Genomic DNA, 144179 nt, shown 5'->3' on the forward strand with positions numbered 1-144179 from the left:
GTAAATTGCGATTGTAAACAATTATATATCTGGCAAATAATGCTATTCTGATTACATCTCTTTACTACACGAACTTTCTTGTGCGTAATTGCTATCTATAAATTACCCCAATTTTGACCAAAATATTATTTATGCCGAAGTTACGATTTGAAGCCGTTCATATCCTTTTTGAAAGGAACTACAGATCTGCTACAAGTTTATTAAATAATAAATAAATAAACAGTTTTGTGATGTTGCTTAGTGTCTTCGTCATTGCTTCCTGACACGTATCACTTCGTTTCTTTGAATCCAGAATGGCGGAATGCGACACAAATCTTGAAAAAGCCAGTCCTAATTACGATGCATATGGAATCCCAGCGTTACTCAGCAATGGATTCGGATGTTATGATCCTGACTCTTTCAGGATATGTGTCACATTCCGCCATTCCGGATTCAAAGCAGCGAAGTGTTACTTGGCAGTATTGACTTCTGCCCTTCTAAGAAATCGGGTTGGTTACGAGTTTGTTCTTCCTCAATGTGTTATTCATTGATTCTTTGATGGTAAGTCATTCATTAGGAATATGTGCTTATTATAATAATAAAAGAATATTTGGCATCTTAATGTTGTGTATTTTTTAATTTTTTAGACGATTTTGGTATAATTAAAAGCGGTTTAAGGTTTCTTCAGATGCATAGGAAACTTAAAATATGTCTTAGAGAATGTTTTAATACTGGAGATGTCTTCTATACGAAATTGTTTCGTTGTACAGTAACAGTCTCCCGTTTAATTTTACATTTGATAAAGTTGATCACTTGAAAGTTGAAGCCTAGTCAAATGGAATATCGTCTTTAAAGAATACCGCAAATATGAGTAGACAAAATACTCTTTTATTAAAGATTTTGCGTATAATGCAACGACATTCTTTAACATATTTAACATTTTTAATTTGTTACATGGAAAATATACAAATTCGTTAATCTGTTATTTTTTATTATATTAACATTATTTAACTTCCTAAAGCATGCACTAAAAACTGTTTATATTTTTCTACATCAATTTTTTCTATTACAATTACATTGGGATCTTTACTATTTTTATTGAGATAATCTACAATTGTGGCGCCTCTAGAAATGGTACCATGAAGTTCAATTGTTGCATGGCGTTGTGTAGAGGATAGCACAATGTCTGGCTGAAGAAAAACTGCAGCTGACATAGGATCGCAGGAGATCCATTTGTTTGTTTCCCCAATTCTCCAAGAAGCTTCGGCTCTGTTAAGTAACTCTATCTGAGGAGAAGATAATCTTCCTAATACATTTTGTCTCCAGTCCTGGAAAAAGCGTACGAAAAATATTTTTATTCTTACCGTTAGAAAAGAAGAAAATTACTATATAAACTATGCTAAATACAGTAAAGGGCCTCACGCAAAAGGCAAAACGTATATTTAGCAATGGATGGGATTGAGTTTATAATAAGGATTAAAACCATCTAATTATTTTTGCATAGATTTATAAACATTACACGTGCTCCTGTTTGTAAACAACAATCACACGCATTTTACGATGCAGTACTACACCTCACGTCGGATTACTACAAGATGCAGATGACTGACCGACCACCAGCACCACATACAGTCACATGATGACAATGGAACAGCAGCGTCACCCGGAAAGCTTATATAACGAAGAGGATTCAACGGACAGTCACCAGTCTGCGATTGGTCACCCCCTCCTCTAGCTTGCCTGGAGCTCTAGGAGAAACCCAACCCAAAAGCCTCTAGTTTACTGCGGAACTCTAGACTTCCCTTCCTCCCGCCTTAGTTTGCTCGGTGCTCTGAGACTTTTAATCCCCTCGTTGCTTGCTTCAGAGCATTGAGCTTTCTTACATCACTCAGCTTGCCCGGAGTTCTGTAGATATCCTGTCCTAAGGCTTAAGGTCTTGTGCTACCTTTCTTTCTTATCTCGCATTAGAAAAAGTTATATTGTGATATTTCTGTAAATACTGTTGTATTTTATTACAATTTTTTATAATAAAAACTGGTAATCGAAGTCGATTCCGGACTCTAATTTACTCTACATAACTCTACCTACCCCCAGAAAGGGAAGAACTTTACAATATTGATGCAATCAGTAACTCTTGCATGTTCTAAGGGTTGCATATTAGCGTTAAAGCGAAACGTAAATTATAAATGAATGGCATATGGATAACCAGTGAAAGTCACCGTTACCCGTAGTAAAGATGTTAACATATTAACTCCATTTGCGAACTCGGGGAAGATAATCGCTTTAGCTACCTATTGAAAAAAATATAAAGCAAAAATACGTTTTGGTTCAAGAGTTATTATGTAGAGTAACGGACGGACAAATGTACTACAATCTTTCAAGGCTCGCTAGCATAAACCTAATAACAAATATTGTGAAATTACTATACGAGGGGTTGCTGATAAGTCATGAGTTTAATAAGAACAAATAGGTTATTGTCTTTAAAAGGCGAAAGTCGTTTTATATATTCCCCTCGAAGTTGAATGTATTTGTGACATCACTTTTGTAGCTTCTAATAGGCCCTCCAGGAAAACGTTTCTGGTTGATACTAGAAACACTGGTTTGAAGCTACTATCACGCCTTCACGAGTATGAAATTATGCTCCCTTTAAGTGCTTTAAGATTTGAGAATAATGCGCTCATGTGTTGCTAAATCTGGTGAATAAGTTGGATGTTGTATCATTTCAAATTTCAGTTAGGTTTCGCATTGTGATGGCGGTTTTCTGTTCCGGAAAACAAATCAATATGGTTTATTAGCGTAGTATATGTATAATTTTCAATCATTTTTAAAATTAACATATTAGATATATAAACTAATAACGAAAACTAAAATTAGCACCAAAACCTAATTTTCCCTATTATTGTCCGACTTAAATGATTTCCGTGGGTTTCTTGGTGTTCTCCTCTTTCCTCCCACTTTCTCATTCCATTAATTCTTTCATAATCATTCATTTCCATTGATCATTCGTCTCGTTTACTGTACAGGATATAACCATGGGACATAAAACTAGAAACTTCATTTCATTTAATGAATTATTGTTTAAGACGTTCTGAAATTAGTGATTTTTTAAAGCACATTAGAATATGATACAACTTTAAATTGACTTTTATTTACAAAGTTCATTCTGAATAATAAAATAACATGTGTGTCGGTTCATTAGTTTTTAGCATAAACAGTAGTCACCTGGAGCCACTAAATTTTATATGCAGATAAATCTTTACCAGATCTAGTCATGTACGAAGCCGTTTTATTGATTTTTGGCTCGTGGGGATTGGCGGAGGGTCAACATTTACGATTATTTCTGATTGTTTCTGAGAACGCCTTACTTGTATGCAACCAGCGTGACTTCTGTTATGTGGGTTACATAACAACGGAGGATAAATGCCCGAAGAATGAAATTGTTTGGGCATCCCTTTAAAGATATTCTTTTTCCTTCTGCTTTATTTTTTTTAAATCCAGGTTCTGAATAAAGACCTGAGTAAAAACGGTGCTTACAGTTGGTCCCTAATAAATAATTTTTAGTTTGTTCTAACTGTACTTCATAAAGTTCCTCTCCCTGTATAATCATTTTTGCACATAATAGGCGGAGTGAAAATGACCACCACAGTATGTAATAATGTGAGATAACTGTATTAGGGTTAGCAACCCTGTTTACAGCTTTAAGGTGTGCATAACGAATAGAAGACAAAAAAAAAAAAACATTCTACGTAACTGGCATGCTTCTTGTAAGTATCTATGTAGAGGTTCTAGTAACTCTGCAATACCCAATGGAGTACGGCGGATGATTTTGAAAAACACTGTATGTTATTTCACGAGGAAGTAAAAAAAAAAAAAAAAAAAAACTAAACTGTCTTCCTGAATATTCGCTATTCGCCAATACCCACATGGAGTTCTCAATATATCAAATGATCACATTTTTTGATCTACTTTTCTTGAAGTAGAACAGTTTTTCGCCCATTGATCTAATAAAGATGATTTTTTTTTTTTTTTTTTTACGTGGTTTCTTCCAATGATTGCGTGAATGCAATAATTCAAAACACAAGAAGTGAGAAAGCAATGAAAGCACAATACCTATACCAGGGCTGGATTTAGGAGGGGTGCAAAGGTGCATGTGCACCCCCCTTCGTTGGAAATATACACTACCTAAAGTAAGAAGCTAGCAGTGAGTTTTGCAAAATCAATAGTTTAAGTCAATTTTCTGAAGGTTGAAGGAAAAGAATTCATCGACAGCAGACATTTAGCATTTCCAAAGGAATTCCTCATTCACATCACAGATGCCTAAAGGCTTTTAAAAAACTCAAATTTAATTCAAATGTACTGGTAGTTATTGGTGCACCCCCCCTCAGAGAATCCTGATCCGGCCCTGCCTATACCAAACCCTTCTCCAAGAAAGCGAAGTAAAATCATTATGCTATTTCTACACGCATTCTTGATCTATCCGATATTCATTCCGACGAATTCATTCGTACATCTTCTCATGACTTGTATTTTGATCTTTATGAACTCCCTATGTACTCTTGATCTAGTACCCAGCAACTGGTTGATATCTCAGAATTGGCTGTTACTATGATACTATATACACAGGGCAATATTATCTGGTAGCTAATTATCTATCTTGACGTGTCAAAAGCTCCTACTAGTGAAAAATATGAAGCCTACTTAAATGTTGTTCTTAGCAATCATAATTTTGTGATTATTCTACAGTATTTAACACAGTTTCCCCACATGTTACTTTGTTCCACAAGGAGACAAACTTCTATAACATGGTGAAAATTTGAATATCAAGTATAATATATAACATCTTTACCGTAAGATAGTAAGATTATGTTTTCATTAATAAAATAGGGCTCACTTTAACAGTTTACTAAACTTCTAACTTAAACTAATGTTATTTCGAACAACATGATATAAATTTTCTTTGAAAGGTCTTGAACACAAGTGCTTAGATACAAATGAATATAGAAGAATAAGGGACATCATGTATTTTTTAATGAAGCGAAAGAATTATACGATATATAAATATAAATAATTCGATATTTACAAGTGGAATGGCGTTCCTAAGGTAAGCTGTTTCCCATGGAAGCAATGTTATGAGTCGAGTGCTTTTGCTGAGAACAATATGAGCAGCTTCTGCATCTTGGTGAAAATTAAATTCCGCTCCAGGAACTACATTTCCAACCCCTAAAATTAAAAAGTAGAAATTTTATTATTAGAAGCGAAGTTACGTCTATGAACAGTCCCGTATGTAGCTTAATTTTGTATTGAAATTTCGAACTCTGTATTGAATATTGAGCTCAGCCGTAAAACAAAACTGAAAATGTGCATTATATACCGAATTACAGTATATTCCCGGAAATGGTTTGATTTGAGATAAACGACGCTTATAATTTGTAATGTCTCATTCAACGCTATTCAGTACCCTAAGAATTTAGTTGCTTCAAACTACAACTGTGTATACTGTGGTTTAAAAATATAAAGTCGATTGAAAATACGCTGGTGGAAACGTATTAAGAACACTGACAAGGAACGGACATAAACGTGTCATCCGGACATCCGAATCAAACCTAGTCCATTCGATAAACAACAAGGATATGTTCATGCACAAAAAATTAGGTGCCATGGACAACATAGTAAGTCCCTGGGGCCCATTAACCCTGTTAGTATAAAGAAAATCGTAGACTCGCAGTGAAAGAGCTATTGCATCAACACTATTCATTGGAAAGTCATGGTTTGTAGTTCGTTCTCTTCAACATGAAAAAGCTTTCCAGAGGTGCTATGTATTGGGGGCCCATAACGTACTTGAACAGGGAAAATTTCCTCCAGAAACTCCTCTTATCAACTCTAGACCACTCTAGAGTGGCTCCGGGTAAAAGCACACAATCCAAATGTATCTCGAAAAATATTATAGGGGCTAAGAAATGACTGTACCAAGTTTTGTATTGATAGACGGAATAGATATTACGGGAAAGATTGTATAGCAATACACGCTTTCCCCTCATACCTATTCTTTCTATCAATACAAAACTTGGTACATTTCTTATCCCCTATATTATTTTTCGAGATACATTTGGATTGTGTACTTTTACTCGGAGCCACTCTAGAGGGGTCCAAAGTTAATAAGAGGAATTTATGGAGGAAATTTTCCTGATATTCTCCTAATTTTCCCTGTTCAAGTACGTTATGGACCCAATACATAGCACCTCTGGAAAGCTTGTTTCATGCTGAAGAGAATAAACTATAAACCATGACTTTCCAATGAACAGTGTTGATGCAATAGCTCTTTCACTGCGAGTCTACGATTTTCTTTATACTAACAGGGTTAATGGGCCTCAGGAACTTACTAAGTTGTCCGTGGCACCTAATTTTTTGTGCATGAACATATGTTCTTTATGTTTATCGGATGGACTAGGTTCGATTCGGATGTCCGGATGACATGTTCATGTCCGTTCCTTGTGAGTAGAATTCACGAATCTGGCCCACAGTTGGCACAGAAGAAGAAAAATATAGTTGGTGATAACAATCCGAACATAATGAATATGAATGATTCAAACATGCTATGCAGGATAATCAAAAAATACAGTACTAATTTGAATAGCACATGAAGTCGCAAAGAACGGCTGCACGAACATTTTCTATGGTTGTATCTGGTAGAGTAGATGCAGAATGTCTGTGTGCTGTGTTGTATCCAACGATTGCTGCAGATCTTTGGCGTAGTTGAGCGATGTTCGTGACAAAATCCTGCTGGGAGTGGGCTGACAGACGCCGTCCTATTGTTTCACACTATACTTGTAAGAGATTAGGCCTGGAGGCTTAGGAGACCAGGATAGAAGGTGTATAACGAATAAAGCATGCTTAATTGTCCTGAAGGTATGGTGATGCTCATTATCGTGCTGAAAAATAGGTTCCTGCAAAGCGTCCAGTTAAGGTCAAAGAACAGGATTGATGACCTCACATATGTACGACATACTATTCACTAGTCATACTTCCGTGAATGAAGATCATCTGAATAGTGAACGAGGTGTACAACTTAATGGTGCTATACTAGGTGTAGATATTACATGGCAAGTGAAAACACACGCTGAATTTTCAAACTCATCCGCAAGTCACGCATACGAACACATATGGTCACACATACCAACGTTACATAGTTCAATATTATCACCCTCCATACGCTTCGGCATCTAGTGTTTTTCGACTGCATAATATTACCAAAGACGTTCTTGGCATTGAACAAGAATCAGGAGTAACCGTGCCTACCCCCAGCAATCGAGAATTGACAATCTATGAACTAGTTGATGACTGTGCCTCTGATTGCGCTGGTAGTCATCTTCCCGTCCGTAAGGGCGGTCCAAAGATCATTTTCTTCAGTTCTCTTAGGTGAATCGTAGGAGCACTGGAACGGGTGCAGTGGAAACTCTCTGAGTCTCATAGACGCATAGACCATCTATATACAGCTGATTCGCTCAAATGGCAATTCTACGGGAGACAACCCAGCCTTTCAAGGCTCCACTATATGGCCCCATTTGATGCCACTTAATTACACAAAGATGTTCGCTGGTGCATTGCAGACGTTTATTGTGACCATCAACACACGTGTAAACGGATTCGCGCACAACTACACTCATGCAGTCAGATAACCTCCAGACTACTAGCAGCATGTCCTTTATAGACACTACGATTACACTGCCCTCTAAAGTGGCCAGTGTTCAAGGAACTAGAAACTGTGTAATATCATCATGTTCTTCACAGACACAAATTCTATGGTTTAATTTCGTTCGAATAGGACAGTAATATGGGATGTTCTTAGATGCATTGCCACTGATGTATAAAAGGTTTAAAGCAAGAGTGAAAACACGTGTTGAAAGCAAAGCGCAGATGACCTTTGGGTTTCTTTTTTCTTAATCTGACTTCTTTAATATTATAGATTTTTGCTCAGCTCAGGCTGAACCTTGTGTGCCTTTTTAAAAATCAAGTGGAAATTACATACGTTGATCAGTTAATGATAGCAGTTGATGAACAATATTTTTTTAAGTTAAATGAGCATTGTCCTTTTTTCCTGTGGAACATGTTGGAATGACCAACAATTAGATTAATTGCTTCATAAAATTAATAATTGCTATACTTAATGACCGGAAAGTTTAATTTTGTCCTGGACACAACACTAAATATTTATTTTATTTGTTTAGAATATTCATTTTAAGATGAAAAGTTAGTTACAATGATCTGTCGTTTATCTCTAGAGTTATTGGAAGAAAATCGGTGGAATTCCTAGAATTCAATGCATAGACCTATATAGAATTAAAGAAGAAAAGAAAGGTAGGATTTGAATTAATTGAAGATTGAAGGAAGTACAATATACGCATTAAACTATTAGAAATCGTTTAATGCTTTCTAACTATAAAATTAATTTGGTGTATTATGTGTTTAAAACTTACCTTCAACATTTCCACCCATGACATGGAAATCCTTTAACTTGCTTGTAAATTGAGGATCCAGCTTCATAGCCAGGGCAACATTTGTTAATGGACCCAAACATAATAGTGATATCTCTCCTTACAAATAAAAAAAAAAAAAATGAATCTCATAATCCAGATATAAACTTTTATGACTACGGTATAGTTCTTACTTATACAGCTATAAGCGTAATCAACTACAATGTTACTCTTATTGCTTCTACTAAAATTCTACTTTTAAAATTTTAATCATTAACGAATAATTAGTTTTTTATTTAAATAAATATAATATATCGTTATACATACTACAGATATTATATCTTTAATTACTAGTGTTCTTGTAAAAAGCTTTCGTAATTTAATTAACAGTCCTTAATATATTGCAGTTACTAGAGTTCTTGGTCGATATTGCTTACTATTATAACTACTGTTGCAATATTTAACACAACCTGAGGCGATAAATGATTTATTTGCACTTTCTAGAATTTTAGCATAGATACAGAATTTCTTCTACGGTGTTGAAATTTTCAATATTGGAAGGAAAATCAATAATGAGGCTTAAGTTTAAGATGATGTATGATATCAATGAAATTCAAGTCAAGTATAAACTATATCTATTACTACAAATGACTTCTTAAAGCAGCACCGAAGACTGGAATATGACATCAACGTTCGTATATAGTTTAAGATTTATTGAGACAAATGATTTCAAACAATATACATGTTGTTTATATCATTTGAATACTAATAAAATAATGTCTGTCTCTGTGTGTAGTTGTCTGTCTGTCTGCATCAGTCATTAGATTTTTGCATAAAAAGGAATCCCCTACAATCACATTTTTTTTACCCACATATATTCACTTCAGATCTAAGAGCGTACGAAGTCTTTTTTTGTTTTTGTTTTTTTGGCTCGAGGGAATTTATGGGGGAGGGAGTTAAAATGTATGCACGTTTCTCTCGATTTCTAAGAACCGTTTACCTATATGTAATCCGTATTGCATTGTAGATTTGCAGGCTTACATAACATAGGATAAATGCCCGGCAATTGACCTCCTATGTTTTTATCCCGGTTCTGAATTAAGACCGGGCAACAATGAGTACTTACAATTAGTAATTAAATAGTTGAATAGTTATAAGCTTGCTACGACAATGTGGATATCTTCGTAGTGTCGTACATTCATATAAACATTCTAGTAAGTTTATGGAAATTCTTATTTGCTAACTAGCATTTGATACCAATATTTGTGAACCATGTCATACATTAAATCATAACTCATATCATACTGTAGAGTTATTACTGAAATATTTATTTATGATATCTGATCAATATACATTTTACAAAGACTTTGTCCGGATAAAATTCCAGCTATCATCAAGCCACTCTTTTTCTTTCTTTTTTTCTTTTTTTTTAAAGAGTTTCTTTAGCATGAATTACCAACTGAATCATCAAAACCGGTTTCAAGACATACACTCTAAAAAATCTCAGTCCAACTAGTAAACTATATGTATCCTTCCTGGAATTTTGTGACAATGAAATATTTATTGACAGTTCCTGAGGGGACAAATAATAAATAATAATAAAAAAAAATCCGAGATTGTCTCGACTTAAACAGGGACGTCCAGAAGTCCTAATCATTCTCTCCTTTCAATAACAGTCAATATTGTTTTCAAGAGTAATTAATGCAACCATACACAATCAGACGACCTTCGCTACCACAGGACAATCAGCACATAATATAATTGGTCCCTCTATTTTATTCTCAATTATTTTCACGTCCTATTGAAATTATCATATCAATTGTCTAGCCCACTAAACAGAAAGCTCGAGGTGGTTAGATCAGATTAATTGTTTACGAAGCAGTTTAATTTCTGTTTACGAAGTGTTAAATTAGTCAGATTTACTTAACCTTACTGTTGCTTTGTTTTCTTTGTCGGTAACTCACTTCTATATTTGGATTAACGATGAACAATTTTTATTTCGCTTAACTTAAAAACTTAAGTTATTTTAATTCCTCAATATCATTAGTGTCTAACAAAAAATGCCCAAAGATAAGACACATAGCAATCGGTAGATCTGATTAAGATGAACATGATGATACGAGTGAGTATAAAAGCACATGCGTAGATTTTGAGAAAATCAAGAAAAATGAATTTGTTTGTAAACCTAAAAATTGTTGCTGTACGAGAATCTAGCCACCAAGGGCGCCGATTTCTCTGTAAATTCGGGTGGGGGCATTCAGATGCAGAAAGCATATATGAGGATTTTAAAACAAATTGCATTCAAATGATGCCAAATATTGTAAATTTATAAATACAGTAAGGGGGCTCACACGAGCTTTGGAGGGGCCGGGCCCCCGGGATCGGCGCCCTTGCTAGCCTTTTGCTAAGGTGAAACTGATTATCATCAAATTCTTCCCTTTACCTAGCAAGATGACAGTACATGGTATGGTTATTGACATACAGGTCCAAATTATGGTTTTACTCACCTATTAACAGAAATGTTTCAGAGCGATATATCCCACCTAGTCTGTCCATTAATAATCCCATTTGTCCACAATAAACCCAAAACTGCCATTAAATCCTGATTTTTCACGTTTCGTGAAAAATATAGATATTTCTTCACCTTCGTATGTTTTTGGTATTCCTGAGGACGGACGTCGAACTCCCACCTCATAAATCTCAAAAATATTTACAAATACATGCCTTCGCAAATTGGGAGTTCCATTTTATTCGCGCTTTTGGTTCAAAAATTCTGACTCTCCAAAGTTCGGATTGCGCGATTTTACGGACACTTTGTCGCTCCGAATAAAATTAGGATCCTTAGGAAGTGTATAAGAGACCACAAGGAAAGAATATTCTTTCCAAACAAGAAAATAATTTATCAACATCAGTCCAATTTTGTCGAAGTTATGTGTAATGATACAGAAAATTAATTATGAACACTGTCAACCGTTGAGGACTTTTCAGGTCTAGCTCGTAAAACTTATCATTATATAAATGAGTCGAATGGAGAACCTCCTCTTTTTTTTAAGTTGATTAAAAATAGAAACATTTTTGTACATAATGGGAAACAATAACGAAATGAAACCATAAGTTTATTGTGTATTAATACATAAGGATTTGATCCAAAATATGGAAATTTTTACATTTTCTTACTAATGTTTCGGTTTGAGAATTAAGCAATAGAATGTGTAAATCAATGTGTAATTCTTTAATAACTTAAATGTGAATTAAATGTACTGTACGTAATGTCACACGATGTGCTTATGTTATTAATTTTAATGATAAAAGTATTCATGCTATATTTAATTTTGATGGAAATGATGAATTTGTTTTATGAACATCATCTGTTCATATTTTATGTGATACGTAATCATTACTTCAGTCAATTATTTTCATTTTGTAAGGTTTTTATATTTGGAAAACAATGATTTTTTCCGTATTCTTTTCGAAGGGATAAGAATTAATTGTCATTATTACTTCCTTCGTTAGTGTGAAGTAATATTAATTCTAAAGAATGTACAGTTGAATAAATCGATTTCAAAACTACTTCATTATGGGAGATATGTAATTAAAATTTTTATTTAAGACGTTTCTTGACAGCCTAATAGGTCCTGTGACTTCACAATAGCAAATACCAAGAAACAATTTTTACTTGGCACATTATTTGTCGCGAAGTAACAAAATATGAAGGATTTGGGCGTTAAAGAAATTTTTCGAGTTTTGCTTGTTGTTTGTACAGCATTTGGTGTTTTATCGCCATCATCAAATTGTATGCTCAAAACTGTCATGAGAATCGTCTCCATTTCTTTACAACTTCCTTTAATTTATTTAATTTATTGTCGGTTTTTACTGTGTTGTGATCATGCGTTTCCCTGTGAAAGTAGTCTTGAATCAACAGTTATAACTTTTTGTTTAATGTCTGTAATTGCATCAGCATTCAGTAGTTATTTATACAACACCAGGCATCACAAATGTATAAGAAACCTCATGGCTATTGATCACAGTATGAGAAATTTTTTACCTCATTCTGTTTGCTTTCAAATTTTCCTAATAGTTGGGTTCAACTTCTTGTTTGTGATCATTCTCTATATCTTCTCAAAAGGAAAGAATGACTTCATTTACGTCATTAGTGTACAGTTCTGTACATTGCAAAGCATTATTCTAGAAGTGGCATTTGTGATATCGGTAATTTCAGTGACACAATTATTTACTTCAATCAAATGTTGTTTACGTTCATTCAGAACGCAATATAAAAGCCCTCAACCACAAACTTGCAGGTACAAAAATTTCTCTACATCCCAAATTTCTCCTATTTTTGTTGAAAACAGTGATGTTTATATTGAGATTCAAAACTTATATAAGAAGTATACTAGATTGTGTAATATTGTGGATGACATAAACAAAGCTTATGGTTTGCCGTTGTTAATACACGTAACAGAAATTCTCATTTTCATATTGACTTCTCTGTATGGTATATCATTTCTTTTGAAAACTGAGTCTAATCAAGTAGTTGCAAATCTAATTTGCTTCGGTTCCTTATTTGCTAGCTATCTCTTCAGAATTGTTATGATCACAAATGGATGTTCTATGGCAGAAACTGGCGTAAGAAATACATTTTGTTCTTATTATAAACAAAATTCAATGATCATAAACTTCTTAACATTAAGGTTAATATGATTAGGGTCACCGCATTTTGACTTCCTCAAACGGAAAATTGATTGATTGATTAATTCAAGTTTTACCTACATTTTCAGCACCGAGATTGCATGAAAATGAGGCCAATTGCTTAAAGTAGAACCCGAATCAATATTTGAATTTATCCAAGCCAAGCACCCCAACAGGAAAATAATTTCAATTCTGTCATCAACTAATTCTACTCTCATTACCTTCTCTTTCAGGAACTTACCCAAAATTATCCCCATAAATTTCAATCTAATGAACCCAATTCCACATCTTTTACCAAATATCGTTTACGGAAAAGTATGAGCGAGTTGTTTTTTGTGTGTATTAGCAGGTGTAGTGCAATTAGTACATTCGTTTAGATTGTTAACAGATACTGCAACGCAAATATAGAATTTTCCAACAATATGTTTCAAACTGACTGTGATAAAATGTCTTTATAATATTTAGATATGTAGCTTGCTAGATAGTTTGAGAAAGTTGTCAAGCACTGGACAGACAAATCCATTGCTACTCAACTGCTACGAAAAATACTGCTAAGAAAAATAAAATTAATTAAGCATTAATTATTTAATAAAATCAATATGTTAATTTCACTGCTGACTCATAGCCGAGCAATATAACATATATTTTGTAAAAGTAATTAGATCAACTGTTCATATTATTAATTACTGTAAACTTGTCTTTATGGTTATTAAGTTTATTACAATAAACTGGTTAATAAATTAGTTCTTTGGTAAATACGTACATTTATGTGTCACTTTTCTCTCTATCAGCTATTCCAGAACTTTTGCCAGCTATTCCAAAACAAACAAATAAGTGAATACGAGCTGTTTTCACAAAACACAGTTTTTTTTTTCCGAAAACAGATGACAGAAAAATATGTAAGTCATAAGAGAGTGATCAAAATTTAATTACCAATTTCAATTCATTAATGTCATCGGATAAACAGAAGAATGGGTTTTCCTTAACTCTAGACAGTATACGTCGGGCCTATAACATCTCAGCATAGTTTTAAAAAATAATGTTAAAAATAAAAATTATAAAAATAACAAATGTGAAGAAAATAGGTTCTATTCAAAAAGATTGGCAACTATAGAAATAAGTAGAGATTTCCCAGATCACACTTATAAGATGTTGCTTCTTTGTCCTTACGTATGATTAGTCAACTTGTGCTGATGTAATTTTAAACAAAACTCAATAAAAATTGGAAATATTCATTATGGATAAATTTCTTCGTTTTCCTGCGTAGATGCACAATGATCCAGTGGCAGAATGCTCACCTATGGTACTAAATATCTTTTGGTTAATACCAGGTCATGTGACTTTGTGGTGGACAACATCGTGTTGGTGAGTTTTCTCGGGGTTATTCCATTCTCTCATACATTTCTCATTCTACCAATTCTTCCGTGATCATTCATTTTAATTAATTATCCGTCTCGTAAAGGACATAAACGTTAGACGTAAATCTAGAAATTTCATTTCGTTTTATTTTTCAGACATGTGTTCTTTGCGGAATTTCTCATTCAATTAATTTCATTTTGTTTACAATTGCAGATTCGTAATGTTCTCGATGTAATACATGAACTACTGAACACCGATTTGCAGAAACAAGTGAAGGAAGAGGTATGTATGCTTGTGACAAAAATAGCAGAACATTTTGTGTAATGAACTGAGAAAAAAGTGTACGTGGCGTATGTAAAATTGTGTTATATTTTAAATCTTGTAGATTTTGGACTTAACGTACAGCAAACGTATAACTGAAAATGCATGTTTTATAATAGTTTCTGTATAAGTGTTCCATATGTACGTACTTTCCGTATGAAACAATATATCGGTCAGGATCTCACATACAAATGGACGTATATAACATATAGCTGATGAAGGTAGCATGCATACATGTGTGTAATATAAAGAAGACTACTAAATATTAGACATCCTGCAACAGCATGATGTAACACCTAAGGGCAGTGCCTATGAAGCATACGGATAACGAATGCTCCGTACTGATTTCTGTAGTAAGCAAGAGGATTCCATATATTTGTACAATATACCGTGTCCGGAGAACGGATTTTTCTCAGTGTCTATAGACGTTGTTTGTAAATTCATTACGCGGTGTTTATTTGTCGATAGGATCTATAAAAGAACAAGGGCGTAACTACAGGGTGGCTGAACTGGCAAAAGTCAGGAACCCATAAAATGAAGGCCCCCACTTGTGATCCGGTATATTTATATGTTTACTTTTTTAAAAAAATATAACAAAAATAACAAAATGTGCCTTGAAAAAATGACAAAATGTTTTTAAAAAGTAAATACAGGGTATTTATATATTCCACATAATTTTCAAGGAGAAATCTACAATTAAATTTGGTTCAACTTTTTATATTCGATCCGTGTTTTATTTAGTTTATTTCAACTTACAATTCGAGTTGAACTTTGATTATTATGAACGCAGTCAGTTATAGACTTTGATTATTATGAAGCGTAAGTTAAAATGAAATAAATATAAGACAAATGAAATATCAAAAATTGAACTATTTCAATTAAACATGGTGTTCATATCTATAATTATTATGATGGACATTGTTCTTAAATCTTATGTTATTATCTTTACAACACGAAAATTTCAGTCTTATGTATAAGTAATGCCATAATGAAATAGCAGTAAGTGTCTTTGGGCATAATATCAAGCGGCGATCTTTCGTCCAAAATATAACTCGGAATAAAGTTAATCCAACAAGATGAGCTGGAAAATATGACGCAGCTTTTGCCTTAAAACAGATATCAACGCATTCAAAGGCTATTTGTAAGGTGATTCTGTTGAGTTCCAAATCTGACGGGAAAATTATGCTGAAGCATTGAAAAAGTATATTGAGAATTATAACTTTGTGTATTTAATGGTTTTCCAGTTCAAAATATTGCAAACAATCAAGGTTTGGTTCAACACACTTCAATAATAATAAAAAAAAACTTGGATTTATCAAGTTTTTTTTTTAAATTATTGAAGTGTGTTGAACAAAACCTTAATTGTTTGCAATATTGCAATATTTTGAACTGGAAAACCATTAAAGGATTTATCAAAAGGAATACACAAGTACCTTAAAGAACTGAAAAAAAATATCGAAAAGTTTGAAGAACTGAAGGAAGAGACAAACCTAATGGCAAATAGTGATGAGCAAATGCAAGACCAAGACCAAGACCGGGGTGGTCTTGGTCTTGGTCTTGGTCTTGCACATCCAGTCTTGGTCTTGGTCTTGCACTGGAATCCTCGGTCTTGGTCTTGGTCTTGGTCTTGCACACCCAGTCTTGGTCTTGGTCTTGCATGCAAGAGTCTTGCAAGTCTTCCATTTAAGAAATCTCAAGCTTTTCATAGGTAAGTTTTAGTGTGGATATAAGGGATAATAAACTCTACAATGCGCCAATAGCAACGGAAATACAATGTATGTTTCTAAATGTAATATAGGTTAACTTGGTGTAAGTATGATGATCGGTGTAAGTATGATGATCGGTGTAAGTATGATGATAGTGTACAACATAGGTGATGTCCTTTATTTTTTAATTGGTGCCCACGCTTCATTACTTATAAGATATGCCTAAATCACAAGGTTTCGTAATCTGTTTATATTTTTTAACAGATCCAACACTCCACTGGTTCCCAAACTGGGGAGGCTACCCCTGAGACGCATGAAAGAAAATCAAGACGGCGCATATTATTGAAATACTATAAATTGCGAAATTATTTTTACACTCTAAAGGCATCAGATTTTTCTTTTTAACCACGATTAGCTAATCCTTGTATTAAACAAACTTCCAAGTAAATATTGAGATTTTGTTTTACTGATTCCAATATGTACTCTATGGGGCATAAACATTGACATTACGCAAAATCGATTTTAAAAATTGCAGGCATTCGAAATGTGGGCATGGAGAAAAAAAGAGAGAATTAGCTGTGTTGAACGTAAAACGAATGAGAAGGTTTTAGAAGTACATATTAGCAGTAGGGGACAAAAAGTAGAATTTTAGATATTGTTAAGAGAAGAAAGAGGAAGTGGTTAGGATATTGGCTGAGGAGGAACTGTATTATGAGGGATGTGCTGGAGGGTATTGCGGAAGGAAAGAGAGGGAGGGAGCGAAGGAGACTGTAGTTCAGCGTTTCCCAACCTTTTTCAACTTGCGGCACACTACTTGTGTAACTTGAATTCTCGCGGCACACTCATAGATATTATTATTGTTATTATTATTATTATTATTATTATTATTATTATTATTATTATTATTATTATTATTATTATTATTATTATTATTGTAAATATAAAATACAGTGGTATTTTTTTCTGTGATTGCTGATCTTCTCACAGGGAAGAAAGCTCATTCGCTGGTTCCCCCCCCCCCGTGGTAAATCATTATCCTATTTTTCATTTTAATTTAAAAATAGAGAACAATTGCACTGAAATATAGGACTCAGGTTTTTAAAAATACACTTTCTTTTTCGAAAAATGTATCCAACCTTTCACTAAGAAGGAAGATCACTAAATAACGAAAGAACAAACTAATCTCTTGTACTTGAATAACACAAATGTAGGTAATTTGTATCCGTGTTTGCTTTACCGAAAGGAATGAATGATATTTTGATATTTCAAGTTACAAAATATTCTCCAACAATAAAGAAGCAATAATGGTCATAAAAATGATAACAAATACTTTTTTTTCAACGTTAAAAAGTACAGAAAAGTAACACAGTATGAAACTTATAATTTATTAACATCGTTGATCTGTTACAATTTTTAAATATTTTATGAAGGTTAGAATTGTTCAATAATATTAGTAATGTAACATTATTTCAATAATATCTATTGAAGGTTGAAAATTGTTTAATAATATATTTTGCGATATTTTATATCCGCGCAGACCTCTAGAAATGAGTGTTGAGAGGTTTGTGTCAATTTCACAGCACTTTGTAATCTCAAATGTCACATTTGTTTTGTTTTCTAATTCTGACCTCCCAAAATGAGAGTTTCTCCCTAAATGAGAAAATTTTGGCACTTAAGGTTAAGATATTTTCCTTTTTTCCCTGCATGCATTTGTTCAGCGTATTCAATGTTTGGAATATGTCGATAAGAAAAGTAACTTTATTGCACCAGGAATCATCACTAAGGAAATCGACATTTTCACTTTCTTCTGACATAAAGAATAGAAGTTGTTCTTTAAGTGCATAAAATCTTGACAACACACGACTACGAGACAACCACCTCGATTTCGTCGCGGCACACCAGCTGCCCATTCGCGGCACGCCAGTGTGCCGCGGCACACCAGTTGGGAAACGCTGCTGTAGTTGAAGGAAGGTATTAAAATAGAAAATTGCTACGGCGAGACGAAGAGACTAGGTGAGGAGCACCGAACATCCAACTTTCTCAGTTGCAGCAAGTAACCTGTCAATAATGGCAGAATAGCTATGATGATGATGACATGTTTAGCAACACTGACCGAAACAAAGATAGAGAAAATTAAAATAATAATTATTATAATCAAACCTCTTAATATTTTAGAATAATTTGAGTGAAAACTGAAAATGACTCAACTGTCCATGTCTTGTATAAACTCAATTTATATGAATACTTTCGACCTGTATTAGAAACACAAAATAACGGCATCAAACTCCAAGTTATTTGAAGTCTCACTGGTGAATATGAATTACTAGCATCAATTATCCATTTCGTGGGTTAAACTTTAAAAAAAAAAAAAAAAAAGTAATATATTTCGTTAGTCAGTTACCTTTTACTATTAGTAAAGCGCTCTCTGATATCGATCATTTTTGATTATTTTTATATTTCTCCCCCCTCCTTCTCCCCAAGTTGCGGGGCTGAATTTGGATTTAAACGGCATCAGAAGTATCACTGTTCGTCTCAGACACGCCGAAAACTATGGATTCGGCGCTAATATCGTTCATTTTCAATAAACTTATATATCTCCTCCTCCCCCATGTTGCGAGGCACGGCATCGGAAGTGTCATTGTTCATCCCAATGACCTCGATAACCATGAGTTTGAAATTAATAATGGTCATTTTCGATAATTTTTATATATCTCCTTCTTCCCCCAAGTTGCTGTGCTGAATTGGCATTTAAACGGGATAGGAGGTATCGCTGTTCACCTTAGCGACGCCGAAAACTATGGATTCAACAATAATATTTGATCATTTTTATCATTATTATGTATCTCCCTCTCCCCCAAGTTACGAGACTGAATTTGGTCGTAAACGGTATCGGAAGGTCAGTATTCAACTATTGAAAACTATTGATTCGACACTAATATTAGTGATTTTCGATCATTTTTATATTTTTTTCCCTTCCCTCCGCTAAGCTACGGGGCTCAATTTGAATTTAAACAACATCGGAATTGTCATTGTTTAGCTCAGCGATCCCAAAACTATAGAATTCATTTTAATATCGGTCATTTTGAATCATTTTTAAATATCTCTCCCCTCCCCGACCCTAAGCTGCATTGTCAAAGTGACATGACAGAAACAATCTCAGGTCCGATCCTCATCTATGTTGAAAATGAGATCGAGTTCAGTCGGGTGGTTCAAGAGTTATTAAATTTTATTTATTTTTGAACATTTTCCATTCCCTTCCCTTCCCCTACGTTCTATCGTCAAAGTGATTTGATAAAAACTACAACCTCATCTATGTTGAAAATTTTATTGAGATCGATCGGCTGTACCAAGAGTGATGAAGTCACAATGATAGTTATTTATATTTTTTAGTTTTTTACATATATCTCCCTCCTTCCCGTCCCCTACGTTGCACCATCAAAGTAAAATTATAAAAATCGCTCTAGGCTTCAACTTCATCTATGTTGAACATTTGATCAAGATCGGTCGGGCCTTTCATATATATATCCCCCTCACATCCTCCTTCCCTACATTCTACAATCAAAATGAAACAAACTGTAAAAAACTTTCCAGGACAAAACCTCATGCATGTTAAAAATTTGATTGAGATCAGTTCAAGAGTTATTAAGTCACAAAACTTAGTCACTTTTATTTTTATTCATATTGATTTTTATACATCTCCCCCTCCTCCCTTACGTTGCTCCGTCAAAGTGAACTGACGGATAACATTCCAGGCTTGAACCTCAACTATGTTAAAAAAATGATCGAGATAAGATGTTTGGTTCAAGGGTTATTAAGTTTTATTTATTATTTTATAACTCCCCCTTCTCCCGTCCCCTAAGTTAGGCCCAAACTTTATCTATGTTGAAAATATGATCGAGATCGGTCGAGTGGTTCAAGAGATTAGTAGTCACAAAAATAGTCACTTTCAATTTTATAATATAGATTTATTGTAGTATATTATAGCCCCTATCACTCAATCCTCGATGGGCCGTATACCTGAGGAGGCTAAAAGTTATATTAATTAACAATTATTCAACGTACAAGCATCCGTCCATGAAATCAAACTTGCGGTCACATGCACTAAGTTTTTGTCAATGTCATGAAAATGTTATTTCGATATTAATTTTATGAGGACACGTTAAAAATTTCCAACGAATGCTTGAGTCTCGGACCCAAGGCCATACCTATGTAGTCGACCCTATGGTGTACGGTATTACCGATGTTCAATACTCATTTGTTTTTAGTTTTGAAAGAAGAACACCACTAATATGCTTTGAAATGAAATGAAGTATCTACTTTAACGTCCCACGATTATGCACCAAAGCTAAGGGAGACGGTGTTGATGAAAAATGATTGAAACGGTGAAATGAAAAAAGTAGGAGGAAACGGGAAAAGGCCGAGAAAATCCACGCACACAGTGTTTGTCTACCGAGAAAGCTCACATGGCGCAAGATGACACCTGTGTAGTTTGAAAACGACCAATATCTACAGAAAACGCGAACAACCAATTTCAAAAACGACATACTGTAGCTATATGCTACAGCGGCAGATCGACTCACACGGATTGCATAAACTACTGCGAACATATTCACTCCAGCGGTATTTTTACTGAAGCCAAGAACTTCAAGTGAAAGATGTAATGACTTTTCCCCTTTTTTATATTCTATAAAATAATTCAAGTAGAACCGGTACTTGTGCAAGACTCTTGCGCAAGAGTCTTGGTCTTGGTCTTGTTCTTGCACCCCTTGGTCTTGGTCTTGGTCTTGGTCTTGCATGCAAGACTCTTGCAAAAACTGCAAGACCAAGACTCTTGCGCTCATCACTAATGGCAAATATCTGGTCCATTTAGCCCTAATGTCTTCATATTTGACGTAGGAAAGTACAACATCGCTACGACGAAATTTCTCAAGACCAACAATTAAAGCACCCTGAAGACTCCTTAGGCGTAAATGTATCTTTTCAGGTGCTTGATGTGACATCAAGTCAAATGCAATGTCGTTTTAATACTTTGAGTGAACTTTTATCAAAGTTTAACGTTACCTGGAACTAGTGGCTGGAATCTAAACTACTGCCACATCTAACTGACACTGATCTTCTATATAAAGCAGTTAAGTTTGTAGAAACATACAGCAAAGGTATTTCTTCAGTATTTTCCTGAGAGATTTTAACTATGCGTCCAGCACTTAAGAATGAAATGTCCATAATAAGAGTGAATTAGTTTCCCTTCTTATAGTAAAAATTCACTTCATTTCATCTAGTTTTCCGGAAGTGTGTATAGCTTTAATGTCATTTCTAAGCACTCCTGTCACTGGAAATGCGGAGCGTTCATTTTCCAAACTTAAAATAATAATTAAAAAAATAATTAGCTGAGGAGCAATATGAATCAAGAAAGATTGAAAGTATGAGCACTTCTTTTGCATTGAGCAATTACTGGCTAAGAAGCTGGACTTCAAGGAAGTAATAGACAATTATGCCGAAATCAAATCAAGAAGTTAGGAATTTTAAGATATAAGAATGTTAGAGAATACAGTATTAAATTCATAAAAAACATTAACCTAGAAATAAATTGTATTTCTTTTGAATATAAATTATATTTGGAATTGTGTATTTATAATATGAAGGGTATTAAAAAACAGTTATTATAAAATTTGTAAAGGTGCCAATTTTCAGTTATAGAAACCAGAAGTGGGGGTCATTGTTAAAGTTTGCCAGGGATCTGCAAGCTTCTATTTACGCTCCTGGAAACAATATTTTCCCGACATTTGGAAACACATGTACATTTTAGCACCTATATGATTCATCTTTAAAAATAGATTATGATTAATGTAGTATATTATACAATAACTTACACAATCAAACTATGTGCATGCTATACACGTCTCATTTTACTTAATGTTGTATATGAGCTACTGTTTGTGCTTATAAGCAAATAAATAGATTAATTCTATCTTCCAATATAGAGTAAAAGTGCTGCCTATGAAACAAGAATTGTATCGTCTCAAAGATGAAAAGTAATTTTTAAAAGCGAGACGACACAATTAATTTTACAAGCCTCGAATATTAATTCACCGAAGTCTTAGGTCTCAAACATTGTTTGAATGTTAAGGCATCTTAGTAGGGTAAAAAATTATAAATTGATAAAGTGATTATCCGAAAATAATGAAGAACATTCATCAACGTTTGAAGGTACCGGTACATAATATACTCCAAAAATAAACAAGGTTTAAATGTTAGTATATCATACCATTCGTGGACCGCTCGTGACGATGAAGGTGAAGGATTACGATAGATTCTGGATGAAAGTAAGAAAACAAGGATTTTAGGAATGATCCGAAAAATGGATCAAAAGACTGCGATCTTGGCCAATAATTAGTTTTTGGACCAGGGGCCATTAAATTTTTGAACGGCCCTTAAGTCAAGTTTTCTTATTTTCTACGGAATAAGCACATCATACTGAGTTAAGCGATAGTTTGAGTTTGGCTACACTGTTTGTAGCTCTCCAGATATAAGGTGTATAAGAATTTTTTTGATTGAAATATATTGGATCTTTTGATCTTTTTTTTTTTTTTTTTTTTTTTTTAAAGTCGGCGTAAACTTTATACATAAATTAACAAAAAGAGAGGAGAAATGTTTTTCGAGAATCAAGACAAGACGAGACTTTTATAAAATTTACGAGACGAGACAAAAAAACTTTATTTCTGGTCTCTGAGCAATAGTATATAATGTTATCTTGTTTGATGTAGTATACAAACGTAATGTTAATGACAATTGTTAATTCAGATTTTAAATAAGAATTTATATAATGATTGTGATTTTGACATTTATGATAACGAATTTGATATTTAATTTGAAAATGAAATGAAATTTTTGTGTTTTACGTCCCACGGTTATGCCGGTTATGAATGAAATGGTGGAATGAAGAAAGTGGGAGGAAACGGGAGAATCCCGAGAAAACCCACGAGCACGGCGTTTGTCCACCACAAAGTCCACACGGCGCGAGCTGGGATCGAACCAAGGACCCCAAGCACCGGAAGTGAACGCTCTACCACTGAGCCACCGCGCCCCCCGACATTTAATTTGGGTCGCAGATTAAAATTGACAGGAGAAACAACAAATGTTGAATAAAGTCTATTGCTTAGAGCAAATAATACTATAATGAAATGGAATTGATACTATTCTACTAGAATACAAATAATAAAAGAATTGTCAACAGAAATAATCTAAACCTACATTTTGAATAAAGGGTAATTGTAAGAATAGGGAGCAATAAGCTAAAGACTGCTAAAAATATACTCAAGATATTTGAGGATATAGAATATAGTTCTTATTGAGCTGTCTGCAATACACATGATAATGTGACAGGCTTGTGTGTTCAGACATACTAGGTACTAAATAATTTTTCTGGACTTCTGCATTCTTGCACTTTAAACATATCAGTGAAAATATTTTCATGGTAAGGAACACTGTTTGCATCGCCGTCACCGTTTTTCGGAGGTAAATTTGCACTGTAGCTATCTAATAAATATTTGATTGAAATTGCTAAATTGAAACATTGTATATTGTGTCGCTCACAAACACTTGAGCGTCGATGGAGTATTATTAGCACCAGAGAGTCAACAGTAATAACTCAATACATAACCTATTACTATAAACATACGAATTATTTATTATTAATTAGGAGCTCTGCAATAGTTAGGATACATTGGTTTATGCTACTATCCATGTAATCGCTTCAGATTTGTGCGATAGTGTATTTGTAGTAGGAGGTTCTATTCAAGTTGTTTATACAAAGCTGGAGATAACAACCACCTACCCTTATGTAATGAATTCACAAAAACTTAGTTCATTTTGCTGTGTAAAACTAGTCTTTAGGTCTGACTCAATAGTAGCTCAAGTTGAGTAAAACAGAAAAAAAAAAAAACACATTCGTAAATGAAATAAATTAATACACTTATTTATCAAATTAATACGTTTCGTGCGGTTCGGTTCATCCTATGTGCTGAAGGCTGTCATTCGTAGATATTGTAAATGGTTTTGCACATTGTTCACTGTGGCCCCAAGTTGAAAATATATGGGGCTAGACTTGAACGAGCCCAAAATATTAACCTATGAATAAACCTACAGCATAGAGCGATTTAAGCATATTTTCAACAAAACTGCAGCCTTCCGCGGGTATAGAGGCTGTTGTACGTAGACCTGGCTTCGGTTCCTGTTGGGAGAGCTTAAAAAATGTTATTTCATATTTATTTACTTTCATTAATTATCCATCTCCTTTAACCTAAAGGACATAACCATGGAACGTTAAACGTTTAAAACAAAAGCAATAGAGATAAGTATTGGACACCTTTCTAATTTTCCATATATTCTAATTACATTTTCTTGGATTTTATAAAGCATTTCTACTGCACTTTTTTTTTTTTTTAAAGAAATATTTACACAATATTGGCGTTTAAAATTATTCAAATTGTATTCTGTACCAGGAAACAAAACAATTGATTACAAAACAAATTATGCTTTGTTTGACTAGCTATTTAACGTAAGAAGTACTTTGCAGTACATTGCATGAAACATATACCTGAATCAAGGATATTATATCCTTCATTACGCTCAGTATGTGAAATAGTGTACTACGAAATTCGTTGCATGTGATCGTTACTCCTGCTTTTACTGACTCGAGTTTCTATCAGTAGCTTGAAAATAATTATTTATTTCGAGATGTAACCAAATTAACGAAATTACAAAGTATTGAGTTCACTATTCGCTTTGTATTTTGTTTGTGATATTTTTAATGTACAGTTCAGTTTTTCCTTATGATACCTATGTAGTGTAGTAATCAATATTTATTCACTTCTTAATTAATTTATATTAACAAACATTTTTGATCATAGTCAATTCCATTAACAATAGTTAAGGGTAGTTCGTAATCTTAAGAGTATTACAGAAGTATTGCCTTATTTGTACTATTTATTTCATGAGCTTTTTCAGTGCTATTTTAAAACAAGTATTTAATTCTCTGTAATTAATCCATTGGGTAAACATATTCCGCCTTATGGAGAGTCGTTTTGACAAATGATTAGTGTCATACTAAAGGGCTGACTACTACAGGAAACATATGTTAGTCGAACTCTTTAGTATGTCACTAATCACACGTCAAAACGACTCTCCATAAGGCCCATTATGTGGAATTGGCTAAACACTAGCTTGTCACCGTGGACTTGAGTAGATTCACCTTCCCATCAAAGCACCGCAAGCGGTAGCACGTTTTCTCTATCTATACATTTATATACTAACCACTTGCAAAATAGCAGCAAGATTGGATGGAACATAATTGTTCCCTTTGTCGATAGACAGCAAGCGAAATATTATTTATCATATTTTGTGATTATTATTGTTATTGCAATGCAATGTCAATAAAGTTTTGAATTCGTATTTAAATATTTGGGTGAATTGAAAGAAAGAAAAACATTAAGTTAGTGTTAAACACATGACATTCAAAAGTATCCTAGGTTCAAATAGAGAGAATATTTGAACTGTGGTAGTACGAGGCGGGTCCAGAAAGTAAGTTTCACTACTGCGGTAAACACAAATAGGACACTGTCGTTGATTGAAGCATTTAATGGCACAGAAACAGCAACGGTGACATTACTTTTCAATATTTTCAACACCGGAATCCAGATACTTGTCATATTGTGGTATCAACTTTTGTATTCTGGTGTTGTAACAATCAGACGCTTGGGAGTATGAATTGTCTAAAAAAACAGACACGAATGTATTTAGGTGTAAGAAAACATGAAAAGAAAATTGCTCAAAGAAAGATCCAGGCTACAGGATGGGTGACAACCGATTTTCTGTAGTTGCTCCACTGAGACGTGTTTGAACGAACAAAAGGCTTTTTCAGGAAAATTACTTCATCATAACTTGAATTGTTTCTTTTATAAGGTTTACTTTAGTATCTATCCATTTTAAAATTGAAAATCACTATGTTTGTGACTCTAAATCTCCTGAACCGCCCAACCGATCTCTATCAAATTTGTAACATGGACGAGGTTCGAGGCTGAGCTGGTTTTAGGCTATTCACTTTGATGATAGAACTGAGGGGCGGGTGAGGGGGTATAAACAAATAAATAAAACTTAATAACTCCTGCACCAATCGACCGATCTTGATCAAATTTTCCACATACATGAGGTTCAGGCCTGGGATCATTTTTATGATATACATTTGACGGAGCAACGTAGCGGAGGAAAAGGAGGGGAAGACATATATATAAAAATCAATTTATAGAAGACTGAAACTGACTATTTTTAAAATTAATAACTCTTGAAGTATCCGACCGATCTCAATCAAATTTTCAAGATACATGAGGTTCGGATCTGGAAACATTTTTGTAATTTCACTTTAACGGTACATCCTAGGGGTGGGGGAGTTGAGGGGTACGTATACATAAATACTAATAAAACCTAATAACTTTTGAACCACCTAACCAATCTCGACGGGCCTTGGGTGTTTTTTATCACTTCAACAAGCAAACCTAGGGGAGGGGGAGGGGATATATATGTTAAAAAAATTAAAATTAAAATGACTGCTTTTGTGACTTCATCACTCTTGAACCATCCCGCCGATCTCAATCAAATTTTCAACATACATGAGTTTAGGAGCACGAGCAGGGATTACTTTAGGCTATTCACTTTTACGATGCAACGTAGGAGAGGGGTAGGGGGAGAGAAATTTAAAAATAATCAAAAATGACCGATATTAGTGTTGAATCCATAGTTTTCGGGGTCGATAAGAGCAACAGTGACACTTCTGATTCTGTTACAATCCAAGTTCAGCCCTGATAGTTGGGGAGGGGGAGGACACAACGGAGGGGAGGGGGATAAACATTTAAAAATGATCGAAAATCACTAATATTAGTGTCGAATCCATAGTTTTAGGAGTAGCTGAGAATAACAGTGACAATTCTGATGCCGTGTGCCGCAGCACGGAGAAGGGAGTGAATCGAAAATGACAAATATATGTCTAATCAATACCTAGGTAGTTTTCCTGGTCATTCAGATGAACAGTGATATTTTCGATCCGGTTTAAATCCAAAATCAGCCCCTTCACTTGAGGGCGGGGAAAAGAGAGATATAAAAATGATCGAAAATGGCCACTATCAGTGTCGAATTTATAGTTTGCTGAGTTGCTTAGATGAACACTGATACTTCCGATCCCGTTTAAATTCAAATTCAAACCCTCAACTTGGGGGAGGAGGAGGAAGAGAAATTTAAAAATGATCGAAAATGACCGATATTAGTGCTGAATCCACATTTTTGGGGGTCGCTAAGATGAACAGTGACACTTCTGATGCTGTTTAAATCCATTTGCAGCCCCGACAATTGGAGAATGAGGAGGGATGTCATACATTAAAATGATCGAAAATGAACAATATCAGTGTGCATTTAAATTATTTATTTTAACCCAGTGAAGCGGGTAATATATGCTAGTTAATAATAAATACTGCTTCTCTTAATGCTGTAACATTAATAAAAACATTAAATGCTCTTCTTTTCAGCTACAATATTTTGTTTCATTAGTTGCTCACAGAAAGATTGAATTCACAGCCTGTGGCATACTTCCACTAAATTTGCATCTTCTCCGCTCTGTAAGTACCAGTATTATCTACAGTGAATGCCAGTAATGTATTTGTGTATTGTTTCATAGTTGTAAGTGTATAAAATTCAATTATACATTGATCCACGTGCAGTGACGTATTTAGGGAGGCTTCCGGGCTTAAGCCCCCCTGAAATATTACTTACTATAGTAAAGTATATGAAATATCTTGCAGAATTTTCACATTTTCAGGCAAAGACCCCCCCCCCGAAAGTTAGCAAAGCTCCCCGAAACAAAATCGTGAATACGCCACTGCCCACGTGCAATTATTTTTATTAATTAACTAACTGTAAATATTATTACTATTCGTACTATTATTATTATTATTATTATTATTATTATTATTATTATTATTATTAATAATAATAATAATAATAATAATAATAATAATAATAATAGGCCCTATATTTCTTTTCCTTTTGTTATGTAAAGTGAAAAAGGGCAAACGAGTTACAGTGACCATATATTAATTTATTGAAACTGATTTTGTGTGTTTCTTTATCATCAAAGTTTCATGAAACAGCCCTAGAGTTTAAATCTTTGTGGACAAAATTTAAAATACCCACTTTTTTTTTTAGTAGAAAGACGATTTTTAGCGTTTTTAAAAAAATCATAGAAAATAATGCGTTTAAGTTGCTTTTATTTTAAATACATTTCCACAAACCTTGCTCTTTCAAAACATAAATAACTTGTTATACTTTAATAATTACTCTGTATTCTAACATTATCAAATCTTTTTTGTTATAACCTGACCAGTGAACGAGTGCGGGCGGCCGGTTTTGGAACTAAAATGCAAGCAGCAGTGTTTCTAACCGGATTGCTTGTAATTAATCCATCACAGTTCTTTTTGTCCTGTTCGTAATAAACCACTTCACGCATATGCTCAAGTGAAGACAAACAGTTTCAAAAGTTATTGACGTTATAACACTAGGCTCCCAAATTTCAAAATTATATTGTGTTGGAAAGCAGTTAGTAGATTTATTTCTTTGTTACATGATCACTGGCGCAAATTCCAGGGGGATGAGAGGGACATGTCCCCTCCAATCTTGGAACTGGGGGACTGTCCCCCCAATAATGCGATTTGAAATGTGCTTTTTGGAAAAAAAAAAGTGATAATTTGTGTCCGATTACCACAAAGGAAAGTGAGATGAAATGGATGTCCCTCCAGAATAAGCCTTAAATCTGCCCGCCTCTCAATGTTGAGGATAACTCTGCTCTCTGATCCTCTACAGCAGCGTTTCCCAACCGGTGTGCCGCGGCACACTGGTGTGCCGCGAATGAGCCGCTGGTGTGCCGCGAGGAAATGAAAACAAAATTATTAATTATATAGGAACCTAATTGCAAGACAGGAAATATGTGTATTTAAATTTCACATCACTATGAACCTCTACAATGAAAAAATACTGTAATTGTAATATATTATTTTACATACATTATTACTACATAGATTGTATTTCGAAAACATAATTTTATTAATATTTAAAATTGTGACGTATATTAACCACGTTAATAAATTATAAGTTTCACACTGTTACTTATCTGTTCATTTTTAATGTTGAAAAAAGTATTAATTATCACTGTTATGACCATTGTTGTTTCTTTATTGTTACAGATTATTTCGTAACTTTAAATTTTAAAATCTCATTATATCCTTTCGACAAAGCAAACACTCATACAAATTACCGCAATTCTGTTTTTAAAGTACAAGAGATTTGTTTGTTCGTTCGTAATTTAGTGATCTTCCTTGTGAAAGGTTGGATACATTCTACGAAAAAGAAAGTGTATTTTTTAAAAAGACTGAGTTCTATATTTCATTGGAATTGTTTTCTATATTTTAATTTGAATGAAAAGTAAGTATAATGATTTACGATGGAGGAAAACCAGTGATCGAGCTTTATTCTTTGTGAGAAAGAGGTAAGTAATCAAAGAAAACAAATGCGACGGTATTTTCTATTTACAAATAATAATAATAATAATAATAATAATAATAATAATAATAATAATAATAATAATAATAATAATAATAATAATAATAATAATAATAATAATAATACCTATGAGTGTGCCGTGAGAATTCAAGTTAGACCCTTAGTGTGCCGCAAGTTGAAAAAGGTTGGGAAACGCTGCTCTACAGGATTGTTTCTCAACTTCACAAATATTTTGAGCATCGCTTAACAAAAAAAAAAAAAAAAAATCTTAAGTCCTCCCCCCCAATGTTGAAGACAGATTTGCAACGCTGCACATGGTAGCTAGAATGAGAGAAATTCAGAGGGAGCCCAAGGAAAATTTCTTTCCTCATAAATAAAAGTTGTGAATTTATTATGTACTGAAGTAATTATACTTACGCTTACACTACCCATGCGCTGATGTTTTATGAATACTTTTATTCTATATGACGGCCCTGTGTGGTATAATAACACGTTTTGGGAAATAAAAAAAAAAAAAATACGACTTATATTCGAAGTTATTGTACTGGTATTGTCGATAAATAATACAAAAATAATTTATGCAAAATATCTTAGAAATGGAATATAATTTTCACTGAAATAGGAAATTATAGAACCGAAATCCTTGTGAAGAAGTTCCAAAACGTGATCAGTATCTAAATTGATAGATACCATTCTCAACCGCATAAACGTTCAAGTAAGTTTTTTTCTTCTTTGTTCTTCAGCACCAGAAACAGACAGACTAATCATGTAATCAGATACTTCATCTCTAATATTGAAAGTCGATATATATATACAAATATAATAGTTGGATCCAAACAAATTTACCCTGGATAAAATTGAACTTACGGCGCTTGTTCGTAGTTTAGAATGGATAAAATGGCATATGGACATGTATAGCTCACTTGACCAAATCCTGGACTTATTTCTCTATACACACTCATCCCTGTCTTCAATTTTCAGAATTTCGGAAGCATCGTACAAAATCTAGAGCAGGTGATTCAGTCTGAGAGTCCTGATTTTAAACAAAAAATGTTGAATTTATTGTGTTCTGTATATTCATAGTGTATCAAGTATTTTAATACATTATCAGATTAGAAAGTGTGTTTGGTTAAAAGTGCAGTATCCTATTACTACTCTTTCTTTCATAATGTAATTTCGTATATTACCTACTGCAGACTTAACGTTTGGACTTACGGATAATCTGCAACATCCAACTGCTATTACCGTCTCTTAGTCCGTTAAAACCGTAGAAAGAGGTATACATAATTATTTTTCCTCATTCATTTCCTTAAATCTTGCGGAACAACTTATACAGACGACAGTAGCAGAGGGCTATCATCAAACAATGGACTACATTCTGAAGAAACCACATTCGACAGAGACCAAACACTAACCTGCATAAAACATATTCTTTTTGTCACCACGTATTCTCATATTTATATGGGGTCGACATTTCATCCTTTTTGATTTTCAAAACGGTATAATGTGCTGGTAGAGTATAATGAAACACAGATAATAACTAACCTACACATCATTATGTGTTTATTGTATTACATTTTATCAGAGATATACAGGGTGTTTCAAAACAACACCGACAACGTTTGGGAGGTGATTTCTGACACCAAAATAAGACAAAAAGTATAAACCAACCTGGGTGCACAAATGCTTCCTTTCGGAATTATAGGCTGCTGAAAACATGAAAAAATTTACTTTAAAGGTCCATAACTTCAAAACTGTGGAACTTACCGTAGTCGGGTGAAGACTTCACTTAAGAACTACTATGTGGGCTATCCAAAAATACATGTTTTAGAATCTTAAGGTACTCACGAAGCAATTTTTTTTAGAGGGAGTTTTGCTACGGGCATATAATTTGAAGTACTCTCCAACTACCTCCATTAAAAATTGTTGCGGAAGTACCGCAGGATTGTGAAACTTCGATATTTGGAAAGGGCATATACTAGTTCCTAAGTGAAGTCTTGACTCGACTACGGTAGGTTCCATAGTTCTGGATCTATGAACCTTTAAAGTTCATTTTCTCATGCTTTCGGCAGCCTATAACTCCGAAAGGAAGCATTTGTGCACCCAACATGGTCTATATACTTTTTGTCTTATCTTGACGTCAGGAATCACCTCCCAAACTTTGTCGGCATTGTTTTGAAACACTCTGTATTAAAGTAAAATAAATACAACCTACATCCTTAATCAAAAGTTCAGACCTTGCATTGCATTTTACGAATTGATAACATTTTACGGAACGTGGTTAAAGTGTAACCCAACAGTGGGATAGCAAGTGAAAATATTACAAATGTGAATTGTATTCTTTGTATAACATAGCTTTATTTACTCATTTTCTTGGTTTGAATTTCAGATTGCAAGCACCACCGCAACGTACTTGGTAATTCTGATTCAGTTTCACCGAATTGCCAACGATTCGAAGTTGGACCCAATGGCATTTGAAAATCATACCCTCATGTAGATATTTCATGTCACTTATAATCTAAATGACTGTACTAACACTTGTTTTGAGTATTAAGAACAGGAATTAAAGGTTCATGTAGAATATTAAAAAGCTTTTTGTCAGCAATTCCTTTCATCCTTTAAAGGTGTACTATCTGTCAAGAAAGTGAATGAACACTTCTTTGTGAGTTGGACATGGGGCATTGCATCCCTGTTTGTGGTCGGACGGTACTAAGAATATAAGAACTAAATCAATCAAATCTGTAGTTCAGTAGGGAGAAAGTCTGAAACACAAACCTATAGACACTTTTGTAGTGAGTTAGTGCCATTGTCGATTGCATTTGCATGACGTTTGTCTTTTATTTATTTATTTATTTATTTTTTAATGTGTTTGAGCAAGGTGAGTGCCATGAAAGCAGTTAGTGCCAGGCCTTTGGAATAGCGTGAAAAGACAATTTATAACAAATAATGCGTGGCTTCAAGTTTTGTATGGTGGTTAATATAAATAAACATATATTCACTTATCATAAGTATTTGTTATTGTGCATTATTTATTCATCAGAGAGAAACATTGATTAGCTCCGACGGGATCGAAGTGAACTAGCATGAATATACAAACTGTGAATGTGTGTGCTAGAAATTGTTGCCTTGCTTTTTGTTTAGTCATGTTCAAGTGTGCAGTCACATTTGTTAACTCTTTTGTAAACTTTGTGAATATGTAAGATGGGCATGTGAGACAAGTGAGAACTCGCTCATCAGTGTCGACCTTACTGTTCGGGGATTACTAGAATTGTGCACCATAAGAATTCTACCGTCTGCTTTCTTTAATATGTATACTCATGTCCAAAATTATTGACGTATGTCTTTAAATGTGTTGTTGTAGGAATATAATTTGATAACGAATTCGCCCGGTATTTCTTATAACGTTAGTATGTTTATAATCGGCAAATACATGTATGTGGCAAAAAGTCTTCCCTACTAAGATAGTGAAATCGGCCCTTGATCCAATTGGGTCGCTATTGACCCAAAAGATTATCCTTGACCTAAAACTACCTAAAAAAAAAATTGACCCCCTCCCCTTACCGAATTATCGTATCATACATGCTTAAAATTGAATATTTTTAAATTTTGGTGGGAGTGGTCGAAAAAGTTTGAAAGTTTCTCAGATTGTAGATACTATCTAGATGTAAATGTGCAATTTTTTTCAAAACCATCGATGCGTATTTTTGTGTGTGTGTGTGTGTGTGTTGAAAATTTCAAAAAATTGTTGAATTTTTTTGGGGGTGGACACGTCGCTGATGTTTGGTTAAAAAAATTGTTATACCCTTATGTACAACATATATTTTTTTCGGGGCCTGAAAGTGATAGCAACATTGTCAAAAAGAAATAAAACTAAAAACAAATGTATATGTTTTTCGCACAGTTTTCTCACTGAGGGCCCCTTCAAACAATCCTTTGCCAGAGTTCACAATTTTCCTTTCTCTTGCATCCCTTCCGATTCTGTCGTTCTTCGGGTGCTTCGATTGTGTCCGTTTCGGAGTAGAAAAACCAAATATATCTCCGTAACAGAGCTTCCACTTCAACCGACTCTTCCACAACAAAGTTACACAGCTCGCGGTAGAGAGCGCTACCGATAGAGAGCGCCACTGTGTGTTGCCAGTGAAGCAAGCACTAAGAGATATGAGGAGCCGACAGAGCGCAGTGGAATATTTTGTTCGTTCAGGAAGTGCAGGGCATTGCATGCTAACGTAGAAACGGCTTCATCCAGAATCTGCACCAAAGTGACCGCAACTATAGTACTCGCGCCGAGTCGTGAAGCTTGACCTAGATCTACCGATTTCACCGCCCAATAGAATGTGAGGGTGTGTTCCGGCCGCCAACCCCCACCCATCAAATTTTGTCAGTGTCTTCTCTCGCGCTACACGGAAAACATCTCCTCAGAGTGCAGTGTTGCCGGATTGGTGTCAAGTTCCGTTTTGTTAATTCTTTTTTGTTGCGTTATGTTTTCGTTGTTACTATTTGTGCTATTGTTACCATTTTAGAATAGTTGTTACAGTAGTTATTGTGGTGCAGTGTTATTATTGGTAATTTTTAAATGTTTTTTTATATGCTCGTTTACTATGTCTTCAAAGCTTGGCAACATTGTTGGTGAATTTGAGCTGTTTGACGTTTCCCCAAGTGTGCACTCGGGAAGCGGCTCCACGAATTGAACCGAAGTTTTCCGATGTGTTGGAGCTCAAGCAAAATATTTCTATGATTGGTTTAGAGCCCAAGCTTCACGACTCGGCGCGAGTACTATAGATTCACTGTCTCATCGACATACCGTTGGCTAGTCAAAGGTCTGCAGGTTGGCACAGAATCACATGGCACGCTATACCGTAGCATTCGATGTCAAACTAGTGTGGCTATGCAAAATTCGTCTGTCCCCCAACCTGTTGCACGGAACTCTCAGACATAGATGAAGCCACCCAAAGCTACAGATGGAAACGGAATTCATCCAAGATGACATTGAGCCATTGGACTCTTTAAATACGACTTCCAAGTGTCAAAATTCTTCTAACATCAAAGGAAAAAACTTAATGGAATTACTTACGTATTTGACGGTGAAGCATTGTTCGAAACCTCAAAGGCATTTCATCTCACGCCAACATTTGGTTACTGTTAAACAAAGCTGTAATGATAATATTTTTTTGTTTTTCTATTATCCACATAAGTGGCAAATATAGACTCAAATTTATTCTCCTTCTTGGTACTTTTTACTGTTCAGCAGTATACATACATGCATACAGCAACATATTAAACTAGCCTTACATATTATGTATTATATAGCAGTCTCTCTCTCTCTCTCTGTATAGTGGCGGATCCAGAATATGATCAAGGGAGTGGCTAAACCATACTTTGTTGCAGCTTTATCCAGTGTAAAGGAGGATTGAAGCCCATTTTATCCAGTGTATTACTGAGCGTCAAGGGGGCTATATATATATATATATATATATATATATATATATATATATATATATATATATATATATATATATATATATATATATATATATATATATATATATATATATTGTATAAACTTACCAGGATTCTCGGACACTAATTTGAGCAGAGCAGTAACTGCATGTTCTTTTTGAATTATGTTATAGTCAGGAGGATCAGGAAAGTCAATGTCTCCGAAGCCATCCTGTCCATGAAAATTCTCCGGTTCTGGAGTATGAGTCAAGGATTCTTCAGCACCACGATAAACTGGAATCTAGAAAGAAGATTGTTATTATTAATTTGAGATAAAGACAATCTCCGAAAATATTATAGGTTTCCAATACTAGAATGTTCTACCTCCATTAGAATGCTACGGGTTGCCCCCAGTCCTTATTGAGTGAGTACTTTGAGAAACTTGTATGATAAAAGCTCCCAGAGCCTATTACTGACCCGTGACATCTATCTACCGAGGTCTTGGAAGTGGAAGTAACACCATCTGTGGACCAAATCGGACCTTTGTGCATCTAGTGCTTTGCATTCGTGGTTCGCAGTCGGGAGGTCTGCGGAATCGGGAAATATGCAAAAGGTTCAGAATTTTTTCAATATACCTAACTAAAGAATGCCATTCCTTGAGAAACCGGAGAATTGTTGCTACAGAAATAAAACCGTATCGTTGGATCCTATCGTCACATACAGCGAAAAAATTAATCAAAAAATGCTCCTTCACAGATTCATAAAAGCTTAAACTTGTAAGCCCTACCACTGGTCCAGTGGCTAGCGCGCACATTAAATGCATGAAGTCCCGAGATAGATTTCCGGTGACTAAGCCTTGAAATTTGTATACATTACAGCGATTACCTTAATCTGTAGGTCTTTTTTGGTGTTAAAATGGCGCTAAGCTCCAATCCAATCTAAAATCAAACTTTTAAGGACCCCTTCCCGGTTAAAGTGGTTGATCTGAGGCTCTTTTAGATGTTGAATCGCCGTGGATTCTGGTAGCACTCCTTAGTATGAAGTCTGTGTTAATGCCTTTTGATTTGAGTCAACAAGTAGAACGTGAATAAAATTAATTTAAAGGTCAGGAAAAAATCACGTAAAACAAGGGAAAACTTAATGAGTATCGTATTATTTGTTTTTGTTCTTATAAACTGGCTAAATTTGTACTTCTTATGTGCGTGGTCTCGGGTTCAGTTCCCGGTGCGAGTGCTTAACTTGGGTACAAACACAAGTAGTGTTTTGGATCTTACTTTAAATGGTAGTTCCCATCTCTCATATATCATTGTTGTTGAAGGAGACGTTAAACCACAACCAATGTATTTGTTAAACATTTTAAGTATTAGCAGTATACAGCACACACTACAACCCAAAAAGGGAGTCTCAAGGGATCTTTTGTCCTAGATAGTTTTTTTTTAGACACTAGATTTGAACCAGCAACTAGGATATGTAAATTATCAAAATTATTTAAGCTTAACGTCTTGCATAGAATTTTCATACTCTCAAAGAAAGACAGAAAAAGTTACCTAGAAAATTTCTTGAACCACACATACCATACACACTTATCTAGCACTACCACTAAACTCAAATATTTTACTATACAACCAAAGCATAGTTGCAGCTAAAATAGCTTTTTTAATTGTAGTATATTTCTCAAGGAATAACGAAGAATTTTTGGCCTCATGAAGTCAATGTTACGCTATACATAGCTAACCTTCTTCATGGCTACATGTTATTCTTTTTGGTGTGGAAGATCCGGTTCGATTTTTGGCGGGAGTAGATGTAATTCGGAACCCTTGTTAAAAGTTGTAGGTTTATGTCTCGTATAGACTCAGTGCTGAAATGAGACGTTCAATTCCACTCAAATAATCGATTGAAATCTGTGTCCGCTTCTTAAAATTTTTTAAAATAACAGAAGACAAGATAATGTTAAAATGGAAGACAACATAAAAATTTGGACTTTATAACTTGCTAATACTGTTTACAGTGCTGGGCCGTGGAAAATCAGCGCCGAGGCGAGAATATACGATGGCGCCCCGCATGAGTGAGGTCGACAGACCAGCCGCGAAGCGCCATCATGGTTGGCGAGAAGCGCAATAAAATTTTCAAAAATAAATCCTGGTTTCCCTTTATTTTGAGACCTTTTTATTATTTTTTCCTTCCATTTTATATACCTAGGTATGTACACATGCATTTTCCTAACACAAGTAACAATAAATATTAGATTTTAAAATACTGCTGTTGATCTAAAATATTCCAAGTCATTTTTTCCTATATTTTTCTTTCCCTCTTCCGTTTTCTTTTTCCTCCCGAATTTTGCGACCCCTAACTTCGGCGCCCGGAGCCGTCGCTGTGATCGCCCTTTCCTCCCACGGCACGGCACTGCTTGTTGAAAGAACTATGAAACAAAGTAATTACTATGTTTGTAAAATAATTTATTACTGCTCATTTGATTACCCGTACCATTTGCCATGTAATTAATAACGTCTGTAAACGTGTTATAAATATTAGCTACTAAGGAAAGTCATTAATATCAATTAAGATCAATGGGGCGCGATGGCTCAGTGGCAGAGCGTTCACCTCCGGTGCTTGGGGTCCCTGGTTCGATACCAGCTCGCGCCGTGTGGACTTTGTGGTGGACAAACACCGTGCTCGTGGGTTTTCTCGGGGTTCTTCCGTTTCCTCCAACTTTCTTTATTTCACTCATTTCTCATTATCACCATCTCCTTTAGCCTAACTGGCATAACCATGGGCGTAAAACTTAAAGATTTCATTTCATTTCATTTTCAATTAAGACCAGCGCTCTCGACGATTGTTTCGAATATGTCATTTTACTTAATGCACTTTCTCAAGAGTTATCTAGCACCACACATGAAGAATGTTTTGGGCATACAGTAGCAAAGCCAACAAGTTCTTTTCGACGGAGCCAGGTTTTACGTATTAAAAGTAAATCAAAAGAATTATTTCAGAAAATGAAAGGATTAGGTACTCACCATTCATACATTCATATTTTCGTTATTCTATTTGCAGTTATGTGAAATTAGAATCACAGGTTGTAGGAAAGTACCATTAAACTTGTCAGAGGGTAACAAAAATTGTTTTTGGAGGAACATTTGTTTGGCTTTGTATTTATATTCACATAAACGGTGTAAATAAATAGCGATGCTAAAATAATGTTAAATTCAGACCCTGTTAGTATAGTAATAAATACAAGTATAGCAACAAACTATGCAACTAAGGTGATCCAGTTAAGCAAATAAGAGTAACAATGTGGATCATAAATTATTTTTAATTAATTTAATGTGTTTACGTGATTTTATATATATATATAGGTAAAAGTGGATCCGAAAAGGTAGGGGGTAGGTAGGTAGCAGCATGACGTCATGCCGTTTCCCTTGCTTATCTTTGCCCATTGTAATTTTTTAGGAACTGGGGGGACGCCGTATATATTTTTTCGAGGTGGGGGCGGCATACCCCCGCGTTCCCCCTTACTTTTACCTCTCTCTCTCTCTCTCTCTCTCTATATATATATATATATATATATATATATATATATATTAGGGCGGAGCGAAAAATCACTTTTTTGTAAATCGAAAACGCAATAGTCCGGAAAAGTTGTCAATTGATATTAATAAAATACTGTAAAAATTTCGTCTCTGAAATCAAATATCTTTGGGTTGCGATCGCCAAAAAAGACTTTGTCTTTATAGGGTATGCAAACCCGCCGTACACACCACTCTTTTGTGTTTTTACGGTAAATGAACAAAAGTATTACCTATATTTCTTAACTTAAGCAGTCTATAAAATTGAAGAAATAATTTCTAGATGATTTAGGCAGATTTGAAATCATAAAATAGCCCATCTTAGCAAAACAAAGTATTACATATCATATAGGCTACTGTACTTGTATTTTCATATAAGGTTCTAGCATTGAATATGCCGATAAATGTATTCATTGTTCATTATAACTTTTCCTTTAACTATTTTTCCTTTAAAAATTCTCGTGCTGCTTTATAGAGCTTACCTTCCTCCCTGCGTAAGAATTCAATTTGGACTAGTCCAATTGATAGCAGCAGTATAAAAAAGAAACAACTTTAGAATTCGGTAACTTTATTCGAGTGTGGAAGACAATCTGTTCAAGGTAATTTTGCGGTGTTAACATTGCGTTTCAGTATTTACTTCGTTGTACGTAGTTGGTAAGTGTATAACCAGTTTGTTTGTGTACTGTAAATTAAACTTTATATAGTGTGTGTGAAATCTGTATTTTATATCAATATTGAAACTCTGAACATGCGGAAGATAAGAACAAAATTAAGAACGACTCACTCCGTGTTTGGACATTCAGCTAAGCTTTCAGGTGTACAGTTGCGCACAAAATCAGATGTAATGAAGTATTATTTTTAATTGGTAGATCTTGAAAAATGTAAGAAAGGGTATGATCGATGTGTAAAGAAATTGGCGAGAGACGTTGCTCAATGTGTGAAATCTGTTTAGGGCAAAACTTCCATCCTTACTATGTCGTTAGAACGTGTAGTTCAGCTTCTACTTGCCTTGCACGGAAAATATACAAGAAGTTTTTTAAATCTGAGAAGAAAACGAAAGCTTCTGCTAGTTGCCAGAAAAAAATGAATACATTTAAACAGATTACACGAAGTTCTTTGATATATGTTCCTGTAAATGTCATGAACTTTCCATGTGCTCATGTGAATCGAGAAAGAAAGTAACTAGGAAGGAGTGGCAAGATCAGAGAGCAACACCAGTAGGCAGAATAGAGGGAATTGTCTATGAGGAGACTTTAAAACTAATCATTCATTAAAAGGAAATCACGATAGACCACCCGCCTACAATCTTCTTACATATCACAAACGAGTACTTCTAATGAACTCCAAACATCACCTTCTGATAGCGATGAGTCTAGTGTTTATGATTACTTTGCGAAACAACAGGAAATTAGAGAAAAAGAAGCAAGCAGCAACGACATGTCCTTAGACCTCTCGTTATGCTGGCAGACCGATTTGGAACATCTCATCGTGCAACTGCTTTGATAGCAACAGCTACATTGCAATCTTTTGCGATAATTGATGCTGGCCAGATGATAGACCGCTCAAATATACGGCGAGAAAGGGAAAAGATACGACAAAAGGAAGTGCTAATGGCCAAAGGAAAGGTTCTTAGAGGCTTGTACTTTGATGGTCTTAAAGATCAAACTCTATGCAGGAAAGAAACTGGAGGTCGCTGCTTTTCAGTAAAAAGATACTCTACTTGTAAATATGGAGCTAAACACGTGTGGCTAATGAGAACTTCAAGATACATACCACAAAAGGAGTGGCAATTGGTTCAATAAATAGTTCAAAATAATTGTTATTTCGCACACCAGAAGAATATATTGCTCTCTATGACTGACAATGAAAGATTTCACATCAGAAAAGAGGCATGGAGAAAGATAGTCAACTCAAGGGGAAAGGCTAGGAACGAGAAGAGTAGAGATAATGACAGTAGTAACAGTAGGAAGATGAAACAGGAAAGACCAGTTACAGTAAACAATGAGTCACATGTAAAGAAAAAAAAAACTACCAAAGCTCAATTTCAAATGCAAACGATTACATATACCTTATTAATGGGGAATCAGTTGAAGTGACGCATCCTCAACCACTGTCTTGTTTTCAAACAAAGAACTTGAAATATACAGTAATAACCATGAACATCCAGGCATAAAAAGAGCTTTGAAATATTCCTGTCACACCCAGAGTTCAGAACTTGTAACAGAAGCTTACGCAGAAGTTTGTGGCAGAGATGGTTTTATCAGACTTAAAATAAAATCCCAATCTGTACACCAAAAAGTAGAAACAAAGGCAAACTATGCTCTGGAAAGAACCAAAGATCTAATTTTGAACATACGTGTATGGATGGTAGGGTGGGCATGGAAGGGATCCGACCTGCATCCACGTACTCGTCGTGGGTCCTGGGTCGTTTCACTGAAACAAGCAGAGAGGTGCAGAAAAAGTATATATTTTGTATTAAGTAGATTGTTATTTTGATCAAATAGGCTATTGTGTGATTCCAAATGCGCCTAAATCATGCAGAAAATATTTCTTAAATTTTATATGTTACTTAAGTTAGGAAATGTAGGTAATACTTTTGTTTATTTACCGTAGAAACATAAAAGAGTGGTGTGTACGGCGGGCTTGCATACTCTCTAAAGACACAAAATCTTTTTTGCGGATTCGCCACCCGAAGATGTTCCATTTCAGCAATGAAATTTTAACAGTATTTTATCATCATTAATTGGCAATTTTTCCGAACTATTGCGTTTTCGATATATAAAAAAGTGATTTTTCGCTCCGCCCTAATATATATATATATATATATATATATATATATATATATATATATATATATATATATATATATATATATATATATATATATATATATATATATTCTGTTATAAATTATCTTTGTTTGCTGTATAAATTAATGACGTTTAATAAACACACTACAGACGAACTCCATTTGGGACTGCTGGGAAATGTTTGACAATGGAAGTTCCCATTTGCCCCCTTGTGGCTATACTCTTGGATACAAAACTTGAAAAAAGATCGAAACAAAACTCAAAGATCTCTCTGAAACTGAATTTGCCACTTTCTCATATCCATTTTATTGATCACATTTTATACTAATAATAGACATGATCCCTACACTAGCAATGCACTTGATTTGACGTCTACTTACATCCAGGCACTGCACAGTTTTCAATGTTTTCAATACATTTCTGCAGACATTATCGATAATGGTGTTACCATTAACGCAAGTAATAGCAAGAATTTGTGTTTTTCCTTTACGATGAGCAGCCGTGCAAAGCATTAACGCAATAGCATCGTCAATCCCTGCATCGGTATCAATAATCAATTTCTTTGGAGCGGATTCAAACATTCCTATCAATTCACTATAAACACACAAACACTCACACACGGCCAGTGCTCACGCCTACCGCAATTGACTAAGGATCGACTTGTTCCTCTGCGACAAGCTACAAAAACGATAGAGAGACGAACAGCATGTTTTTTCATCAACCAAATCACGTATCACCAACAACACCCAACAGAGATAACCTCTTGAGAACTAGTTGTTCCAAGGTTAAAGGACGACAAAGATAAGATTATTTATACACGAGACAAGAAGTACTACAAGTGATGTAATGTTAATTCTTTCTTTGTAGATATTATCTCAATCGAATTCAAGGATATTAGTATGTACCCATTGAAAAAGAAAATAACAACAGGTATTCTTGAGTCTCTTCAAACCTCTTAACAAATCACTCTCGCGGGTATGGTTAGCACATACGCCTCCGATGTTAGAAACCCGGCTTTCATTCCTGACGCGAGGAGCTCTGTCGTTCAATGGTAAAGTGCTTACCTTTGTGTATGGGGTTCGCTGTTCGATCCCCGGCCAAGTAAGTTTGTGGTGGATAACATTATGCCCGTGAGTTTTCTGAGGGCTACTCACGTTTCCTCCGATATTTTCATTCTACCAATTCTTCCATAATCATTCACTTACATTAACCATTTGCCCTCCTTAGTTTAACAGGCATAATCATGAGATGTTAAACTGAAAGATAAAGATTTTTGATTTCTGTCAGAAGTTCATGTGATTAAAGTCCTATTGAGAATCTACACCATTTTTATTTTTTAGTCCATTGATTTATATGGGGATTTCTTTTTCTTTTTTCCCCCATAAATTAACTAGAATTTTAAATATGTAATATTACTGATTTCGCATACTTGCACGAGAATTACTTAAGTAATTATATCTGCTAAAGAATTATAAGATTGAGGGTGTATATGCTTCAAATTCGCATTGAGAGAAAGACACACAGTCGAAATCTATATGAACGCCATCTTGCAGGACAGGTGGAACAGGTGCAAATTTGTAGTGACTGTCTAGATGTATCATGAGTGTATCTGTTGGAATGTGGTAAAAGAGACGGCTATCACCTACAGTATCATTTCAGTGATTGCAGATACCATTCTGACTGGGAATGTGAATATGCGGGAGTTTTCCACGCAGCTTTATGGTTTTTGGTGGTTACTGCCATAATGACAAATTTATACTAAACAGAGTGACCAAAAAGGCTAAAATCAAATTAACTTATTACCGGGTGAATATTTTGGAGCCACTATACCGCCATTATGTTCCATCTCTTTGTGGCAGCGACAGATCTCGCGTTGTCATTCACCAGAAAAGGCTTCCAGTCATACGGCGAAATCAACGGTAACGTAGAGTGGATGCGAAGTAAATTGCAATTCATGGAATCTCTTTTACAGACATTACTGTGAAATTCCTTGATGCATCCTTCATTGTTTTTGTGAGTTCACGTGCTTCAAACAAGCGCTGAACCGTTGACAACCACACACTCGACTATAGGGGCGTCATTTCGGACTTCGCTTGAGGAGGGCAAGACCACCACCGACTTTCACGTTTTGAACTAGTATATTAGTTAGACAATCGACTAAAGTATATGTATTCTTCAAACTCTTGGGGGCAATTGCCCCTTCCTGCCCCCTTAAATGACTCCCTTCATTTCAACACTATTTAAAAAGTTTGTCAAGAGGAATGGAATAGATTGATCAAACTATGCTTCAACAGTCTTTTCCAGAGTTATTATGAAAACCAGACACACCTTCTGTACTTTACTAAGACTATGAGCTCATTCGTGGCTAAGCGGTTAGTGTTCGCTCATTTGGCATGGGAGTCCCGGGTTCGATTCCCGGCGGGAGCTCGTGTGGTTCGGATTCCATGTTAATCAGTAGGTCTACGTCTCATATAGCCTCGCTGCTGAACGGGACGTTAAGCTCAAAATCAACTCAACTCTACTAAGACTATAGGGAGCCATACTGGCTCGGCGGTAGAGAGCTTCCCTCTGATGCACGGTCCCTGGTTCGATTCCCGACCAAATAAGTTTGTGATGGACATCATCGTGTCCCTGGTTTTTCTCAGGGTACTCCCTTTTCCGCCCACTTTCTTATTCCATCAATTTTTCCATCATCATTCACTTACCTTTATCATTGTCTCCCTTAACCTAAAGGCCATAATCCTGTAACGTTGAACTGAAAGATTTCATTTTTTTATTATTATTATTATTTCAATCCTCAAACTTGAAGTACTGGTTGCAATAAAGTAAAAGATCAAAGATAGAACCCATTCCTCGGACGCTGAATCCATGTCGAAAAGCCATTGCTCGTTATCTCTTTTTGTTTTTGTTCTATGGCGATGAAGGTTGAAACCAAAAATAGTTTATTGCAACTACTTCTTGTTTGAATACAGAGTTAAGGTAGGAGACAAAATTTATCCCTAGGATACGGAATCCATTACAAACAGCTGCTTCTTGATATATTTTACCGTTTTTGCCCAACGAGAATCAGTATTGAAACTAGAAATAATAGTAAATTTCAACCATTTCCGGTTTTGATAGGGTGTTGTGGGTAGTTATGTTATTTTGAGACACTGAATCGTCTGCAGAAAACCGATTTTCACTATATGTTATGAATTTCGTTCGATAGTGATAAACGTTCAAATCGGAAATGGCTAATTTTAATCTTTCCGGTTTGAATATAGGATAACGGAGCAGAGGGAACCTATTCCTCTTGGGGCGATGAATCGATTGCTAAAACCGCACCTTGATAGTATTTATCGTTTTTGCTCTACAGAAATCAGTATTCAAACCGGAAGTAAACTGAAAATATGAACCACTTTCGCCTTTCGTAGAGTGTTATGGATAGTCATGATCACGGGCGTCGTTAGCGGGGGATCGTGGGACGCGTCTCCCAGATTGTAGCCAAATATATTTAAAGGGAAGGGACAATACTACTTTGTATATAACTTTTGTCGGAAAAAGAATTTTGATTTTGATTCATCCGACCCCCCACCCCATATTTAAAAAGCTAACGACGCCAGTGGTCATGATACATTGTCTTGAGACGCTAAAACGTTTGCAAAAAAATCCGCTTCTTGCTATGTTACAATTCTCGTTCTATAGTCTAGCAACAAGCGTTAAAAACCGGAAATGGCTAATTTGAATGAATTTCAGTTTGGATGAAGGGTTATAGGGATAGACGGTATTTATTCTTGGGACATTGAATCGATTGAAAAAAAAAAAAACTGATAACATTTGCTGTTTATGGTCTACATAGATCAACATTGAAACAGGTAGTAATAGTGAATTTGAACAATTTTTGTTTTTGGAAGTGTTGTGGATAGTGACGAAATGTTGTCTTGTGACATCGAATCGTTTGCCATCTATTACCATCTTTGTTGTGTGGCGATAAACGTTGAAATAGGAAATTAATAATTTGAACCACTTTCGGTTTGAATAGAAAAATAACGAAGGCGATGGAACCTATTCTTGAGACTTTGAATCGATTGCAGAAAACCGCATCTCGGTATCTCTTACCATTTTCCCTCTAATATCTGTCGATGCACGGACGGAAGGACTATCGAAACCGTTCTATAAGAGTACCGACACTTATGTATATAGCATTATTTGCATTATTAAAATTAAAATTTTTAAAATGGTAATTTCAGACCTATACAATAACAATTGATTTGAATTGTGAAAGTTGATGTAAAATTTAACGGATAAAATTATGTGCTTGGGAAAATTTATCGTTTATTAAAATTCATAATTTGTAAAAATATTAAAACAGTATAAAATTCCGAAACAATTTTCAGTGGTGATGATAATTAACGAAATGGTGGAATAATGAAAGTTGGAGGAAATAGGAAAATCTCAAGAAGACCCACAGACGTGATTTTTGTTCATCATACTGCCCAGTTGGCGCAAGCTGAGATCGAACCACGGATAGCACTCGGCAGAGAGAAGCTCTTTACCACTGACACTACGCGGTCCCTATATAAATAGATAGTTTTGGAGAAGGAAGTGTGGTGCTGACTACACTACAGGAGTGCCTTTACCTCTATACACACTCGCCAGGACTTTATGATCTGTCCGGAATGAGGTCTGACCTTTACTTATAAAGGTAGCCAAGACAGCTCTGTTGCTTTTTGTGGAGGTCTGTGTTCCATTGGCCCTCACACCGTGAGTTGAGTGCGAATGAAAACAAGGCGGTCAGTTGTTGGTGTGGGTATATCCAACATACTACCTGGTTGTGGCAGTTCAGTTACACCGTGAACTTGCGTAAGGACAGAGTGAACATGGGACCTGCACAGAGCGTCATAAGGGTCCGTGTGTTGAACAAGTTCAAACTGGAGCCAAACGCCGCTGCAGCGAGCCGGAAGATATGCCAGGCCTTTGGTAAGGGCGTCGTGACTACGCGGACGGTACAGTGGTGGTTTAACAAATTTAAGGATGGTGACGAAACACCAACCCCTGTGCAAAATAAAAATCTTCAATCAGAAATTGAGGCGAACAGTGGCCAGACTTGTGAGAAACTGGGACTACAATTCACTGTGAGTGGAGAAACCATTCAGCAGCACCTCAATCAACTTGGGAAACACTACAAGTTGGGTCGATGGATCCCACATGATTTGACACCGGACCAGAAGGCAACTGGAGCAGACACCTGGGTTTCTTTGTTGTCTCGACTGAGGAAGGAGCCATTTCTGAACAGGGTGTTGGCATGTGATGAGAAGTGGGTCCTGTACGAAGCTCCACGGCGTCGTCATCATTGATTTGCATCCCATGAACCGGTTCCAAAACAGCCGAAACCAGTACTGCACCAAGAGAAGGTCCTCCTGTGTGTTAGGTGGACTGCTCGCGGCAGCGTGCACCAGGAACTGCTACCCGCTGCTTAGAGCATCAATGCAACTGTGTATTGTTAGCAGTTGAGCCATGTTCAAGAAAAACTCAAAACTCTGGAGCCGGCACTTCCGAATCACAAAGGAGCTCTCCTATTGTTACAGGACAACGTTAAGTCCCGGGTAGTATGGCTAGGATAACCCGGGACACCATTCTACGCCTTGGATGGGAAACACTATTGCATCCGCCATACTCCCTGGACATTGCACTGTCTGATTATCTCCTGTTCAACTCCCTAGTAGAGGTGCAAAATGCACTTGATACCTTCTTCGCTTCACGGCCCACTTAGTTCTATCGCGATGGAATCTATGGCCTTCCAGAACGTTGGCAGAAGATCGTCGATACTGATAGGGACTATTTTTGATCTTCCAAGTACGTTTTAGGTGACATATCGATGTTCGAAGGCAGTGGGTGGAAAAGCAACAGAACTTTCTTGGTTACTTTTACATTTTACTTAATACTGGTAAGAGTATGTCACTTTGATATCAATGCATAATAATCTTCAATGATAGTCATTTCATTATTAAGGTGGATCACCATTCGGAAGTCAGTACATATTTTAGCTCATTCCCTTAACCACTGCGCAATGAAACGTTACATACATTATAAATATTGTACTAGACGATAAAGTTATGTTTCAGCTACAACACAAGACACTGATTCATTTGGTTGTGTCTTCTAATATCGAAAAAGGTAACAAATAGAAGAAGATATTTGATTCGTTTTACAATGAGCACACAAGATGACACTTGCTATTAGATCTTACTAGGAGTACTCAATTTTTTTTAAATGTTTATTTGAATGTAAAAAGAACTTTAAAAGTAACGATCTTATAACGCAATAGATATATTGTTTGACCTTTTTTGTGTTATGTTTCACATTTTATTTAAATATTAATTTATATTTAAGGAAATAGAGTTTGAGAAGAAACTTACGCAGAATGCCATAATGCGTTGTTGCCAAATTTGTAAGTTTAATTCCTGGATTCTAGCGTTGCAGTTCGAGAAGCGGAACTTCGCTGTGAATTGCAGTAATGGTCGAAAACTAATTTCTCCAGTAAGTATCCACGCAGAATTTCATGATTATTCCTTTATTATCTGGCATCAGTAAACACACGACACTACCTGGCAACGCCTAACTATTCAAGCAGTGTTTGGCATAGCACCGAGAACACCTAGTGATCCACCTTAAATTTCGTGAAAGAAGATCTCGAAATGAGCCTTATAATGCATTCAATGTAGTTTTAGCTTACATTAGATTATCAATATTAAAATAAAATAAAAGATAAGAAATACTGAAAACTAATGTACGTTACGGATATAGTATACGTAAGACCGTCTGAGTTCCAGAAAAAGCTGGACGGTCATACTTTTAGGGATTATTCATTGAGTATCTACGAACTTAGAAAGGGGGTAACAAACCCACTTTCATTTACTTATCCACTGATACGAAAATAAAAAAGAACGTACCTATTTGCCCTTGTACTTTATATGCTATGGCGCATTACATTATATGCAACAAGGATTTTGGTCTGCATCATGATATAAATTTAAAAATATTTAACATTTTTCGAATCGAAATCAACAAAATTTATTCTAGAAAGTAAAAATAGAATGTTAAGCACATATAATGAAGACAACGCAATGATTTAATTTGGTAACGTATAAATATATAATATGAAGTATCCTCGCGCACGGAAGACAGGGGGTTCTCATGTATACTATTACCTACGTTACTTTTAATTGTGGCTATCTAGCCATATATTTCATTTTAAAATATATGTTTTAAAAAGTCCGTATTTTTAAAGCAGGGATGCAAATAACCACTTGCCTGGGGCGAGTGGTTCATCGGTAAGGGTGAGTTTTTAATATCACTATTATATATTTCAAAGGTAAGAAAATAATTTTAATTGTAGGATGTGAGCTAGTAGCTTTTATCTTGAGCTGGTAGAATTTTGTCGCTTATTTGCATCCCTGTTTTAAAGCCAACCTACTATATAAACACAAGAATTCGGCTGTCACCTACATAGGCTACATTCTTTGCAACACAAAGTAATATATTTTTTTCAGAGGTGTAAGCCAGAAACCAAATTACTGGTTTTTCCAGAAAAAAATCGTGAATCATTAGAATATATAGTACATACAAGCAGGGCCGTGCTGGGATACTAATGAGGGCGGTGGACAAGTCTACTAAAAGGGCGCCTATACAAACGGGAATATATATATATATATATATATATATATATATATATATATATATATATATATATATATATATATATATATATAGAGAGAGAGAGAGAGAGAGAGAGAGAGAGAGAGAGAGTTTGAAAGAAAGTATGGGTGCCATTTTATATCAAAATCACCACCAAATTTGTTTTAGTATTAACGAAAATAGCTAACCTCGAATCGAAATCCTCTTTACTACAGAAAAACTTTTTAGTTCCTGTAATAACATTTCTGTCAAGTAAAAAGAAGCTAAATGTATCAACAACTTAATATAGCGCGCCTATGGACGAAAGAGGCTCATTGCCGCATTTACAAAAGCTCTCCATTGATTTATGTCCTTAGAAAACTGAACTCAGTTTCTATTTTATATTTCAATCTCTGCGAGAACCATTTTAATACTGTCCTCCCATCTGCGCCTTGGTCTTCCTAAAGGTCATTTTCCTATTTGGATTTCCAGTTACAACTTCGAAAGCGTTTCTAATTTCTTCCATTCTGGCTACATAAAATGACCATTTGAGCCTCCTAGACTTGATGACCCTAACAATGTTTGGTAAACGGTATAAAATTATGCAGTTCCTCCTTATGAAGTTTCCACCTTTCCCCATTTCCGTTCATTTTGGAGTTCGAATATTGGTTTAAGAATCTTTTTTCAAATACTTTCAGTCTGCGGCGATTTTCCCTCAGTCAGTTACCATGTTTCGCAACCATACAACACAACAGGCATGATTATCGTTTTATATTTTGAGCTACAAATTCCTCAACAGAATTAGCGACAACAAAAGATTTTTAACTGAATAATAGCACGAAATCCCTGTTTTCAGTTGACATATTTTTGTTTTTAGTGATTATAGTTTTAGTCTGTTAATAATGATCCTAGATATTTGAAAGTATCCACTTTGTCGAAAGAAAATATTATTTGGTATTTTAACGCATCAATAAAATGCAGTATTACGATCCCGACAAACTTCCATTTATTCAGTTTTCTCTGCATTTACTTTTAAGCCTATATCCCTGCAAGCGTTAATTAAGATTTCTGCATTCCTTTCTATTATTCTATCATTACTTATTAAATTTACATCATCAGCATACACCATAACCTCTCAAATACAATTCAGCTCTAGGACCTGATTGCTGTCTCTGTTCTCCAGAACAAAGTTAAATAATAATGACGACAACGCATCTCCTTGTTTCAGGTCATTCTCAACGTGAAAGCTCGTGAACAAGAATTTCTCTACTCGAACCTTACTTTGGGATTCATTTAAACATATCTTAATTAATCTACCTTTTTCGGTATTGCAAATTCTGTAAGCATTTTGTACAATGTTTCCCTCCTACCAGAGTCTAAAGTCAATGATTGATGTGCCAGGATGTTGTATTCTCTCATTTTTCAAGTATTAGTCGAATGGTAAATATCTGGTCGATATTTGATCGATTTTACCTAAATCCGTTCTGATAATCTCCAATAATTTCATCTGCGTATGGAGTCAATCTTGCTAACACAATGTTTAAGAGGATTTATTGGATGTTGACAGAAGAGAAATGTCTCGATAACTATTAAATCTGTTTTGTTGCTTTTCTTCTGAACAGGAACAATGATTCTCTTCAGTCTTGTGGTAATTCCTCCTTGTTCCAGATAATGAGTTTGTGTATCTTGCTCTACAATTTTCCCCCTCCAGCTAAAATTAAGTCAACCAGAATTTCGTCTACACCCGGAGATGTGTGTTTATTTTTTCAAACAGCGATTTCAATTTCTGTATGGGTAGGTTCTGGAATATACGGTTATGCTGCATGCATTTCACTTTCTCCCCACGCATTATTTTTTGGCTAGGTGTGAAGCAAATCGTCAAAGAAATCTTTCCATCTATTTAAGATGCTATCTGTATCAGTGAGAACTGTTCCTTTAGGTTTCTTTAATATATAAGCACAAAGTTGATAGCCTTTCTTAAGTTCGTTGATGCATTTATACATGTCCCGAATGTTTTTGTTTTCACTATTATCTTCAAGTTAATTAATTTTAACTTTAAAAAGTCGCATTTCTTTGTTTTAAAAGTTTTAGAAGTTTTAGAAGTCACTGCCGGATGACAATGAAATTTTATGTAGTTATTTCGTTCGGATTTTGTAGCCAAAGCAGTTTCTTCTGTTTTCTCTTCTCTGCTACTTTAGTACATTCCTGGTTGAACCATGAATGCGTGCTACGTATTTATGAGTGCTCCAATATTTCTTTTGCTGAAATGTTAATGTTATCTCTAATTTCAACCAAGTATCGTGAACACTGGTGCACTCCGAACCGTCTAAAACAGAGAATCTATTCGACATTTGAATCTGGCTCCCTCTCACCTGACTCTCCTCTAATTTCTTTAAATTAAACCGCTCCGTCTTCAGATATTGAATATTTCCTTTATTCAACGATAGTCTCTCTCTTATTATCGCTGCTACCATGTGGTAATAAGTATCACAATCACCTCCTTTGAACGACCGAATATCAGTTGTGCAAGACTGTTTTCTTCTGCCTACTAAAACGTGATCAGTTTGAATATGTGTTTTTCCATCTGATGAAGTCCAAGTATATTTATGAATGTCGCGATGTTGGAATTTTGTAATTTTCACGATAAGGTTTCTGGATATTGCACGGTTCACGAGTCTAACGCCATTGTCACAACCTTCCTTATGCACACATTTATTCCCTATAATCGGTTTGAAAATACCCTCTCGTCCTACTTTCGCATTGAAACCGCCTAACAGAATTTTCATATGGTATTGCAGGAGATGATCAAATACCCGTTCTATTCTTTCGTAAAAACTGTATTTTTAAAATCGCCATCCTAATTTTCTGTTGGGGCATGTGCATTTAAAATAATATTACACCACCGACTCTTAAGAGAAGCAAAAGAAAATATATCATTAACAAATTCAACCAATGTAATTGCTGATATTACGTATTCGTTTGTGAACGGAAAGCCCTGTTTCTAGTTGGTAATTTTTAATTTGTTCCCCGTAAAAGAACGTAAAATTTCCCGACTTGACTCCTACATTTTCTTCTCATCTAACTTTCTGATATCCCACTAGATCCAACCTCTATTTCTAAACTCATTTTTTACAAATTTTAACGCGCCTGACATATAGAGACTTCTTCGATTTTACTTTGCGGAATTCGTGCCAAGTTATCAGTTCTGATCCTAGGGTTCTGCGAACTTATCTGAACAATCCTTTTTTTACAGAATGAGGTTGTTAGCATCACACCAGATTCTCAAGCTGGGTTATCACCCCTAGTCTGTCCGCAACTGCTTATTCAGTATATTCGCAGCTAACCTCTATATCCCAGAGGCCTTCTCCTCGATCCAAACCTGAGGACGTTCCGTGCCGTGATGACAGGAAGACCACATTTTACGGAAATTAATACAGCTATATTTCAGAAATACAACAGGTACTGATTATCCGAACACTACTTTAAAACACACAGGAACAATCAATATGCTCGCATATATGGATGCATATTAAGACTGTGAAAGCTTCGATGCCGTAAAAATCGAAAATTAGAGACTAGTGTCAGTATAGTATCACATAAATGCATCGTACGTTTGACTATTCGAACTATTCTTGATGTATCACATCGTTCCGTTTTATAGCTATATAACTTTATAATATTTTTGTAAGTGATTATACTCTTTACCTGTTCTCTGCCAATAGCAACTGTATGAATTCATAATACAAAACTGAAATACAGAAGAATAAAATAAAAAATAATAATGTGATATTTCGCAGGGCATCCTATGTAAAGGGCACCTTGTATTCTTCACAGGTTCTGTACTACCAGTCAGTATTTGAATTTATTAAACAAAGCTGGTATACAGGATAACTAAAACCACTTATCTATAATGTGATGTTTCATAGGGCGCCTTATGGAAAGGGCGCACTGTACCTTTCACGGGTTCTTCGCCAACAGTAACTGTGTGTATTTATTGTATAGAACTGTGCTATACAGAAGAGTAAATAAAATCGTTCATCTTTGATGTGGTCTCGGAAGGGCGCCTAACGTAAAGGGCGCACTGCACCTTTCACGGGTTTTTTACCAATAAAACTGTAAGAATTTATTACTAAAAACTTGTACCATTATTTATAGTGTGATATTTCGGAGGGCGCACCGGGACACGTCCCGGTGTCCCGGTGGGCCAGCACGGGCCTGCATACAAGTAAAACAAATAGCTCTATTAACATAGATTTTGCGTTAATTACGAAGGTGTCACAATCTGTAGTAGGTCATTTAATATTAATCGGACAGACAAATATTTCCATGAAAAACAAAACTCCTAATACAAGTTTACTTCATGTGTTCTGCTGAGTCGTTCATACGGACAGCTATTCAATACAGTATGTAAATGAATAAATCATGTAGTTAATTTCCACTCAATCTAGCACAGAAGTACACAACATGGTGTTTACCAGAATATCAAGTTCTGTTTGATGCACATTTTATCTTGTTTCTATTCTTCCTTCAACATCTTTTACGATATGAACTGGTTATACCAAGGATGTTATAAAATAGAGGATCTGCCTATACAACAAAATTGTGAAGTCATACGCCACAGTTTCGCTACCCCCACTCTCCCGCTTCGCTCAATAGGATGAAGGTAAATATGGGCAAATCCTCTATTTTACAACATCCTTGGTTTATAACTTTCAAAGGCATTCTATTTGGTAGGTATAATAAAATCATATGAAAGACATGGTGATTTTGAATGGAAGTAAATCCATTCCAATTTAATGTTTTCAATCAATCTCGATATATATATATATATATACACTCTTATATGCTTTATTCTTTACAATGAAAGATTTGATAAAGTTCCACTTAGTGTATCTATCAAAATCTGTTTATATTTCTCAACGTCAATAGTTTCTACAAACTTTATGTTAGGGTTTCTCTTTAAGTTATCGAGATAATCTACGACCGTAGCACCTCTAGTAATATTTCCATGAACTTCAACCATAGCATAATAAGAACGAGTAGACAGCACCATATCTGGTTGAAGAATAATGGCTGCAGACATTTGATCACATGTAAGCCAATTCTCCGACACGCCATGCTCCCAAAATGCTTTTTCTGCTTCATTCAGAATTTTCATCTGAGGACTATCGATTTTTCCAAGTACGTTTAATCTCCAATCCTATTGAAAAGAACAAACATTCAATGTAAATTTAAAGTACCTTTGTCGATGATTTTTAACATCAATATTTTAGGCATATTAGTTATAGAGGTATACAAGATATAAGAGCTGTTTCATGTGATGAAATTGATTCCTGAATATAATTAATATTAATTTAGTATATTGATACATTGAAAAAATAACAGATTTTATATCACACCAATTCCCCTTTAGCTACATATGCAATTAATTCACCCAATCTAATTTGGGATACAGTTTAGATTAAATTGATGTATCTATATGAAACAAAACAATTCATTATTAAAGACATTTAGTTACTCAATACATGACGTTTTATTTGGTCTAGGAATTAATTCGTGCGGGTGGACAAGAGATGGCGCAACGAACGGAGCGTCCCAAAGTTCCGTGTATCCACACATGTGTTGCAAACCCCTGTCATCGCGTATCGTTCGTAGTATAGGGCAGTGGATTAAAGCGTCAACAACACCAGTTTGTAGTTAAGTGAACATGGCGCAATTTGTGCCTGATAAAGTGTTTTTGCGGGGTGTCCTGCTGCATTACTTTAACATGCAGAAAAGTGCGGCTGAAAGTCATCGTATTTTGGTGGAAGTGTATGGTGACCATGCTCTAACTGAGCGAACGTGTCAGAAGTGGTTTGCACGGTTTAGAAGTGGTGATTTCGGCTTGGCAGACCAAGAGCGAGCTGGACAGCCAAAAAAATTTCAAGACGAAGAATTGACAGCATTGCTCGAGCAGGATTCGTGTCAAACGCAGGAACAACTTGCAGCAGCATTAGGCGTTGATCAAACAACAGTCTTCAAACGCTTGAAAGCCATGGGAATGATTCAAAAGATGTCACATTGGGTTCCACATGAATTGAAAGACAGAGACGTTGAAAGACGAAAAACCATTTGCGAATTGCTGCTTCAACGACAGAGCAGAAAGGGGTTTCTGCATCGAATTATTACGGGTGATGAGAAGTGGATCCATTACGAGAACCCTAAACGAAAAAAGGCCTGGGTGAAACCAGGTGAACCAGGTCCATCACAACCAAAACGAGATATTCACTGTGCAAAGGTTATGCTGTGCATATGGTGGGATATGAAAGGTGTGGTGTACTATGAGCTGCTGCAACCGAGTGAAACTATGAATGGAGAACGTTATCGACGACAATTAATGCGTTTGAAGCAAGCTCTGGCCAAGAACACGACCAGAATGGGAGAACAGACATGATAAACTTATTGTTCAACATGATAACGCTCGCCCACATGTCGCAAAACCGGTCAAAACCTATTTAAAAAATGTCGGATGGGAAGTTTTACCCCACCCGCCGTATTTACCAGACGTTGCTCCTTCGGACTACTACTTGTTCGATTGCATGAACAACGATTTGATTGGACAGCGGTTTACTTCTTCAGAAGATATCGAAACATGGGTCTCTGACTGGATCGCTTCCAAGGATGAGGACTTCTTTCGCCACGGAATCCGTACATTGCCTGACAGATGGGCGAAAGTGGTGGCTAGCGATGGACAATATTTTTCTTAAGGTATTTATGTATTTTGTGTTTGTACTACAGCTTCAATGTGTGCGTACGAACCGCACGAATTAATTCCTAGACCAAATACTATGGTCTCTTTATACGTTAGTTGTTATTCATTGTTATGCAAGTTATTTTGAAGCTTTGTTTATTTTTATTTTTATTATTTATTTATTTATTTATTTTTAGTTTAATGTTCTGCGGCTAAGAAAGCCACTTGGCGAGAGCTAGGATTATATTAAAGTTATTGCAATATTTTTATTGTGAGTCAGATTACAAGACATTAGTTACTTTACAAACTCTGCATTTTCATACTTTCTTCTTCTCGATCATTAAACACAAAATAGAATCCAGGAATAATTAAACTATATCTGGCATGCCTGTGAAAAGTCTTAAGTCATGTCCGTTGACTCTAGAAATTTAACCAAATATTTCCTAATAAATTCTTTGTTTATTTGTGTGTTTTGAAGTAAAATACGTAAGCTTACATACATAAGCTTATTACCATTGAAATGAAATTTCTTAAGTATGATGTTTCCAACGGCAACAATGTAATTATCTGGGAACTTTTGCTGAGAACAATATCCGCAGCCTCGGCATCCTGATGAAAGTTGAATTCAGCCCCAGGAACAGAGTTTCCTAGTCCTAAAATGTAATAAAGGTTCAATAACATTTAGAAATACTCATCTACCTAGGTATATCCAACATTTCCCTACTAATGAGCGTCTACAAAAGTCTATGCCAGGAGACTTTTTGTTTTAAACAGAGTAAACCAACAGATGTCTTCACCTAATATATTTTTCTCGTATTGGATTGAATTGAGTGGAGTTATCGAACTTAAAAATTAATAAAGTAATTTAAGTTAAATAAAATGAACACCTGTTAGCTCTCCAAAATAAAGGCTGTATATTCTAAGAAATGTTAAGCTTAAAATTACTGACATATTTTTAGCGCCTTCCCTTTTCATTTGATTTATATTATTATATAAATATTTTGAATTTTGTCTTTTATTTCTTGTAATCTTAATGAAGTTCAACTTAAGTTCACCTTAATGAAGATTTTTTTCCATCATTAGAACAATATTGAATATTTTAATGTGCATTTGTACAACATGCCAATTCTATTCAAAATGTATGCGACATTTTCATTTCATTCTTTATATGATATTTTCTTTTTCATTGAATTAATATAACTATTCTGACTTCGCCAATTTCTTCTTGTATTTCATAATGTTACTTGTTTTATAAAAAGCACATTTGATTAATACGTAAATTTATTATTTACGAGTATAAATATGAAAATTGCCTTTAAAGTAAGAGCCTTTAAACATAAAGAAACTACAGGTAGTGTATGAGCAATGTGTAAATTATTCAAACATTTCTGTAGGTAACAACAAAATAACGTTATTACTATTGGCTCAATGATCAGAAATTGCTGGTATTTAGATGTCCTCCAAATATTTTGGACAAGACACTGAAGTTATTAGTAAGGCTGAAACGACAAGAATGGAGTTTTCTGTTTTTAAGAAACAAAATAGATAGAATTGAGATACTTGTTTCATGACTATTTACAGGCATGTGTTTGTATGATTTCTATAACACTCAAAAGGTGATAAAACTGCTTGTAATCACCTTATTTCACTGTTTTCTTCTTCATGTTTAATTTAATGCCTTTGCTTTTTGAAGCAACTTTTATTTATACATAAATATAATATTATTGATCATTTAATATTTATAACATTTAAATTTACATTTAAACTAAATTGGATCTTAACTCCAATTTTCATTCTCTTCATTTATTTCAAAGGTAAAAGACCAAGATAAATAGAATAGAAACAAATTTTAGCATTAGTATTATATAAGCTTGTAATAATATGCCTACTAAAAAGTTTAAAAATATTGCTTTCTTATTTTCGTTTTCTTATGTTTTTCTTTTTTAAATTAAATATCGATTATCCTACTTATAGAAATTAACTCACCTTGTACGTTTCCTCCCATGATGTGGATCTCTTTCAGTTTCGATGTAAAAGTAGGATCGAGTTTCATAGCCAAAGCAATGTTTGTTAGCGGACCCAGGCACAGCAATGTCACTTCACCTAAAAACGATAAGAAATTAACCTTACATAAAGGTCATACAATATATAAATTCTTAATACTAACACTAGAATGGGATGCGGATAATATTAGTATTTTCTACTAGCTACTGAGAACAAAGAAACTACACCTGAAATTTATTATAACAAGGTTGTTCAGATCATAGAAAACCAAACTGTAATTACATATTTTCTTCTTCCTCGCGAGTCAACAATCTCCCGATTGGTTTGACGCAGCTTTCCATTCTAATTCACTTAAACCATACTTAACACTTCCTTGAGTCTTTTCTTACCTCTATCAGATTTTATTTAGCCTTTTTTATTTCAATCGAAGCCTGCCTCTGGGTATTTTCCCTTCTACCTTTTCCTCCAAACACAATAGCATGATTTCTCCGTGTTTTGTAGTGTGTCCAATCATCATATCTGTTGCTTTTGAACTAATCTTTTGCATCCTCCTTTCTTCTATCATTTAGACCTATTTTTATTTTGTACCTTATCTATCTATTTAATTTTCAACACTCTACAATAGCACCACATTTTCGAAGGCTTCCATTCCAATAGACATTATAGAATTTACGTATCAAAAAACAAATTCATTTTTATCCATATCATGTATTTTTAGGCCATCTGGCCCAAGGGTTGAATATGTTGTTTGTTTCTGAATTATTTTTATAATTTGTTAATAAATGATTGGATTTTGAAGTAATAACTTTTTTCTCTACTAATTTCGTATTTATAATATTCAGCTTTACAAAATCCCTCACTACCACATAAAGTATAATAAATCTTTCGTGTACTTGCAAAATTCAGGTTTCCTTCTCTAACAGTCCAATTCATTTAATCTATTGTCAAATATAAACCTTGCAAGTTTTTGTGAATTGTTTCCATACACATCTTGAACGTTCTATATTTTTTCTTTGGACTTATCTGACCTTTCCTAATAAGATTATCAAAATACTAAATTATCATACTTTCGATCAATTTGAGCCTCGGTTAACTTACTCTCATAAAAAAATCATACTCATAATCATCTCGTCCAAGTCCTTTGATCATTCACTTCATTAACAGATAAGGAATTGCAATGCTCCTGAATTTTCAACAATTATCTCTCTATTTTGAACTCTTTATTACGAATTATTCTTTTTTGGTTATATATCACATCGTAAACTATCTTTTCTAAATGTCGAGTATTTATGACCATTTCATCATCGTTCATCAAATACATTTTCCTTGTTGTCCTATTACTTCCTCATTTACAAATATATTCACCTCGGTAAGTATACCAATATCTATTTTTTCACACGAAACATTGCAAACATTGTTATTTTTCTCTTTATGTAATTTATCATTCAAGTCATTGATTTGTTCCTTATAATTTCTAATAGTACCTTCCAGATCCATAACTCTGATCACCAATCTTTGTTCAGCCCCTCCTTGCTTACTAACAATTTCCCAGTTCTTTCTTGCCATTCATCCTTCAAATCTAAGAACTCAGATTCAAATTCCATATGAGTTAGCTTTAATTTTCGGAAATTGTAATTTTAACATTACTATCTGATTCTCCTTTACTTCAATCTCTTTATTTAACCCTTCATTAATTCAGTTCAATTTTTTACTGAATTCTTTTCTTTACATAACCAATTTTCCTTAATTTCTATTTCCATTTTAATTTCAACTTTTTTTCATATTCCAGCTTTTTAATCTTTTCATGTAATCGTGTAAGTCAATTATAATACAAATCCATCCTTTTTCTCTTGTATCATTTTGCTTATGAGAGATTATGGATTTCCTTTTAAACCATAATCAGCTGAATAAATGTTCGAACACCTCAAGTAAGGATCTAGAAGTAATACTTTCCTTCCCTTTAATCCCTACTAATTCCTTCAATATCATTCTTTTAACTACCCTATGTTTCTCCATACAATTCTCATCCAAAAAATTATCTATCATAAATCTCATCCGATAAAGTATCAAGCCGTTCTCTCTCTAATATTTCACTTTCCTGGGAAGCTTCCTCAACATTTCTTTGAGTACTAACCAAATCTTCATTCAATATACTACTTGATTCTTTTCTTTGAGATAAAACATTATTTGGGAGCTTTTCATGATAAGTCAATCAATATTTTTTATTTCGAACTGCTGCTTAAGCTTTATTAGAAAACAATTATGTAATATCTCATTAAGATTTTCCTTGACCATCTAATTCTTTCTTTGTTTTTCTTTATCAAGTTTTACTTTCTGTCATTTCTTCATGTGTTTTTTGCCTTATGAATAGCAAAGCCTCCCAAGTTATCAGAAGATCGGTTACGCCAAAGGCAGAACATAAACTTTTGAAGTTGCTTCGGATCCACACATTTTGACACGTGACAAGTTAGTTGCATGCGACAACTGCTTATGTTTCAAACATTCGTAGCAATCAAATGGAAATTTAGATATCATTGTCCCCTCATTATTAAAATATGTCCAATCGTCGTCTTGAGTACAATCTCCAATATTAGTAAATGTTGCCATTACTATATAGCAAAAGAGGAAGTAATAATTACCAACATAGAATGACTAAACCTGTTATTCCTCTTATTGTTTAGGCCACTCATTAAGAAATGACATTATTCTTGCTTATTTTTATTTTTATTAATATTACTTCTTTTTGTTCCTTTATTTAAATTTAATGAATAATTTTAGAATATTGATTTCTTATAATAAAGTCACAATGATACTTCCTAACACCCATAAATACTTAGCTCCTTTTTCGTAACACTCAGAACTGTTTTGCTAAAATTATATAGCCGAAAACACAAACATATTAAACACTCTCCACATAAAATTGTTTGAGGCCAAACAATTCAAATATAACCCACTGATTCTCATCATTTTTAGGACACTTCATAAACATTTTATACATTCTCCACGCCATTGTCGTTGAAACTAAAACAATTCAAATAAAGCAACACATTGTGTAGGAGACACCTACCAGCCATGTACACTCTCACAACAATAATTAAATTACATTCACCCAACTCTATTAATTCTATTTTTATATTTAATTAATATTTTCTTATTAGTATTCATTACTACAACAGTTACAAGTATATTCATAAGTCTTCCTAATAACTCTTACCGTTTCTAATTTCAATATATTGCAATTCATATACCGTCTGGCAACCATGTCCCATGATATACTTGAACTACTCAGCTGATCTTGAGGAAGAACAGTCAAACGTAGTCTTAATTATTTTCTTCAAGATTTTTCATATTATCTAATTTCAATCATTGAATCTAAATTCCAATCTCAATAATAATTTTCTAGACCAAAAAGTAATATTTTTAACTTGGCAATAGTCTTATTATTCCACTGTCTCACATAAGTCTATTTCATAATTTTAAATGTATATTAATTCATACATTCATTCCACTCCTCCACAACAACCACGCCATCTTTGAAAAAAAAACTTTCTCTTCTGTTATAGCGTTCTATTTAATAAATATAACAATATATATTATGAAATCTATTAATATTTTACAAATGAACGCCTCCTATTAATTTGCCATTCCTCCACAAAACTGTTATTTCATAGAAATTATCCATCTCTCTAGGTTGGCCACTTTTTAATGGAACCGGTGGTCGCTAACATAAACAGGTTTCACTGTATATACATAAAAATCACACTTATCCTTAAAGAAAGTGAAATTGAATGCGTGAATAAAATTCTGCATACGCCACTGTACCTCTGTAAGCCGTAAAGGATAATCAATACACCAATATTTTCCATTGTTCTCAGTCATGAAGAAAATCATTTGTTGATTTATGCTAAGCACAAATGCTTAGAAATCAAGGTTTGCAGTTCCCTTTGATGTCCAGCTAAAATTATTAAACGGTTATCGGAAAATGTTGTGCATCACTTGTAAGTTAAAAGAATCTGACACTGAGATCTCTCTGTGTTCATTGTCTGAATGATTTCAAGATGTAAAATATTTGAAATTCAGCACACGAAAGCAGTGTCTTTATATTGCTTACCAATTCAGGTTTTCTGTATACTTGCTTTTAAGAGTACAGTTGTCTGATATGCCAATACGTATCACGGCAAATGAAGTTTCTAAATTTTTTAAACCTTCGCTTTCTAAAAGCAAGTTTTAAAGTGAATTTCTTAATCGAACAAATAAGATATTGCTTAACAGATGTAAGTATTGAAGGCGTAGTAAACTTTTCCTCTTGTACCATTCGAAGTGAAATAAGTAGCTTTTATTTTTCTCAGAATTGTGATTGCGAAAGGAAACGTTGCTATTGCGTGTTTGAAGAATTTGTGCTTTATGATTTTGCCGTAATAGACTGTTATGAGCGCTATTTTTCAACACAATTGTTTGATAATAAGAACAGGCTTGAACTTACGGATTATATACTTGAAAAAAAAAAAAAGTTTTTTTTTAAAATAAAGGTTGCAGAACATTTGCTGTTTTACAGTTGTCAAAATAACAAAAAATAAAGAGATAACAAGCATAATTTGTGAATTTGTAAATCATAATGAATCGTACTTACACAGCAAAAAATGAGGTGGTGAAACAACACAAAATGATTACCACTTTAGCGTGTTACTTGTGTGTCAATTCAACATCAAGACATCGCCTTCAGAGCATATTAAAAATACCTTGTTATGAGTATTTGCATAGTATTTTACTGTTTGGTATGAGTAAAGCTTTGCGAAATACATTTCGTGTTTGTGGTAAGTGACTAATAACATTCTATGTTTTCTGTAATCGGTCACAATAATATTGTTGTAAACATGTGAATCATCTGACAACAGTTACACAGATAGCAGTACTTCCATATATTTTCTTTATTTGTTATTCTTGTGTCTTAGCACGTATGAACAGAAGATGGCAGAACTGTTGATTATGTAACTGTTGTCAGACGATTCACAGGCTTACAACAATATTATTGTGATCGATAACAGGAAACAGAACATTATTCGTTACTTGGCACAAGTGCTAAATATATTTCGCAAAGCCTTGCTCATATTAAACGATAAATACCAATGCAAATTCTCTCGGGTAGCAACGAGTTATTTCTGATATGCTCAGAAGGCGATGTGCTTGGAGCTGAATTAACACACAAGTAACACGCTAAAGTGGTAATCATTTTGTGTTGTTTCAACACCTCATTTTTTACAGTGTACCTAATATGCCTACTACTGTATATAATATACCGTGAAACGTAGATTTTATGATTTAAAATCATAAAATACTAGAAACAAAAAGGGAATTATTTTCTATTCTACTTACTGAAAGTATATTAAAGTCAATCTGACTTTTCTCTTACTTCTCCATACACTGGAAGTGGCTTCGCGTAGCGTAGTCGCTAATACTCTCGCCTTTCTTGCGAGCAGTCCCGGGTGTGCAGTTTTATTTTACGGATAAATAGTATAAATAGTAGTAGTAGTAGTAGTAAAAGTAGAAGTAGGAGTACTAGTAAAAGTAGGAACGAGTTAGAAGCCCCACAGGGGTTGGTTGGGTTCTGTTCTCGACGTGAAATGGGCAAATTAAAGACTTGCCCAAATTTTTCTGTACATTTTACAATCTATGGATCCGTATAGTAAAACTGCATAGTCCCGGCTTCGATTCTCGTGCGGACACTCAGTCAAAAAAGTGTTAAAACTTTTTCAGACTAGCCATTCTGAGTAGGGGTTTCCTATGTTTTCTCAATTTACACCAAACCCGGTTTCTATTCCTGGTGGCAGCTCATGTGGTTCGGATTCCACGTTAATCAGTAGGTCCACGTCTCATATAGCCTCGCTGCTGAACGGGACGTTAAACTCAAAATCAAATCATTTCAACTCAATTTACGCCAGGCAGATGCTGGGATGGTACCTAACATAATGTCCATTGTCGCTTTCTTCCATCCCCATGCCTTTTTCCTCCTAATTTTCCGAAGAGTGTGATCATTAAGGGATATAATCTCTCATACGTGACGGGCTAACATGGCTATAGCTGCCGAAAGCCCAGAATCCTAATTCCTAATCTTAATCCTAATCCACGTATTAGAAAATTTCCCTACATACGAATCCTTGAAACGGTCTTTACTACTTTTTGAACACCATCTTGTCAACATGAGACAAGAAATGAAACATCCTTTATTTTCATTGTATTGCAATGTTACGTTTTCTACAAATTCTGCACACAAGAGAAAACATAAATACTATCATAGACAATATAGGTTAATAAAATCTTAATTGTTTCCAAATGTCTCTAAAGTAGGCAATATTTAATTTGACATACTTTCAGCAAAGGACTTGCTCTAAATACATGATTTGTTTAAATGCACGACGCGGTGTACCCGTTCATCCATTTGGCTTCTAACTGTTGTTGTCATCTATCTGACATCAAGTAGCAGCTAGAAAATCAAATTAATTAATTGTTATTTAATCGGACTTTCAATAGCATGCATTTGCGATCACCGAGTTTGCGATGCTACCCTACAGTTCACCAAAAGCTTTACAATTTGTAGTGTACTGTACTCCACAGTAATAATATGGCACATGGATATAACATAAAACTATGGTTTTAAGTGGCAAGTGAGTCAAGTTAAATCGCATGAATTTTGAGTGTTCTCACCAGGGTTATCCGAAACCAACTTTATGAGAGCGTTCACAGCATGTTCTTTTTGAATAATGTTGTAATCAGGTGGATTAGGAAAATCAACGTCTCCAAAACCATCCACTCCCTGGTAATTCTCAGACGGAGGAGTATAGATAAGAGACTCTCCAGCTCCTCGGTAAACAGGAATCTGCAACAAAATAATTTGTTTAAAAGATAATCTGTCAATAAAGATATGCAGAAAAAGTATTCCAGAAGCATACTTATGTTCCTTCATTGCCAAATGTTAAACAGCATGGTCATGATCACGATTTCGATCCGCGGTGCGATATTTCCCTCGGATGTAATGGGGTATTTTCGGTAGGATATTTGCTTCAAACCCTATTCCAATGAATTAGTCAAACTAGGCACACCATCTCGCCTCTAACAAGAAGACTGAATTTCAGAATCACATCACAGATTACAGTCAATAGACTATTTCACCGATAATATATTAAAAATAATAGGTATTTATTTAACAAATCCAACTCCTTGGAGTTGTGACTCTCTTCTATTGTTTCTTTTGTCTATCCTTTCTGTAGCTGAATACAAGTGTGTGTCATAACTTTTGGAATATTCTGGTACAGAAGATACCTGTATTTATTAATGAAAGCAGCATTCCTTGCCAACGGCAATCTGACTTACCATAAATTTGTCAAAATTATAATTCAGAAGATATTCCACTTCGTCTTTGAACAACACTTGAGATCTCTATGCTTTTATTAATTAAAAAACCTAATTTTTCATAATTCGAAATAAGCTGAATTCTTACTTAATGACTTTAAAATGCAAAAAATCTATCTAAATACTGAAAATTGCGTACCGATTCCTTATATTTAAAATCAATATTCTCAAAACATAATTCAAAGTGGGCCATTAAGCATGCATCTATACCAGAATCAAAATTAGAAGGTAATTCGATCTAAATATTTGTGGAAATTCATTTTTTAAACAACAACAGAGAATCGTTTTAAATAAAAGTGTCCGTGAAATGTGCCTATTCCATTTACGTATATCAATTTGCTGTGATTATATGCAATAATAAGTAGTATTCCATAGAACAAAGTTGGTTTAAAGGATTTTATCGTTTTTGAATTTAGTGATTGAATTTTGAAAAAAGTCAGACCTACGTTTTTGTCCACCAAGACATTTATTCTAACAAAATATGTATAACTTAAAATATTGTGCAGTGCTTGGAAAATACTGTCATTTTACTCTATGGAAGGAGGAACTAAAACAAAACTACCACAAATCATATTTGTTGCCTTTGCCATGCTTTCAAAATGTCAACTTCTCCTATCAGTAAAAGTGAATATGAGATTCCTACATGTTACCTTCTCGTTACTCAGCTGTTCATTTTACCTCCAACCCCCCCGCCCAAAAAAAAGAAGAAAATTGTCTTACTTTATTATATTAAAGGAAATACGTAGAATTAAAAAAGTAATATACGAGTAAGTAATATACGAATAAATTATTGAAATACTATCCAGCAATTTATAGTAAAGTTATTTTTTTATTGTAATAAATCTGATTTTTTTTACATGTTTGTATACAGTTTATATCTTATAAAGTGCAACTATCATTTCAATTATCAATATTTCTTCTGTTTTTGGTTTGGTTTGATTTAGTTTAACGTCCATATGTTATGCCTGCTGGACTAAAGGAAACGTGGACCTACCGATTATAGTGGAATCCGAACCACTTTGGTCGTTCAACTATACCTCCACCGGGAGTCAAACCTGGGACCACGAGAACCGAAGTCAAGCGTGCTAGCGACTAGACCAAGTGGGGGTTCCTATGTTGTTTCCGTATGGAATGGATCTTTGACTTTATATATTTGCAATTGTGGGTGCTTTCTAGGTTTATTATTTCGAATAAAGTATTAAGGTTATTGAGGATAGACACTTCTGAGTGCATACGTTCGTTGCAAGGTATGAGGCCAAGGTTCGTTACAAGGTTACAATCAGATATTGAAAGATGTAGTTGCATGTGGATGTTTTAAAAAAAAAAAAAAAAAAAAAAAAAAGAACTTTTCGGTGGGATTTGCGAACGAATAAAATGAAATTGTTAGTTTTGGATGTTCTCCCCGTTTATGTTTAGCTTTGATGGTGATATTGATTTGTTGTGAATGCTGGAACGAAAATTTAATTTCGTTTTTTTTTTGGGGGGGGGGGTAAGACAATATATGAAATACGTAACTAAACTATATGAGACAAGTTACTAGAGTGACTGGTAAAAGATTTGTAAAAACTTTCATTACACAAGCCAAAATAATTTCGCGTATATTACATTTTTTTTTTATTTTTTTTAGTTAACATTAAGAAATATTTATACCGCATATTGTCATCATCGGTACAGTAACCCAAAGAATACATGAGAGTATGATTATGTATATTACTGTATGGCTCAAAATTAGTTTTGGTTATAAGGTTAATTTGATATTAGGGTTATTATATAAATATACTTATTAAATTTAAAAACATCCAATGATTATATTAATATTGACATCCCTGAAGAAAATGTTATAGTAGATTGAACTGGTTTTGTGGAATCCCAATATTTGGGAAGTGACTCCAGTCCTTTGTTTTCAGAAATGATAGTTCTCTTAACATAGTAGATTTTTAAACAATAGAAGCATTTTGTTTAATAAAGCTACGGGCATGAGCAATAAGATGACAGAAACGCCTCATTAGGCAACATATTTGAAGTTTCACATCATGATAGTTTCTCTCATAGAAATTTTATACCGAGTTCTACATTTGTTGACAATCAGATCCTTTTTGCTTCAGTTAACTCTTTCAGGTATGATCGATCCAGTATTTCATGTACGGGAGTGGTTCAAAATGTATCAGTTTTGAATCCTAGAGTTGAGCTAGAGAGAGAGAGAGAGAGAGAAATCTCCACCTAGAAATAACTTTGAAAAGGGAACAGATAAGGGGACATCTTTCGGTCCCCAATAGTGTTCGTTTTAACTGTGATCTAACTGAAAATTCAAATAGAGCTTCAGATGATAATGAAACGAGGATAAAATCACAAGTAAATCATGCAGTTTTGTATCTAATGAATGGAAATTACTTGTCTGGGAAAGATAGTTCGTCAAGTACTACGCTAAATCCAAATTTAAATCAATTTGGTCCGGTTGTATCTTCTAAACTCAGCAGTTACAATACCAACGCGTTGAATTTAAGCGATCTGAATTTTATTTGTAAGGGGTACAATAAATATATATTTGATTTTGATGACAACAGGATTATCAGATATATCTTTACTAGGTATTTTAGATGTTAATTTGATAAATTTCCAATCGTGAATGGGGAAAATAGTTTTGCTATTTTTGATCTTTAGTTCGGATAGAAGATGTCTTAACAAATCCTTTACCAAATCTTCTTTTACCAATTATTTTGTCTCATGTTAGTTTAAAATATACAGGCGTACTTCTAAAAGAATTACATAAAGTATTTTGTTAAACTGCAATACTTTAATGGAGGCTCTTATTTGCAAGTTTGTACCACATTAGACTGTGTCCCTTAATTGCTGACAGCAGGGGTGGATCCAGGCTGAATATTTGGGGGGGGGGGTCGTTCGAATTCAATAGGTTTTATTTTACATTTATAATACAAAGGTGAAAATTCTTAGAATAAGTTTTATTTTTAAAATAAAAAATATCCTATTCTGGGGGTCAATCGCCCTGATTGCCCCCCTCGATCCGCCCGTGACTGACAGAATATATAGAAAGATGAAACTAAATGAGAGAGTAGAAGAATTTGTAGCCGAATTAGATCTTATAAAGATAATTATGAATGGGATAAATCCAGCAATTAAGTATTGTATAAGTGTTTACAAAATAATTTTCTTGCTAATATTATGGAATTACACAAACAAATATTCGGATACAACAATATAAAGAATAAAAAAAAGTCTTTTAAAATGACTTCAGATAATCGTAGAGTAAATACAAATTCATTTAATAATTCAACTTCAGCTCGGAGAGGTAAACATGTACGTCAATTTGTAAATAATAATCAAAACACGCATGAAAGGAAACAATATGAAGCACCCAAAATTACAAAAGTACACCATTCTACTAATCATTTTTTTTTTAATTTAGCAATTTCCAAAATGTAAGGATGGGGCAACACACCCCTCCAGAAATTTTTGAAGGATGCGTTAATGTGTCCGTGTTCTATAAAAGACAATGGGCCCTTATATTCAACTATATAACCATATAAGGTGATAAACCTTCATTTAAAAAAGCTGTTAGGTCAAAAATCTCCCAAATCTATATTTTTGGCAAATTTTACCCATTGAAGGGAACTAAATGAACCACCCAAATTCACAGAGGTACGTACCATGGTCCTAAGATAAGAAATCTTATTCAATATCTTACAAAAGAAAATTCATGATGGAGGTTATTACAGAAAGAAAATAGATTACTTTAAAGAAGATCTAAGCTAATAACTATGCAGTTTCGATTATGTTTTGTAGAAAATGGAAAGCACTGAAGAACCTGAAGAAGCACGATGTTCAGAAAGATCAGGAACAAATGAAGTGGGATTTGACCAAAAAAGAAGTTTTCGACGTTTATATTTTGAAATTGTTGATACTCTGAAAGAAAAAGTGAGCACCATATTTTCTGATATTAAGAAACTGAAGTTACTCGTAGTATCAACAACCGGTATACAATTGTTACCACGCCACTGCATTTTATTATTTTCAGTTATCACATTTATTAAACATTTATTATAAGTTAAATTGCGAGACTCATATTTGACACAAATATATTTTGTTCAGATGATGGAACAACCTTAAATTCTTTTCAATTCTATGGAAATGGTATGGTGGGCCTATTTCATATTTCATAAATTAAATTGAGGAGACAATATTCGACATAACTTAAAGTCTTAAGAAAATATATATTATTTCTGTTTGCTCTAACAGTAGACATTTTACTGAAATGGGCCCAGTTCACAGTTTTATTAAACTTTATTATTATTATTATTATTATTATTATTATTATTATTATTATTATTATTATTATTATTATTATTATTATTATTATTATTATTATTATTATTATTTGGTGAACCTTTTACACGCTGTGCTTATACATTTATGTTCGTATCGTATCATACGAAGTGAAAAAAAATTATCTTGAAGTGGGTTCCTCTAAAATGGCAAGGAGCTTGAATGGAAGGGCAGTTACCTGCCTGCCCCAGCAAGCTACTGCGCTAGATGTGACTTCTCTCAAAATCCACCACTGTTAAGGTAAGAAAAAAGAATATCCTATATAAAAAGTCGAATGAAGAAAATGGCTCAGTCACTCAGCAACTTAAGAATACTGCTCCTTTTTTATGTGTTTTTTAGGCTGTTCAGTAATCAAGTGAATAACAGTGTTACAAAGGTTCTATTTCTGGGATTAAAATTAATAATTCTAAAGAAATTTACAGTGGTAAATTCAAATTTGAAATCAGTTTCTCGCCCCGTGGAAAGTTTTCCAGTAATTTGAGTATATAAATAATATGTATTTGCAATTAATTTATAAAAATATTTGGAAAACTTACTTTTCAGTTTCTGACTTTTCAGATGTTAACTTTATTGTTAAGATAATGTAAGATTTTACACTCATAATCACAGTGAGAAAGCATCGATTTCTATAGATCCAACCGCAGAAGGTTTGCACATCTTGCTAACAAATATGTGCGTCCTCCAATGCTAAAATTAAAGATGGTGTGTATATATAGGTCCTCAGATTTAGGGATGCACACGAGACGAGACGAGATAGAATTTTCCTGACAAAATTCGAGTCGTGACACAGCTCTTCCAATGGAGAAATATACATTTTTCGAGTCGAGACATCACTTTTACAGCACATTTTCGAGACGAGTGATCAAAGCTGACAAATATATGATGCAACATATTTTTGGATGTGCATTTGAGGGATTGAAATCTGGACTACTTTCCAGAAAGTTGCAGTAATGTATCGGAGACCATGAGGTAAAATTCTGTAAAGACTCACTATCATTGTGAAATAATACGAAGGGAAATTCATGCCAACAATGTTAGCAGATTATTGTTGAACTATAATTCGGGACGAAAAGAACACAGTACGAAAGGAATAAGACATTCTGTTGAAATTTGGTCTATTCCTGTAAATGTTCTTTTAAAATGCCTGCTAAAAACTGAATACATATATAAAGCTATATGAAATATTACTTTTTGTTATTCTCTAAATGTTATAGACTTTTTCTTGGATTTCAGTCAATATATCTATTAATATATAAACAGAATGTTCAGAACTTAGCCTTGAAATCTAATTGCTCTTAAACTACCCCTGACGCACTAAAACTAAGCACATACGAGGGTCACTACTTATATTTTGAGCCTAACAATGAAAAAACAGTAATTTGTCATTGCAAATTGATTTATTATTTCTCGAAATATTCTCCTTTATGATGAATACACATTTGCATTCGTTCAAACCATTTGTCAAAGAGTTTTTTCCAATCTTCTTGAGACACCTCCAGAAAATGGTTTTTGAACGCATCAACGGCTTCTTCCGCCGACGAAAATCGTTGTCCACGCAATTTATTCTTGACATTCGAGAACAAGAAGTAGGCATTGGTGTCAAATCACGACTGTACGGCGGATGACCCATCAATTCGATTTTTTGAGTGTTCAAATAGTCGGTTTTTATACGAGATGTGTGAGAGTCGTATTGTCTTGATGAGGAATGGTCCGACGGCGCTTGTTTCCTTTCCGTATTTGAGCGAAGACCTCAGCCAAACAAATTGTTGTGTATTATTCAGAATTGACCGTTCTACGTTTCTCTAAAGGCACAGTTGCCATATGACCAGTTTTCCCGAAAAAGCAGGCGACCATTTATTTCGATGTGCTTCGAGCGCGAACAACTTTTTGTTGGATTTGGTTGATCTTGAAACACCCGTACAGTCGACTATTGTTTACGTTAAGGCTCATATGCATGTTCCGGCTCATGTTCGTCACCTGTTACAATCGTATATACGTCTTTTGAAGCACCGCCATTGTATTTATTGAGCATTTGTGTGCACCAATCGACACGAGCTTCTTTTTGCGTTTTTTTTTTTTTTTAATTATGTGAGATCCAACGAGAACAAACCTTTCTCACAGCTAAATGATCGTGTAATATTTTATATATGCCGGTGGAACTAATGCCTAGGGTTGTCTCAATCTCACAGTATGTCACATGACGATCTTGCAGTATTCAGGTTTTCCACATAATCAATGTTTTCTTGAATAACAACTGATTTTGGACGACCTTCGCGAATTTCGTCAGTGAGCGAATGGTGGACCCGAGTAAAATCGTAATACCAGCGTTTCACAGTGATAAAGGATAAAGCTCCATCGCCAAATGTGCAAGTAAGTTGATTGATGCACTCTTGTCTTGCTAATCCACGTCGAAAATCGTAATAAATCATAGTACGAAAATTTTTACGAGTTAATTCCATTTACCTGTTGTCACGCAATTTTCAAGTCAATGTAAACAACACATATAAAGCTATTGAAAAAGATTTGAAGTACGTTATGGTCAACAATGTCAAACGTTTCTATGGAAACAAAATAATGGCGCCTAACTACAACCAGTGTTGCCAAGGCTCAAAATATAAATAGTGGCCCTCGTATTTGAATTCAGCTCTCGAATGTCCATAAGAATTACAACCTTTTCCAGAAACTGGATTTCTTTTTGTAGAACAGCGCAATCAACACACGCTTAATAATACTAATTCACCCTGAAGTATGTTTTGACCTGACATTTATTCAAAATACGAGGATATGTGACTTGAGTTTGAAAGTCTAACAACGCTGGTGCACTAGGATCTTTCTCGGTTGCATCATCTCAGAAACCTTAATATTTTGATATTATTATTTTAAATGTACTTACCTCGAGCAAATCAACAGTCTTCAAGGACTTCAACACATTTTTACCTACGTTGGTGATGTTTGTGTTTCCGTTGACACAAGTAATGGCAAGTATATTTGTCAGTCCTGCTCGATGAACAGCAGCAATCATCATTATAGCCATTCCATCGTCAATGCCAGCGTCTGTATCGATGATCAGTTTCTTTGGTGGTGACTCAAAGAGCCCCATCACGCCTCCTCCAAGCAATACGCTTAATAATAGAATGAGATGGGCTGAAAAGTAGAAAAGTTTAACTTTATATAAAAATCTCTATGTTAATTGGAGTTATATTTCATGATTAATATTATTGATAATACAAAAAGGTTAAAGGGCATAAAGATATAATAAAATTTGCTTAACGAATGAGAATATCTACCCTAGAAAAGCTATTTAAATATATGGACTTTGTATCTAGTTACAATAATAATTCTATACATAGTAATAATGATAAAACTACAGCAAACGCAACATGAAAGCTATATCTAAAAACAAATTATCTACAGAAAATTAATAACTCTCAGTAGAACATTTAATGATAACATACATACATGTTCAAAATTTAAGTGATATTCGGAAGATCAAAGATGCTAGGTGACATACCATTGACATTTCAGGGATGTGCGACAATGCACAATAGTGATCGAAGCAGGAATGGGAACGAACATACTAAAGTCATATGAGTGAAAGGCACGATATGTCTAATGAATGTCTAATGATACCTGTGTAGAGCCCTGGCTATAGGAGCACATGGGATTAAGATAATCCTGGTGAGCCTGTACATCTAGTAATAGGACATGTGGACTTCTGGAACTGTAATACACTGAACAACGGTTTACCATTGCTATTATGAAGGTGCAGAGAGGTTATTGAGGTAAAGCATTCCACTCCTCCAGCAGAACAATTCTGAGATCTGGAATTTTGGAGAGGAATGAGGGGCAGCAAACCTCTTTCCCAAGTCGTTTCACACATGTTCAATGGGGTTCAAAACCGAAGAATTTGTAAGTCATGGAATCCGTTGAATAGCCCCCTCCACCAAGAATGCAGTCAACATCTCCGCACGACAATTACTAGCGTTACTGTCTATTTACCGAATTTTTGGCCCGATGACTGCAATGAATTCAAGGAATGAAAATCCTCTCAATGAATTCAAGGAATTCATATTTTTACTTCTGGGTGTTCAAGCTACCATTCTTCAGCATATGCAGAGGCATCGTCCACACATCATGATCCTGGCTCGTACCACGAAGCCACTGATGTGATAATGCCCTACTTTTATATGTTGAAGTGACAAAAACAGATCCCAGCCTCGCTCTATACGTACACACGTGAAGAGTCACTGTGCGGACTAAATCGAGATTCATCACTGAGCAGTACCACTGTCAACATATATCGCTCCTGGTGGTGATGAGTATACATACCACTGACATCCTTGCATAGAATCATGCCCCATTGAAATGCCAGTTCATCATTCCCGCGAAATAGAGGTGACAATAGCAGTATAGAAGTCCTAGCGATTTAGGTTGCACTTATCCCCCTATGGCGATGGGGCGCCAGTGTTAAATAGCAGTTATTTGTGTATGTTGGGTGGCTTAGTCGTCTCCCCATTGTTTCTGGTTCCTGGAGTTTCTGCCACATTCTGGAGACCCCTTATTGGGAGACATTGAACCACCTTTCCAATATATCTTGGAGCTGTCGTGCTTCAATTTGATTGATCTTGCTACTGCTATGCATCGTCCAGATGTTGACTATAATCCATCATGGAACTCCATAGCAGATATTCACTGGACTCCAGCTGTTAAATGACGCCATAGCCACACTCAGTGCATTGCTCTTTATGATGCTGCTGTTAGTTTAGTCATTGGTGTACATTGAATCAATAGTCTATTTGATACCACAAGTATTGTCATTTTCCAACTATGTCAATGGGCGAGTTATCACATTGGAATATGGTGTTATTAAACGGAAACAATATCTGGACTAGAGAACGCACAATCTACTAAAATAGCAACATGATCACGAGAGATAAGCATCAGCAAAGGACCCACTGAAAACTAGGATATTTTGTCTCATTGCATCAGAGCTACCACCATGCTTCATAGTTGGATTAGACACTGTGGGTCATACGCTTTATTGAGCATCCGCCACATATATACACGGGTACCAAATTGAAATAAGATGAAGGATGCCTCATTCGACCATTTCACGCGTTTCCAGTCATGTCCATGCTGCATGTTGGTAACACCATCAGATATGCTAAAGCGATATTGTTCCTTTCATCTTATGCAAGCTGATCCTGTATATTTATGTCACATAAGTCACTATGGACTGCGGTTGTGGACACAGTCTGTGGGAGGTGTTGCTTATGTTACTCCGTCGTTGCACCGCAGTTGTACAATGGTTCTGAATGACAATTCAATTTAATACTCGGTAGGACCTGTCACTGAGGGTTTTCTTCCGACCACCGGTACTCTTCGCCGATCAGGTTGTGTAGGCCGTCATCTCCTTAGACATTGTCCCTCACGACTCACCCAACACACTTGCCACTTTCGTCACTCGCATCACGTAACCGAATGCCAACAATTTACCCTCTTTGGAATCAGAGAGGTCGTACATTTTACGTTATCACCGTCCACTTATTTCATTGTATATACATTGACGCTCTATTGCTCCTTATGTAGTGCGGAGCTTGTCTTAGCACACCACCGCCAACAGCCTGGCGCTGACTGTTGCAAACCCAGACATTTGACGTGTTTCCAACTTCAGGTAATTCTATTATCTAGATATCTATCAGTATTTCCTCTCAATTCATCTCCAAAACTACTGAACATGACTAGACTTACGTTACAATATATGTTAGGCGTAGAGAACAAAAACTCCAATTTTGAATTTATTTTTTCAATATTTTCATAAACTTATTGGTTTGTTGCACGTTGGTTAATTTTGGGGTTAAACATTCTACACTTGAGATAAAAAGCCAGGGTCTTAACCAGTCTCATATCAGTTCTATTGGCCCCCAAAGCCTTCCGTTTGTCTCCTCTCCCTTCTTCAAGAAATTAAACCTGGTGTCGCCACTGAACCATAGTTAGAGCGCAACATTTCGTAGCACGTTACTGTACCACGTATCGTTCTTTGAGTTAACACTGGCTTCTCTTAGTTCGTAATTTACGGCTTATCAAAATTAAATTCACATTAAGTAATTATCCCTTACCCGATATCCCTATTCCCAAATGCTCCATAATCTGAATCTTGTTTGAACACTTACGTCGTAAATGAGTTGAGTTGATTATAAATTTAACGTCCCTTTCAGCAGCGAGGCTATATGAGACGGGACCTACTGATTAACGTGGGATCCGAACCACTTGATACGGGTTGATACCTCGTAAATGAGAGGTTAATAACCACTTAAATGTAAACATGATTTAATTTGTATTTTTCTCCTTGGGTCATAAACTAAAATCTACAATATAAGTTAATTGTACTTGCCATTCTTTATAGATGCCATGTTGAAGGTCTGTAGCCTAGTGCGTTGTCTTTCTTACCGCAAAGTAGAAATGGTTTAACATAATAGTCTGAACGATCTTTAAGTAACACAATGGACACTTGACACTATACTAAGTCCTTGGAATGGTCTTTTCTTTTTCCTTATCTTATGATAATTAGCCGTCCTCTATCTTGCTGTATCAATTATGTATACGGAAAAACTTCTTATTGTGATCTTGAGTGTTCATTCAATTGGAATTTGCGGTCTCTTTTTCCTCTTTGCAGAAAGTAAAACGATACATTTCAGGTAATGCAGTGTGATATACAATATTATTGTCTGTACTACAGCACTATGTGTACTGTATGTGTGTGCTCCGTTTTAACTGTTCCTTAAATTAACGTTATGTTGCTAAATTCATTCGAGAAAAACAAACAAGAAAGCTGTTATCATTCCGTGCATATCATTTGAGTAAACAAATTAAATGTCAATTTTAGAGATCTTGTAAAAGGACGTGATAGAATGTAATTGATGTAACTACTAAAAACATTTTTTCAGTGGAAATTAAAAGAACAAAATATTCGTCAAATGCACTGATATATTCACAAAATAATCTACTTCGGTTAATTAGTTTAATAAATATTACAACTTTATACCAACATAGGTGATCCAAATTTACAAGAATTGGCAATAGTTTTCATGTTATGTCCCAGTATCTCGGCAAAAGTGGTCAGTATGTCAAATTTCCAGGTTTCAAGAAACAACTGAAAGAACAAGTTCAATACAACTTAAACTAAATTCTTCTTCAAGTTGGGTCTAAGTAGTTACTGAGAGTCAGAACTAAAACTATTTTTAAGGCATTGGAAGAATATTTACTGTGAATTTTATATCTATATTAAAAAATTGAAAGTGACTATGTTTGTGACTCTTAATCTCTTGAACTGCCCAACCGATCTTGTAGTTCTGGCCTGGGAGTGTTTTTAGCTTATTTACTTTGACGGTAGAACTTAAGGGAGGGGGAGGTGGGGGACAGAAAAAATAAATAAAACTTAATAACTCTTGAATCGCCCTAACGATCTTGATCAAATTTTCAATGTAGATGAGGTTCGGGACTGGGATGATTTTTATCATTTCACCTTGACGGAGGAACGTAGGGAAGGGGTTGGAGGAGGAGATATACAAAAATAAAAAAATAAAAAATAAAAGTGACTATGTTCGTGAATTAATTACTTTTGAACTACCCGATCGATCTCAATCAAATTTTCAACATATATGAAGTTCAAACCTGGGATGTTTTCTTCATTTCACTTTTACAATGCAAAGAAGGAGAGGGAGAGGAGGAGATATTTATTTTAAAAAAAGTAAAAATAAAAGTGACTGTCTTTGTGACTTCATCACGTTTAAACCATCCGACCGATCTTAACCAAATTTTCACCATAGATGAGGTTCAGACATGAGGTGGTTTTTATTATATCACTTTAACTGTAGAACTCAGAAGAGGGGGAGGGGAGGGGAGGGGAGAAATCTACAAATATAAATGAAACTTAATAACTCTTGAACTACCAGACCTATCTTGATCAAACTTTCAACATAGATAAGGTTTGGGCCTGGGATGTTTTCTTTATTTCATTTTTACGGTGAAACCTAGGGGAGGGGGAGGGGGAGATATATGTAAAAAGAAAAAATAAAAGTGACCGTCTTTGCGACTTCATCATGCTTTAACCACAGGACCGATCATAATCAAATTTTCAATATGGATGAAGTTCGGATTTGAGGTAGACCTTAGGGTGGTGGAGGGGAGAGGAAAATATGTAAAAATAAATAAAACTTAATAACTCTTGAACCAACCAACCGATCTCGATCAAATTTTCAACATAGATGACGTTCAGGCTTGGGATAATTTTTATAATTTAACTTTGATTGTGCAAGGTAGGGGAGGGGGAGGCGGAGATATGTATAAAAGTAAAAATGAAAGTGACTGTCTATGTGATTTCACTCTTGAACCACCTGACCGATATCGATCAAATTTTCAACATAGATTAGGTACGGGCCTGAGATGGTATTTATCTATTCACTTTGACGATAGAACTTAGGGGAGGAGGTAGGAGGGGGAGATATACAAAAATTAATAAAACTTAATAACTCTTGAACCACCGGACCGATATCGATCAAATTTTCTACCTAGAATAAGTTCGAACATGAGATGATTTTTGTCATATCACTTTGACGATGTAACTAAAAGGAGGGGAACATTTACAAATGATCAAAAATGACCGATATTAGTGTCGAATCTATAGTTTTTGAGATCGCTGAGATGAACAGTTGCACTTCTGATGCCATTTAAATCCAAATTGAGCCCGCAAAGATTTTGGGAGGGAAGATATATATATATATATATATATATATATATATATATATATATATATATATATATATATATATATATATATATTACTAATATCAGTGTCGAATTCACACTTTTCGGGGTCACTGAGATGAACAATGACACTTCCGATGCCGTGGCCCGCAACATGGGGAGGAGATTGGATATAAAAATCATCGAAAATGTCCAATATCAAAAGTGACTGACTAACGAAACATATTACTTTTTTTTTTTTAAATTTAACCCAGCGAAGCGGGTAATTGATGTTAGTATATCCTGAAACCCCCAATATGTCAAATGTTACTTGAAGTACATGACAGAAATTATTTTCCAGCACTTTTCCCTCTTTTGAGATTTTTTATTCTCTTAATTTTCTCGAAATCTCGTTTTTCTCCCATTTCCTCTTATTTTACTGATATTTTTTATAATTTCATTCCAAATTTCCCGACCATCATGGATTGAGTGTGCTGTTTCTTGTGCTAGAACTGTGATAAGATCAATTTTGACAAGTTTTGTCTGAACAGATCTTCTCGGGCTAGCAGCCAGGTAAATACTGTTATATCTTGCGACGTTTCGAGGGCTGACATTGTCCTCATCTTCAGGTGATTATAATGGGGCAATAGAGTGTATGGAATATATATTTCATGTATGTGTGATTAAACTTTTCTGATTGGTGCTTAAAATGGCGGGATATGATTGGTGTCCATGTTTGACTCAGTTGGAATCCTGCATCTCTGTTAAGGTTCGTTGTTTCTTGTGTGATTGCAACAGCTTCTTTTATCATTCTGTCCCAAACTCTTGAGCATTTTGCTATTAGGTATCTGTGAATAAAATATTACGTTTCTGTTTGATGCTATGTTCAGCCAGCCCGGATTTTTCTGGTTGGTTTAATCTGATGTAACTGTTGTGTTCTTTGCATCTGGCTTCAATGGTTCGTCCTGTTTGTCCAATATATGACTTACCACATTCGCAAGGAATGCGGTGAACTCCAGGAGTCCCGGCCCAGATCGTCTTTGGCTGGTCGTAGTAAGTTTTTTTTTTTTTTAATTTTTGCTGGAGGTTTATGTATTGTCGTGATGTTGTTGTTGATAGTCTGCTTAGCTTCCAGAAATGTTGCCGTTGTTTGGGAGGCAGATTGTGTTCTTCCGTTCTTCATTCATAGTTTCTTCTGTACTTTTGTCCTTGTTGTCAGTGTCCTCCGTTCTGGTCCTTTTCAGGGATATATTTATAAATCTCATTGAGTATCCATTCTGAGGCATGGTGGTGCGAAGGCGATTAAGTTCCTCTGTTAAACAATCCTTGCTCTATGTGCTAAGGTGCTGAGAACTCCAAGCCATTGAGCTTTGTGATGTAAAGTGTTTCCGTTCAGATATAAATCTGTATGTGTTGGTTTCCTGTATACCCTATGGCCTAGGCTGCCATCCGGTCTTCTGTATACCATGACGTCAAGAAATGGTAGACGGCCTTCTTGTTCAACTTCCATTGTGAATTTAATATTCGGATGCTGGTTGTTGAGATGCTGTAGGAATTCCTGTAAGGAGTTGCATTTATGTAGCCAGATGGTGAAGGTGTCATCAACATATCTACAGAAATAATGGGTGCAAGTGGTGCTTTCTTCAGTGCTTCATGTTCAAAGTGCTACATATAAAAATTGGCTACTGCAGGTGAGAGTGGAGAACCCATGACGACGCCAACTGTTTGTTCATAGTACTGATCACGGTATAGGAAGAAGGTTGAAGTGAGAACATGTTGAAAAAGATCCAATATCTCAGGTCGGAAGTGTTTCCCAAGAAGCAGTATTGTGTCCTTGATGGAAACTCTTGTAAACAATGATACCATGTGGAAACTAACCATAAGATCATTGGAAGAGATCTTCATCGTCTTGATAAGCTCAACAGATACTTTAAGTTTTGTTCTGTTTTCTCCAGGTTTAATTACCAAGGCCAACCAATTTTTGCAGGAACAGAAGATTCATGATTTCCAAGAAGAACTGTCTTTTTTAAATACTTATTGGGGGTTAATGGGGACCTCAGCATCGTGGACATGTGTCCCCATCATGGTAAGAACTGTTTAGTATCGACGATCTCAATTATGTGACGGCTAACGTTAAACACTTGGACAACGATGATTTAAGAAAGAATAGTTAGCTATTTACTTTCGTGAGGAAATGCTTAAATTGTTTTTCCAAAGAAAATCTTGAAACCTCGATTTGAAACATCTACAGAATTGCCATTCCGAATAAAGAAAGAGGGAAAGAAAAAAGAAATGCACGTAATTTATATGTATTAAGTTGTATTCAATTAGATAAAATGCTAGTTGTCAAAGTAGTAAAGGGAATTCCTTCGTTTATAGTAATTTCTTCTTTTTATTCTTCCCACCAGAAATTGATTTTTCCTCAGAAACTCATGGAATCTCAACCTCACGACGCCTCATAATCTTTGAACTAATATCTCATAACACATCGTCATTTGCAAGAAATGTTGGGCCAACATATGGCAATCATGGGACAATTGTCTAATCGTTGGATCAAAAATCCAAACATTTGATCAATACGAAGATCTGTCAAAGTTCTTGGCTCGGTATGATATCCAACGTATGTAACAGAACCTGCAAGGTTTGGCCATTTTTGGTTCGGAAACTTGCAAAACTTTAATATTAAGAAAATAGGGCTAATATTGGGAAATTGTGTTTAGTTCGAACCAGTAAGATCTCAGTAATTTATATAGAAGAGCTAATGTTGAAAATTTATTGACCCAAAGTGCTTCGCATATAATTGCTAACACATTATTGATAAATCATCATTGGTGCAAAAATTTTCGAAGGGGCTAGGTCAGAACACTCAAAGATAAGAACACCGAACTGTCAAAATGGTCAATTTGCCCACAAAACACTCAAAAGCGTCGAGCACCCACAAAACGATCAAAAAGCGCATCGAAAGTTTACACTAAAATATAGATTTAAGATTTAAATCCAAAAATAAATTTAAGATATTGGTAGAAAATGTTGCTTTGGAAGAAATATAGTATATCGTACAGAATATTAAAAATAAATATTTGATACCAATGAAAACTGGCTCGCACATCATCCCGCTTCTTTTCTTCTTCTGGAAATGAAGACAAATTCAGGAAAGACAATTTGAGTAGCATGTTAACCATGGGTTTGTGTGATAAAGGTTCCAGATCTTGCTTCAACAATTCTCTCTTTAAGTAAACAATTTTCTAATAAAGTACAATAAAAATACAGTATTTTAAATTACGTAATTACTTTTATATAATTAGAAATGGTGATAACTAATTAAAAATAACGAATTTATCTTTCATTAACTTATTAATTGGAGCTCATAAGTGCAAAATTTATATCATCATAGATATTCTGCCATAATTGGCACGGCTTAGAAGCTTTCATGCTCCACGGTTTGCTGATAGCCTCTCCGTCTTCACGTACGATCTTTCTGCTTTGATATCTTCCATTAATTGTAGTCTTCTTCTACCCTTTCGTCTCTTTCCTGCCGCCATATCCGCTACAGCAGTAGTTTTCTCAAAGTGGGGTCCGCTGACCCCTGCGGGTCCGTGGGGCTTAGTCAGGGGGTACGCCTAAAAATTGTGTTGTAATAAAATGGAAATCACAACTGTTATGTAAGAAGTATTTTTTTCAGTTACTAAAACGAAAACAATTAGAAATACAAATTTAGAAATTAGGAAGCAATTAAAAATTGTACGAGTACAAGACAATAACTATTCATCATTTCCAGTGATCAAGCACTTCATTGATTCATCAGGTGAAAAAAAAAAAAAAAAAAAAGCTCTGCTGAAATGTATTAAACACTCGAAATGTGGAATACTCGAAAGCATTAGCTACAAGTTTTCGAGAATATTTCCTGTCCCAGAACCTGGTAATGGCTGGATTGAAACTCCTTTCAGTAGAAATCCATGACATACGAGATGGAACACAGAACACGAAAACACAGAACAAGAAAAGCTATTGGAACCATCCTGCGATACTTCATGGAGAAACGTTGGTTGCGTGTGCGCTGTGAGAATGAAGTCTAAAAAGACAATTGCAACATTTGGTGCCTTTCCCTAGTAGTTACTTATGTGAGCAGACCTTTTTTGATCTTTAAAGCAAAATCGTCTTAATGTGAAATCGGGCCTAAGATTGATGGTGACAAAACTTATTCCAGATTTCAATGCATTATGAAAAAAAAAAAATCATTTCTCACATTAGTGACCTCACTTTTGAGAACATTGTTTATCAAGTGGATTTCCTTTCAAAAATGATTTTCATTCTTGAAAGTTACTGTATTTTCAATTGAAATTTCGTTCATTAGGAAACACTAATGAATCTTTAAAATAAATTACTTTTTTCATTATTTTTCTTTATCTTTTTCTTGTCAGTGATAATTGTAATAAGTATATATTTTTTAAATACCATGTGAAATTTCAGATAACATTGTAAGGGGTCCGCAGATTACTTTCCGAATGAACAGGGAATTCACGTTATAGGCAAGTTTAAGAACTACTGCTCTAGCGTGTCCCTCATGATGCAGTTCCTTAGAAAATTTATATAAGGCACAATATTGCTCGTACTATATTCATGCAGAAGTTCGTTCTTAACTCTTAAGGATTCCCGATATCATTCAATAGACTAGATAATTTCCCTACGCTATACTTTGATAAATTTAGATAAATAAAAATTAAATCAATATTTTTCGTTACATCATCACGGAAAAACAGCTATAGCGTTTGAAATGAGTTTCTAAACATAGTTATCGCTTGGCTCAAGCCGGGTTTTTATCATATCATTTTGACTAACATACATATTCTAAGGGAAAGTCAAGTGAATTCAAACTGTACGTCAAAAATTGGATATCTCAAGTTAGAAAAGTAAACCTCTGTATATACAGTCACCATTAAAAATTAGTGGATAGCAGTCCCAGCGTTTTCGGAAGTTCTACTTCTATAGGAAGGAAGAAAAGCGTTTGTCTATAATATTTTCCGATTTCTATTTATAAAATGGACAGTGTGGGGAAACGAATGAATCGTTTAAAATGTCTTATTGTAAATGATTGGCACAATTAAGTTAAGCTGTTTCTTTTATCATTTCCACACAAAATGCTCCCCATAAAGAGAAAAAGAAATTCAAATATACTTTGATTATTTATCCACAAACCCTATTATTCCCGTGAGAAGAACGAGTGTTTCAGGTAGTAAACAACAAAGTCAGAATAGAGTATAAAACCGATTTTCCTCTTCTAGTCGTTATTAATAATAATTACTATCTTCCACGCTTCGCAATAGAAGTGTGTTGTATCTTATAATAATGTATCTTGTGTGATGACGATAACATTTGACAATTTTACTTTACAATAACCCATCGTCACAACTGTCTTATTACCATCCACAAAATCTAACATAATCTACTACGACTAATAGCATGCAAAAAATGTTTGTTTTATTTACATCAATTACAAAAGGTAAAAAAAAAAAAAAAAAAAAACTGGTTCTTGTTTTCTATAATTTCAACCAATATCATAAAGGAAATATATTCCTAGCAATATACTTACTCTATGCCTATATATGATTACTATACAGTTGAATTTATAGAATTTTACCTATTTTTGTCTCTGGTTCATAACTTGAAAGTTTTAGCTTTTTTGTTTTTGTTTGTGTTTTGGTTTCATGTACACTGCTTGTGAGTGTGTGAATCTTAGAAAGGGCTAAATCGATCTTAGAAATCTAAAAACACTAAACGGCCTTTCTCATAAATCAATAACGTCAAATTTACAGTAAATTGATACGAGAGGTTAGAAATCTTGAATGGAACGTAAATCGATTCCAATTTAATTTATTCATTCAATCACAACATGCATACATACTTTTATAAACTTTATTCTTTACAATGAATGATTTGATGACGTTCCACCTAGGGTGTCTATTAAAATCTGTTTATATTTCTCAACGTCAATAGTTTCTACAAACTTTATGTTAGGATTTCTCTTTAAGTTATCAAGGTAATCTACGACCATGGCGCCTCTGGTTACATTTCCATGAACTTCCACCATGGCGTAATAAGAACGAGCAGACAACACCATATCTGGTTGAAGAACAGCTGCTGCTAACATTTGATCCCAGTTATCCCAATTCTCCGATACGCCATGCTGCCACAATGTTTCTTCTGCTTCATTGAGAATTTTCATCTGAGGACTATCGATTTTTCCGAGGACGTTTAACCTCCACTCCTATTGAGAAGAACAAGCATTCAACTTAGATTAAAATTACTTTCGTTGAACATTTATTAATATCTATATTTCTAGGAATATATACGCATTTTATCTATTTTTTAAATTAAAGTATCCATTCCCATACTTTTAAGTTAAAAATGACATACACTAAAATTTAAATTGATTGCTGAATTGAATGTGATTAATATTATAATAGGAATTTACTCAATCTAATATAGTATATAGTTTAAATTAAAATGAAATACAAAGGAAATACAAAACTTTTCATTATTAAGGGCATTTAGTTATTAAATGCATGATATTTAATCTTGATATATTGGTCCCATCGGGTAAATATGTAGAAACAGGGATAGAGACACGTACGCAGGGAGTGGGTTCTGGGAGCCCGGAATCCCTGCTCAAAATCTCGACTTTTCTCTAAATTTAGTAAACTTTTAGAGGTAATTTTACAAAATTAATATAATTTATCTTCATATTGAATTTGGACCCTCCGAAAAGCTTTGGACTCAGCGAAATGAGTTCCTGCGTACGTGTCTGTGTAGAAGTAATTTGATACTGATTGTTTACGCAGAGGCTACTTTTTTTTTTTTTTTTGGTTAATTATATATTTGCGTGTTGACATTTTCATCTCAATCATAGAACACAAGGGAGAATCCTACTACTTACCTGGCGTAACTTAGAAAAAGAAAAAAAATAGACTTGCCAACCCCAAGAACTCAACTGAAAATTTCCTAACTATTGAGGCTTCCCAAGGAATTAATTAATTTCTTTCTATGTGGTTTCTAATAAAATATATCAATTTCGAAAAAATATATGTATAAACCTATTACCATTGAAATTAAATTTCTTAAGAGAGACGATTCCAGTGGTAACAGTGTGATTATGTGAGAACTTTTGCTGAGAACAATATTCGCAGCCTCGGCATCCTGGTAAAAGTTGAATTCAGCTCCAGGAACAGCATTTCCTACTCCTAAAATGTAATAAAGGAAGTATAATATTTAGAAATGAAAGTCTATCCAACGTTCACCTACTAATAAACGTGTATACAAAAGTTTGTGCCAAGTGGCTTACTTAAAACTAGAACAAACTCACTTTATCTCTTTTTTAATTAAAAATAATATTCGTATATTGGATATCCTAATTATAAAAGAGAAACATGTCGCTACGTCATGCTATCCTGGAATGTTATACAACCTTGCTTAAGAGATTTGTAATGTTGGTTTCAGAAATGCAAGGGGCACAATGAAAATGCATTATAGTAAACGTAAAACGTCTCAGTGCTTCATGATAATTCCTAATAGCAAACAGTCACGTTAATAGATGACGCTACGTATACTTCCACTCTCGTATCTGACAATAATGGATGTCGCTACGGGTACTACCTCTCGCCTACCTGACGATAATAGAATGTCGCTAAGGATACCATCACTCGTCTACTTGATGATAATGGATGTGTTATGGATATTATCGCTCGCCTACCTGACGATAATGGATGTCACTGTGGATATTATCACTCGCCTATCCGACAATAATAGAATGTCGCTACGGATACTATCACTCACCCACCTGACGATAATAGATGTCGCTATTTGCGAGATTGTTGTGTGTAGCGAAGTCTTTGAATAAGTGCATAAAAATATGAAGTGTAGTTTGGGATGGTTGGTGAGCGAACTTTAAAAAAAAAGTCCTTAAATAATGAGAAATTTTGAGTAATGTAAATAATGAGAAATTTTAATTAATCACAATTTTAACCTATAATGTCAGCGAAAAGAAGGGTGGGTGCTATAATTAGTATTCACTAAAATAAACTGCATGATTAATTTTATAAATAATAAACTAAATTTGTTAACTTTTTCGTCGCTTCTGCTATAATGAATTTTTGTTCTGAAAAAAAAAAAGAAATTGTTGTTTGCTCTGTAAAATAAAGAATGTATGGAATTTACTAACATTCGCATTTTCTGTAATATAAAGATATTGAAATGCAGTTTTTTACGAGGGGGTGCGGTGGCTCAGTGGTACAGCGTTCACCTGCGGTGCTTGGGGTCTCTGGTTCCATACCAGCTCGCGCCATGTGGACTTTGTGGTGGACAAACACCGTGCTCGTGGATTTTCTCGGGATCTCCCGTTTTCTCCCACTTTCTTCATTTCACTCATCTCTCATAATCACCGTCTCCTTTAGCCTAAAAGGCATAACCCTGGGACGTAAAACTCAAAGATTCCATTTCAGTTTTCAATTTTTTTTTTTCAATTTATTCAGTTTCCCAAGAATAGGTTCTAACTCTTCCCTTAACCATGTATTCAATCCGGAAATGGTTGAAATCAATGATTTCTGTTTTTAATCTTTATCGGCATAGAACAAAAATAATAAGGCACAGCGAGTAACTGCTTTTTAATATGGATTCAGCGTCCGAGGAACAGAATATGCCTTTGGTATTATTCATCTACTGCAATCAAGAGTTATAGATGTACTACTTCAAATTTGATTAAATTTCTATAATTTGGAAGTCTGCCGTAGTTTCACACTGTGAAATGAAACTCGTTTTTTTTTTGTTTTTTTTAAATCTTGACTACCCGTTTTCTAGAAACACACTCACTCACCTTGTACATTTCCTCCCATGATGCTGATCTCTTTCAACTTTGATGTGAAAGTAGGATCCAGTTTCATAGCCAAAGCAATATTCGTTAGAGGACCCAGGCATAGCAGTGTCACCTCGCCTGAAGAAGAAAATTAAGTCTTAATACAATGTATAGGTATACATATTCAGTAACTAACACTACAGTTGAATACATAATAAATTTATTATTCTCAACAAAGACCCCTATCTATAAAAAACAAAGCAACACCTGCAATCAAAGGTGAAATTTGCTGTAAGAGGTTTCTCATCTCTAAAGCAAACCAAGCAGTAATATATTCTTGATTATTTTATTATGTACAGTCTTGAAATTACAGATTTCATGAATTATATTGGAAGTTGCTTTTTTAAAATAACATTTTATATGATTCCATTCCTATAAGACAAAAGATGGATATGAATATTCGGAGCACCTATTTGTGTCAATTATAGTCCATGGGACTCCGTTAATAAATTAGGTCAAATGCCATTTGATTTTCAATGCTTTATTACCATGAACCTGTGATTGGTTTTAGGTGATCTGTCAGTAGCGTTCAGTGGTTTGGTAAAATCCTTATTATTCGTTATATACTTCATAGGATTAGTGTAGTTACAGGGGAAGGAGGCAAATAGAAGCCTGCCCCAATAATAATAATAATAATAATAATAATAATAATAATAATAATAATAATAATAATAATAATAATAATAATAATAATAATAATAATAATAATAATAATAATATGTACTTATGCATAATGTAATGAAGGTATGTATGTATATGCATGGTGAGCTATTAATGATTTCATGTTCTGAAAGAAAATGTTGGTTTACCTTTAATACAATAGATTAGTCATTCTTAATTGGTGGTCCATAGATCCCTAGGAGTCCGTGGAACAAAATTAAGGGGTCCATTGCATTATTTACGTCTCATTCGGCTATTCCTTGCAAAGATGGGTGTCGAATTAGTGAAGGTGCCGGATTATTGAGTGTGTCTAAAATTTAGTTTATAGTACTATATTTCATTAAATCTAAAGTTCCATACATCGCCATAGAGAAAACTCAGTCCTTCAATTTGTATGTAAAGTATCACTCATTACTAAACATGTCCCCAAATTTTCAGTTGTTGCAATAAAGATGCTATTTAACCACGCAACCGCTTTACATGCAACAATAAATGGAAACCACAATAGAAATGTATGTATTTTTCAGCAGTTACAATATTAAGGAATACAATCGCTGACCAATTGTTGCGGCACATTATTGCGACGTCATGTGACAGAGGCCAGATGTGGAGCTAGATTACTGAGAGACTGGACAACTAAGGGCCGAGAGTCTATTGTATGCAAAATACTCTGTCCCCTGAAATAGTCATGGGCCAGCCCTAGAACAATTTGTTCGCTATACCGCTGGGCAGTCGCGTAGTATACAATCCTGTTTTTTTAATGAGTCAAGTTAAATCATACGAACTTTAAGACTGTTCTCACCAGGGTTATCTGAAACCAATTTTATCAGAGCGCTCACTGCGTGTTCTTTCTGGATAATGTTGTAGTCAGGTGGATCAGGAAAGTCAATGTCTCCGAAACCATCCACTCCGTGATAATTGTCAGTGGATGGGGTGTAGATAATGGACTCTGCAGCTCCTCGGTAAACAGGAATCTACAACAGAATAAATTATTTAAAACATAATCAATAAATCAAGATAATCTAGACACAAATATGACATTCCCAAGTACATTGTGTGCGTTTCCGTTGTCAAATGGATAATGCGCGTGCTTTCTTGGTCCAACATGGTCCTCAGTTAGGTTCTCTGTAGAGGCGTTTGCTCGTATAGAAACCCAATTAATTGTTACGAAGAAGTACTTGGTTCGGAATATTTTAAGCTTTCACCCTCCACGTAATTTGAGACTATAAACAGGAAATGTTACCAGGATTCTCCAAACCAAGTTATATACAAATTTCCAAGAGATCGTTCGTGTTATAGTGATTCAGACTCCACTCCAATGAACAAATTAACCTTTATACTATCTCATCTGTAAGAGACTGAAATTCAGAATCATGCCAAATACCACGGCTAATAAACAATTTTCTGAGGATTTGAAGGTAGCACTTGTCTTATTAAAATCGATTCTTGGTAGTTGTGGCACTTTACAACTGCTTCTTATGTCCATCTTTCTTGTAACAGAATGATATTTACCGTCCTTCAGTGATTTTCCCTGAAAAGTCAAGGGCGCTATAATCAGACCAACTCATTCGATCTGCATCAAACCTTGCATGATAGTTGATCTCAACCTGTATTATGGTGTATACGCTTTTGATTCCCAAGTTATGGGCTATTAAATTTGGAGTTTGGACTTGCGAAAATTTCGTAAAATATATTTTAATAAATGAAAGGCTTACTTGAAAAATCAATGGTAGATGATTTTCTTGTCCGCAATAGAGAAACTTACGTTTGATTTACAAGTATTTTAGAAAAAATATTTTTATTAAGGTGGATCACTAGGTGTTCTCGGTGCTATGCTAAACACTGCTTGGATAGTGAGGCGTTGCCAGGTAGTGTCGTGTGTTTACTGGTGCCAGACAATAAAGGAAGTAATCATGGAATTCTGCGTGGATACTTACTGGAGAAATTAGTTTTCGACCCTTACTGCAATTCACAGCTAAGTTCCGCTTCTCGAACTGGAACGCTAGTATCCAGGAATTAAACGTACAAAGTTGGCAACAACGCATTATGGCGTTCTGCGTAAGTTTCTTCTTAAAATCTATTTCCTTAAATATAAATTAATATTTAAATAAAATGTGAAACATAACACGAAAAAGGTCAAACAATATATCTATTTCGTAATAAGATCGTTACTTTTAAAGTACTTTTCACATTCAAATAAACATTTCATAAAATTGACCACTTTTAGTAAGATCTAATAGCAAGAGCCATCTTGTGTGCTCATTGTAAAACGAATCAAATATTTTCTTTTATTTGTTACATTTTCCGATATCAGGAGACATAACCAAATGAATCAGTGTCTTGTGCTGTAGCTGAAACATTACTTTATCTTATAGTACAATATTTATAATACGTAACATTTCATTGTGCAATAGTTAAGGGAATTACCTAAAGTATGTACTGACTTCCGGATGGTGATCCACCTTAGAAACGAAGCTGGAATGGTTACTCATCTGCTGGAAATGAAAAAGGCATAGCCCAGAGGAGTTTTACTGCTTAAAACGGTTTTGTGAAGGCCAATTTCCTCTGCGAACAAATTTAAGTAGTTGATGGAAGAACACACATACATACATTCATTATCATTCACTCTGTTTAATCATCCACCTCGTTTAACCTAAACTTGAAGAGCATAATCGTGGGACGTTAAAGAAGAAATTTCATTTTATTTAAAGCACTCAGGCAATATGAAACAAAACCTACTTCTTAATGTGAGATTCGAACCAACACTCAGGTTGGTGTCTAAGTTAAGCACCGACAACATCCGGGACCGCATGCACAGAAACCACAAGTGCTATGGCTCCTTAGCCACCAAGAGATTTACTATTGAAAGAGGCCCTGTTGAAGCTGGTATGATTGATCTAAATGAAAAGAGGGCCATGTGATGATTCAATTTGTACGTAAATGGACACAAAGTCCATTGGTCAAGTCTGATGTGGGATTACATTATTCCTATGCTTCTGTTAGAGTGGTTTAGATACAAGGTAAGCAATGTATCTTATGACTAGAGACCGGATGTTAGGCAAAATGCCTATTCTTTAATATGAAAGATATGATCAAAGATAACGTTTTACATTTTATATGGGAGGGTTATAGTTTCAATTTAAGCAATTTTTTTGCCTATTTCGCCCACTCCTGCCTAAATAGTTGCTTTAGTGCCTATTTTTGCCTATTCTATGCATTTTCTTCAAAATAAGAATTTATTAAGGAAAATATTTAATTAAGTATTTCAAGAAATATAGGTGCTGTATGTAGTGATAAGATGCCGAAAAACTTTGGACTATTATGTGTACTGATAATTTTCTGTGATACTTTGGACTGCTGTGTGTACTGATAAAGTGTATAAAATTTGGACTGTTATGTGTAGTTAAAAGTGTTGTAGAGAATGCATTTACCAAATACACATGAAATTCATTCAAGTTTCATTTTTTATATATACAGCAGAACAAGATATTGAAAAAGAGGTAAGTCTCTATATTCTTTAAACATTATCTGACTTTAATTTATTTTTAATTGTATGGAGTATTTATCTTCATTATTTCGAGTTACATTTTACTGCCTATTTTTTAAATTTTAAGTGCGTATTTGCCTAGCTATTTTTCAGGTTTTTAATGCGTAAACATCCGTTCTCTACTCATGACACTCGAGCAGATTGAGGGTATGGAGCGCTATGAATGGAATCAGTGTAACTAGAAAAACAGAGCGAGATATAATAAAATTGATGAGATCAGCAGTAGCAAAACAAGAATCTCACGTTCGCAAAGCACAACCACCTATAGTTACAATGTAGTTTGGTAGTACCAGTTTATTACATTTGTTAATACATACTACTAGTATATCAACCATGGCGTTATTATGAAGATTGAATACGTCGTATCAGCCCATCCACACCAATTTCGTGTTGTCTCTGACACAAATCAAGTAGTGCTACAATTACATTTCGCTCTGTTTTTCTAGTTACACTGATCCCGCTCATAGTGCTCCATACCCTCCACCTACTCGAGTGTCATGAGATACACTTTGATCACCTTGTATCTAAACCACTCTATCAGAAGCACAGGAATAATTTAATCCCACAACAAACTTCACCAACAGGTTTTGTGCGTCCATTTACGTTCAAACTGATGCATCGCATAACCCTCTTCCCATTTACAACAATCGTACCAGCTTCAACATGGCCTCTTTCAAGATGGTGGATATTCCTTTTATCACTTTTAACAGATCATATCTGTCATCTCGTATCTTTGTATGCTCATTTCGTGTCGTTACAATGACCAGTTTAAAAGAAAAACGTGCATTTTCTCACCATGTCCTTAATGTACTGAAGTTCCATTTTTTAATCTTTCTCGAGCCGTAGTGTCCCAACGTCTTGGACACTGCAGCTACTATTTTGGCTGTGTGAGTTTCCCAAGACACTCTCTCTACAAAGTTTCATGAAGATTGGGCTCTGATAGATACCTAGGGTTCCTTGTTAGATGGTGCACAGACTAGCTAGTGTTTATAGAATACTATTTATGCGTATAAGTTCGTAGGCATAGTATTTACTACAGTGTTTTATCGAGATGTTAGGAAGAGAAAATCCTCCCTTCAATGTTCTAAAATTCCCCACAAAATTTTGGAAGATATAGGTGTAGCATCAAGGTGATAAATGTAGTCTTGTCCTAGAGTTTAAATCCCCTCCCTCCCTGAAATTGAGAAAACTGGACAAAGGACTGGTTTAGAGTTCATAAAGTTCGTAGGGATATGATAAATCTGCACTTAGTTGGTAGACTTTACTAAGAAATAAAAGTCTAGGAAGCATTAGGAGATGATTAGTGAAGTTATAACTTTTGGAACAAATACTTTCTGCGTTCCTAATTTCTCCCTTTGCCGAGTGGGATATATGTGTGTATGGTATACAAAAAGATATTTCCTTTCAGTGCAGAAGGCATTTCGTCCGATGAGAAATGTCCTTATAGTTGCGAATATTGCAACATGTAGCAATTTTTATATAACAACAAAACGAAGAAAGAAAGAAAAAATAAAGCTCATTATAAATCAATGGGCTGAAAACTAAGATAAGAGATTAAGAGCAAGAATGTAGTATAAGAGGTTTCAGCTGCTCTTCCTGCTGAAACTAAATCACGTGAATGGAAGTTGTGGCGCTGTCACTCAAAGCAGTTTGGTAATACGAATTACTAAAAACAAGAACGAATCAAGTCATCAGAGCGCGTGAGTTTAGTAGAATTAGCCAATGATACAATTAGCTACTGCGAGTAGAAGATGATGCAATTAGTTACAACTGTGGCCGGCAGTGTCGCTGATATCACTTTCGTTGCATTCTGGGAACGATTAGAACTTCAATTGGAAATGAAAATGAAATGAAATCTTTGAGTTTTACTTCCCATGGTTATGCTGGCTAGGCTAAATGAGATGATGAGGAGGAATGAACGAATTAAATAATGGAATGAAGAAAGTGGGAGGAAACGGGAGAAGCCCGAGAAAACCCACGCAGACGGTGATTGTCCATCACAAAGTGGCAGGAGCGTCATTTGAGACTTCGCTTGAGAGGGCAAGAGCACCACCGACATAGCACTTTCACGTTTTATATTAGTATATTAGTAGACAATCGATTAAAGTATATGTATTCCTCAAACTCTTGGGGGGGGGGCAATTGCCCACTCCTGCCCCCCTAAATGACGCCTCTGCAAAATGGGTATATAGAGAATGGTGCATCAGGGTGATCAGTGTCAAGATCACAGAGATATCGAACAATGTAAAGGATTATTTAAAAAAAATACATTCTATAATCAACTGAAGACATAAATCTATGAATGTATGTTCCAACATAACTGTGAGTAGTAGGGACCCCGTTATGTCCAGCCGAGTCAGCAAAAATTTTTGTGACGTCATAGGTCAAAGGTCAATGACCTTGGCCCGGGGTCAATGACCTAGGGGTACCTAGGACCACCCCCTCTAAATTTTGGCAGGGGTACCATGGCCCACCCCCTAAATTTTGGCAGGGGTACATAGGACCACCCCCCTTAAATTTTGGAAATTGTCAAATCTAAAAATTTGGTATGGTAGCCTAGGACCACAGTATGTACCTCTATCAGTATTGGGGGTCTATGTCGTTCCCTTTCATGGGTAAAAAATTGCCAAAAATTGAAATTTCGGGGGTTTTTGACCTAATTTATCCCCTTTGATGAGGTATTATTACCCTATATGGTTATATGGGCGTATACAGGGGTTCATTACCTATCATAAGACATGGGTATATTAATGCACCCCTTGAAAAATTTGGGAGGGGTACCTTGGCCCACCCCTTAAATTTTGGAAATTGCCCAATTTAAACATTGGGTATTATAGTATAGGACCCTAATATGTATTAGGTTAAATTTGGGTGGTCCACCTCGTTCCCTTCTAGGGGTACACAATTGCCAAAATATAAACGTAAGCAATACGTTGTACCACGTGTTTGGTTTCGACCTAAGTTATCCCTTTGATGAGGTGTTATTACCCTATATGGTTATATGGGCGTATACAGGGGTCCATTACCTTTCATAGGACATGGGTATATTAATGCACCCCTTTAAAAATTTGGGAGGGGTACCTTGGCCCACCCCTTCATTTTTAGAAATTGCCCAATTTAAACATTTGGTATAATAGTATAGAACCCTAGTATGTATCACTATAAATTTGGGTGGTCCACCTTGTTCCCTTTCATGGGTACAAAATTACCAAATTTTAGTACAACCACGTGTTTGGTCTTTTCACCTAATTTATCGCGTTTGATGAGGTGTTATTATCCTATATGATTATATGGGTGTATACAGGGGTTCATTACCTTTCATAAAACATGTGTATATTGGTGCACCCCTTGAAAAATTTGGGAGGGGTACCTTGCCCCCCCTTAAATTTTGGAAATTGCCCAATTTAAACATTTGGTATAATAGTATAGAACCCTATTATGTATCACTATAAATTTGGGTGGTCCACCTCGTTCCCTTTCATGGGTACACAATTGCCAAATTTTTAGTACAACCACGTGTTTGGTCTTTTGACCTAATTTATCACCTTTGATGAGGTGTTATTATCTTATATCGTTATATGGGCGTATACAGGGGTTCATTACCTTTCATAAGACATGGATATATTAATGCACCCCTTGAAAAATTTGGGATGGGTACCTTGGACCACCCTTTAATTTTGGAAATTGCCCAATTTAAACATTTGGTATAATAGTATAGGACCCTAATATATATTACTATAACCTCGTTCCCTTTTAGGGGTACAAAATTGCCAAAATATAAACGTAAGCAATACGTTGTACCACGTGTTTCGTTTTTTACCTAATTTATTCCATTGGATGAGGTCCTATTACCTTATATGTTATATGGTCACGTATGGGGATTCATTTCCTATCATAAGACATAGGTACATTTGTGCACCCGGGAGGGGTACTTTGACCCACCCCTTTAATTTTGGAAATTGTCCCTTTTATATGTTTGGTATTATAGTATAGGACCCTAATATAAATTACTATAAATTTTGATGGTTCACCTCGTTTCCTTTCATGGGTACGAAATTGCCAAATTTTAGTACAACCACGTGTTTGGTTTTGGCTCAATTTAACCCCTTGGATGAGGTCCTATTACCTTATATGGTTATATGGTCATGTATATATTGGTCCATTTCCTATTATAAGACATGGGTACATTGATGCACCCTTTACATTTTTGGAAGGGGTACCATGGCCAACCCCCCGTAAATTTTGGAAATTTTCCAATTTGAGCATTCGGTATCATAGTACATGCCTCAACATGTATCATGATAAATTTGGGTGGTCCATCTTGTCCCCTTTCATGGGTAAAAATTGCTAAAATATAAACATAAGCAATATGTTGTACCATGTGTTTGGTTTTTGGCCCAATTTCTCCCCTTTGATGAGGTTCTATTACCTTATATGGTTATATGGTCATGTATATGGGTTCATTTCCTATCATAAGACATGGGTACATTGACGCACCCTTTAAAAATTTGGGAGGGGTATCTTGGCTCATCCACTCGGTTTTAGAAATTGTTTAATATAAGCATTTGATATCATAGTACAGGACTTCAATATGTACCACTATAAATTTGGATGGTCCACATCGTTCCCTTTCATGGGTAAAGAACTACCAAAAATCAAATTTCGGAAGTTATTGACCCCTATTTAATACGTTTATAGGTTTATATTAATGTCATGGTTTATGGTTTATGGTTTATTACCTTTATATATTTATGTTCCCTTTTAAATTTGGGAATTATCAAATAACAAAATTCGGTAAACGTTTTCTAGGACCCATTGGTATTCCTCTTATGACCAAATATTCAAAATTTAAAGGTTATTGACCGGCTTTATTATTGAATAAGTACAGGATTTATTACTTTTTCATAAGACACAGGTGTATTTGTGTACCAATCTTAAATTTTGGGAGGGGGTACATTTCTTATTGTCATATCAATAATTGATAATTGGATAGTATCTCATTCATTGGGTAAATCATTGTCAAATATGAGTATGATCACGTGATCAGTTATTGACCTATGATGGAATTAGGAGTCCAGGACATTGGAACATTGAAACTTTGTAGGATAATTTGAGAATTGCGTCATTGGTTTTGATTATTCCCGCCAAATATAAACGTAAGCAAGACGTTGTACCACGTGATTGACCTTGATGAGGTAGTGTACAGGGATTCATTTCCTTTGTTGTGGTACTTCTTAAGTTTGAGTACACACACACTTCTAGAAAACAGTTGGTTCTACTCAGGTAAACATTTGACGGACATTATTGACCTTATTGAACATATTAACTCTAAGACTTAGGTATATCAAGAGAAGTATTCTTTAAATTTGGGAATGGTGATAAACAGAATTTTAACATAAGGTGCGAAATTTGAAACAATACATTGAACTTTAGTCACAGCTCATAGTCTAAGATCATTGGTGGTGATTGATTTGAAATCTGATAGCTAACCTTATTGAATCTTATGACTCATAGACGAAAGGCAGTACATGCTACAACACTGGCAAAGTTATTGTTAATGCAATTTGATTGGTTGATCACTATCTTTCCTGCAATCTGATTGGTTGATCACTATCTTTCGTGCAATCTGATTGGTTGATGATTTTGAAATCTTTGCTGTATTCAGTTTTAAGTTTTGTTTAACATTTAAAAATCTTGGTTTCGTTCAACATTTTGCACTCACTGATAAATATGATCAAAACCGTTTATTTGTTAATCGAATAGTTAAAAACCGGATAAAGTTTGACGGTTAACCGTGAAACGTAAATTTTTTTAGTTTGAAATTTTTTTGCTTGAAATTTTTTGTTTGAAAATTTTTCGTTTCCAAATTTTTTTGTTTCAAAATTTTGTTTGAGATTTTTTCGTTTGAAATTTTTGTTTGAAATTTTTTTCGTTTGAAATTTTTTGTTTGAAAATTTTTGTTCGAAAATTTTGTTTAAAATTTTTTGTTTAAAATGTTTCGTTTCCAAATTTTTTGTTTGAAATTTTTTGTTTCAAAATTTTGTTTGAAATTTTTTTTCGCTTCAAAATTTTGTTTGAATTTTTTTTTCGTTTGAAATTTTTTGTTTGAATTTTTTTCGTTTCAAAATTTTGTTTCAAAGATTTTTGTTTGAAATTTTTGTTTCAAAGTTTGGTTTGATATTTTTAAAAGTTTGTGCACTTATTAGTAAAGAACTGGAACTGTTTAGAACAAAAACCTTTGACAACATTGTGGTGCAATAGTACACGTCAGAACCTGGGGTTGTACTTGAAATGAAAAAACACAATTCATTGAAATGGATCATTTTATTACACTCCACATACATCCATACCAGATATATGATCTGGATATTGTCGATACAATGTATTTTGAACTTCTTGCACTAGTTTGTCTTTAGCATATAATTTTAATTCCAGTTGAAGTCTTTTAAGGTCTAATGCAATATCAATTGGTGGAAACTCAATGTCCATTTGATCACAAATAAACTGTTTATCAATACAGGTATGCACCCACGAACTATGTTGACAACCATCACAATATCTAGATACATGTTGTACAATATGCATAACACATTTTTCAAAATAGTACTTTTTCAGGAATATACTTGTTTTGTTGCACACTTCCACTGCATGTTTAACACACTGAAATACGCTGATGAATTTGTTCCATTCTGTTTCCGTTAGATACACCATGTTGCGAGGGACATGGAATGTACTCTTTTTACGTAACAGCACCATCTTCTCTTCGAGGACTGTACGCAGCACCACTTCATGATTTGAGCCTAATGATTTCACTATGGTCACATTTAGCTCATCATGAAAATAATCGTTCATTTGGTCGATTCGTGCCATTCTTCACAGGTCAGTTGTACACCAAATTGTTCTGCTTTGCCCAATCGAATCACAGGTTCAAATGTTCTAGCACTGATACCAATCATCACATGTTTTGTTTGAAATATATTTATTGGATAATAGCTTGCGAAGATGAACTCTTTATCGTTAGAAGTACACATCTTTCCTCCTGAAAAGCACTTGCTCAAATGATTTCGTGGGATGACACTGTATTTGCTGGTTTATAGTTATTGCTGACGTCATTGGTAAAGAATGTGCTGACGTTTGAATTCATGATTTCATCACAGTTGCTGACGTCATGCCGACCAACCACATTCATACAACTACAGCTGACGTCATTGGAAAGAAATGTGCTGACGTTTGAATTCATGATTTTGCTGACGAATCCGGCTGTGTACTAAATTCAAGTTGATGACTTCGACCCAAAAATCCTTTGTAACATAAAGATACAGATCCAGTATTTAAGAAACGCAGCAGTTCTTCTTGTTTTGATGATTCCATGGGTAAATATCTTGCTGGTAAAATTATATTCTTATCATTTTCAACCTTCACTACGATTCTTAATCCAAACTTTGTAGGGATCATTTGGCTAGCTAAGATTCTATAAGGTACATTCTGTTGTAAATCAGTAATCTTGGTAAATGATTTCATCACATCACGTGTGTTTAGAAACTGCAGACAAGTAGCCATGATGACGTTATCACGAATACTAACTCGAACGATACTTATATATGATGCAAAACTGATTACGTTGCATTATCATGTTCTGACGTGTACTATTGCACCACAACGTTGCCAGATGTTTTTGTTCTAAACAGTTCCGGCTAGTGCATACCTGTATTGATAAACAGTTTATTTGTGATCAAATGGACATTGAGTTTCCACCAATTGATATTGCATTAGACCTTAAAAGACTTCAACTGGAATTAAAATTATATGCTAAAGACAAACTAGTGCAAGAAGTTCAAAATACATTGTATCGACAATATCCAGATCATATATCTGGTATGGATGTATGTGGAGTGTAATAAAATGATCCATTTCAATGAATTGTGTTTTTTCATTTCAAGTACAACCCCAGGTTCTGACGTGTACTATTGCACCACAATGTTGTCAAAGGTTTTTGTTCTAAACAGTTCCAGTTCTTTACTAATAAGTGCACAAACTTTTAAAAATATCAAACCAAACTTTGAAACAAAAATTTCAAACAAAAATCTTTGAAACAAAATTTTGAAACGAAAAAAATTCAAACAAAAAATTTCAAACGAAAAAAAAATTCAAACAAAATTTTGAAGCGAAAAAAAATTTCAAACAAAATTTTGAAACAAAAAATTTCAAACAAAAAATTTGGAAACGAAAAACTTTAAACAAAAAATTTTAAACAAAATTTTCGAACAAAAATTTTCAAACAAAAAATTTCAAATGAAAAAAATTTCAAACAAAAATTTCAAACGAAAAAATCTCAAACAAAATTTTGAAACAAAAAAATTTGGAAACGAAAAATTTTCAAACAAAAAATTTCAAGCAAAAAAATTTCAAACTAAAAAAAATTTACGTTTCACGGTTAACCGTCAAACTTTATCCGGTTTTTAACTATTCGATTAACAAATAAACGGTTTTGATCATATTTATCAGTGAGTGCAAAATGTTGAACGAAACCAAGATTTTTAAATGTTAAACAAAACTTAAAACTGAATACAGCAAAGATTTCAAAATCATCAACCAATCAGATTGCACGAAAGATAGTGATCAACCAATCAGATTGCAGGAAAGATAGTGATCAACCAATCAAATTGCATTAACAATAACTTTGCCAGTGTTGTAGCATGTATTGCCTTTCGTCTATGAGTCATAAGATTCAATAAGGTTAGCTATCAGATTTCAAATCAATCACCACCAATGATCTTAGACTATGAGCTGTGACTAAAGTTCAATGTATTGTTTCAAATTTCGCACCTTATGTTAAAATTCTGTTTATCACCATTCCCAAATTTAAAGAATACTTCTCTTGATATACCTAAGTCTTAGAGTTAATATGTTCAATAAGGTCAATAATGTCCGTCAAATGTTTACCTGAGTAGAACCAACTGTTTTCTAGAAGTGTGTGTGTACTCAAACTTAAGAAGTACCACAACAAAGGAAATGAATCCCTGTACACTACCTCATCAAGGTCAATCACGTGGTACAACGTCTTGCTTACGTTTATATTTGGCGGGAATAATCAAAACCAATGACGCAATTCTCAAATTATCCTACAAAGTTTCAATGTTCCAATGTCCTGGACTCCTAATTCCATCATAGGTCAATAACTGATCACGTGATCATACTCATATTTGACAATGATTTACCCAATGAATGAGATACTATCCAATTATCAATTATTGATATGACAATAAGAAATGTACCCCCTCCCAAAATTTAAGATTGGTACACAAATACACCTGTGTCTTATGAAAAAGTAATAAATCCTGTACTTATTCAATAATAAAGCCGGTCAATAACCTTTAAATTTTGAATATTTGGTCATAAGAGGAATACCAATGGGTCCTAGAAAACGTTTACCGAATTTTGTTATTTGATAATTCCCAAATTTAAAAGGGAACATAAATATATAAAGGTAATAAACCATAAACCATAAACCATGACATTAATATAAACCTATAAACGTATTAAATAGGGGTCAATAACTTCCGAAATTTGATTTTTGGTAGTTCTTTACCCATGAAAGGGAACGATGTGGACCATCCAAATTTATAGTGGTACATATTGAAGTCCTGTACTATGATATCAAATGCTTATATTAAACAATTTCTAAAACCGAGTGGATGAGCCAAGATACCCCTCCCAAATTTTTAAAGGGTGCGTCAATGTACCCATGTCTTATGATAGGAAATGAACCCATATACATGACCATATAACCATATAAGGTAATAGAACCTCATCAAAGGGGAGAAATTGGGCCAAAAACCAAACACATGGTACAACATATTGCTTATGTTTATATTTTAGCAATTTTTACCCATGAAAGGGGACAAGATGGACCACCCAAATTTATCATGATACATGTTGAGGCATGTACTATGATACCGAATGCTCAAATTGGAAAATTTCCAAAATTTACGGGGGGTTGGCCATGGTACCCCTTCCAAAAATGTAAAGGGTGCATCAATGTACCCATGTCTTATAATAGGAAATGGACCAATATATACATGACCATATAACCATATAAGGTAATAGGACCTCATCCAAGGGGTTAAATTGAGCCAAAACCAAACACGTGGTTGTACTAAAATTTGGCAATTTCGTACCCATGAAAGGAAACGAGGTGAACCATCAAAATTTATAGTAATTTATATTAGGGTCCTATACTATAATACCAAACATATAAAAGGGACAATTTCCAAAATTAAAGGGGTGGGTCAAAGTACCCCTCCCGGGTGCACAAATGTACCTATGTCTTATGATAGGAAATGAATCCCCATACGTGACCATATAACATATAAGGTAATAGGACCTCATCCAATGGAATAAATTAGGTAAAAAACGAAACACGTGGTACAACGTATTGCTTACGTTTATATTTTGGCAATTTTGTACCCCTAAAAGGGAACGAGGTTATAGTAATATATATTAGGGTCCTATACTATTATACCAAATGTTTAAATTGGGCAATTTCCAAAATTAAAGGGTGGTCCAAGGTACCCATCCCAAATTTTTCAAGGGGTGCATTAATATATCCATGTCTTATGAAAGGTAATGAACCCCTGTATACGCCCATATAACGATATAAGATAATAACACCTCATCAAAGGTGATAAATTAGGTCAAAAGACCAAACACGTGGTTGTACTAAAAATTTGGCAATTGTGTACCCATGAAAGGGAACGAGGTGGACCACCCAAATTTATAGTGATACATAATAGGGTTCTATACTATTATACCAAATGTTTAAATTGGGCAATTTCCAAAATTTAAGGGGGGGGCAAGGTACCCCTCCCAAATTTTTCAAGGGGTGCACCAATATACACATGTTTTATGAAAGGTAATGAACCCCTGTATACACCCATATAATCATATAGGATAATAACACCTCATCAAACGCGATAAATTAGGTGAAAAGACCAAACACGTGGTTGTACTAAAATTTGGTAATTTTGTACCCATGAAAGGGAACAAGGTGGACCACCCAAATTTATAGTGATACCTACTAGGGTTCTATACTATTATACCAAATGTTTAAATTGGGCAATTTCTAAAAATGAAGGGGTGGGCCAAGGTACCCCTCCCAAATTTTTAAAGGGGTGCATTAATATACCCATGTCTTATGAAAGGTAATGGACCCCTGTATACGCCCATATAACCATATAGGGTAATAACACCTCATCAAAGGGATAACTTAGGTCGAAACCAAACACGTGGTACAACGTATTGCTTACGTTTATATTTTGGCAATTGTGTACCCCTAGAAGGGAACGAGGTGGACCACCCAAATTTAACCTAATACATATTAGGGTCCTATACTATAATACCCAATGTTTAAATTGGGCAATTTCCAAAATTTAAGGGGTGGGCCAAGGTACCCCTCCCAAATTTTTCAAGGGGTGCATTAATATACCCATGTCTTATGATAGGTAATGGACCCCTGTATACGCCCATATAACCATATAGGGTAATAATACCTCATCAAAGGGGATAAATTAGGTCAAAAACCCCCGAAATTTGACTTTTTGGCAATTTTTTACCCATGAAAGGGAACGACATAGACCCCCAATACTGATAGAGGTACATACTGTGGTCCTAGGCTACCATACCAAATTTTTAGATTTGACAATTTCCAAAATTTAAGGGGGGTGGTCCTATGTACCCCTGCCAAAATTTAGGGGGTGGGCCATGGTACCCCTGCCAAAATTTAGAGGGGGTGGTCCTAGGTACCCCTAGGTCATTGACCCCGGGCCAAGGTCATTGACCTTTGACCTATGACGTCACAAAAATTTTTGCTGACTCGGCTGGACATAACGGGGTCCCTACTACTCTGTGGAACACCTGAGCCAATTTAAACTAAACTTAGAATACATTATGACTTACAATCTGGAAGCAAATACTGAGGGAGTAAGATACTCCTAGCACATCTAGAAGTGGAATGGGAAAGGGTTATCTTCTTCATAAATTTAACAACTTCTAACAGATTAAGTAACACTTCATAACTTAAAACAATGTCGATTGTCTACACAATACGGGTAATACTTTCATTGAAATACATATTCTACGAGGCGAAGGATTTCAAATACTCTCTGAAGAAATGTGTTTCAGGTAGCGGAAACGCTGAGGGCGATACTCGTAGTTTATTACACTCAGTAGTTTATTTTAAAATATTTTGCATAAACATTACTCTTCCCTTCCGAAGAACGAGCATTCAAACTATGTGTCACCTGCGACAACTTAATGAAAATGTGACTACCTTTGGCTTAAGTTTGAAAGTTTGGCCACACTTATGTATTAAAATGATCCTCTATTGTAGCTATTTGAAGTAGCTAATTTTTGTATTATTATAATGTTTTAAATATACTTACCTCAAGCAAATCAACAGTCTTCAAGGACTTCAACACATTTTTACCTACGTTGGTGACGTTTGTGTTCCCGTTAACACAAGTAATGGCAAGTATTTGTGTAAGCCCTGCTCGATGAACAGCAGCAATCATCATTATAGCCATTGCATCGTCAATGCCAGCGTCTGTGTCGATTATCAGTTTCTTTGGTGGCGACTCAAAGAGCCCCATCACACCTCCCCCAAGCAATACGCTTAATAATAAAATGAGATGAGTTGAAAAATTAGGAAATTGTACTTTGTATGAATGAAGTTACGTTTCATGATGAATAACTGATAATATGGAAAGACTAAAAGATATAAAAATATTTGCTTAACGAAGGAGGAGAGTTCCACTTGACAAGCTATTTAAAATATACCGTTTAAATTATAGACCGTAATAATTTTAAAGAAAGTAATTCCAAAGAGATAAGAGCAAAATTAACATCAAAATTCTAAAACCAAGGTCTAGACGAGTGGTTTGTCCTTCTAGAACGCTTAATACTGTACCAATTTATCTACTGCTACATTGGTCTTCTGGAAGCTTATGATCTCCACCATCAATTTTCTTGATATGTTCTAAAATTATTGTATATTAACCTATTATCGCAAGGGCATTATTGTATATCACGATAAATCATCGTATGATTGGCAAGCCTGTTTCGCATCAATAATGCCCTACCTGGAATTGGGACTAAATTTGTTTACCACATCAATCGTTTCTGCATGCTCCCTAATATATTCCTACCAAGTTTGGTTGTATTTCATTCCAACGACACTGGCTACGTCTCCAGAGTCCTCTGAAACAGCGATATCTTAATTACGATAATTTGGTATAATTCATAAGATTATCAAGTATCAATGTCACAGTATATACCACTTGAAGAATTGAATGTTATTTAGTTTTATTTTTGCGTTGTAGCCTATTTTATAAACGGGTTAGTATTTTGCATCCTGAGCATTATACTAACCACATTCACCTCAAGAGCACTGCGGGTTGCCTACTAAGCAAGGAAGATATTCATAATTACTCTGATAGGAATACATAGGAAACCGAGTTTTGATTGTCCATATGCTGGGATAAGCTCCATCAACGAACTCGATTCCTAACTTTTGACCCTCTACATCCTGGCCAAAATTGATGGTCATCCATCAAGTAGTTATTGAGATTTTTGATTGTCCATATGTTGGGATCAACTGGATGGAGCATCTCCATCAACGAACTCGATTCCTAACTTTTGACCCTCTACATCCTGGCCAAAATTGATGGTCATCCATCAAGTAGTTATTGAGATTTTTGATTGTCCATATGTTGGGATCAACTGGATGGAGCATCTCCATCAACGAACTCGATTCCTAACTTTTGACCCTCTACATCCTGGCCAAAATTGATGGTCATCCATCAAGTAGTTATTGAGATTTTTGATTGTCCATATGTTGAGATCAACTGGATGGAGCATCTCCATCAACGAACTCGATTCCTAACTTTTGACCCTCTACATCCTGGCCAAAATTGATGGTCATCCATCAAGTAGTTATTGAGATTTTTGATTGTCCATATGTTGGGATCAACTGGATGGAGCATCTCCATCAACGAACTCGATTCCTAACTTTTGACCCTCTACATCCTGGCCAAAATTGATGGTCATCCATCAAGTAGTTATTGAGATTTTTGATTGTCCATATGTTGAGATCAACTGGATGGAGCATCTCCATCAACGAACTCGATTCCTAACTTTTGACCCTCTACATCCTGGCCAAAATTGATGGTCATCCATGAAGTAGTTATTGAGATTTTTGATTGTCCATATGTTGGGATCAACTGGATGGAGCATCTCCATCAACGAACTCGATTCCTAACTTTTGACCCTCTACATCCTGGCCAAAATTGATGGTCATCCATCAAGTAGTTATTGAGATTTTTGATTGTCCATATGTTGAGATCAACTGGATGGAGCATCTCCATCAACGAACTCGATTCCTAACTTTTGACCCTCTACATCCTGGCCAAAATTGATGGTCATCCATCAAGTAGTTATTGAGATTTTTGATTGTCCATATGTTGGGATCAACTGGATGGAGCATCTCCATCAACGAACTCGATTCCTAACTTTTGACCCTCTACATCCTGGCCAAAATTGATGGTCATCCATCAAGTAGTTATTGAGATTTTTGATTGTCCATATGTTGAGATCAACTGGATGGAGCATCTCCATCAACGAACTCGATTCCTAACTTTTGACCCTCTACATCCTGGCCAAAATTGATGGTCATCCATCAAGTAGTTATTGAGATTTTTGATTGTCCATATGTTGAGATCAACTGGATGGAGCATCTCCATCAACGAACTCGATTCCTAACTTTTGACCCTCTACTTCCTGGCCAAAATTGATGGTCATCCATCAAGTAGTTATTGAGATTTTTGATTGTCCATATGTTGGGATCAACTGGATGGAGCATCTCCATCAACGAACTCGATTCCTAACTTTTGACCCTCTACATCCTGGCCAAAATTGATGGTCATCCATCAAGTAGTTATTGAGATTTTTGATTGTCCATATGTTGGGATCAACTGGATGGAGCATCTCCATCAACGAACTCGATTCCTAACTTTTGACCCTCTACATCCTGGCCAAAATTGATGGTCATCCATCAAGTAGTTATTGAGATTTTTGATTGTCCATATGTTGGGATCAACTGGATGGAGCATCTCCATCAACGAACTTGATTCCTAACTTTTGACCCTCTACTTCCTGGCCAAAATTGATGGTCATCCATCAAGTAGTTATTGAGATTTTTGATTGTCCATATGTTGGGATCAACTGGATGGAGCATCTCCATCAACGAACTCGATTCCTAACTTTTGACCCTCTACTTCCTGGCCAAAATTGATGGTCATCCATCAAGTAGTTATTGAGATTTTTGATTGTCCATATGTTGGGATCAACTGGATGGAGCATCTCCATCAACGAACTCGATTCCTAACTTTTGACCCTCTACATCCTGGCCAAAATTGATGGTCATCCATCAAGTAGTTATTGAGATTTTTGATTGTCCATATGTTGGGATCAACTGGATGGAGCATCTCCATCAACGAACTCGATTCCTAACTTTTGACCCTCTACATCCTGGCCAAAATTGAGGTCATCCATCAAGTAGTTATTGAGATTTTTGATTGTCCATATGTTGGGATAAACTGGATGGAGCATCTCCATCAACGAACTCGATTCCTAACTTTTGACCCTCTACATCCTGGCCAAAATTGATGGTCATCCATCAAGTAGTTATTGAGATTTTTGATTGTCCATATGTTGGGATAAACTGGATGGAGCATCTCCATCAACGAACTCGATTCCTAACTTTTGACCCTCTACATCCTGGCCAAAATTGATGGTCATCCATCAAGTAGTTATTGAGATTTTTGATTGTCCATATGTTGGGATCAACTGGATGGAGCATCTCCATCAACGAACTCGATTCCTAACTTTTGACCCTCTACTTCCTGGCCAAAATTGATGGTCATCCATCAAGTAGTTATTGAGATTTTTGATTGTCCATATGTTGGGATAAACTGGATGGAGCATCTCCATCAACGAACTCGATTCCTAACTTTTGACCCTCTACATCCTGGCCAAAATTGATGGTCATCCATCAAGTAGTTATTGAGATTTTTGATTGTCCATATGTTGGGATAAACTGGATGGAGCATCTCCATCAACGAACTCGATTCCTAACTTTTGACCCTCTACTTCCTGGCCAAAATTGATGGTCATCCATCAAGTAGTTATTGAGATTTTTGATTGTCCATATGTTGGGATAAACTGGATGGAGCATCTCCATCAACGAACTCGATTCCTAACTTTTGACCCTCTACATCCTGGCCAAAATTGATGGTCATCCATCAAGTAGTTATTGAGATTTTTGATTGTCCATATGTTGGGATCAACTGGATGGAGCATCTCCATCAACGAACTCGATTCCTAACTTTTGACCCTCTACATCCTGGCCAAAATTGATGGTCATCCATCAAGTAGTTATTGAGATTTTTGATTGTCCATATGTTGGGATCAACTGGATGGAGCATCTCCATCAACGAACTCGATTCCTAACTTTTGACCCTCTACATCCTGGCCAAAATTAACGGTCATCCATCAAGTACGTAACTCTTGAGATTTCGTGTCTTCCGGTCGAACAGTCAAGAGTTATAGTAAACAAAAGTCCTTAAAAACTAATACAGTAGAACCCCTCTAATCCGTCACCTTTGTGACTGGGGGTTTGGTTGGAACGCAAAAGAGGTTGAATTATCAGAAAATATAGAAAAATACGGAAACAATCTCTTAACTCTAAAAGACTGTATCGTTCTCTACAGTAAAAACAAACGAACAGTAAGCACTAAAAACTGCACCGTACAGTACAGAAAACACGCACAACGAAAGAAACGATACAAATTATGATGGAGCATTAAAGCGGATATGCGGTAACAGCAAGTAAACAACAATGATGCTACTGTAGTAAATGATAATGGGGCTCGTGAGTCACTGACGAGTCGGGACAAGTTCGATTCGAGCACAGTCGGATTAACCGGAGGGTCTGACCAGCCGCAGGCGGACGAGAGAGGTTCCACTGTATCAGGAAAAAGGAACAGTTAAAATTAACTTCAAAATTATTTCATTAAAGTTAAAATTCGCAATTCGCAATACTATGCAATGATAATTGTCTTTAAGTTATGAAAGTTGATATAAAATTTAATGAATAAAGATAACACCATAGAAAAATTAGTCTATTATTACGGAAGAAAATTCAAAATTAGTAAACAGTAAAATTCAATTAAAATAAACTCAGAATATAGGCTTAAGGAGAATAAAAATGAATGTAAGTAAATAGTAATGGGCGGAAGTTTTGCACTGAGGAAATGAAAGGGAACGGGACAGCTAAAAAAAATCAACGACTATGGTATTTATTTTTTATAGCTCATGTGGCCAGGAATCAAACCAATGATCTGTAGTACCTATGCGAGACGTTCAGTATATACAGGATTGTTCTGTATTTTAGACTCTATTTTCCTGCCCTGTACGAAGGTTGTACAGACGCACAGTTTCCTGTATTTGCTTCTATTAGTAATTACCGGAAGATTTTCAAATAGACCAGTGACAAATAGGATATTCTCATTATGCTTTGTGCTTTCATGGAAGAACTGCAACATTACACTCACTGATGGTGATGTGCCTATCACGAACGTGCCGGGACTTTTGAATAGCTCTTGCGCGTCTGAGAGTGAATCGTGCACAATTCCTTAGAAAAGCAGTCGTAGCTGCCAAAAAATCAGCATCCCAGCACATAATTCTAACGCAGAACGTAATTTTCATTGAGAGTGAACAGTGGAATAAAGAGAGATATAGACTTCATCTGACAACAGAACAATTTATGTTGCAAAGTTTAGTAAATCTGAAAATGACTTCTATTGTGCTGCCAAAATGTCTTGAGCAGTGGCAAAAATGCGAACTAAAGCTCACACCCTCACACATCCACGCGTTGAGCCAATAAGGGTTCAGCTGTTGTTAAGCGAGAGAAAGCGAGTGAAATTCCTTCAGCCGATAGCAGCGCTTGCAACGGAAGACTAGGGATCAAATCAATGTGGTATATCTATAGTGAATTTCATAATTAGCCTATATGTTTCAAGACAAACAGTTGCTAGGCTGCAGTGGTTGAACAGTAGAGTGCTCTTCCCTTGGTTCCTGGTTCGTTCTCAACTCCCGTCAAGTGGACTTTTGTGGTGGACAAATACCGAATAGAGTAAATATATGAAGGAGTTTTGGTAAATCAAACTCTTTAAAACTAAAATAAGAAACTAAAGATAACAGTGTGTATCATAATTATGTTTGAGTGATTCTGGAAAACCTTGGAAACTACTTAATTTTATGGAACAAGGGAAAGCCTTGCTTGCTTGACCAGATGAGAATCTGACAATTATCATTGAAACATCGAATCGGCCAAATTTGCAGATCATTTCATTTGCAGATCATATTTTTCTATCAAATTCATCATCTAAACTACCAAAAATAACTTGTCATATATTAGGTACAACAGAGAATAAACACTTAAAGTTGAAAGTTTTCTAAAATTTTTCTAACTTGTGATTCGTTTAGATGCATGTTTGCTCGATTTCGGAGATAAACAATACTCTACTTATAATTTCGCGACACATTACTGTAACACTCTTTGAGAAATTTGGCTTATTTAATCTCTTTGACAATTAATCTAAATTACAAGATATTATGAAATTATGGTATTATGATTATGTAATTATCAATATTATGCAACACGTTTTGTTTACGTCGCAAATAGAAAACACAAAACCACTTGTTAAATGTGGAAATTATTCAATTACTTTTTTTATCCTCTTGTTACGTATAAACTAAAATATAGCATAAAACATAACTGTACTTACCATTTCTAATAGATACCATCTTGAAGAGTTATAGGTTACTGAGTTCTTTACTACTGCAAAATAAAAATGGTTTTAAATAATAATTTAAACGCTCTTTAAGTTATATAATAGACACTTAATATTATAATAAGTATATCGTTTCTTTTTTCATCTTATCTTTCATCAATGATTTGTCGTTCAATATGTTATTAATATTATTCCGCAAAACGAAGTACTTCTTATTGTAATCTCGAGTGATCAGTGATTATGAATTTGTAAGTTTTCTATTTCTCTTTGCAAAAAGTGAAATGGCATACCAGTCGTTTCCAACTGATCGTTACGTAATGTAGAAGCGCAGTTTTACAATGTGAGAAATCGTAGAGAATCACGTTGAGCGAAGGAGCGGAGGGGGTATGAGGAAGGAGAAGTGAATAAACAAATGTTGCCAGCGTACATGTAATAATGGATCATTGCGTACTACGTCCACAAATCTACCATCAACGCTATATATGTTCTTGTTTGCCAGTCGCCAGTGTATTTTATCAACTCAGAAGCTCCTTCTAATCTCCGTGTGGTTAACAAAAAGGGGGAGCAGTAAACTGTGACGTGACAGAGCATTAAGTTAGAAAGGACTGGAATATACAACATTATCAAATATAGAAGTAGGGGGAAGAAAATAGAACTAGTATTATTAGTTCTACTGCGCGTTGATGCAAACCGGTATGGACTGATATCTCTGGATATTATGATCACACGTTAGTCATAAATCATTACATGCGTTATGCAGATCCGTTTTGATGTATGATTAGTGCCATACTAAAGGCCTGACTACTGCAGGAAATATATGTTAGTCCAACTCATTAGTATGGTACTAATCACGCTTCAGAACGACTCTGCATAAAGCCCTACATGTTTACAAGTAGCCATCACACGTTTACGTCATCTTTAAGCAAATTATATATTCAGATGCGAAAACATAAATCTTGTTAATGACTGTTACGCTAAGCATTCATAACAGGAATCGTTCAACGCAGATATTACATTTATTAAAGACTTGCCCAGAATTTGCATGATTTGTTTTCTAACTTAATGGGCCATATGCAGAGTCCTTCTGACATGTGATTAGTGCCATACTAAAGCGTTCGACTTACATATGCTTCCTGCAGAAGTCGGGCGTTTAGCATGACTCCAATCATTTGTCAAAACGACTCTTCATAAGACGGTCTATGTCTATCTAAAATGTAACAGTGTTTGTTGATTTAAGGTCACGACTCAAGATTACGGATGGAGCTGAAATATTTTACGTATTGAAGGGCAATTTATCTCAACGCTCAAAGCTATGTTATTTCAGCTCGATGTTATTTCACTGTCTTACATTAATGTTTCACCTTTCGCAAGTGTGTCATCTCATATCAGCGACCAAATAATAATAGTTTTACTATGCACTCTTGTTTTTGATTGAAATTGCCGAAGAAAAGCAGAATTCGGTTTAGGGCAGTAGGAAGGGGGTCCAAACGTCGCCTTCCACGTATACTACCTGAATTAAGCAGGGGTTATCTTCTTTTACCTGGCCCACGTATGCTAAGGGATTACACTATGATTACAGTGTTTTATGTATTTATTACGTTAAGTAACCAAGAGATTAACGTGAAATTAAGCCGGAACTTTTGTTAAAAGGCGACATTTTATCATATAGTATGATGTATATAGGATAATTAGTTTTTCAATTGAAGTAAAGAGATTTCAATTATTTTGGATTGATAACGCGTGCCAGATGGTACCGCTGGCGCCATTACTGTCTGACCGCAGCGCGAGTTCCCTTTATAGTTTTTCCGCGCATCTACTTTGTATATTACCGACTGTGCAATAACCGCACTGTATTGAACGTTAGCTTTCCGCTGGCGCCATTTCCGTCGCGAGTTTTTAGCCCCTCCCGCTTTGTATATCCGCCGCTCGGTAGCCGTGGACGCTAATGGTATTTTCCGGCACACTTTGTATGTTTACCCGATACTTTAACTTAAGTAAGAAGAGAAAGTTTACTTACCTTTGATAATATTCCGCCGCTGCCTATTTCTTGGTTGCTGCCACTGCTTTATTGATGATGACAATCTTTTTATGACGTAGAAGAACTTGTTAAGCGAACAAATAAATATTGCGATACCGCATTTTGTAATTTTTGGTTTTTAGGATATATTTATAACCTCGGTTGACTTTTTGATTCAGATTATTATTAAACTTAATAAAACAATAATTCATTGAGTGAATATATGAATTTGATATTATAATTTTATGAAAAGTATAAATATTGTGCCTTTATTAATATTCTATTTTTATACATATGAAGCATATGTATTCTTCCTTTATCTTATACAGAATACACATACTTTAGTATAATGTACGTAAATAAGTTTATATAATAGTATATGAAGCATATGTATTCTTCATTTATCTTATACAGAATACACATACTTTTTATATTAAGTACCTTTTTAATTGTATAGGATGTAGAAATTAAAGGCATGAATTTAGTTTTAAAAAATTTATTGTAAAAATAATGATAAAAAATTATATAGCAGAATAAAAAATAAAAATTGTAAATATAATAAAATAAAAATGTGAAATACATAATAAAAAATTAAAATATAGATATATATAATAAAAATAAAAATTGTAAACTATATAACAAGTGTTTGAATATAATGATATATACAGTGTTCTGTTGATTGTTTGTACTTGATTAACAAAACTAATTTAATATTTGAAAAATGGTATTTACAATATATAAAAAAACTATTTACAATATGAAAATCTATTTACAATATAATATTTGAAAACTATTTACTATAAGACAATCTATTTGCAAAATTTGTATACAAAATCTATTTACAATATATAATATATTATTTACAAAATGAGGGTGCGATGTGAGGGGTGCAAATATGTTATAAAGATGGTATAATAACCAGTACTTGTGAATATGAAAGGAATCTAATAGTATAGAATATTTATATGCTATATCCAGGTCATGTCAAGTTAACGAAAATGTATGATTATCATAGACCCCATCAGGATGCCGCGGTCGGCAAGAGGGATTGCCGCCGTCGACGGTGGCAGGCCGCCGGTAGGCAGCCGGCTCCCGTCCGCGGCGGCACGACGATCTACTTGTTCAAAATTGCCGATCTTTTGCCGAGGCGGCAAGCGGTCGAAAATCGTAAAAAAAAATGCCCTTTGCCGACTGTTGCCGACCGCTAGAGTCGGCAAAACAGTCGGAAAGACCTCTTTCCGACCCTCTGCCGACTCCTTATGCTAGCCTCTTTTCGACGGCGGCGCCGGCGCATTTACTGTACCTTTACGGCTGTTTGCCGACTGCTCGGCAAGGCAACTTGCCGACGGTGGCGCCGGCGCATTTAATGCTCATTTCCGGCTGTTTGCCGACTGCTCGGCAAGGCAACTTTCCGACGGCAGCGCCGGCGCATTTATTGCTCATTTCCGGCTGTTTGCCGACTGCTCGGCAAGTCAACTGTTCGACGGCGGCGCCGGCGGATTTTATGCGCCTTTCCAGCTGTTTGCCGACTGCTGGAAAGGACCTCTTTTCGACGTCGGCTTCCCGATTCTCCCACTGGCGGCATCCGACTTCTTGCCGCCGTCGAAAAGTGGCCCTTTGCCGACTGGAAATCAACGCTTCAGGAAGGCAAAATTTTCATCAGCTTTTACATTAGTCTTGCCTAAGTCTTCCTCCATGCTATGATTTCTCGACAAGGAGCACCCTTGGAAGTTCTTGAAGTATAATACTTGCATTGTTTTGTGTGTCCCAGTATAAAATTTGTTCTTTTTGCTTTTTTGCAGCACTTTCAGCCAAAAAAAGAGAAATTGAATGGGACATGGAAGTATTATATACTTTCAGAACTAGCAATTGTGCCCTTCATGAGAAATCATAGCACGGAGGCAAACTTAGGCAAAGCTACTGTAAAAAGTGGTGAAAATTTTGCCTTCCTGAAGGGTTGATATCCAGTCTGCAAAGGGCTACTTTTCGACTGCGGCAAGAGGTCGGATGCCGCCTGTGGGAGAGTTGAGAAGCTGACATCGAAAAGAGGTCCTTTCGAGCAGTCGGCAAACAACCGGAAAGGCGCATAAAATGCGCCGGCGCCGCCGGTGGAAAGTTGCCTTTCCGACCAGTCGACAGACAGCAGAAAAGATGCGTAGCACTGCAATGAAAATCATGGCGGATTCCCACCAGTAATAAAAATGAAATGAAATCTTTAATTTTACGTCCCACGGTTATGCCGGTTAGGCTAAAGGAGACGGTGATGATGAATAATGAATGAAATGGTGAAATGAAGAAAGTGGGAGGAAACGGGAGAACCCCGAGAAAACCCACGCACACGGTGTTTGTCCACCACAAAGTTCACTTGGCGGGAGCAGGGTTTGAGCCCGAGACCCCTAACACCAGAGGTGAATGCTCTACCACTGAGCCACCGCCCCCCCACCAGTAATATTGCACTCGGTACATACGCAGTACATTTCTACAATTCTCAGTACGATTTAAGTGCTATATAGAGGAAAAGTATCTGGGAATGACTTACAAATGCTTAAAAGCGAACTAAAAATAACAACTGAGCAGCTAATAATGAACGTTAAGAATAATTCAATTAACATGTCTGTGCGCCTAATGTGAAAAACTTATAACAGTCAGTACATTTTCCCCCTGAAAGCACATCTTTCACTATCACGACCACTAGGAACAACGCTGTTCTATGCAATCAAAATTTGCTAGTTGCAAACGCTTTCTTCGAAAAAAAAAAGCCGCAGCAATCCGTCTGAAATACGGTCTTGAATAACTCCGCCATTTTTCTTTTTTAGCCCATTGATATATACGAGGAAATCTTCCTTTGTTTCTTTGAGATTTTAAGGGTTTACTTTTTATTATTTTTCTTCAGGTCTATTTAAATGTCTCTTACTTTGTGGAAATAAAATTCTGTGTTGTATGTTTTTAATATTCATAAATGACATCTAATTTAAATAATAATATACTTATATATACTAAAAGATCATTTTGACAAAGCAAGGGACATTTAAATAGATATTCAGAAGAAATCAGTAAAATCAGAACATCAAAAATGTTATTCATTTCAAAGAAAAGGAAGAATACTTCCCCTACAAATCAATGGGATAGAAAAGAAAGGAGGCGATGGTACTGAACCTCACCGTTAAGGAGCTTGTACTCTGAGAAATATAATTACACTTTCTCTCTTAACTGATTCCACGCAAAAAAAAGTTAAGAACAATATCAAACAACAGTTGTCTTTATAATTGAAGAAAACTTCAAACCTATGAAATAGTAATGTAGAATTTAAATAGCTCAGAATCAGGATAGTGAGAATATAGAGAGATACAGAAAATTTTACAACACTGCATAGAAAAGATGAAGTAATAATAAAAAAAAGAATTTAACGACAAAAACTGGGATAAGGAGACTAAGGTAATATTGGCAAAACAAAGATCAATTTCAAAGCCGTAATTCTCAATATTCGCTTGATGACCATAATTCCCGTGTGATTTGAAATAAACCGCATTAAAATGGGAATTTTTTTACAAATGTTATGATTGAATGAAATTCACCCGTTCTAAAAGGAAAAAAAAAGCTGTAGTCCCAGATATATCCTACCACTCTTCACAAATATCTTTAAGGATGTTAGTACATATGATTTTTGTCAATAGTCTCCGTTAGTGGCGTAGGAAAGGGGGGCCCAGAGAGGCCGGGCCCCCAAAGAGGTCCGACAATGTAGTTTGATGTTTGTAATTTTTTATATATTTTTATGTTTATATATTTTTTGTTTGGAATTGTTCCATATGTACCTATAACAGCACTTGCCCCCCCAAACACACATCCTGGCTACGCTACTGCTCTCTGTGGGTCTTCTTCCATTGAAACACTTCTGTATTTCTTGAGCAACATTTCCCCTTGCTTCCAGAAATAAATGAAGTATCTAAAATAGAACAAATATAATGCTTTGTAAAATATACTCTTCAATGTGTACGGCGTTGGCACATCACGTATATTTATTACAATCGAAAATATACTTCATCACAGCAAAACCAAACCAAACTACACAGTGTAATAGACCTTGTTGCAATGAACCGGCTTCAACGCTATATGTTACAAGAAAACCTGTAAGAGTAATGAAAACTATAGTCACTGATGAAGAATTCAATTACGTCGAAACAGTTAACTTTTACTTAATCTTTATTACAACAGTACGGTCGCCACCCCAAACGAGAATCAGAAAAGAAAAGAAATCCTGCCGTATATCCAATGGTAGGAATTTGAGTTTCTTGAGAAATCTTTGAAACATTACCTTGAAGCTGCAAGTTAAACAATAAATCCTTAAGTCCCTCACCAGACAAAAAGATGTATTAAAATAGAATATTATATTTAGTGAAGATAGCATTATATTGCTTTGAAATAGAACTTCGATACGCGTCAGGGTTTTGCGACACTATTGTATTGGCAATTGAGAATTTTGTATTCGGCTGAATACAAAATATTACATCTTAAAATAAAACCTTGTTACTGGAACAAATAAAATGCACATATACTTAAATAAACTACAGGTAAAATCGATCAGGTGGGCAAAAATGATAAAAGTTTCAAAACAAATACATTTTATGTTCTCCTAGGAGTCAATTTGAGTAACATATCTTAAACACAAACCATCTGTAATAAGAATTCAATCGAATGAACATAACTTTGAGAAACGCTATTAAAAAAAATCACAAAACTATAACTTTACATTGGTTCGTTTGTCTGCCGAGCTCCTTTATGGCTAAGCGGTTAGTGTACGCGTCTTAGGCGTGGGTGACCCGGGTTTGCTTCCCGGAGGGAGCTCACGTGGTTCGGATTCCACTTTAATCAGTAGGTCCCGTCTTATATAGCCTCGCTGCTGAAAGGGACGTTAAACACAAAATCAACTCAACTTTCGGCCTTTTAAATTAAAATTTTCAGAGTACAAGCACGAGACACTCTAAATTTCCTGTTTAGATTTTGGCGGCATACCAACGTAAAATATCAAAATGACGGTCATTTTGTCAAATGAACGAGTATCTACGCTACGAAGCGTAATTTTCAGTCTTTTAAGTTGAAATTTTGACGGTAGAAGCACAAGATATGATAAATTTGCTGTGTAGATTTTCTCGGCGGTCCAATGTAAAAAAAAAATAATCAAAATGGCGGCCATTTTTTCAAAACGGCAGTGAGTAGAAAATTGTTGCAAGTTGTGACAATGACAATATTGAAATATAAATCACATTTTAACACTTTTACCCCAAAGACATTGAAATATTTCGAAAAAAACGATTAAACCCGAAAAAACCCAATTAAACTCGAATAAACCCGAAAAAATGGGCCCAGGTGGGTTTGGCTTTTTCAAAAAAGCCCGGGTTTTTTCAAACCCTCGTTCATGATGAGCTTTTCTCCTCAAAAAAGTTTTAATAGTAGTCGCTAATGGTTTTCTACAGATGTTAATGTTAAATTGTTTAATTTTTTCAAACTTCCGATGTCCAAGTTTTTGTACCTACACATCGTGAAACAGTGTCAGGAGAAAGGGTTTACACTCGGAAAATGAAAATGATATATTTGAGTTTTACGTCCCACGGTTATGCCGGTTAGGCTAAAGGAGACGGTGATGATGAGAGATGAATGAAAATGGTGGAGTGAAGAAAGTGGGAGGAAACGGGAGAATCCCGAGAAAACCCACGCACACGGTGTTTGTCCACCACAAAGTTTACTTGACAGGAGCAGGGTTTGAACCAGGAATCCCATGCACCAGATATGAACGGTCTACCACTGAGCCACCGCGGCCAGCAAAAAATCAAAATAAGACAGTCTGGTGCAGGTGTAGTTTTGGTGCACTACATTTTGGAAGATTTACAGGTAAAATTCAATACTTTCCATGAAAAGACATGTTTATAAGGAACGAATTTCTACAGGTAACTTAATTACATACAATGTAATACAACTGTATCTTACGTTTACTAATGTTAAACCATTACAAGTGCTTTACGACGAATAAAACAAATGAGTGCATATGAAAAATGGCTCTATTAGATGTTATTTTCCACGGGCGGCTTATTTCTGCACCGTGTACACCGGCATCATATTTCTGCACAGTGTGCAGAACCTGTATTTTGTTTACAAGTGGAGAGTTACTAGTATGAAACAACAACAAGTGTTGTTGAAACTTGTATTATTCTCAAAACCCACTTCCTTCCACTACCCTCACTTCTGCTCATACACACTATCGCTGACGTGCCTGCTCCCTTCGGACGTATTCCCGCGCGGGCCCACCAGCTTCGCCCTATCTGACTCGGTTCGATAGCATTCGTGCTATTTAGTGGCCACCCAGCACAGATTGTTTTGTGCTTCTTTGCTGTTTTTATGCTAGACATCTGGAAGCCTTATTTATACGCAAATCGTAAAAGAATTATAATTTTTCAACAATTACTTCTAGAGGTCCCCTTGAATTTTATTTATGCCAAGTAAAATATATTCCGCCCATTTGAAACCGACTAGGGGACAATAAAAAAGAAACTGGTGAAAGAATTATAATTTTTCAATTTTTTTTAGTATTGCGCCACAAGTAAACCTGTACACAAGAGCGTTTAACCACTACCTCATTTCTCCTGTGTTTTTTTTAATTGGAAGTTTTCGCTCACATGTGAAACAAGTCCTGCAGTATATAATCTAGTGGATCTTATTAGGTTACTAAAGATACACTAAATACTAGAGAATACTAAAGGAACACAAACCTTGTCATGGCACAAGCATTATGAGAAATTGTCCACGTTTCTCTAAGATAATTATCTTCCTTTTTGGTATTTCGGCTTAAAACTTATGTACAAATCCGAATTTGTGTTCGTTCAGGTTTATTTTCTGCGCACCACCCGGAATAATTGATGAAACATTTTAATTATTTCACCAATTTCCTTCTTATTGCTTCTAAAATATTTCCACTGGGCGACATGAAAATATCACACCTGGCATAGATAAAATTATTAACTGCTTCTAGCAGCCAAGTTATCCTTTAACCTCCAGTTGGTTACCGATTAATTTTCTCAGTGTACCACTCGCGCTAACGTTTTCCCCTGGAGTAGGATTTCTGCTTGGAAATAGCGTTCCTTTGATTGTATTATAAGAGTGCAGCCTGTATACCACCTCGCTTTATTAAGTATTTTAGCCATAAGAAAAGGTTGCGGGTCACTTTCTCACTCTATTATGCAACAACTATTCACAAAAGACAAAATCAAGCTATCACCTCTAGTAGTACGTCAGAGCACCTAATCTAAAAATTATCTAATCTAACCTAACCTAAATTTAGGGATTTACTGTTGAATCGCAGAACCAATTTGAAAATCGAAAAAAAAGTACCAAAACGTACTCCGATCAGTTATATTTGGTTGGATTAGATTGTTACGTTCGATTACTTTATATTAGATTAGGGGCATACAAACTACAGTGCAAAAAACACAAACCAATCTGTGCTAGTCAGGGGCGGATCCAGGACGGATTTCTGGGGGGAGGGACGGAGGTTGTAATACTACTACTTAGAGTTACTTTTGAGTACTCCAAACTCTGGAATGGGTTTTATTTATATATAAGAAAGTTTCCTAATTTGGAAGGGGGGCAATCGCCCCGATCGCTCCCCCTGGATCCGCCCCTGGTGCTAGTTGGCCACTAAAAAGCACGAATTCTATATAACTGAGTCAAGCAGGGCAACGCTGGTGGACCCGCGCGGGAGTGTGTTCGAAGGGAACAAGTGCGTCAGCGACGGTGGGTATACGCGTAAGCGAGGGTAGTGAAAACATGTGGGCTTTGGTAATCATACATATTTCGATATCACTTGTTATGGTTTCATACTATTAACGCTCCAGTTCTAAACATAAAATACAGCTCTCGTACACTGTGTAGAAATACATTGCCGTTGAGTTAGAAGCCACTTACCTTAAAAACTAAGGCATGTAAACTTTTACAATTTCAAGAAGAAAATCGTGTACTACAGTTTCTTAACTGTCCTTCGTTTTTTTAAATAAAAAATTAGTGAAATCCTTAAGTTTTTTGTCTCACGGTTATGCCGGTTAGGCTAAAGAAGACGCTGATGATGAGTAATGAATGAAATGGTGGAATGAAGAAAGTGTAAATAAACGGGAGAACCCCGACGAAACCCACGCAGACGCTGTTTGCCCACCACAAACTTCACATGGCGATGGCTGGGATATAATCCGGGACCCCAAGCACCAGAGGTGAACGTTCTACCACTGAACCAGCGCGGACCCTACAATTGCAATCGAGTTCTTGATATACCTTAGGGGGTCCGTGAAGGTAAGCAGAAAGGTAAGAAATATAATCGAAGTTAATACACAGGTTGGGCTAGGTAGTACCATTTAAATCACTTTCTTTGATACCTTCCCCCCAAATTTTACATGCCACAGACGCCACTGCGCGGTAACTTACTATAACCGAATCTACCAATTAACATATGTAACACAACATATAAAATTTATGACAATTTGAAATGTATATGCATAATATTAAATTAACTCACCAAATGTATATTGCTCTCTCCACTTAATACTCAATGAATTTTCCATAAAACTATGAGCGTCCTGCTCCTTCGGGAACTGTTGCAGCATGATATATACTTTAAAGCAATATATTTATATTTATAAACATTTTATCGCCATTTGGAAACTCAACCCCAACGAACTTTATGTTTGAACTCTGGCCCACACTGCAGCACCATGTGACAAATGAAGAACTTGAACCGAACATACAGGCAGCGCAACCAGACTACGATTTCTGCAATCAGGCTCTTCAGCGGCACAGGCGGCTCGGCGCATGTCCGAGCATCTGTTCAAGGTCGGTACATCCGCTGTTTGCCGACCTTTTTCCGGCTCCCTTACTTGTCGGCACGCCGTCAACGTTTCGGCGTCTTTCCGACATTTGCCGCGGTCGCCGTCCGCTGTTTGCCGTCTCCTTCCAAAATGTTTGTCAAGGATCCTCTCGTACTTGTATTTTATTTTAAGTATTTACTTCTCATATACCCTTTACGTGCAGTCCCTTTACTACATTTCTTTTAATGCATTTACCTTTTTTTATGGTCGGCACGCCGTCAACGTTTCGACGTCTTTACAACTATCATTTGTCGCTGTCCTACCGTCCGCTGTATGCCGACTTTCTGCCGACTCCGTTTTCACAAGACATGTTTTATGGAATTAGTGCCACCCACAAGAAAAACCTTCGGAAAGTTTCAATTTTTACTTCATCATTAAAGAAGATACAGGCTCTATTCATTTTCTAAAATTCGACTCTTTGCCGCTGGTACGCGTTATTGCAACTTTCGCCGACGTCGTGCCGACGTCGCTTTTTAAGAAATTGCCCGCAGTCTCTTTTTGCAGTCGTCGTCCGACTGTCTGCCGACTGTTTCGAGAAAGCTTTATACGAGGGAAATATAAGCCCTAATTCGTATTTTAAAGCAACAAATTACCTTCTAACTTTCTTTGTTATCTTTTGGTGAACGAATCTCTTTTTGCTCGTCGCGGTCGAAAATCGAGCGGAAAGACGCCGGTGTCCGGCGCCGGCAATCCGACCGCGGCATCTGGTCGGCATGGACAAATTGTCCGACTATAGGCGGCAGGATCCTGATGGGGGATGATTTCACCTCCATTTACACTATTATTTACACTATATTTACATGTAAAATTAGATAAATATATACATATACACACACATTCACTCACACAATCTATTACGTGACAGGACTTTGACTTTGATAACCATAAGGAATGGTACGGTAATCTGTGATACTGTCGGGGTTTAATCTTTGTCTTTTGTTATTTACTTTTCGATGAGTTTTTGTTTCTGGTCGTGAAACAATGATAAACCCATTCTTACGTGAAATCCTCCCTGGGAAGTTTAACTCCTTCTTTTCAATTTTATTTCGAACTAAATTGTAAAAATGTTCAAAATTAATTTCTTTTCGCATTCTAGTGTCCAAAGTAATACCCCTGATTTTGTATACATAATCTAGTTTTCCCGTCCCAATTTCTTTTAGCCTATACGCATAATTTTTAGCCACTAACCCAATAAACATGTCTATTTCCCACCCTTCCGGAACTTCATTGGTTAGCTCACCCAGGTAGGACCCAGTTGTAAGCTTGGACTTATCATTTCGTCTCTGGACAAACATTATGCTGTCCGTGTCACAGTAAAAAACATTTTTAGGTCCTACTGATGTTAATAGGTCATAAAGTCGAAGCCTTGCCCATGACGTAATAAACGCGGCAAGTACAACATTCGAGAACTTCCACGGTTTGTTTTCATTCTCGATGTCTTTGTATGTGATAATTAGGTGTTCGTCACCAATGGGCAGTACTGATTGAACCTCATATTGCGCCGACAATAGATATGTAAAAAACGTCTCCGGATTATCAATGATTTTTGTTTGCGGCAAGTCTGTTCGCTGCCCCCATTTTCCATATAAGGAGTTGAGGAATATTTTGGAGATATACCTCAATCCCGGGTTCTTCCTGATATTGCTATGATTCAATTGAATGCCCTCATGGGCAAGATACTCGTTAATATATTTTTCTTCGTCTCCTTTATTTTGACACGCAGCAGGAAAACCAGATGCCTCCTGCTTCATTTGGAGGAAAGAATTTACATAGTTGCGGAACAAACTATGCGCATTACGATCCTCGGAGCCGGTGAGTTCAAGTTCCCGTATTTCCTTAATATTGAGTATTTTATATCCGGCTTGTATTGCTTTATGAAGTTCGGGGGTGCAAAACGTGCCAGTAATAGCCCGGTCCTTATCGCAATACAAACAATCATTGACACTTTCCTCCTCCATACAAGTACGGCAAAGACCGATAAGTAATCGACCTCCCGCAACGTATGGAAGAATCGGAAAATAAAGATCCTTTGGAGGCAAGACGGTGCATTTAACAAGCCCATTGATACTTCCCACATCTGGAAAGTCCGGCCCCCTATGCATTTTTGGCATACCTATTGGCAGCGGCTTACGAGCCATTACCCAGGGGTAGAGACTCGTAACATCCAGATATTGAATGTTTTCATCATCAGTACACTCATACAGCGCATTAAAACATTCTGTGCAACCGCCATTAAATGCATGCTTGGGGATCAAATGATCGACAATATCCTTACACTGAGTTTTGATAAACTCTTGTATGGACTTGTCCTTCTTCACCTGATCATCCCACTCACATTCCCACATTTTAATAAGGTTATAACCACGGCCACGTAGGTAATTTGCTTTAATGACAGTTTCCTCATAACGTTGCTGCATAATTGTACGATAAGACGTGGGGTCGTCAAGATGTTCATGACGTAACTCTGGATAACACGTGGGACAAGAATACCAAAAACATCCATAGAACTCTAGCACAGTTTTACTACTTGGTTCATATCCGTCAACCTTATATTTCCCAAAGCGTCTTTCGGTGCCATTTTCCGAACACTGAATTTCAGTACCTCTTGTTAATTTCATGTATCGCAACCATTGCAGTGCTTTCACACTTTGACGGTCACGATAATCAAATCCAAGAGGGAGAATCACACCAATTGAATCTTTAGGTAAATATAAGGTACAATGAACATGCATAGCAAGACTGGCTATCGTACTTGAAGAAATGAAACATTGGATGCCGTTAGTTTTTTCTTCGATCAGGTCTGAGAATTTTATGATACCCTCAGCTAAAATTCTTACGTCATTACGACAGTACGCGAGCATTTCCTTTTGGAGATCATACTCCTCGCCGCTCAAAGCACGTTCTTGGTGCCAGGCGATTAGCTGTCTTTTCTCTTCGGGGGACAAACTGTCGGGATCAAAATACTTAAGATCCGGAATTTTGCCTACATAATTTTGATTATTCGGGGTATTAAATAAGTATGGGAAAGATCCCTTCCGCAAGTTGCCAGATAAGCCTAAAGTTTTGGGTAATTTTGACAGTTTAATTCCCATGTATAAGTAACTATCCTTGAACACAATATGCCCGTTCCCGACTCTCAATTCAATAATCTTTTGCCCCGTCATTGTTAAATTTACGGAAACATGCTCGGTCTCTATAAGATGTTTAGTTACAAAATGGATATCATAACGACTCCCATTATGTGATAACACAATAACCTTGTCAAACCCTTGACGAGGTGTTAACACGAACTTAACAAACCCACCAAGAGTTTTAAAAGAAAACTCACGATTTCCGTTTTCATCTCCACATATATGACACGTGTCATCCAACGAATTACCCTTGCATGAGTAACAAATTAGTTGTGTACACACAAGATTTACCTCATGTTGTTTCCCCTTAACATTCATATCCAGTAGCATAGTCTCTACATCGAATACAATGTACAAATACTTTTCGAGCCGGGTAAGGTTTTCTTTTTGAACATAACAAGCATGGTTACGGTCAACATGCATGTTACTTGCTTTACACAACCGCTCACCACACTTGTGTTCAGATTTCCGTCGTCGTCTTAAATCAAACATAATACCACAATCGTTACAAACCCTAACTAAATCACATACACTCTTGCCACGTTTTGTTACATCTTTATGATTGTTGAAACATTCATCCGATGAACACAATCTATGACAATCATCACATTCACGTTTAATCTCAGAAGTAAATAATTCATGGAATTTTTCACAAGCTGAACACTTGAATTCGCACTTATGATAAATACCATCCTTATTATACCCCTGCAAACAGGATTTACAAAAGCTCCTTGTACCTAATAAATTTAGGATACTTCCAATCAACTGATAGTGATTATTTTCGTACAACAAATATATTTGTTTACCAGCCTTAATCCCCGGATATATCACATGAAATTCACGACTATTAAGTTTCCTTTCAAAAACAATGATTTGGTACTTGGACGCGAGATGGCTCTGTATCCTTTTTGCGTCTTCAAGAGTACATCCGTTTTGTTCACCAGGTTCTATGTTTAATCTTTCACATAATTTAACAGCATGATTTAACAAACGTTGTGGACGAATCTTTAATTTATATACTTGAGATCGATTTTGGTCAGCCCTTGCCATCCCAAGGATGATGCTCTTGGGAAGGCAGTACACATCCTTCTCCATTGGAATTACTTTATCTCCTAAAAATTCACCCAACGGTGCGTATTTTTTGATTGTTCGATCCCGCCTTTTCCTCTTCCTTTACGGAGATGCACACTATGCACCTTAAACGTGACATCACCTCCGATTAGGAACTCCTCATTGCTATTGAGGGTATTTTCCACTATGGAGAAGAGGGCCTCCGGGTTCAATTCAGATTTTTTTCGCCATGAGAGTGGCTTATTTAACTTCGAGGCACTGCTCTCGATAGTTATTCCTAAATAGGTGTTCTTGTCAACATCCTTTATTGTATGGGTCATTACAAAATCAAACAAATTTCGTGTATATTTTTCCGGGTCTTCGATTCCATTTGAACCCATACACGTAATGGTTAGCTCTGTCCCCTTTAGCCCGAAGTACGCATAATTACGGGATGTACTCCTTACAATCTTAAAATTTGGCACACCCGTACCATCCATTGTCTTAGGCACATCCTCAGAACTCATAGAACCAAATCCTACTAAGTTTATAGGTTCCACAGAACTTGCAGAGCTTGGCCCTGGAAAGTTTATAGGTTCCTCAGAACTTGCAGAACTTGGTCCTGGTAAGTTCACAGGATTACCTAATAGCTCAGCAGCGGCATCAGCAAATAAGCCATCTGTCTTACCTGCCAATACCAACTGCTTGAACTTTTCACAAGCCTGATTTTTTATTCTATCCTCACGAAAGAATCCGCACTGATATAGATCAGAAATATCAGCAGCGGATTCACAGCTTGCCAAAATAATTTCCTGAACAACCCCATAATGCCTAAATAGCGCTTGCAAAAAACATTCATATTCAGGACTACGGACACGCACCCCATTGTTATGAAATTTTTCTAATATCGTTTTCCATGTGTAGTAAACAACTTCGGGTGCGTCGTATCCAAAGCGTTCGGCCAAGGTTAACAGTTGGGTTAGATCGTTTACACCTGTAGAAGCCATCTGTAATTAAATATTATATCACTGTATATTTTATCAATATATGTTCAAGTTAAATTCACAGTATTTATCACTGAACGCACAAGGATAATTGTAAATCACAAATTCAATTATAAGTTTACCGACAATACACTTGAAAGTTTATCGGTAATTGCACTAATATTTATCGTTAACTATAATAATAAATCTTCTCGTAACTTTTCTTTCAGCTCACCGAAGATATATTTCTAAGTTTATCGGTAAATCCTTCACTAGTTTCCGCTAGCACCAGTTTACAATTTGCCGTAATAAAATTCTCTTCAGACTAATTGCACCATGTAGTATAAACCAGGAACGTCTTCACTTTTTCAATAATTCTTCACTACTGACTGACCGCTCAATTTTGCCTGACTTATATACACGAAAATATTGTAAATTTCACACGGTTTTCCGAACATTAACGAAATTTTCCGAAGTTTGCCGAAAATTGCCGAAAAATACCAATCTTATATTAACACTGTTTATTGAAAATATAATATAATGTTTATCGACAGATCCTGATAACTATAACTCCGTAAGTTTTTCAGTTTACAGAATCAGCAAATCCACTCACAGTTTCCGATAACACTAAATGACAAAATCCTGTAATATTTATCTAACTGTTTTGCAATTGCAGCACACAACGTACAAACAAAAAACGTCTTCTATGCTGATCCGCCGCGGCTTGCTGCGCTCTATTTATACTTTCGGAAATGTAATCTCGTACCCAAATGCATTTAGTTTGTAATCTCGTACCCAGATACACTTACTTTAAAGTCTCGTACCCAATCGTGTTCACTTTGTAATCTCGTACCCAGATATTTTAGTTTGTAATCTCGTACCCAAACGTATTAAATCACGAAAATATTTTCTAAAGTAATAATGCTATTTTACAAACATGTATTATTTAAAATCATGTGACATTTTCGAAGATTTCCGAACTTAACCGAATGTTTCCGAATCTTTATTTTTCACGGACAATAATATTTTCATATTTGAAAAAATGAACATATCTGATGTGAACATTCCAATGAATAAAAATCACAATCATTTCAAAATAACACTGACAATAAAAATTCAAGTAGTAATAAACAGACACACAAATTAATAAAAATAGCATAGTAAACAAAACATATCAAAGAAGAAATAATTTAGCAAAAATCAAATAAGAAACAAGGTTAGAAAAAGGTTTAGAATAGTTTATGACCCAAATCATCAGAACTTTATCAAAGAAGCAATATAGCAGAGATTTAACCCTTTCCGGCCCAGTGGTTTCAGTGTGAAACCACAGTTTTAACTCTTTTCTCCGTACAGCCTAGTGAATTTAGAAGGAAACCATCTTTTAGTATCAACTTTGCAAGCCATCTAAGGACAGAAGTTTAAATTATTTCCAGGATTTTCATCCGCGCTGAAACTGTATAGCCAATTGACGTTGAAAGTTTGTTGTTTTCTTTCTCTTCATAAATTCATTCTTTGGGAAACAAAGGGTTAAAGAATGTAGATAATTAATCCACATAAGTTAGCAAAACCATATTTAATTAACCCAATTATTAAAGAAACGATAGCATAGAAATAGCCGATTTTAAAGATACTTAGTTAATGCAGTTCTATTCAACAAAGATTAGCAAAAGAGAGCATTAGGATAGTTAATTGTTACAAATCGAAGTTAAAGGCAAAATAGGAACCAACAAAACATAGCACAACAACAAAGAAATTAATAGAATAGCAATAGTATAAAAATAGCAGAGAATAAACAAACTTGAAACCAACTAAGAAAAAAGAAGAATGGTTAGGAAAAGCACGTTTACTTTAAACAAATTATTTAGCAGTTCACAAATTTTAACAAGATTCGAAACATTTAACAACTATTTTTTAAACGTTCACATAAATAATTAACACTGAGTTTATTTTAGTACACTCACATATTGTTCGAACATGTTACACATGTGAACAAATAAAATAATTAGAATCATAGATTGTTCAGAGTTTCACTTCATAGGAAACGTACGAATTAAAAATGTAAAGTAACATCAAATGTATAAGTAAACAAAAGTAACACACACATTAAATATTTTTCTGATAATGTAGTTTTTTTATAATACAATTTTTAAAATTCTGTTTTAATGTATTTTGTAACGTGTGATTTATTTATTTATCACTAAAATATTATTCACTTGTAATGCTAGTTTTCATTAAGTAACTGTTAATAATATTTGTATCTTCTACCTTGATAGCCATTTATGTTTTAACTGATAAAATGAAGAATGTTTTGTATTAGTAAAACTTTTCATATTTCTAATATACTTGTGGCGATACTTTGAAATTGTTATACGCATAAGAATGTATTTACATTATACAAAATTAAAAAATACAAGTTTAAAATCGAAGATGTAACTTTCAAAATTAAAATTCAAGTTATGAAAATGAAAATACAATTTTCAAAATTAAAAATACAAGTTTAAAAACAAAGATGCAATTTTAAAATTAAAAAAATGCAATTTGTAAACAAAAAGTGTAACTTTGAAAAAAATGTTTTGAAAAAAATTTTTCTGCACACGTTCATGAAAGTTTGTTAATTGTAATATTCAATTCTTCATAATTATGTTATTTTTGTGTAATTAATCTTCTTATATACTCTTTATATTTAATTTTTTCATTAGATTAAAATAGTGTTTTAATTAGTTCATTTATGTAAGTAACAAAATAGTTTATTTCTATTTATTAACAAGTTTTAAAGTTTAACAAAAAATGTATATAAACACTTACCGCCGCTGGAAAGACAGGAAATCCTTATCTAAATGTTCTTAGATGTCGAATAAAATTTGAGAAGTGGTAAATTCACAGTTGAGGATGAAACACTTGAATGCTGTAATAATAAAGAAAGACAATATTACTTTACATGAAATTATATTTCAGTATAAAAAAATGAAAATGTGTATTACTTAACTGTAGAAATTAATTTGCAAAAATTTAATCATGTTGCGTGCTACAAAAATTAAGAGGTGTTAACAAGGCTGCATGTTGAAAAAACTTACATGTATATTATGAACAAAAAAAATAAATTCAAAAAATGTATGCAAGAAAAAATTTAACATTTGTTAACAAAAAACGTTACTCAAAACAAATGCAGGCTTTTAAAAAATAACTGATGCAAAATAGTTCTTTCATAAAGTAATCTGCATGCTACACAAGGTCAGAGCAGCTACGCTGTGAACTTAGAAAAAATTTCTTATCTTTTACCGATTGCTTGGTACATAAGCTAAGAGCAGCTACGCTGCGAAACTTACAAAAGAATTTCTTATCTTTTACCGATTGCTTGGTACATAAGCTAAGAGCAGCTACGCTGCGAAACTTACAAAAAAATCTTATCTTTTACCGATTGCTTGGTACACAAGCTCAGAGTAGCTACGCTGTGAACTTACAAAAAATTCTTAAGCACAAACTATTATGTAAGTTACCAATGATACTTACTTTACTTCTGTGAAGTGCGATACTTTGGAATTCTGAATTCCGCTGCAACTTTTACTCCAATTAGCTGCCTCCAATTAGGTGCCCTGAAACAATGAAACATTACTAAGTAACACCTGTAATTTATTTCCTAATCATTTTTATGATTCACTTCTTATTTTTTAATTGTTTCGTATCTTTTTTATTTTTTCGCTTGGTACACAAGCTAGGAGCAGCTACGCTGCAAAACTTACAAAAAATTTCTTATTTTTTATTGGTTCGTATCTTATTTTTATATTCTCCTTTCTTATAGAAAGTCGTAAGAGCAACTACGCTGTGATCATTTTATTCGTTCGTTTGCTGTGCAAACTAGTTGTTAACTTTAATTTGATCGCTTGCTAAGCAAGCTCAGAGGAATTACATTCCGAAATATTAATTATTTATTCTCTCGTCTGTTACACAAACTCGTTTTTAAAATTGTAAAGAGCAAATTTCATTTGAGAACTTGTAAATTAGTCGGAACAACTATGCTGTGAATATTAGAATGTTTAATCAAACTAACTCAACATAACTTAAGCTAACCTTTCTTATATGTTTGACTCTTTCTACTTGTTCTTTCAATGTTTCTTTTTTATGTTTGACTATTTTATTTGGTCTTTTAATGTTCCTTTCTTAACTTTGACGCATCATTTTCTGTGAAAACTTCTTATTTTTTATATTGGTTCGTATCTTTTTTATTATTTCGCTTGCTACACAAGCTCAGAGCAGCTACGCTGTGAAACTTACAAAAAAAAATTATTTTTTATTGGTTCGTCTCTTATTTTTATATTCTCCTTTCTTATAGAAAGTCGTAAGAGCAACTACGCTGTGATCATTTTATTCGTTCGTTTGCTGTGCAAACTCTTTGTTAACTTTAATTTGATCGCTTGCTAAGCAAGCTCAGAACACTTACAGTGTGAACTTACAAAAAATTTCTTATTTTACTATTTCGTATTATTTTCAATAATATTCTTGCAGCAACATAATAGGTCTATTTAAGTACAAAGGAATAAAAAAATACCTTTGGTAGCAGAAAATATCTTGCTCCTCTGGTACTTTTGGTTGGTACTTCTCGATCTTTTAGTATTACACCAGTAATAATGGTATTGCCACAAAAGGGTAACCTAAAATATAACATAACAAGAGTTAGAGCATATGTTGTAGTATAAAACCTTATACCTAACTATATATCTATATTTACATTAGAGATATATCTATAACTATATCTATTTCTATCTATAACTATATATCTATCTATATCTATATCTATTTATATCTATAACTATATCTATATTTACCCATAACTATATCTATATCTATCTATATCTATAACTATATCTATCTATAACTATATCTATCTATCTATATCTATATCTATATCTATTTCTATCTATAACTATACATCTATATTTACAATACCGATATATCTATAACTATATCTATATCTATCTATAACTATATATCTATATTTACATTAGAAATATATCTATATCTATATCTATCTATAACTATATATCTATATATAGCTATATACATATCTATTTATATCTATAACTATATCTATCTATCGATATATATTTATATTTACATTAGAGATATATCTATATTATATGTTAGTATACTATATGGTATGCCTTATATAAGATAGAAGAACCTGATATTGAGTGTATCTAAAGATATATATTTCTGAAATATGTATAAATCATTTGGTTCTGTTAGAATTAAATTTTCAAATATCAGTACTATAAGATACTAGGAAGGTATACAGGAGATGTCAATGGAGTTTTGATAAGTTACGAGAAACCTAAAGGAAACATTTATAAAAAAAACGTCTACGAAAACAGAGTACCAAAAAAACAATACAAAGAAAAAAACAAAGGCAGGCATAAGAAGAAAACATGCATAAAGACAAATGACAAAACAGCAAATTTAGATTATACACAATCAGAAAACTTCTGCTATATACAGAAAGATAAAAGACATATGATAGCTAATGTCAAATAGTTTGGGTTAGGTTAAAGAAGTTATAATAGAATAACAGACAAACATCTTGAAAAAATACAAGTAGTAGTGCTAATAATAGTAAATAGCAGTAGAAGCCAAGCAAGAAAAAATACTAAACACAATAGAATAGTATTCAAGTAAGTTAAGAAATTCTACTAGTAGTGCTAGTACCAAATAGCAGAAAAACCAAGCAAGGAAAATACTAAACACAATAGAATACCAAGCAACCATTTTAAGAAATACATAATGCTAGCACAATAAGGAACACATACACCACTCTTAAAATCATCTACAAAGAGGCGCACAATTGGAAAATTCTAAGAGTCATCTAATAATAGAATTGGTAACAGACATATAATAGCAAACAGGGAGGCAGAAAAAACTTTTCCAATAGCTTAAGCTTAGTTCAGGATAGGAACATAAACTTGAGCATGCAATAGTTAAAAGCATCATACTGGTTTAGCATTAATTAAGAAGTTGCGAACTAATTAGTTAGCAAGTAAAAGCAAAACATGAGCTTAAGTTTAGAGTTAAGGAAACATTTAAAGCTTAGTTGTTGTTCTGTATGGCTGCAAAACACTATCACTTACTCTGAGGGAAGAACATAAACTAAAAAGTATTTGAAAACAAGATCCTAAAACGAATATTCAGTCCTAAGAGAAACGGAAATGGAAAATGGCGGAAACTTCATAACGAGGAAGTACATAATTTATATGGTTTACCCAACATTGTTAGGATCGTCAAGTCTAGGTGGGCAAATCATGTAGCTAAAATGGAAGAACGCTTTCAAAGTCTTGACTGGAAGACCAGTCGGAAAACAACCATTAGGAAGACCTAGGAGCAAATGGTAGGAGAATATTAAGATGGATCTCGCAGAGATTGGAATACAAAGTAAAAAATTGATGCAAGGATAGAAATCAATGGAGAGCTTCTGTGAACCTCCGGGTTCCATAGGCCATAGAGTTAGTTAGTTAAAGCTTAGCTGCAGACAATATCTTAAAGTTTAAAATAATTCAAAACAAATTATTCAGATCATGACCGTATTGGCGTTTATTAAGTATTGTAGGTCATTGGCAGTTGACGAATGAGGCAAAGCACAAATACAATAAATTAAAATTAGTTCACATTAGAAAGTACAATAACAGCAAGAATAAAAGTACCGGCAGCAAAGTAAAAGAGGAAATCATGTGATACAACAAACAGAAAGAAAATATTTAGCGATTCATACCATGCAGTCAATGAAGGACAGATATATTACATAAGTAAAGGTTGGTGGGTTAATCAAACAGAATCAAGAATATGTTAGCTAAAGCATAGTTGGAAAGATACCAAAGAAAGAGCGAATCAGGACGTAATTTATGTAAAATTTAATTGGAAGGCCATCAAAATTAGGGTAACACAATAAATTGGAATAGCTTAGGTTAGGACAGGTTACATAAAAAGTCGTCAGACTCAAGCAAGAGAAGATACTAATCTGTAAGAGATGGCTTGTTAATGGTACTTTACTTAATTTACCTACTTCATCATATTATTCTGTAAAAAGAGAGAGACATACATGAGAAAAGGAGAAATATTCAATAGAGATAAACAACGAAAGAACGGGGAATTTAGAAGCCGATCAACGAAGGAGTAAAATAGAAATAGGTACAAATAGTACAAAAGGTGAAATAGAAATCTAATAGCATTCCACATAGAGCAAATAGTTAAAAATAGTTAGAGAAAAACACCAAGAAAAGAAACTTTAATTAGAAAAAGGGCATATAGGCAAAAAAAGAAAAAAGTGGCATACATGCAAAAGTTTACATGGTAATAGAAGAAAGAAGGTCAGATTACAAGCGGAACAAAAGAAATAACCACAAAGCAACAAGTAGTAGCCAATATTCGATAGTTCACATGCAACCAATAGTAGTAGTAGTAATAGTAGTAGTAGTAGTAGCGGAAGTAGCGATAATAGTAGTAGTAGTAGCAGCAGTAGTATTACTAGTAGTAGTAGTAGCAGCGGTAGTGCTAATAGAGTATTAGTAGCAGTAGTGATGGTGGCAGTGGTAATACTAGTAGTTGGTAGTAGTAGTAGCGGTAGTAGTAGTAATAGTAGCAGTATTGGTAGAATACTAATAGCATTAGTGGCTAACAGTGGTAATACTACTGGTCTGTAATAATAGTAAAGGTTGTAGTAGTAGTAGTAAGAGTAATACGAATAATAGTAGTAGTAGTACTAGTAGTAGGGGTAGTAGTAGCCCTGGCAGTGCTGATAAAATACTAATAGCAGTAGTGATAGTGGAAGTGATAATACTAGTAGTAGTAGTAGTAGTAGAGGTGGTAGTAGTAGTAGTAGCAGTAGTAGTGCTGATAGAGTATTAGTAGCAGTAGTGATGGCAATACTAGTAGTCGGTAGTAGTAGTAGTAGTGGGAGTAGCAATAGTAGTACTAGTAGTAGGGGGTAGTAGTAGTAGTAGCAATAATAGTACGGGTAGAATACTAATGGCACTAGTGGCGGTAACAGTGGTAATTCTAGTAGTCGGTAGTAGTAGTAGTGATAGCAGTAGTACTAATAGTAGTAGTAATAGTAGTAGTGGGAGTAGCAATAGTTGTAGTAATAATAGGAGTTCATGCAGTTTCAACGATCATGTGTTTTACATATATAAAGTATCTGTAATTCAAAACTTAGTTACTTAAGAACCCGAGGTAAATATATATGTAGCGGACTCAACTAATACAGATTTACTTTTAATTAGATACTTTCTGTTATATATACAATAAGGTTACATATACGTAGACTCTCATTGGATAAGCATTTGTCTAATGTAGGGGTCCAGGGTAAGCATTCTACATTGAACTAAATTAGTGACTATTTATAAGAAAAAAGGGATGCCTAAATTTAATAATTATTATTGGTAAGCTTGAAAATGAGTCTTTACAATATATCAGGTATATTTTCTAACAATATCAATAACTTGGTCCTATCTGCAAATATAAGTTGGACAAATAATGAACCGATTTTTTCTTAGTTTCACATGTGTCAGTGTCTTGAACATTAGTATTCACATTGAACTGAAACAAGTGTTTCTGCTTCTATTATTCATATTGACTACTCCTCATACTTTCACGAATATTAACAGCGTACAGTTCTTCCGCCTCTGATTATATTGAAATCTAATTAAACGCGTATCCTACTTATAGTTAAAATTGCGTCCATTTAACTCAAATGCATGACATACTCAATAGTAAAATTGCGGGGCGCTGCTAGAAATTCTTGATTCAACAAATCCTGTAGCGTTCTCATGACAAAAAACAAGTGTTTTGTATAAATTGTAGTGAACAATCAGCGTAATCGTGAGTTCTCTTCCACTTTTTATATACTTTTTTCAACAGCTTTCTTCGTAAAGCAAATCAATATAAAAATTCATTCCTCATAATCACCATAAACTGAAAAATAGTGATTCTTTAACAAATGGATACAAAATTCCCTCTGTCCCAATCTTAGTGTCCATGTCCGGTCAAGTAATTTCATAACAATTTTAAATCTTATATAAATTGTGGTGGGACCCCACCCCGCCTTTGGGTTACATTTGAAAGAAAATTGGAGAGTATTTTTCGAAACTCATAATTGTGGGACGCTAAACTAAAATATGTCATCTCAGTATAATAATTAATTTCAAAGAATAAGTTGAGATATGGTAGTATCCATGGCTGTATGCAACCCAGCGGCACATAGGTGCTTATCTAGTCTACATAACATTTCAGGCACTTTTCTATTAAATATGTTTGGTATTGTTCCCTAAAGTATATGTGTTTCTTCCCTGTATAGTTAAATCCGCTGTACGCTAAGCATTTTAAATGTCAAAATACACAAGTCTCGGCATACCCTCAAATAAGTCATTATCCAAGGAAGCAAAGAAAATCTAAAATCTTAATTCCAATTCTATATGTATTTCTGAGTATTGTCCTGAACATCCCACTAATCAACCTTACAAGTATTGAGGAGTGCTATAACATTTCTCGAGGGCATCAAATATTTTAAAAAAGCTAAAGACTCTAATCGATAATTAAGAAATTTCATTTAAAATTTTTTGTCCATCTAAACAATTTCTCATTTGTATTATCAAACGGAAATAGATATAAAACAAATATTACTGTAAACAAGGCTGCGTAAAACAATTTATGTATACTGTTCAACTTATTTTACACAAATACGGAACTAATAGCTAATTTGATAATTCTGATATAAAATTATGTTTCTAATAATATTGAAACTCAATCGAGTACAAATCAAATTTAGTTTCGGGAAATACTAGTTTCAATAAACTCAAATAGTACGCTACAAACAAAATTCAAGAGTACTATAATTCGTTGTATCTAGAATTGTGTCTACGGACCTGTAATCATCATTATTTCTTAATAAAAATGTAATCTACAAACTAAAATATAGTGTAATTAATCTAAATAGCAAATTAGTACAACTACTCCTTTTATATAGTCTTAGTATTAATCAATTTGTCCTCATACCAAAATATTTCCTATATTTTTTTAATTGTGGGGGAATCAGTAATAGAGTGCTTACTTCAAAGGCAAGTTAGGGCATTATAACAATGTCCATAGATTTTTCGAGGTTCTATCTATTTTAATGGATCAAAATAACCACCATTTCCCTCATAACTTAGCAACTATAATTGTAAAAAGTCGGAATTATTCCTCAGATCAATATAACTGCAAGTTTTTTCCGGAGTGACTTAAAACAATATAATGCAGTAAACAAAGTAAGAGAATTCTTTAAATTTGTTCTATCAATCTCCAAAACTTTAAAAAACCATGTGTGCCGTCCGTTTTTTAAAATTACTAACAGTCTTTAGAATCTCAAACCAAACAAAGCGGCGCTACTAATTCAATAATATATACCTCATATAACTACACCGTTGGAGGTTCATGTCTCAAATAGCCATAACTTTGAAACTTATGTTTCGCCACCCATTTAAAAAAACTAATAACTTAGTTCATACACTCTATCCAATGTCCTTAAGTGTCAATATTAACTGTATTACGCTATTACATCAGTTATGAATCTGTTCGCTTTGCTTCACTCTAAATTTTCTATGACATCCAATAAATTAAAACTGTTATTTCGCTCTACGCAATTTCTACTTTCATTTAAGCTGCTCCCCATAAAATTTAATTTTATATGCGTCCAAAAGAAATAACATCTATAAAGTATTAAGGTTTTCTCGGAGTATCATATACGGTTTTAGCACGGTGAAGGTCCCCCCATGTTACTTCCTGTGGTTCAGGAATATAATAATAAAATATAGGTCCGTGTCTCCTATAGCTTAGCTGTTAAAAGTAATAATAAAGCTTGTTCCTTACTAATCAATTAACGTACACGCCTTGGTTGTGGGAGACCCACCAATGGGGAAGCAACGCTAAGCTATGGCTCATATAGCCACAGTTCTAAATGAACTCTATGTATTATCTTGGACTTTAAACGTGATTTTACTCAATAACCGTAAAATTGAAAAAGTACATTTTCGATGAGTCATAATCCAAAAGATCTAGGTGGGAAAATAAAATTCAATTACAAGGCTAATATAAGAAATAACAGTACGACCAATAAGCGTAAACTGCTCTCATTATGCGGCGTAAAGCATCTAGATGTTAATGGAAATTATTCTACAATTTCATCTCATGACTTGTCCCTAGCTGGACACTCTTTATTTTTTACTGCTACCGTTAAATTAAGTCGTTGGATACTCACAAAATTTTAGAATTCAAACCCTTTAAACTTAATTATTCTGTCACGCAGCAATTCCTGTAACACAGGCAATGCCCCATTTCATATAAAGTCAATACTTTATACTATCGGTATGTGAAATCAACAATAAAAAGTTTAGTATTCGTTGACTATAAGGGAACAACATAAATGTAATTCAATAGAGTTAACATCACAATTTAATGGTCATATTACAAATAAAGAAAACAAACGTAATGATGATAAAAGGGACTGAAAAACAACCAAATAAGTTAATGTTCTTGCAATTAATCCTTTTTTCGCAAAACGAAGGATTTTCTTTATATATAATCTCAAATTGATTCCTAGTTAGAAAACCTTAAACACCAACGTGATAAATACGCATTTCACACTACTAAACTCCAATAAATCACTTCAACAAATAATGTTTCGTACAACTTTGATTCTAATTCTGTACTGCATAATAATAAAATACAAAAATCTCCAAAACGAAAAAACAAAGTTTGAAATCGATCTCAAAATGCGCAAAATTCCAACTCAATAATAATAATAATAATAATAATAATAATAATAATAATAATAATAATAATAATAATAATAATAATAATAATAATAATAGAGCTTCTTTCCTGCTAAACTTTTTAGCGTACGCGTCTTCGGCAATTAATTCTTTTATTCCTACAAAACAGTATTCAACTCTGCTTTCCATTGTTTACATTCTTCAAAGTTTGTTCGTTTCATTTTAAAAAAATCGATGCTAACAGGCCTATAAACCCAAACTTAAGTACAATCAACATAATGAAACAAATCTCTTTCAATAAAACAAAGTTTAAAAACGAAATATCAATTTCATGAATTAGTCAATCTTTGCAATATTTAATTCTATATTTTCTATGTATAAAATTAGCTAAAGTTTCTTACCTTAATTCTGCATAAACGCTGAAACAATCTTCAATGTCAATACACCTAGCTGCAGAAATCAAGCATCCAAACTAGAACACCAATAAATTATAATACAAGCACACAATAAATCTTCTCTATACCAAGCGCAGTACTAGCCAAATAATAAAACGGCTATGGTCGGTCATGTATTTATAAAGCCACTTCAATTCCGTCAAAGCATAAGTTCATTTACCTACCCTCCCTTCTCCTATCTATGATTAGATACAAAATATCTTTCAGCTTTCTACCATTATGCTTATTTTAAAAAGAAAAAATAGATAAAATCTGATTTCCTCATGCATTTTCATCAGATATAATAAATGAGGGGTCAGTCTCCTGCCTTGTCCTAGTTTTTGGGTTAAGCATTCAGTTAACCAATTTATTTATTTCATTTCTAGCCTGCATGTTATTCCAAAAGTAAGATTGCACTTAAAAGAGAAAATTGTGGAAACCGTTTACTGATTACATGGCAATAACCCCGTAAATAACGACGCCAGTATACATAGCACTTTCTTTCCTTAACTAGCATTCCATCAAAGTAACCTTTAGTGGCCATTCCTTTTCAAATAGTCTATTGGTACACATTTAGAGGCGTCTTACAGACATAAATATCTTCACATAAGTAAATCTTAAAATATCTAAAGAGTCGCCATAAAGTGGTTCTTTTAGATAATATCACTCATTGGGCCATCACTGCAGATAATATCATCTATAGGAGAAAGTCCCATAGAGGTTCAAAAATAGCACTAGAAATCAAAGCATGTATTTATTTCAACATTTGTGGCTATTAATCAAATACTGTGTAAATTTATAACTCGTCAACCGTTCTCATTTCAAAAATATTTTATAGTTCTTGTGTACATCAAAATAGACACAAGCATCAAAAATAATATTTCAACAAGCTGTATTTCAATTAGAGGTAAATGCCATTTTAAAAATAAATATGTTCCACATGATTTCAAGGCTGAGTTCCAAATTTCCAATAACAACGAATATCCCGCTTCAATCACACCAAAACCCATTGCTAAGGGTTCATTTCAAACAGGTCATTTATCTTGTCTCGTTCTCCGACTCATTGTAGTACAAAAATCTGCTACATGATGTCGCCACCTTCTTATACTCAAAGAGAAATTTATCTTCGAAAGTATTAACACACAAAAGATGTATAGCTGGTTTGTCTTTGATTTTTTTCAGCAAGGAAAACTAAAAGTTACAACAATTGTCACCGCTGTACCGTAAAAAATATCAAATATTTTATAGTGTAATTTCCAGTATTTATAATTCTACGTACTTAAATAATATTTAAATCAACTATTTCTTCCTAAATAATTATAATATATGAAAATGTTATTGTAACAATAAATAATTCTAAGCTGTTCGGAAAAAATCAAGTTCATTCTAGAAATAATTAAAATTTAAAAAAAAAACTCCGGGCTCATAAGACCAGTTCATGAACGGTCGGTGCGGTTCGTGTGTCATCGGCGTGCTTCGTCAAAGAGCATCAGTGGTGATATCAAAGGTAACTTGTCTTCCTACTTAAGTTAAAGTATCGGGTAAACATACAAAGTGTGCCGGAAAATACCATTAGCGTCCACGGCTACCGAGCGGCTTATATACAAAGCGGGCGGGGCTAAAAACTCGCGACGGAAATGGCGCCAGCGGAAAGCTAACGTTCAATACAGTGCGGTTAATGCACAGTCGGTAATATACAAAGTAGATGCGCGGAAAAACTATAAAGGGAACTCGCGCTGCGGTCAGACAGTAATGGCGCCAGCGGTACCATCTGGCACGCGTTATCAATCCAAAATAATTGAAATCTCATTACTTCAATTGAAAAACTAATTATCCTATATACATCATACTATATGATAAAATGTCGCCTTTTAACAAAAGTTCCGGCTTAATTTCACGTTAATCTCTTGGTTACTTAACGTAATAAATACATAAAACACTGTAATCATAGTGTAATCCCTTAGCATACGTGAGCCAGGTAAAAGAAGATAACCCCTGCTTAATTCAGGTAGTATACGTGGAAGGCGACGTTTGGACCCCCTTCCTACTTAGGGCGATTAATCCGCGTACTACTTTGCTAGAACATAGACTAGAAAATGGACGTTTGTTTGATATTAAGTTTTCTTTTATATTGTTGTTGTTAACCCCTTGCGTACCAGTCACATCCATGCGGATGTCATAAAAAAAACTCCGTTACAAAATACCAGTTACATCCATAGGGATGTCATGAATATGTATTCCTTTATTAAGGGTCGTAATAATTCTGGAGATGATGAAATTTGTTAGTGGATGTAAGGCAAGAGTTAGTTCTTATATTTCTCCTTAGGTGACAGCACCTTACTGAGAGAAAAGAAAAAATGTTTCAGTAGGTGGTAGGCTTAAGGGAGAGTGCACAAGAACTATGCCCTATATAACGGTCTAGGCAGTCTTTTAACAGTAAATGTAAACCTCGTATTACAGCAAGCACATAGGAAAATGACACCTGAAACGCAAGGGGTCAAAGCCAAGGTTCATCTTGTGAACTTTGTAATGCAAATTTCCTTCTTTTGACGATAGTACGATTTCGTATTTAATGAAATGCTTCTATACACACATCTATAATCAATTATCAACCTAAATCGGGGTTTCTCAACCTGTTTCGGTACTACTAAGGAGGTCACAAGAGAAATACTTACAAATGGAGCTGAAAAAGATAACTATAAATTGTATCTACTAGCGAAAAATGATTTTCAAAGATTTTCTGAACTTCTTATTTCAATAGACATTTTTATTCTCATTCTTATTGTCAAATAAAGCATAAAATTTTCAAGGACAAGCAGAAATTATCAGAAAGCTTATTACAAACTGAAAATTAATCATGGAAGTCGCTGCAAGGACAAGCACGTATATATAACGGTGTGCGTGTGTGTCTGGGAGATTAGAAGCATCCCAGTGAGTATAAAATATATACTAATTTCAAGAAGAAAGCGGCCGGCCAAAAAATTATTGAAAAAGTGAAACAAATAATCAAATTTTAAAAAATATGAAATTTATCTAACTTACTTTGAAGTCTTCCAAGATGATTTCAAACATCCAGCTCTTCAGGATTTGGGAAATGAAGTAATTACTTTTTTCTCACTTATAATCAAGTTTATGTACAGGAGGCTGAAACAGCATCTTGGCGAATGGCATCTTTTTCAACACGTCTACACTTTGCCATCATATCATGTAGTCTGTCATTATTTGCGTTTCACTTATACAGTGGAATCTCGTTAATTCGAACTTGGATAATTCGAAATATTGGATAATTCGAACGGAAGTCCATTCCCCTTGAAAACTGTATTGAAAACAATACTAAAAAATCGTGGATAAATCGAACTTTTGAACCTATGTTTGGATAATTCGAAGTAAATACAGTTGATAATGTTTAATGTTGGAGAGATGTAAACATAGAAATACAGTTTTAGCGTGTTTTCAGTTATCCAGATACAGCCATAGGGAAGAGTAATACAAAAGATAAATAGAAAATCTATGTAGTGATAAAGAGGAAGGTGAGTTGGGGAAGAAGTAAAGATAGAGAACGTGTGTCAATCTCGTCTTGTTTCAGAATTGGTTGAAAATTTAAGATGACTTATTGATAAAGTCAGCCAAATGTTATTAATATCGTATTCCACGCAATACATGAAATTCAAGATTTATTGACCGTACAAAAACAATCAAATTCAAGCAAATGAGGTTTACGACTTCTTAGTGAGAACAGAATATTCAAATTGTTACTGGTGTTTAATTATTTGGGCTATTCAATGTATGTTGTAGTGTTGTACGTAAATATATTTTCCATTGTACACGTAGTTTGAATTATGTAGAGTCAATGTCGTTTGTTAGTTTGCGGTATTCGATCACGCAAATAATAAGCTGCTTTAAAGCTAAAGTCTACACCATATGAATATGTTTTTGATGCACAGTACTTTGGTTTCTTTGTTCTTATATATGTGAAAATGAATGTTGTTGGATAATTCGAATTTTGGGTAATTCGAAGTTTTTTCTTGTCCCCTTGGACTTCGAATTAAAAAGAGTCCACTGTATTTTGATGTAAGTATATGCACAATTTCTTTATCCTACAGTATCACCAGTAATTGATTTTACATTTCGCGGTAGTAGAATCAGAAAAGCAGCAAGTGTATCCTTATTCTGTTCAAATTGCAATGTAAGATTCGAAATGAGGTCATCGATACAATTACCGACACACTGATACTAGGGTGTTAAATTAAATCGCCTGCTACGTTTGCCAGTTATGTTAATAACTTCTTCCTGATCAATACCCTGGTCCCAATGAACCGATAACATAGCACGATTTGTTAATCGCTCGTTGCCTCTTCGGTTTCTCAAAAAAAAAAAAAAGTTTTAATACGCTTCAGGGTAGAAAATTATCTCTGCACTAGCTCTCTGGGTAGGAGGAAGGTGGCCAATACTTTAAGTAGTTGATGGACTGTTGGATACAAATCAACAGGATATGAAACTAAGGCTGAAACAGCATCCTGAAGGAATGGCATCTTTATAAACACTTTTCCACTTTTGCCACCATATCATATAGTCTGTCATTATTTGCATTTCACTTATATTTTGATGTAAGGATATGTACAATTTCTTTAGCCTACAGTATTACCCGTAATTGATTTTACATTTCGGGCAGTAAAATCTGAAAGGCAAGTATAAACTTATTCTGTTCAAAATGTGGACACTCGAAAAAGTCATCGATACAAGATATGAAAATAGTCCTTTTGAACTACTGCTCCGGCGTTTCTGATGGATAATTCGATCGCTATGTTTGCTTTCTTGTTAGACTTGGAACTTTTATACATCACTATCGAAAGAATTTTTCATGATCTGGGATGCTTGTTGGAAGATATCGCTGAATGTGGCTTCCACATTTGCAGTCCTTAAAATCTGCAATTGTTTCAAGATGTCTTCTGTATATTCCATTGCTGGACTTATATCATGGTTGGTATTTTGTAGATAAATTAAAGTCGAACTGAGCAACTTTTCACATGTTAGAA

At 34.9% G+C, this 144179-nt stretch overlaps 3 protein-coding genes and 1 long non-coding RNA gene across 4 annotated transcripts; 1 reads left to right on the plus strand and 3 right to left on the minus strand.

Moving 5' to 3' along the window:
- Window positions 1-847: 847 nt before the first annotated feature.
- Window positions 848-42647, minus strand: LOC145671946 (nucleoside hydrolase-like). Its single transcript, XM_081741146.1, has 5 exons — window positions 42314-42647; window positions 35690-35861; window positions 8454-8570; window positions 5060-5199; window positions 848-1307 (listed from the first exon to the last, which is right to left on the minus strand). Exons 1-5 carry the CDS (start codon window positions 42512-42514, stop codon window positions 987-989), a joined length of 951 nt encoding a protein of 316 aa, XP_081597272.1. The 5' UTR covers window positions 42515-42647; the 3' UTR covers window positions 848-986.
- On the plus strand, window positions 8245-32916 carry LOC145671954 (uncharacterized). The gene is made up of 4 exons (XR_014128602.1): window positions 8245-8334; window positions 14712-14780; window positions 28099-28188; window positions 32514-32916. It is a non-coding gene; the product is annotated as an uncharacterized LOC145671954 (long non-coding RNA).
- Window positions 42648-54354: 11707 nt separating the features above from the next.
- LOC145671960 (uncharacterized) lies at window positions 54355-76759 on the minus strand. The gene is made up of 6 exons (XM_081741156.1): window positions 76466-76759; window positions 72965-73215; window positions 65026-65197; window positions 58306-58422; window positions 56833-56972; window positions 54355-54789 (listed from the first exon to the last, which is right to left on the minus strand). The coding sequence occupies exons 1-6, from the start codon at window positions 76482-76484 to the stop codon at window positions 54445-54447; spliced, it is 1044 nt and encodes a 347-aa protein (XP_081597282.1). The 5' UTR covers window positions 76485-76759; the 3' UTR covers window positions 54355-54444.
- A 7920-nt stretch (window positions 76760-84679) lies between these two features.
- On the minus strand, window positions 84680-104613 carry LOC145679675 (uncharacterized). The gene is made up of 5 exons (XM_081750249.1): window positions 104369-104613; window positions 89184-89355; window positions 87683-87799; window positions 85915-86054; window positions 84680-85081 (listed from the first exon to the last, which is right to left on the minus strand). The coding sequence occupies exons 1-5, from the start codon at window positions 104573-104575 to the stop codon at window positions 84737-84739; spliced, it is 981 nt and encodes a 326-aa protein (XP_081606375.1). The 5' UTR covers window positions 104576-104613; the 3' UTR covers window positions 84680-84736.
- Between the last annotated feature and the right edge of the window lie 39566 nt (window positions 104614-144179).

This window comes from Thermobia domestica, chromosome 2 (assembly GCF_964235325.1).
Source record: "Thermobia domestica chromosome 2, izTheDome1.hap1.1, whole genome shotgun sequence".
NCBI classification, from domain to species: Eukaryota; Metazoa; Arthropoda; class Insecta; order Zygentoma; family Lepismatidae; genus Thermobia; species Thermobia domestica.

Excerpts from the sequence above, each read along its gene's own strand:
- LOC145671946 (XM_081741146.1), bottom strand. The coding sequence starts at position 42,514 with ATGTTTGAATCCGCTCCAAAGAAATTGATTATTGATACCGATGCAGGG. Across the intron at positions 5,200-8,453 it reads CATGGGTGGAAATGTTGAAG|GGGTTGGAAATGTAGTTCCT; the intron begins GTAAGTTTTAAA and ends TTTTAATTTTAG. Across the intron at positions 1,308-5,059 it reads TTAGGAACGCCATTCCACTT|GACTGGAGACAAAATGTATT; the intron begins GTAAATATCGAA and ends CGCTTTTTCCAG.
- LOC145671960 (XM_081741156.1), bottom strand. Across the intron at positions 56,973-58,305 it reads CATGGGAGGAAACGTACAAG|GACTAGGAAACTCTGTTCCT; the intron begins GTGAGTTAATTT and ends ATTACATTTTAG. Across the intron at positions 54,790-56,832 it reads TAAGAAATTTCATTTCAATG|GATTGGAGATTAAACGTACT; the intron begins GTAATAAGCTTA and ends TCTTTTCAATAG.
- LOC145679675 (XM_081750249.1), bottom strand. The coding sequence starts at position 104,575 with ATGGGGCTCTTTGAGTCGCCACCAAAGAAACTGATAATCGACACAGAC. Across the intron at positions 87,800-89,183 it reads ATTGGTTTCAGATAACCCTG|GCGAGGTGACACTGCTATGC; the intron begins GTGAGAACAGTC and ends TTTCTTCTTCAG. Across the intron at positions 85,082-85,914 it reads TAAGAAATTTAATTTCAATG|GAGTGGAGGTTAAACGTCCT; the intron begins GTAATAGGTTTA and ends TCTTCTCAATAG.